Genomic DNA, 127431 nt, shown 5'->3' on the forward strand with positions numbered 1-127431 from the left:
AGAGCTGAAATATTCTTCTAAAAATCTTTGTTTGTGTTCTGCAGAAGAAAGAAAGGAATACACATCTGGGATGACATGCGGGTGAGTAAATTATCCTTTTGGGGTGAACTATCCCTTTAAAAAACTTTAGAGCTCAAATAATACACAAGTTCTAGTAGAAGAATTAATGTTAGTGCTTTTATTAAATTATAAGTTTAACATTTCTCCCATTAAACCCTCCAAAAATGTGTCCCATTCACTTCCATTGTAAGTGCCTCAATAATTGTTTGTGGTAGTCAACATTATGCCACAAATGCTGTTGAATGAGCTTAACTTGTATTAAACCCGGATTATTTCTTTAATTTTAAACAGTATATTAATTGTGATATAATTTAAAACCTAACAAATATCATTTTGTGAAATGTTTTGCTTGAAAAGTGTGCTTGTGGTTTCTTTCTTTAAAATAAGTGCCAAATGGTTTCATATTTTGATATTTAATGCAATTTTTTTCAAATAGTGTTCAAATACTTTTTAGGGCCACTGTATTAGATGCTACACAAGTTAAATGAATATAAGGGTGATGTAAAACTATATCTGAAATGTTATCTTTTCTTTATTCTGTGAAATATTACTCTTAAACATTCTGTGAAATATTAATATTAAAGGGACAACATACTGAGCAAGAGCATTTCCAAAGGAATTTCAAGCATCACTCGTCACTATCAATGCAGTCTGAAACCCTTAAAATGTGCAGCTACTCATGTTTCATCAGACAAATATAACACATAAAATACATGGTTTATGTATATTTTTTATGCATTTCTTAATCAGGTTAATATCTTATCTACATAGGAGAGTGTTAAAAGCAGGCCAAAAAGTAACGCATTCAGCTCGAGTTTTGTGGTGCATACGTCCTAAATTATGACAGCAACTAAAAAAAGAATCACTTTCATTGTTTTTTTTTAAATAAAAACAAAATACATGGATAACAAAACAGGATATTAAAACTTGAAATGAATTTACAGGTATTACAACAAATACAATATACAAACTATTGCACAATGGAGGTATACAGGGCAAAAACAGCATAAAAGTAGCTACGACAAAATGTTTGAGAGATGGATCCAAACGGTTTGTTTTTCAGTTCCAACAGTTCTATTCATTTTTGGAACGGCAACAAAGGCAGAAAAGCCAGCCCCAATGGCCTTCATCCTTATCTGGGACCCTCATGTTGTCCCATAACCATATCTCTTTCTTCACCCTTTCGATTCCAGTCCGTAAGACGTAGTTACAGCTTGTTACGATGCTCAAATGACACATATGATTTAAGATTAGTGTACTGGAATCAAATTCACGTGAAAAAAACACGGCACTAGAGTCTCAGTGTGAGCTGGGCCCAATAGACATACACTTTACATACTTTAAATAAGATAAAGTAACACTGTTTAGTGTGACACTAACATGACGGAGTGTCAAGCAGCTATTTGAGGTCAAAACAGCACAAGCTGATTGGACGTAAAAAAGAAAAAGTGGAACAAACCAAAAACATGACAGAAAATGTTGACATCGCTGAAAATTAGCAGTGTACATGGATATGTCACAGTTGTTCTTATTAATATAACACAATATTTCTGTCCAAATTGTTGGACACTAGACATCAATCATTACACAGGCTATAATGAACCTTTTTGCCTTTACAGGAATAATTGACACACATCACATAACACACTCAGAAGTCATTTAAAATACTCAAAGTAAAAAGAAACAGCTGTTCAAATGAGGTTGGAGTGAATGGGATCATTTAAAAAAGTGTTAATAAGTGTTAATAGTACCAGTTAGAGAGCGTCTACCATTTGAGAACAGCAGATGGGTTTCAAAACCTGATAATATTACAATAATTAAACCACAATCGTACCACAAAAAGTCGATAAAAACAAGAATTGAATTCAATACTGACTAAAGGTTTTGGATATGCCAATAGCAAACCCCAAAACGACAATAGCTGGGTTTCCATCCAAATGTTTCACATTATTAAGCGCATTTCTTAAAAATGAAACTGAAGAAAATCCGAATCATTGGACGTTTTCATCCACTATATCATGCGCGTTATTCTGAGGGATTCAGCCTTGTCATGATGGAGCAGCTGAATGACCAACTTGCTTTGAGTAGAGTTTTATTAGTGGTATTGGAACAAATGTACATCGTTTTATTAAATACTGCCAGGAGATGCTGCAGAATGAGCATAATATTCATATGGTGAGGGCTGAAATAGCAGCTATGTCCATACGCCACCATACCTGGGAGCACCTGTGCTCAAAACTGTTCTGGAGGATAGTGAGGACCCACTTTAACATCCAACTGTGAGTTAAAAGAATTGTGTGGCAAGGTCGGACCTTTCATGCACAAATGGTCAAAATACATTATCATTTTACGAATAGACCGTTTTCATCACCTCTGCCTAGTCATCAAATTTTAAGTGAATTTTAAAAGTTTATGCGCATATCAAGCCTTTCCATTCAGGTTTATCTTAAGCACAAAATTTAAATTGGCATAAAAATAGTTGAAAAGAAACCCAGCAAGAGACAGCTGTTTGGAATGCCACAGAAAGCTCCGAAGATGGGACTGACCGTCATTGACCATCATTCAAGTTTCGAGAATTCCTCACCCCTTGTGTGTTTGGATTTTTTATATTTTGCTAATTTGATTGCGCTTTCAGCTAACAATAAAAGTGCATTATTTCAACTCGGTTTAACATATTTCATCATATTTAAATCTAGCACACAACTTTCTCTCCAGTTTACAGATTCTGTCTGGGCCTACTTACAAGTTAATGTTTTGCAAAAACGATATTAGAACCTTCCACAAAAACAGAATTGTGCTTTTAGGCCCATGGATTGATTCATCAACAATTGCTTATCGGCATAAAGACATAATCCAAACAACAAAAGAGATGATCTAAATAGCAATGAATCTTAAGAGCAAACAAAAATACTGATCATAACTCATCCCTAATCTAGGCATTAGTTGTTGTTGTTTATGCAACATTGAGCACTTTTACACAATTCTTACACTAATTATGCTTAATAAACCAACATGTAAATGCCTTAAAGGTTTACATGTTATCGGGGTAAGGTCCTAAACACTTTAAGCAAAAACAGCACAGGTAGATATTTGCCCATTACCCCAATTTCATGTTGCATGTAAACACATTTACTTATGTTCTTACAGGCTTATCCTATATGCGCTTACATTACATGTTAAAAGCAGAGAATAATCTGATGATTTCAAATCTCCTATAAATCCCAGATTCGTATGTTGCCGCTTTTATAAATTATTTTTGATAATTGTTAGAGTATTGCAGTGCAGTTAAACGTGGTCATTGTGGACTCAACCTTCTTGATCTTGCTAGATATTTTATAACACTGGGGATAATAATAATAATAAAAAAATTCAAAATCAGTGCAGTTTGTCCAAGTTACTTTATGTGGATCATTCTCCTCTAACTCACTCTGAATCATGCTTTAAAGCAAACCTATTCATTTTGTTCCAGTCTAAATCAAATGGCTCTCTCAAACAACACCGACAGATAACAGAGGATCCCTCATTCAGCTTCACGTCACCTCAAGTGTCTCTTACAGATGTTTAGTCTGCCAGGCGCTCCTATAATTCCAGTTTGTACCATACTGACTACAGCTAGAGCCAGTAACTTATCATTTAGCCCAAAGTCTTTATCCCAATCGACTTACAGTATGCTTTCTAGAATTTAATTCAATCGCAACTGAAGAAACCTGGAATTAAGTGCCTTGCACAAGGGCTCAGAGACAATGGGGACTGCAGCCTTGGTAATGCAGGGTTGAGCCTATTTAAAACTCACCCAGAACTTTATTCTGGTTTTCTAATCCCTTTTAGTCCACCAATTAGAGTGAGTGAGTGAGTGAGTGAGTGAGTGAGTGAGTGAGTGAGTGAGTGAGTGAGTGAGTGAGTGAGTGAGTGAGTGAGTGAGTGAGTGAGTGAGTGGGAGACGCAGTGGAGACAATGACCTGCGGAGACCAATAACGGTCTTCAATGTCCATGGCTCTATTGATGCACATTCACACACACATACACAATCTAAAACACTTTAAATAAAATATTTACTCCATCTGAGAGGTTAATGCAGTGCATGTAGAGTAAATTAGCTGACTCACAAAACAAAGGCTGCCCATCCTATTATATTAAAAAATACTATGCAGCACCCTGCCCACTTGCATTTATTTTATCTTGGTCCATCACACACATACACACGATTGCTGCGTCCGAAAGCAGGAAGGCATGAAAACATGTCCGAATCCAATATTTGCATAACATGCTGTCTATGGAGATGCCTTTGTCAAGTAAATTTTTAAAGGCAGCATAGATGCATCCTTTGCTACCTTCGATATCCCAAAATCATGTGTGTGCACTTCTGCAATTGGTTGAAAGAATAAAAATGTAAATTAGTTTAGAAATGTCCAGTTTTTCCTTTTTTCAACTTTCGACACCATTTCTACCTAGAAATAAGTATATTACTTGGTTATGTCTAAAGTTAACTTGCATTTGTTTTAGTTCGTTAGACATGACATTATGGCGCCTTGAAAGGTTGTCTGAAACTATTTTCCTTACGATGTACCTTTATAAACAAAGCACTGCCTGTGAAGTCCCTTAGGGGCTGTTCAGACAAAAGGTGTTCTTGCACTAAAACAAGCAAGTCGGTGTCTCTTGAGATTCAAAAGTTGAACTTGACATGAATACTAAAAAACATGACGCTCCTGTGCGAGACGCTGGAAAAACAGTGCAACATGGCGCAACGGTCAAAGAGGTCCTACTAGCGCATACGGATGCAAAAAGATCGGTGTGAGGGGCCCATTAGCTTTCGAACGCAGACACACACACACATTGCTGTAGTGTACGGAGGGGTGGATCTGAAGGGTATTGGTGGAAGGGGTCAGGCGTTGGACATCTCGGCCTTGCTAAGAGCAATAGCCAGCTCTAGGTCTTCCTGCTCTTGTTGCCGGAGTCTCTTCAGCCGCTCCCGTTCCGCTCTCTCACTTTCCCGTTTTGCCCACTCCATCTGCTGGGCTTCATTCCCAAACTGAGCCGGAAAAACAGGAACAGGCCATGTTAAGACCCATCGATCCCAGATTGCATAGTGGTGTGCATTACATGGTACTGTATTTGTGGTAAGAGTGGATTGTTTTTGCAAACAAAGATGTACTATGTAAAAATGATGCACACTATTTAATGCTTTCAATATAGTTAAAAAAACGTTACTGTAAATGTCCAAAGTTATCATAAATGACGCAGATAGAATATATTGGTGTATATATATATATATATATATATATATATATATATATACACAGCTACACAAATATAACAGTTTCTAATAAAAACAGAGCTGTCACATTTCAGTGCTGCAGACATTGTGCCTCTAGTGGCACCGAACGGAAATGCAATCTGTTTAAACTGACCGAGCAGGACATAACATTGGCTCAAACAATGGGGTGAGTCTGGGGTTGGACTAAAGTGGGCAGAGTGTCTGAAACTTCATAGAAAACAGTCATTATTTTTGCAATTCTTTTTGGTGGGACCAGTGCCGCTGAAATAACACTTTATACACACCGAAAATCCACTTTTTTATATATTTTTGTAAGTGAAGTAAATTGAAAAAGTAATCTAAGTATATCTGATTAAGACAGACTCAAGATTAATATAACTACATGTCTGCCAAGTCTTTCGCAATGGTTCCATCATTAAATCATTTGCATGAAATGTACAGTTTGAAAATGCCCATGTAGAAATGACAAAATTAAGCATGCATGGATGATTTTCAAAGTATTCTTAGTCAATATATTCTGTGACCTTATTTTGATTTTGTATCAACAGCACTACAGAAATATTTTCTATCAGAAATAAGAACTTGAGTCACATTTTCAGGCAGATCTTACCTTAATTCGCTCAGTTCCTGAAAGAGAGGAATGGATTACAAAAAACACAAAAGAGGTTTACACCTAACCACCACACAACCATCCACCGAACTACAAACGAACACACATGTACACATATGCTGATTGGACACCAACAGACCACTACCACTGATGAGTCATGAGGGACTTTTTTAATTAGTCATTAATATTGAATGATGTCATGGACAGGAAATGTGAAAACATGCATTAATCTCATGCAGAAAGATAAGGACAGAAGAAAAAGACAATACAAAGCTTATTCATTGTTAGCTATAAATTGTAATCTATAGGCTCCTAATATATGCAATGTAACATGCACACCAACTTGACAGCAGGTGAATGAGAGCATTGCTAAACCACCATGGAGGATTGGAAAAGTTGATGTTCACAAAACATTTGTTTTTCTATTGTTTCTGTTGGATAATCTTTGAATTTGCACATTTTAATCTTAAGCGTTCTTCAATTGTTACCCAGCAAAACTGTACTACATATTATTTGGAAATTGTAATAGATATTCTAAGTTGTTCCATTTTTTGGCCACAATCTTAATATTTGGTTTTTGAACTACCACCCCTGGAGTTCGCACGTTTGAATTCCAGGGCGTGCTGAGTGACTCCAGCCAGGTCTCCTAAGCAACCAAACTGGCCTGGTTGCTAGGGAGGGTAGAGTCTCATGGGGTAACCTCCTTGTGGACGCTATAATGTGGTTCGCTCTAGGTGGGGCACGTGGTGAGTTGTGCGTGGATGCCGCAGAGAATAGCGTGAAGCCTTCACACGTGCTATGTCTCCATGGTAACAAGCTCAACAAGCCACGTGATAAGATGCACGGGTTGATAGTCTCAGACGCGTAGGCAACTAAGATTCCTCCTCTGCCACCCAGATTGAGGCGAGTTACTATGCCACCACAAGAACTTGGAGTGCATTGGGAATTGGGCATTCCAAAAAATCAAATAAATAAATAAATTATTGGTTTTCAAAGATACCACCTATGAGGCCACGACACCTTTGGTCAAACGTAAAAAATGGAATACAATAGAAACAATGCAATAATTAAAATTAAAATCTTCCAGGATGTTTTCGGTCATGTGATCAATCAAAGATGGTTTAGCATGTCCATTGCACCCAAGTTGCGACAGCGATACTATGGACAGAAGGCAGGGCAGAGGAAGATGATGCTACATCAAACACCATGGTTCTAAGACCAAATGGATTTGCAGTAAGGCAGCACTGGAGCGAACATTGAACCCATGCCGAGAAAATGACTCATCCTGAGAGCTGAGTAGTGATACTGACACTTCCCACGTCAATCGATCCGCCATTATCAACCTCAATCTGGTGCATTTGAAAACAATGAAATTGTCTTTGTAAAACAACTAAATCTGCCATGCAATCTTGTTTCGTACGGATAAACATGAGGCTTTGAGGGTTTAAGTGGGCAGAAAATACATGGGTTCAAATAAAGTTGAGATGAATTATGCTTGTTCCACTAACTGCTCATGGAAGTGTGACCATGTGGCAGATGTGTCAAAACACGCTACCCACACTTCTTGAAATGAACAGATGTATGATAAGAGAATGGTGATATCCATCTGTAGGTTGCGAAAGAGTATATTCAAAAGGGCTGAGTTGTTTGACATTGTTGACAGCCATAGCTGTAAGAAAGAAAAAAAAAAAAACTTTCGGGACACTCACCAAATTTTGGTTTCTCTTAGGATCCAATAAGCTATTATCTATTTTGAATGATCATGAGATGAAAATTATTGTTATATTACAAAAACTGATGCTATGTACATTCAAAAAAACTTGCGAGATGCTCCCGAAATTGAGGTTTTCCTTAGGAGCCAATCAGAAGATCTATGCTGAAGGATCATGATGCGAAAATACTGATTATATTATAAACACTGACCCTTTGTTCGTTCAAACAAACAGACTTGTGAGACATTCCCGAAATGTACGGTTTTCATAGGATCAAATCAGACAATCTCTGCTGAAGGTTCATGAGTCGAAAATAATGACTATACTATAAACGCTTCACTGAACAATCAAACAAACAAATTAACTGTAAGGACGCTCCTGAAATTTAGTTTTTTCTTAGGAGACAATCAGAAGATCAATCCTGAAAGATCATGTGGCGAAAAAACTAATCATACTCTAAACACTAATGCTTTTTTCTAATGAACAAACAAACAAATGAACATACTTGCGGGGCACTATCCCAAAATGTAGGTTTCTCTTAGAAGCCAATCAGAAGACATATGCTGAAGGATCATGATGTGAAATTGCTGATTATATATAAACGCTGACACTTTGTTCAAACGAACCAACACATTTTTAATAAGCTCCCAAATTTTTGGTTCTTCTTAGGAGCCAATCAGATGACCTATGATGAAGGATCATAAGGCGAAAATACTGAACATATTATAAACACACACACTTTGTTTGAACAAACAAAAACTTTTAAGATGCTCCCAAAACGTTGGTTTTACAGACTGCTTTTAAATAATCATTGCAACCTGAATATTTTTCCTCAAAAAAAGAGACACATTTGCATAAAGGTTTACAAAAACCCCTCACAAGTCACAGAAGAAAAGCGAGAAGCAACATTAGCTTAGCTGAGAGAACTTGGAGTCACCAAGTGCGACTGCTCCTCTTCCCACAAGCTCATGCAAGAGCTGAGCAATACTAAAGATGACATCATACCCAAGTGTGCCACAAACAATTGTACTTGAGTCACTGAGAGATAGAGGTGATGTCTGGCTGGTTGATTAGGGTTTATTATCCTGAATCTCTGTGCATTGGTGAGAGTTAATCACAGATAGAGATGGACAGCAGGCATGGAGGCACATGGCAACAGACTGAGCGAAACAGAATGGTGTGTTTTGCTCTAGAGAACCTCACTAGTGATCACCAGATAGCATTTTTTGGGTTTGTTTGTTGGTTTTATTTCGTTTTTTGGAAAGAAACAAGTGGATCAGACAAGAGAAGAGTATCACTATGCTCAACTTACAGAGCTGAAGTCTGCAAAACCCAATGAAGAGTCTTTAGAGGCTTTACTTGAGGCAGGTGGAGCAAACAGGTCTTTGCCACTAAACGGGTCTCCCACCCCTTTTTTACTCTGAAAAGGGTCGACGGGGTCAGCGCTGAATGGTTGGAATGGATCGCTTGTCTTGGTTGAATCCACAGATCCGGGCACGTTTACTGGAGTGCTTTTACCTGGAAGTGTTTGGAAATAAAAGTTTTCATTGGCCAAAGGAAGGACATTGCAGTTTTCAAACCACAATAATTGATGAGCGATACAACATTTTGCCAGTCTCTTGGTTTCATTTCTGTAGTCTAACGTTAAGTAGCCTCGCCCAAAGTGAAATTGGTCTAAAATCCCTCAAATAAATGTTTATAAAACATCAAATATGTTCTGATTGGCTGCGACTGTGTCACAGACGTTTCGCGTTCAGTTTGTACAGAAGAATAACTTGTCGGTGGAAACTTGTCACACCGTACATGGTTAGGAAACATGTTTAAGTACTGTAGAGTAGAGTGAAACTTTATTTACTTATTAATAATAATTGAAATCAAAGTAAGTACTTCCCAAAATGCTAATCTAAAATTGCAAGATACCACGAAATTTACTAAATAGTCATTTAGCACAAAAATCACCTAATCCTGAATTTAAAAAATGAAAATATGTGTTAAACAAAAATACTTTGTTAAGATAACTTGAACAAATCTAATGTTGCGAAGCTAAAGTTAAAGCTCACAGTTTCATTATTCCATCCAAATTAAAATGTACTAAGTAAAATTTAAATGTAGAGAATGTTTATGGCGAAGTATGTAATACTTTACAATGCTATTATTGTTCATGCTTAAAATGCAGTACACTCAATTTTATACAATATGTAACAGAGGGTCCCCACTCTGTCTCTCTATCCACTAAGGTGTCCTTGGTCTGAAAAAGTTTAAAGATAGATTTAGCAGATTTCTTCTTCTTTTTTTTTTTTTACCAAAGCAATCACTCTATTAAGCAAAATGGTCAAAGTTCATTTAACAACTCATTTGTGGGGTTTGAACTTGCAACCTTTCGATTACCAACCCAGATCTTTAACCACTTAGCCACACTGCCCTTGCCATGTGTATAATGAACAAGAGGAAACCAGCATTTCAACGAAATCACACCAAAAAAACCCCACTTAAAAAACAAGTTAAATGATTGTTTATTAGTGTGGATGTCATTTGTTTTTATCCCTTTGCAAGCTCAACCAAAAAACCCACTGGTGGTTCCAGATTGTGTGATGCGGTAACTGTCTCTCTAAATGCAAAATAACACCGACATCTCTTTGTCTTTCTCACACACACCCAACAAGAGCACTAAGTATGGTTCAAAAGCTGTCATTTGTTTTATAGGAAAAGAAATCCTTGCACAAGCAATCTGCTAATTATAGAAATTTGCGCAACTTGAAAACATGATCGCGCATACACATAACTGGTGAGAATCTTCAGATAGAAAAATGCTTATGCATACTTCTTTTTTCCCAAGCACAAATAGCAGAGACTGGCATTTTGACTCTTTACTCATGAGAACTTTGAAATGGTTGCTGGTTCCTCTAAAGGTGTTAACCACATTTTCAATAGGGCTGATATTTATACCAGACCAGCAAATGGAAGTAAACAGAATACTATACCGTAATAAAGAACTCCACCCTGCTGAAGGAAACAGGTCACAAAAAAGCTGTGCCCTTCAATAAAACACAGCATAAAAAAATAAAAATACGTTGTCTACTGAATCTATGAGATAACAATTGTTTTGTTCAGTTTTGTTAGTTTTTTATACTGGTGATCTCACTTTATACTGATGATTTCACTATATACTGGTAATCTCACTTTATACTGGTGATCTCACTATATACTGGTAATCTCACTTTATACTGGTGATATCACTTTATACTGGTGATCTCACTATATACTGGTGATCTCACTTTATACTGGTGATCTCACTTTATACTGGTGATTTCACTATATAATGGTGATCTCACTTAATACTGGTGATCTCACTATATACTGGTAATCTCACTTTATACTGGTGATCTCACTATATACTGGTGATTTCACTTTATACTGGTGATCTCACTCTATACTGATGATTTCACTTTATACTGGTGATCTCACTATATACTGGTGATCTCACTATATACTGGTAATCTCACTTTATACTGGTGATCTCACTATATACTGGTGATTTCACTTTATACTGGTGATCTCACTCTATACTGATGATTTCACTTTATACTGGTGATCTCACTATATACTGGTGATCTCACTATATACTGGTAATCTCACTTTATACTGATGATTTCACTTTATACTGGTGATCTCACTCTATACTGATGATTTCACTTTATACTGGTGATCTCACTATATACTGGTGATCTCACTATATACTGGTGATCTCATTTCATACTGGTGATCTCACTATATACTGGTGATCTCACTCTATACTGGTGATCTCACTATATACTGGTGATCTCACTATATACTGGTGATCTCATTTCATACTGGTGATCTCACTATATACTGGTGATCTCATTTCATACTGGTGATCTCACTATATACTGGTGATCTCACTCTATACTGGTGATCTCACTATATACTGGTGATCTCACTATATACTGGTGATCTCATTTCATACTGGTGATCTCACTATATACTGGTGATCTCACTATATACTGGTAATCTCACTTTATACTGGTGATCTCACTATATACTGGTAATCTCACTTTATACTGGTGATCTCACTTTATACTGGTGATCACACAAAACTGTTTAAAAAAGTTTATTCTTATTCAATTGTATTATTTTGATCTATTTTGCTTAATTATTTTTAATGCTAAAACAAATCTATGAGCTAACAGAGGTATTTATGTTTGGCTTCATTAGTTTTTTTATTTTGTGATCTTAAAAAACCTTAACATAATTTGCAAAATTGTATTACTTTTCTATTGCATTATTTAAATTTATGTTAATATGTGATTTTCTTTGTTAAAACAAAGAAGTGAGCTAATACAATTTTGTTTGCTCTTTATTCTGGTCATTTCACATAAAATCTTTCCATTTTGCAAAAGTATGTTCCATTTTTAACCAGTGTACTTAACTCTTTCTTTTAATTTTTAATTCAAAATGTTTATGTTACTATTGTTATTACGCACATGACTACCTGAAAGCTAATATCTTGTGACAATTACATAATTTAATGCCACTTATTATTCAAGCAGCAGGGTTCAACAAATTCAAAAATGTCTTTTGGAAGAGCAATAAGCAAAAGGTAAAACATGAAATTGTTGTGGCAGCTAGGCTTCAGTACCCAATAGAGTGTGTAAACACACACATATACAGGAAGCAGGGTGGGGTGTGTAGATCAGTGCACGATGCTGGCAGTGCAGGCTAACCGCAGATCAACAAAGCATGTTCGCTATACAACCCTAAACACACCAAAAAAACTCCCAATTTAACCTTCATAACCCAACTTTAAACCTCTGCTACACCAGGAAAGCACTCCCTTGTTTTCTAGGATGGAAAAAATTGCAAAATAAGTGAGCTGCACAGATTCACTTTTTCCTCTAACTCATAACTGCAGGTTTTTTTTCGTTTTAAGTCACAAAGTTCTCTTCATTCAGGATTAGAGATTGTGCATGATGGAGTGATTTACAGTGGACAAAGGTTAAACAATTTGGCTAGTTATCCTTGAGAAAATCTGGCTTTATTAAGCAATATTGGACTTTTTTTGGGGTTAGAAACAAAATTATTTTTTTACGGTTTTACATTATTTCCTGTTGACACCCAGTATGTATGAGATATCATTGTGGTTAATCAAAATTCGGTTTCACCAGTAGTTTCATGTTCTCACAAGCTCTGTCAGTTTACTAGAAGTTTTTTACCTGAACTTGTAAGCTGAGGTCAATAACTTTCCGCAATAAAGTTGTTATGCTTTCACCACTGTTAAACAACTAATAACAGCTTATAGTTACAAAGGTTATATATTTTCTGCAGTACTTTGAAGATATTTCTTCTTAAAAATCAGTGAAAAGAACAAAGAAAAAGTGAAGTTTCAGTATTTGTTTATTGTGTGACATTAACTTTAAAGTCGAATTTAACACTTTATTTGGTTATAAATGTATAAAAAGCTTTCGAAAAGGGTAATTGTTAGCTTGTGGCCGTTAAGATGGTAGACGACAGTGAAATACTTACCACTAGATGGTTTCGGCCGAGGTGGTATGCTTTTCTTGGGCGGTAGAGCTGGCATGTCTTGTTTTCGGCTGAAGGGGTCATCTACAAAGCCCTGAATTTAACCACAAAAAAATGAGCGAGACATCAATCAAAACCACATCTTACAAATGTCACGTTGCAGATGTGTGAGAAATGTACACACTGCTTAAGAAACAAATGAGACCGATGAAAATGTGTTGGCTACCTTTGACATTTGGCTGAAGTCGGCAAATCCGCTGTTGCTGCCAAACGAACTGCTTCCGAAAAGGTCCAATGTACCGAAGAAATCTGTAATCGGTACACAAAACAATCAGGCTTGTGTCGTCTCTGAAAAAAATGAATAACTGTAGACAAACAAATAATATAACCTGGATATATTATGCAAATATACTTATAAACCAAACCGCATGTTATGGTGTTAAACATCCGTTAAACATTAGGGTAGATATTTGTACAGTTTTGACTTATTATGGGATATACAGTATCTTATGGAACTATATTTGAAAGAAGATTTTTTAAGATTGGCCTAGCAGTCAGCTCTGAAACATTGAGCCATGGAGCAAATTCCTTTCCCTCCTCATTTCTTTTTTCATTCCATTTTTGCCACTTTTTGTTGGCAGTCATAGTTGAGAGAGGACAGAAAACCAAGGGTTGAGAGAAAGAAGATAATTTACTCTAGTCTAATACATAGACCTAGACTGGAACAATTAGCAGTTATTACCATCTATTTCTCCATCTCAAGAATGTAATCCAAAAATGTGAGACTTTGCACCAAGCTGTTTTGTTTTCTTTCTTCCTTTCAACCCTCAGGTTAGAAAAAAAAATGTGTTGAGCATTTCCTGGCATCGCCTCAGTGTCAAACAATGCAGCAACCAGACTGCTGAAGGCCCCACGAGTGAGCAGACGTCTTGCGTGGGAACTCTTTCGACAGCTTCTTCACACTCAGAATGCTCTGACTGGTCTTCGAGAAAAGAAAAAGTGTCGCCACTGGGCATGAGGTGTGAAAGTGTCATCTAGCTTGAGTTGAGTAACTCACCCTAAGCAAGTCACTCAAGGCAAGAGAGAAACAAGGCATTTTAGGACTTTAAAGCTGATGCCAGATCAGTTTCACAGGTTCTTTTTAGAATGTTGCACTGAATATACGAGATAGATCTTGGATCAGCATCTGCAAAGAAAGGGAGTGGTAGGGGTGATATGATTCAGCAAAAAGCGAGAGGCGTGCAAATGGTACCTTGGCCTTTCGGTTTGGGGCTGGTGGAGCTGAAAGGGTCATTGCTTGAGAAGTGATGACTCTACAAGACAGAAGACAGGAGATGGTTGAGAATGACATAAGCCCATTAGTTTCTGAAATTTTAGTTTTTTGGCTTTCACTCTACCTTTGAGGGAAGAGTGGCACTTTTACTAAATGGATCGGTGTTGCTGAAGGGGTCTGGCTTTGAGGGCTTCTTGAAGAAATCTTCAGAAGAGGTCATAAATGGGTCGGTCTCCTTGAAAGGGTCTCCACCGAAAGGATCTGAGAGAGTTTGGAGCATAACGTAAACGTGTGAACTTAAAAACAAATGGGCTGACAGTGTCAAATTAGGGCTTGTCGATACAGTATATTGAATACTCAGGATAAAATCACTATGATTTTTCTGCCACTATAAAATTAAGCAATATTGAGAATATTTAGAAGATTTATTCACTTTTGATTTGGCCACTACATTTCCTAAAGAGGACATCATTAGTGTAATTTAACTATCCTTAAGGGCTGCACAATTCATTCTAACACTGGAATCGCAATATGAGCATATGCATTAAACCACAAAGACTGCGCTTTAATCAAATCAACACATAGTTTGTGTGCTTTAAAGTGAATGTGTTCTGTGTGCATGCACTGGGCTCATAATACACCTTTTTCAAAGTGGTTCACATGCATTGTGAACAAATGTTTCACACATTTGCGTGATACTAAACATTTGTAACTGCTACAATTTATTATACAAATCTAAGACAGTGAAGTAAATATGACAGACAGATAAAACAAAACAATACTTAAATTAATAATAGTTATTCAGTATTATATAATAATAATAAACTTGACTGGGTCCCACAACAATAATTTAGTATTATAATAATATTCAACAGGGTTCCAAAAAATAAGCGAGTAAAGTTGTAGTTCCACTCGAAGTTGTGTCAATGTAGTGACATTAGGAGTCATTCCAATTCACCTCTAAAGAAGCATTTGCTGTTGGATATATGGCACATTCCAGTGGCTTTCTATACATTTGCACACTTAGTGCAGAGCAAACACCCCTGGGCGTTCGACAGTGCTAAAAGTGTGTATTTCTCCTCTAAAGAGTATATTTCCTCTATTAGAGCAAACATATTGATGTGAAAGTCATTTTAAAGATGCATCTTTTTAAAGAAGTAGTGTGTAGTTCCTGGGTGCGGTTGTTACCTCTCCGCCTCTGATGGCCACAATCGCTGCCTTACGTGTCTGGGCCGTAATCAGTTGAGGAAGCATTCTCACTGTGAGAACATGACCATGGCAACATTGCGGTCACGGCTTTCCTTCTTCCAGGGGAAAGCCACTTCAGCTGTCCCCTCCACTTGTCTTTCTACCTACGGGTATGAAGCGGCCCCGGTTGACACTGAAGGCGATTCGGGGGCTTCTATGGGTTCGGATCTGCCGGGTAATTGGACCGCTCATTCCCAGGTTCGCTCATTTGCTCCCATCCAGTTCCGGGATGAGACAGGCAGCTCGCCTCAGTGCCAGCCGGAGCTCGTGGGTTGGATGAGATGTCAATCGCTGCATCGTAGAGCGCTTTGGTGATGTCAGATGTTGAGGACTCGACCAGGCTGGCACATTCGGGTGTGCCGGCCTAGTCTGAGGCCGACACGAAGTTGACCACCATGCTTGCCCTGGCTGCCGTGAGTGTCGGGCTGGAGTGGAACCATCCACCCGACCCTGAGCACTCGTGGCTTGAAGACTGGTTCTTGGGGTCGGCACACCACTCACGGCCAAGCCCCCCTCCAGACCCCCTTCTTCCCGGAGGTGCATGATTAGCTGACGAGGTTGTGAAAGGCACCTTTCACTGCCCAAACGCAATCCTTCAGCTCGTCTGCTCTCACTACCCTTGACGACGGAGCGGCCGAAGTTTATGCCGTGATACCCCAGGTGGATAAGGCGATCGCAGCACACCAGTGCCTGCTGAGCGCCACCACCTGGAGGAGTCGCCCGGCACTCCCTTCCCGAGCCTGTAGAACAACATCATCTCTGGCGACCAAAGCCTAAAGCACTGCCGGTCAGGCCGCCACTGCCCTGCACTCCATGGCCCTCTTACAGGTCCATCAGGCCAAGGCACTAAAAGAGCTGCATGGGAGACTCGAGGAAGGAGATGACTGCCGGAACTCTGGAGCTGAGAATCTTTTGTTTCCCTTTCCTTTATGTTCGCCGCACCCCGAGCAGTTTTCCCTCTCCCCCGTTACCTCGGACAACAGAGCGCCCGCAGTCAGGGCCTCATGTTTGCGTTCGAAGGTCGGGCGTATCAGTACAAGGTCCTCCCCTCACGTCTTCACGAAGGTCGCAGAGGCAGCCCTTGCCCCGTTAAGGGAAGTGGGCAGTCGCATACTCAATTACCTTGACGACTGGCTAATTATAGCACACTCTCGAGAGTTACTGTGTGCACACAGAGAACTAGTACTCATGCACCTCAGCCATTTAGGGCTTTGGGTCAACTGGGAAAAGAGCAAGTTCTCCCCGGTTCAGAGCATCTCTTTTCTCGGCATGGAGTTAGACTCAGTCTCAATGTTAGCAGGCCTCACAAGCAAGTGCGCGCAGTCTGTGCTGAATTGCCTGAACTTATCCAGGCGGAGAACGGTGGTCCCACTGAAATATTTTCAGAGGCTCCTCTGATATGTGACCGCTACAGCATTGGCTCCAGACTCAAGCCTCGAGATATGCATGGCATCACGCTGGACAGACCTTGCGTTTCTGCGGGCAGGAGTCTCCCTACAGCAAGTGTCCAGGCGTATCGTGGTTAAGACAGACCCCTCCAAGTCAGGCTGGGGCACCATGTGCTCCCCTTCAAAGGCTGGACCTGTCGCTGGGCCCCTTCCATGTAGAGCCCATATGAGGTATTTGCCACATGTTAACCCCCCCTTCGGGGCAGGGTGTTGTCTCTGTGGGTTCTTTTCCCCCTGAAAGAATAGGAAAGGAAAAGAACACCTTCCCCACGAATTGAATGAGCATTAAAAGGCCCCAGCCAAATCTAATACTCTGTGGAGAGAAAAAACTTAGAGAGAAAAGGCCGCGGCTGGCGCAGCCTGCACCCATACTAGATACGTCCCTAATGTCACTACATCAACACAACGTCTCGTTACCTCCATCAGGGAACGGAGGTTACGACTGTAACGAGATGTTTTTTTGCACACCCTATACATTCAAGAAAAAATAAATATTTTAGTAAAAGTATATGAAGGTAATTAAAAGGATTTCTATTGGTATGCGTTGCTATATATTGGTGCATATAAATTAAAATTATTAAATATCATTCTTCCATGTGTTCATTGTCCATGTGTTTGATGGTTCCTCTGATCGCTTTTATGCCATTTCAGTGTAAATACATAATTATCGGGATACATCTTGAATATTGTCAAAAGGTTGCAAAATATTTAGATATAATATTTGTAGCCATTTCATCAAGCCCTGTTAAAAGCATTCAAACAATAACCCAGAGAGACGAGGGACATGCATTTAAATATCCTAATTCATATGATATCATCATCATATCAGGTATCTATATTTAGCATACATTTTAAACATAGTATGACAGTTGGGGAACTGAAAGCTTCATATAATACTAAGAGGGAACTGTGCCAAGGTAACTGAACATGATGTTCAATACCATGCAGTTGCAATCTTTGTAGCATAATTGTGGTTCCATTATTGAAAGATCAAAATAAATGTACTAAATATGGGCCATTTATGACTTTAACACTTTCCCATGGTGCAACTGTTATGTGCATCAATAGATGAACTGGATACCTGCAACTGTGTTGGTCTGCTTTGAGAAAGGGTCATTCTGGAAAGGGTCACCTAAAGCAGAGTGGAAAGACAGATGAAGATTAGTTTAGTAGCCATTAGCAAGGCCTCAATCTTGATCCAAAAAGTGCTTTATTTAAGCAGACATGTACAAAGAGAGAGAGAAGAGAAGATAAAAAGCAACACCTTTGAATGGATCTGTTTTAAATGGGTCCTCAGACTGGAAGGGGTCTGTGTGTATCTCCTGAGGTGCGCTGTTGAACACTGTGGACTTCACCTTAAAAGGATCCTCCTGTAATGGGTTAAAATAATAAGGGTTAATATAATTAACCCTAAATATTTATTTTTGCACTTATCTGAGGCCTGTTTCACTGATTTGTTTTATAAAGATAAAGATCACCGCAAGAGATTAATTCCTGCCCAGAGCTTTTTGTTGTGTCTGAGTCTATAATTATACAGTGTACTCTTCAAAAGCAAGAGTTTTTACATTCTGGAGCACATTGTAGTAATCTTCACATTCATTCCATAGTTTAGCCTGACAACAGTTTAACCTGTCAGACTTGCCAAACTTAAAAACAAGCATTTAACCCAAATATCTAAGAAACAGGCCACCACTACGCCACAGGTATTTCAACTAAAATAAAGCTGCAAAGCAGTAACTCTTGGGAGAAGAAACATCTGTAATAAGAACCTTACAATTTTAACAATTTTGTGCCTAAGATTTTTAGTCAGAAATTCAGCTGTTCCAAATAATAGCCACAACATAAGACGCTCTGTTAAAAGTGCTGGGTTTCAAAATTGTACCTTTGCATGTGAGGCGTAATTCTGAAAGAAAAGCAAGCAAAGTTTTTCTTCAGAAACCAGAGAATGTCAACAAGAATTCAATCGTAGTTTCTTCTCAACTCTTAATAATTTGCAGTCACATATGAGTAAGGTTTATGCCTATCCTTACATTCTCTGATTATTGAGCTTAAATAAGAAAAACAAATTCGAAATACCATAGTGTGTAAGTATGAGTCTGTAATATGATCATAAGGAAACTCTATATGTTCGGTCAGGCCTATTTTATTAAGTATCATGAGGAAATATAATCTGTAATATAGTATTAAAGTTCCAATTTGGGCCGATTATGTCCCTTGATCACATAGATTTTTGCTGTTAAAGCTGGAGGTTTTCCCCAAAAATATAACATAAAAAAATTTCAACAACTATCAGCATAGATTTTTGCTGATAACCAATAGCTAAAATCTAATTGTAAAATTCAGTGGTTTATTCTTAGTGGAGGCGGCTGAGAATTTTTACCAACTTGTTAGCAGGACTTTTAAAACTTTTAAAAATATCATAATGGGTGACTGTGGCTCAGGTGGTAGAGCGGGTTGTCCACTAATCCCAGGGTTGGTGGTTCAATTCCTGGCCCACACAATTCCACATGCCAACGTGTCCTTGGGCAAGACACTGAACCTCAGAGCCTTGCATGGCAGCTCTGCCGTCATTGGTGTGTGAATGGGTGAATGAGGTGCAGTCTAATGCACTTTGAATACTGCAAAGGTTAAAAAGGCGCTATATAAGTGCAGACCATTTACCATAATAATGCATAATAACAAAAGTATTTTACATTCAAGCAGATCGTATTAAAATATGTATAATGTATTCGAATACATTTGAATGCATACAGTTTACAAAAATATTATGTAGAATGCACACTATAGGGCAGTATACCTACTAAATCCATTTCCTCATATATTCAGAGAAAAGTCAACTATGACAAGGTACTATTTGTCTTTTAGTTAGAACAGGTCTTTGCATATACCTTTTGTACTTTTATTACATTTTTGTATCTACATTTTTAAACATACATTATTTATTCTTTCCATTTATCTTTAAAGTACTCTGCTACTATTTACATTAAAGGTGCCCTATGAATCACATTTTAAATTACTGTAAGGCTCTTAGCTGGCTGAAACCAATTATCATTAACTACACAATGCGTTGCAGTTTTAACCAAAGGGTGCCTTAACATTTCTTCTGACTCTCTAATTAGCTTAAGTATTGTTATTAGTTTACAGAAAGTATAAAATGCTTAACTAAATAAGAACCCAGTCTCACCATAGCCCTGAAGCCACCATTTTCTTTCTCTGCGTAGCCTTCACTCATATCGGCCAGGTTGGTCATGCTGCCCCCGTGGGTTCCGTTCAGAGTGCTGCTGTACTGCTCGATATTCTTACTGATCTCATGTTGACTGTCCTGGATCTGGGAGAGTTTGCTCCGAGCCTGTAATGCAAACATACAGGTTAGTTTATACACACATACACACACAAGTCAGTTTACCAGGTAACTGCTTTGATAAGCACCAAATGTCTTTTTTCCCACAGTTCACCAGAAGAATCATTTATAGCATCTGATTTCTAGAACCATATGAGCAACCATTTCAAAGCGTTTGAATCAGAGAACAAAAATAATTGTGTTTGTCTCCCTCTGGTGAACAAATGTGGAACTACACTTTTGGTACATACATAAATAAAGTTGATTGAAAGCAAAACCTGGTTGATTTCATCTTGTGTGGCTTTGAGGGACTTTATGATGGTTTCCAGCTGAAACCTGCCCGCCTGTAGACTCTGTTCTAACTGAGCCTCTTCCTGTTGCAGGCGGTTCAGGTCCGCTTTTGCTCTGCCCAACTCCTCTTCCTGACACTGCAGGTCTGACTCCTGAGAGTGGATCTGGTTCTGAAGGGAGGTGATCTGACAAAAATACAGTGGATCAGTGTTGTTTAGAAATTATTAATATTGCAACCTGAGGTTGCGCTACAAATAATCGTTATCATAGTAAAATTAACGTCACTGTCTATTTTTATTGATTTTAGTCTTTAGTTACTTTTGGGTAATTTGCATTCAAATGTGCAAAAATAATATTGTATCATATCGAATTGTAAATATTTATTTTTCTTGTTTTATTATCTGTTGAAATGACGAACAGCATTTGGAATTATCTGTCATGTAAAATTTCCATAACTTTCTATTTTTATCCGTCATTAATTACTTTTTCATTAAAATGTTTAAAAAATTACCTCTGAATACAATGGAGTTTAAAGTGAACAGTTGTTTGATAACAAAAAAATTAAGTTAATGCAAAAATGTTTACTAACTAAACAAATTACAGTCATTACAATATCAACAAAACTTAACTGTAATAATTAGATGTATATAAACTCAGCAAAAAAAGAAACATCCTCACTTTCAACTGCTTTTATTTTCAGCAAACTTAACATGTGTAAATATTTGTATGAACATAAAAAGATTCAACAACTAAGACATAAACTGAACAAGTTTCACAGACATGTGACTAACAGAAATGGAATAATGTGTCCCAGAACAAAGGGGGGTCAAAATCAAAAGTAACAGTCAGTATCTGGTGTGGCCACCAGCTGCATTAAGTACTGCAGTGCATCTCCTCATGGACTGCACCAGATTTGCCAGTTCTTGCTTTGAAATGTTACCCCACTCTTACACCAAGGCACTTGCAAGTTCCCAGACATTTCTGGGGGGAATGGCCCTAGCCTTCATCCTCCGATTCAACAGGTCCCAGACGTGCTCAATGGGATTGAGATCTGGGCTCTTCTCTGGCCATGGCAGAACACTGACATTCCTGTCCTGCAGGAAATCAAGCACAGAGCAAGCAGTATGGCTGATGGCATTGTCATGCTGGAGGGTCATGTCAGGATGAGCCTGCATGAAGGGTACCACATGAGGGAGAAGGATGTCTTCCCTGTAACGCACAGTGTTGAGATTGCCTGCAATGACAAGCTCAGTCCGATGTTGCTGTGACACACCGCCCCAGACCATGATGGACCCTCGACCTCCAAATCGGTCCTGCTCCAGAGTACAGGCCTCGGTGTAACGCTCATTCCTTCAACGATAAATGTGAGTCTGACCATCAACCCTGGTGAGACAAACCCGTGACTCGTCAGTGAAGAGCACTTTTTGCCAGTCCTGTCTGGTCCAGCGAAGGTGGGTTTGTGCCCATAGGCATCGCTGTTGCCGATGAGGTCTGATAATGACCTGCCTTACAACAGACCTACAAGCCCTCAGTCCAGCCTCTCTCAACCTATTGTGGACAGTCTGAGCACTGATGGAGAGATTGTGCGTTCCTGGTGTAACTCGGGCAGTTGTTGTTGCCATCCTGTACCTGTCCCGCAGGTGTGATATTCAGATGCACCGATCCTGTACAGTTACACGTTACGATGTTACACATGGTTTGCCACTGCGAGGACAATCAGCTGTCCTTCCTGTCCCCCTGTAGCGCTGTCTTCGGCGTCTCACAGTACGGACATTGCAATTTATTGCCCTGGCCACATCTGCAATCCTCATGCCTCCATGCAGCATGCCTAAGGCACATTCACGCAGATGAGCAGGGAGCCTGGGCATCTTTCTTTTGGTGTTTTTCAGAGTCAGTAGAAAGGTCTCTTTAGTGTGCTAAGTTTTTATAACTGTGACCTTAAATGCCTACCGTCTGTAAGCTGTTAGTGTCTTAACGACCGTTCCACAGGTGCATGTTCATTAATTCTTTATGGTTCATTGAACAAGCATGGAAAACATTGTTTAAACCCTTTATAATAAAGAGTTTTAAAGTTATTTGGATTTTTACAAAATTACCTGCTTAATGAATACAACTAAATGTAAGGTAAATGTGAACAAACATTTAGCTTAATTGCACAAAAACCTATGTGTGCAAAAAAAAAAAAAATTCTGACTTCTCTCTCACCATTTGCGACTCTTCTTGGCATTTCTGTCTGACGTCGTTGAGCATGTCTTCTAGTTTTGCCTTCTGCTGATCCATCTCCTCCAGCCGGTCCTGAGCATCCTGCTTCTGTTCCTCAAGCTCCTGGAGGCTGCACGTCTCTCGGTCCAGATCGTTCTGCATCTCCTATCAATCAGACCATGTAAACCCTGTCAATCATGATGTCGCCCTTCCTGTAAGTACTGCTTTAACACAGCATTGCCATTTTTACCTGAACCTCTGTGGTTTTGTTTCTAATGGTCTCTTCTGTTTCTCTGATGTCTTGTTCCAATGTGTATTTCTCTCTGTTAAAAAAATAAAGACATAAAACACAAAACTTTATTAACCACTGGAAACCATACACAGAAAAAACCCTTATACCTGCCTCTTTCACTTACAAATACCGGCATACACAAAACAAGAATGGTGACAGCCAAGAGAAGGTTTTACCTGAGAGTTTCCCAGTGTGTAAAAGCAAGTGTGCTGAGGCCGCATGAAGAATAAGCAAGCGAAAACAAGAGAATTCGTAAATAATACACACATTAAACTGACACTATGAGGCAGGACAGGAGGTGAGATGAGGATTTGTAAGTAAGGGGAAACTCATCCACCACCAAGAGCTTTCTGGTACCTTTCCTCTTCTTTTGAAGTGTGTATTTTAGACTCAGAGCCATTTCGGGGGTGAGTCGTCTATAGGGGAAATTGTTCAGAAAAAGGAAAGATTTACTGGGGTTGTTGGGGCTGGCCAGTAAGAAAAATGGAGGACAATGGAGATAGATGGGAGGAGGCGAAATTCAAACAACTTGCACACCCCCTCAAAAATACTTAAAAGTCATAAAAAAGGCTTGTGTAAAAAAAGTGAAATTACACGATCAGCTTATTTTCCTATCGAAAGACAGGAAAAAAGGATGTCGAGTCCTGCAGATGGATTGATGATGAAATAAACAGCCTTTCCCACTTTTTCCATCTTTAAAAACTCAGGGTTAACATCTAAACTCTGGATTAAAGCCACTTTTAACCCTGGGTTAACTTATTTTTAAACTCTGAGTTAAGGCAACTTTAACCCTGGGTTAACTTCTATTAAAACTCGGAGTTAAGGCCACTTTTAACCCAGGGTTAACGTTTTACTAAACTCTCGGTTAAGGCCACTTTATACCTTGGGTTAATGTATTATAAAACTTTGGGTTAAGGGTAAAGACCTAGGTTAACATTTTATTAAACCCTCAGTACAGGCCACTTTTAACCCTGGAAACGTCATTTAAAACTCTGGATTAAGGACACTTTTAACTATGGGTTAACGTCTTCTTAAATTCAGAAGTAAGGGCACTTTAAACCCTGGGTTAATGTATTATAAAACTTTGGGTTAAGGGTAAAGACCTAGGTTAACATTTTATTAAACCCTCAGTACAGGCCACTTTTAAGCCTTGGTTAAAGTCTTTAAAAACTCGAGGTTAAGGCCACTTTTAACCCTGGGTTAACATCTTAAAACTCTGGAATAAGGTCACTTTAAATCCCGGGTTAACATCTTAAAACTCTAGATTAAGGCCACATTTAACCCAGGGTTAACATCTTTTAAAACTCTGTAATAAGGCCACTGTTAAAGCAGGGTTAACATTTTTTACATATCTGGGTTAAGGCCACTTTTAACCCTGGGTTAGCGTCTTTTTAAATTCAGAAGTAAGGATACTTTAAACCTTGGGTTAACGGCTTTTAAAACTCCAGGGTAAGGCCACTTTTAACCCTGGGTTAACAATGTATTAAATGCTAGGTTAAGGCAAATGTTCACATTTTTTGGGGGGGTTCTGTAGTGTCAACAGAGCATGTTACATGTTGACATTTCCACATGTGAACAAGCAGTTGTTAAAAAAGTTTGCATGCTCATTGCTCAAATACCCAAGTTTAGTATTCCCAAGCTTAAGGACACTTTTCAAAATAAAAAAAATACACAATCAAATTTTATCTCAGTTTAATATATGTCTTATAATTTGTGTCAATCTGTTGCTTTTGTAAAGGTTCAAATACATCACAAGCCACTCCCAGTGTACAAAACTACCTCTGCAGCTGAGCGATTTCCTGACTGATGTCGTCCAGTTCTTTAATCCCGGTGAACTCGCCAGAACCCACAGAGCTGGAGCTGTCCTGTATGAGGGAGGGCCATTAAATAAAATCAGCTCTGCAGTTGTCTAATCATAGAAGCATAGCACCACAAAAAAGAGGGGTAGAGAACATCAAGGAACACCACACAGGAGCAGAGAGTGCAGAGACGTGCTTGTCTTCCACCTCTAAGATCAATATACCGGGAAGTCAAGGCACAGCACCATTCACAGCACTTGATCTGTCACAAATGCTTTTTAAACGAAATGTTTTTGCTAACAGGCCACCAAAAGCATTTGTTTTGGTTCATTTGCTCTGTTTTACAAACTTTACCTACCCATAACTTGAACATTATTGCCTGATATTAGCCAGTGATAAAGGCATAAACATCAGCAGCATTGAAATATGGATAAAGAGGAAAACAAGAATGTTTGGTGAGGCATTTGTCATTAAGATGCATTTAGGGTTTGAAATAGCCTTTTTCTGATGGTCAACACAAATTAAGTCAAATTTAAGTAGCTCCCTTGCTGTATTGTAAATGACAGAGCTACAATTTAATCTGATAAATGTTTAGGATTTGATTAAAATTCTATCAATAAAGATTGTTGGTATAAAAAATGATTGGTATAAAGACTCTGACATCCATTTAGAAAAATCATATACAAATAATTGTAAAACCTAAGTATGTGAATAGTACAATTTACAATATACTATATATATATACTGGAACAAAGAGAGACAGAGAAAATTTGTAAAAGATTAGTATACCCGGCGCATTTCTGTCAGTGCAGCCATTTCAGATCCCACTGGTGTCATGTACCCTGATAGACTCTGAAAAGAGATCAAATATGATATTATATTAATATAAATATATATAAATATGACTGGTCAGTACATCTAATATTCACAATACATTTCTGATGATTTCACTGGTTATATGACATTAAGTAACATTGTTAAAATTGCATTGTGACGAGGAGGAGGGTGTGGCCGGAGACACCGGTTTGGGAGAGAGATTTATGTTGGGTTTCTGATAAAATTTTACGTTGACTGTTCAGCTGGTTCCCACATCCTCCTTGCCCGTCTTTATACTGTTACAGTGGTGCCGAAACCCGGGAGGAGGTGGAAGGATGCACCGTCAAGGAGTCCTCACCGCTGATTGGGGATTGCAATGCTGACGGAGTGCTCAATCTGGTGGCGCTGGAGCTCTGCACCAACTGGCAACCAAAAGGGATGGCTGATGGGCCCAGTGCCATGCCCGGCGTTGCGGACTGAATCAGTACAGCGAGCTGAGGGCCTGTCGATTGCTTGTCAGGGGCCGGCGAGCCCGTCTCGCTCTCTCCTCTCTGCTTTCTCCTCTAGCTTTCTATTCTCCCCATCTCCTCTCCCTCGTCCTGTTCACACTCCCAGGCACGTACAGGTCAGACCATCCTGGCGTGTCAACGCTCCCTCCCTAGAAATGAGGGGTTATGTCTCAGGCCGGAGAATTTCCCGACCTGAGTTTCGCGATGGGGGTATGTGGCGAGCAGGGGCGGTGCCGAGTGGCATCTGGGAAGAGCGAGGCCTGGAAGATAAGTATTGAATGAGGTCCACCTGTCTCGCATCAGTTATTTCACCAGTATTTAAGGAGAGGAGACAGTGGGAGTCAGTGAAACAATTAAGGAAAGGAGGAAGCTGGGGCCGGCTTGACAAAACACCTAGACATTTATTGTTGCACTTTTCAGTTGAACACAATAACACACAGCATTATGCTTTTCAGCTTCACTACACATAAACTCTGTTGGCTTTTCAGCTCAACATTACACACAATCAGCTTCATGCAACTCTCCCTCTCGCCTGCTAATGTCTGCTCTACTTAAATACTCCTGCTGCACCTGACTGGAACGCAAGACTGGTGTGGCACACAGGCGGACCTCTTTCACCACTTATCTTTCCGGACGCTCGGCCCCTGCTCGCCACAGCAATGTTTTTAATGCACTTTTTATTTTGCCATTATGTTTTACGCATGTCATTAGACAAGTTTCGCAACAAGGCAAACCTGACTTACACTTCAGTAGTAAAAACAGTGTTGGAGTTGGTAACATTTTATTTTATTAATTTCTGTGAATCTACTATTTGTTTGTATCATTATGGAGGAAAGAAAAAAATTATATTATACAATGATTTACTTCTAATAAGTGGGAATCGATAGAAATTTTACAATTCCAGTTTCTATTCCTCAAAACAATTCTGATTCCTTAATGGTTCCATTAACAATTCTTACATACAAAGAAGAAATATTTGGAAATAACTGCAATTTTAAATGCATTTACTGTCCTCAGCTGTCTGTTGCCGATTAGATCATTTCTGAGTGACTCATGGCTTTTTAAGGTCTTGATGTTTACATCTTTTCAAATATATTTTAGAGGCCTAAATATAATCCAATAATTGATCTACTGTACTTTAACAATATATTATATTACATTACATGCATAATGGTCACAACAACATGGAAAACTTTACAGCCATGTGTATTTCTTACATTCTTAACGCAATGATTTTGGTGCCAATCAAATGTACATTATCCATTGTGTTTATGGTGCTGTTTGAAGGCAGAAGACGACACTATTTGCTCCTTGATTGTTCTAACTTTATGAGCTCTGCTTTGCTCCACTTGGACATTATCCTCATAAACTCTGTGTAATCCGTAATAATAACGTTTAGATTTAGGAGAGATGTTTTGAATAAATAGATGAATAAGAAAATGTATGGTTTGGAGGCCTGATTTTGAGATTTGACGCTGATTACCACACCAGGAGTCGCGAGTTTGAATCCAGGGTGTGCTGCATGACTCCATCCAGGTCTCCTAAGCAACCAAATTGGCTCGGTTGCAAGGGAGGGTAGAGTCATATGGGGTAACCTCCTTGTGGTCGCAATTAAGGTTTCTCGCTCTCAATGGGGCGTGTGGACCTACTAAGTAGTGGAAATTGGGCATTCCAAATTGTGAGAAAGAGGGATAATGTGTATATATATATATATATTGTTTGTCTATATTTTCCGTGCGATCGCAGGTATTTCTTGTCTAAATACTTAAACAGTTCTGTATCTGTACCTGTCATTTGCTTCAGGCTAGAGATGGGCAAGAGTACTCAAGTACTCGGACGTTGCAGCAATGATCGATCATGAAAACAATGATTGATGGTTATCATGCATGATGTGACTTTTCACTTAATTCAGGGCTCCAGACAAAAATTGGCCATTGGCTCCTAAACGGAAACATTAAGGAGCCAAATGGATGTTTTTAGTTGCCAAATCACAGACTCAGTAAACATGCTGGTTTGACTCACTGGTCCCGGAGTGCCCCGTTCAGACGGCGGTATCATGTCTGGAGTCAGAGCTTGTGGAGGGTCCAAACCTTTGCTCACTTTCTGTTGAATGAAATGCATGGCTAAGGAAAACTGCTCCCGTGTGAGTTTGCCAATTTGCCTGGTGTCCGCCAAAGCCCTGAACAAGACAACAGAGTAAGTGATGACTGCCGTAATCACAACAGGAATTGTGACTGAAAATGGGGAATTTTGAGAGGTTGTGAATGAAAGTATGTTTTAATGGTACCAAATATGTGCCAGGAAATTCTGATGAAGCCCAGACTGCATGAAAATGTCTTTAACTTCATGGCCATTGACGAATCCGTCAAGGTCAGTGTCAGTTTTGAGGAAGATGTCGTCATAGCGGCCTCTGTCTATGACTGGTACCACCCAGTTTACCGAATACTGATGACAGAGTACAAAAAAAAAGTCTTCAGGCAATCTTTCTTTCCTCATTGTTCTATTTTCACAAACGTATCAAAGACATTCTTTCAAACACTGACTAAACTTTGTGAGGAATTTTTAAAAATGGTCCTAAAACTTTAACAACTTATTTTAACACAAGGTTCAGCAAACTGGTGCTTTAGCAGGGCTGTATACCTGTGAGGATTTGAGGGTGTGTTTTGGGGACAAACTCCCAGCACTGTTCAAGGAATTCATGCTGCCGTGAGAAGGTGTGGAGCGCAGACTGTCTTTTGGTGGCGGTGGGCTTCCTGGCAACGCTGGCCCCATGCTGGACAAAGAGCCTGAGGTCTTCTTCCTTTTGGATGGAGGGATGAGAGAGGAGGGCAAGATGGAGGGTACTGGCTCCTTCTCCAGGGCGCGGTACACTAGGTGCATAGCCTGGATGCAAGAAAGTGAATTTAGACATTTAATACATTCAGAAAGGCATTCTACTATTCTACTCATACTATTTTTGAAGTATGCAGTATGTATAATGTGAGGAGTACACCCAGATGACTTGCTTGCTACATTTGCCAAAATGTGCATTATACAACCGAAATGTGATGTGTGGAATACGGTATCCATCAATGCAATCTGATTAAGGTTTATAACTACAAGGTTAATAACTCATTAATTGGCCAATAGTTTTTTACAAACTGTGAACTATAGAGATACATCGATAATTGGTTTGACTGATATTTTTAACCGATATTTACACTTTTCCACTAAAACTGTTATCGGTTCTTTAATATTGGGTTTACTGATAAAATAGGACAAAAAAGCACCTTTCACAACACACATCGTTTCAAAGCAGCTTTACAGAAGATCAGCATTAACAGATGATAAAACTGTAATGTCTATAATGTCGATGAATCATCATTGTGTAATTAGATAAAACACAATTGTTAATAGTGTTTAAAAATAATAATTGTATTAATAACCCCAGTGAGCAAGCTGAAAGTGACTGTGGCAAGGAACACGAAACTCCGTAAGATGATGGTCATTTTCACAAAATACAAAACAGAGGTTGATTCCAGCTGTTCAGCGATTTCTTTCTTCTCAAGTTACATAATTTCAATGCAAATAAATATTTCATGTCCATGTATGTATTTATTTGGTTAGTAGCCATGTAATAAGCAGGATAATGTACAGTCATCCAGTTGTCATCACACATTAAACCGCTTCAGGGTGATACAAGAGTTCTCCGCTTCATGTCCTGATCACCCTGTTTATTGTGCGCTAACAACCAGCTAATAACTAAAGAAACATTTTTTTTGTAGACTGTGCACACAGTATTAGTTTTGTTAAGCAGTAAACCAGAGGTTAATGATAAATTATTAAAATTAAAGTTGTTAATGTGCCCAAAAATGTGAAATCAGTTATGCATATTGGTTATCTGACACTTAAACACTAAAATATTCGTGGTGTCATATCGGTCATAAAAAAATATCTGTCGATCTCTAGTGTACTATTCTGTAAACTACTGTCATTGATTTCAGTCAAAAACAAATCGTTTAAAACAACTATCGGTGCAGATTAATTGGCAAAACTCATAAACTGGCAAAGCCAATAAATCGTTCTAATCTTCTAGAACCAAACGCAATTTTTAACATCTTCTTCACTTAATATTTAATGGACTGCCAAAGGTTACAAATTGGTATGCAAGATTGATATTAGACACTAATAACAAACGAAACTAATAACTGACTTGATAAATGAAAATGCAACATCCTGAGGTACTGTGACAGTAGTGTACTGTAGCATATCACTGTTTGAAATGTTTAATCATTGCATATTGCATACTATTTCACATAAAATAAATAGAAAGCAGTAGCGTGCAGAATGAAATATGCTAGTATTCTATTAAAAACACGGAATCAGACGGAATCAGACGGAAAGCGTTCTTGCTAAAAAAAACGTGTGACTAAAAAACAGTGCACTCCTTTGTGAGATGCTGCAAAAACAGCTAGATGATGCGCAACAGATGAATGCATCTGTTTAGCACGTTTATATAGAAAAGCGAAGACAGATGCAAAAATGTGTTTGATGTGAAGGGCCCCCAAAGGTTAGGGTCATAGCATAGCATGATGACTGGTTTAACTGTAGAAAGCATTCGTTTTTAGAGCAGTCATTGATTACTTTGTTATTACTGTAATAATAACCACTCACCACTGCAAACTCGTCTTTGTCCAAGTGCCCATCTTTGTCGATGTCACTCAAATCCCAAACCTGATTGAATAGAAGAGTTGTTTATTACTGTGGTTTGGAGTTGTAAGAGTACATTATTATAGAACTAGATAAATATTTTCTAAAAGAGTGAAGTGGGTGTATTATTACCTTTCCAAGGATGTCCACAGGAAGTTTGGAGTTTATTAAGACTGGTTTGACCTTCTCACCAGACAATAATCCATTTACTGGAGCAAGACTTTCAAAAATACCATCAAATTTGCTCTTCTCTTCTGGCTGAAAAATTACATATAAAGTGGTTTTCAAATAAAGATTCAAAAACGACTAATTTGCAGTCATATGCAAAAAATCTAAGAAGCGTAAGAGACAAACATAATTTAACTAAGCCTACACACATTCAAAATAATGTAACATACCCGCACTGCCCAATGGCTTTCATTTGATGTTGTTACAGAACTCAGCGATGGGCTACTGTGGTCCGTCTAGAAGAGAGATTAGAAAATCGATGAGCTCATGCATACATGTCTAGAAACAACTACGAAAATATCGTAGCACTAACTATTCCCATAACCACAATGGCAAAAGTCTCAAAACAGCAGAGGTGAATGGAGACTTACGAATTTTGGAGGGGGAACAGGGAAGTTTAAACTAGCCAGGCTGATGTCGTGCCCACTCTGTGCGCAGGCTACCAGTCGCAGAGCAACATAAAATCCCTAATAAGAAACAACAAGAATCAAATTTGGACATCATGTTGAAAGGCACAGTACTGTGCAAATGTTTTAGGCCAGGGGTGGGAAACGTCAGGCCTCAGCGCCGTATAAGGCCTGCAAGACCATTTCACCCTGACCGCGAGGCCGTTTGAAAAATATTTGAAAAGCAAAAAATGCCATTGATTCAATTAACCTGAAAAAACTATTCTTTCAAATAATGTTTAAATATTATACTTAATTAAATATTTATTTCAAAATATTTCATAATAGACAGACCTTTTAGTGTTTTTGGTGTGTGAGCAAGTAACAGAACGCGTAGATTAATTTCAACCCACAATCAGAAATTGCAATCAATTGTATTGCATTTGTTACGAATAATTTCGTAAATACTCAAATGGCCCTTAAAGGAAAAAAGGATCCCCACCCCTAATTTAGGCACTTGTGAAAAATGTTGCAAAATGAGGTGTCTTCAAAAATAATGTAAAAGATAATTTTCTTTCATCAATTAACATCATACAAAGTTCAGTAAGCTAAATCAATTTGGTGTGACCACCTTTGCCTTTAAAACAGCACCAATTCTCCTAGGGACACCTGGACAGTTTTTTCTTTGTTGTTGGCTGATTGGATGTTCCAAGCTTCTTGGAGAATTCACCACAGTTCTTCTATCTATGTCTCAATTGCTTCTGTCTCTTCATGTAACCTCAGACTGACATGATGTTCAGTGGGGGGCTCTGTGAGGACCATGAAATCTGTTGCAGGGCTCCCTGTTCTTCTATTCTAATCTTTTCTATATGCAAAAGTAATGTTTAGAAGTCTAAAATTAATATTTCCTATTGACACACTAAAGCTGAAGATATAAATAACCATCTTAAGACAAACGTTGTTGTGAAACATCTTATGTGCCTAAGACTTATGCACATTACTGTAGTTTAACGTACAGTTTCTTATGCTGTCTTCAAAGATTATTATGAAGAAAATGTAAGAAGTAATAACTACTTTACCTGTTTATCCAAGAAACCTTTGCCATCTGGATCAGCTAAATCCCAGATCTGAGAAAGGATTGACAATCTTGGATTGAGAATGCCAAAGTTCAATTATGCTTTAATATAAACAAATACACATTTATTCAAATAGCCAACCTTTCCTAAAGTGATGTCTGGTAGGCCTGATTTCTTCAAGAATAAGGCTGCCTCTGTGGGTCCAACCCTCCCTGTGTTTCCTGGATCCACCTTCAAAAAACAAATCAGAAAAGGGTCAGATATTGGTTTGGCGGAAAAATAATGCAATCTGGATAATCTTGTTACAATTCAGTGTTTCCCAACCACTGTGAGGCTGTCAGGTTTGCCAAGGAAAATTATACAATTCCCCAAAATAAATAAATGCATGAAAATAATAATAATTTCAAACTCCTCACCTTCGGAGAAATTTGCCGTTTTGAAACCATAATCGGTCACTTTTGTGATTGTGAAGAGCAATGGTTAATGTGCAAATGTGAGTGATATTTATACGCATTAAGGGTCATCACATGACTCGCGTCAGCGCTGCAGAACACATTGAAGTCTATGACGTGACTTTACACCAAAGTGCTTCCACACACACGTTTCTGCTTCACCAATAATGTCTTTGAGAGTACTAAGCAACAAGAAATATTTAAAAACTGTCCAAATTTGTGAAGAGACATTGAATGTCTCATAATTTCTTTTAATTAAATATTACCTTATCCTTTACAAATATCAGAGACGCCAGTTATTGAACTCATTTAAATTCACCAAGAAAAGGCTTAGACCTAAACATAAACAAGTCTTTTTATTACTTTCTGCTATCAAAGCAACTACAAGCTATTTTCTCTATTCCAAATACATGTTTTCAATGTTTATTGTGCACACCTCCCACTTTTTTACATGGCAAACTCGTAAAATCGCCCTCTGTGTTGCTTTCTGCTACTCTTGTCATGTGGAGAGCAATGCGGTGCTTGATGCTGGGTTTTGCCTGCAGAACCAAATTTAAACTGCCACGAGAAGTCGCCTGTCCGAGGCAAAGACACAAAATCTAATGACAATTACCTCATCATCAGTCTCCCTTGATACGTTTGATTACGCACAGGCGAGCACCGGTCAATGCAGACCAGGAGGAAGATTTTACTTGTTGATTGAGTCCTGTTCAGTTAATTTTTACGCGTTTTGTTCATATTTTAATCGTATTTGGTTTTTTTGTAATATTGCGTTGTTCATATGTCGTGTTTTAGTTGTATCCGCTGTCACTGCGAGGGGAAAAAACATTAATCTGCTTCGTGTCTCTGTTGTTAATCTGTTCTCTTCATAAATAAATAAATGCATAATCTGCTATATGCTCGTCCTGTAAGTTCATGATTAAAAATTAAAATGTGAATAAAAATAAAAGCTATAAAATGACATATCATTCAAATATGAAAATTAAAGTGATGGGTAATAATAGATTATGATGGAATTTTTAGGACCCTGTCGTTCAATATGACGGACGATGAGAAGGTATAATTTTTAAACATTACAAGTAAACACACTATTAAGATGGACAGAAAACATGGACAAGTTCTTGAAAATGAAAACTATTGATGATGGATAGCCTGTGTGGAATAGTGGTGTGCCATAGAAATTTCTAGTTGTAAAAAGTTGCCGTGGCAGAAAAAAGGTCGGGAAACACTGGTATAATTTATGGCAAGGTCTACGTCTACACTAAAAATATATATATTTTTTGTTGGATTTATTTGAAATATATATGTAGCATTTTTGCATCATGCTTTTAAAGTAAATTCAACTTACGGTAATTTTTTCCAAAATGTTAAGATGTACCCAAAATATCAGTTAATTAAATTTTACTTACTTTAAAATGTATGTCCCATGAACAAATTACAGCTAATTACAGTAATTATACACTGGCGGCAAAAGTTTAGAATAATGTGCAGATTTTGCCATTTCAGAAGGAAATTGGTACTTTAATTCACCAAAGTGGCATTCAACTGATCCCAAAGTATAGTCAGGACATTACTGATGTAATAAACAGCACCATCGCTAATAGAAAAAAGTCATTTTTTTATTAAATCTAGACAGGCCCCATTTCCAGCAGCCATCACTCCAACACCTTATCCTTGAATTATCCTAAATTGCTAATTTGGTACAAGAAAATCACTTACCATTATATCAAACACAGTTGAAAGCTATTTGGTTTGTTAAATGAAGCTTAACATTGTCTTTGTGTTTGTTTTTGAGTTGCCACAGTGTGCAATAGACTGGCATGTCTTAAAGTCAATATTAGGCCAAAAATGGCAAAAAAGTAACAGCTTTCCCTAAAAACTCATCAATCAATCATTGTTTTGAGGAATGAAGGCTATACAACGCTTGAAATTGAAAAGATTTCATACAGAGATGTACACTACAGTCTTCAAAGACAAAGGACAACTGGCTCTAACAAGGACAGAAAGAGATGTGGAAGGCCAGATGTACAACTAAACAAGAGGATAAGTACATCAGAGTCTCTAGTTTGAGAAATAGACACCTCACATGTCCTCAGCTGACAGCTTCATTGAATTCTACCCGCTCAACACCAGTTTCATGTGCAACAGTAAAGAGAAGACTGATGTGAGCAGGCCTTATGGGAAGAATTGCAAAGAAAAAGACACTTTTGAAACAGAAAAACAAAAAGAAAAGGTTAGAGTTGGCAAAGAAACACAGACATTAAACAACAGATAATTGGAAAAGTGTGTTATGGATCTTAACCCCATTGAGCTTTTGTAGGATCAGATAGACTGTAAGGTGTGTGAGAAGCACAAGACAGTCACATCAATGGCAAGTGCTACAGGAAGTGTGGGGTGAAAGGTCACCTGAGTATCTGGACAAACTGACAGTTAGAATGTCAAGGATCTGCAAAGCTGTCATTGCTGCACGTGGAGGATTTTTTTGATGAGAACTCTTTGAAGAAGTTTAAGAAGTTAAAATTGTAATAGTAATTTTTAATGTTATTAATGTCCTGACTATATATTTTGACCAGTTAAATGCCACTATGATGAACAAAAGTACACATTTCTTTCCATAAGAGTAAAATCTGTACATTATTCCAAACATTTGGCAGTCAGTGTGGCTAATAAACTAATTAAATCCCCACTTAAGTTCCACTAGACCAAACAAACATTCTTAAATTATTCAAGGGCAAGGGTTCATGGGTGGTGGTGGGGTAGTGGGCTAAAGCACATAACTGTTAATCAGAACTGTTCAGAAGGTTGCTGGTTCGATCCCCACGGCCACCACCACTGTGTCCTTGAGCAAGGCACTTAACTCCTGGTTGCTCCAGGGGGATTGTCCCTGTAATAAGTGCACTGAACGTCACTTTGGATAAAAGCGTCTGCCAAATACATAAATGTAAATGTGTTCCACACAACCTTAGTTCTGTACTTGATTGTTTGAGTTAGTAGTACTTAAAATCTTAATTTTATGGATTTTAAGTTACAGAAGTTCAAGGAACTCACGATTATCCATTTACTTTATGTAACTCTCTAAGTTGATATTTTGTGTTGAACACACTGAAGAAAATTAAGTCAAGCTAAGCATGTAATAAATATGTACATTTCTATGGAAATGCTATTTATTTTTATACGTTATGGTTGTTTAGCATACAAATTGTTCAGTGTAGGATTTTGCATACAGTATTAAAAGATCATTTATTTCGAAAATATCCACTTTGAATCATAAGGTTTGATGACAGATGGGACTACAAACATGATGCACCAAAACAGATCAAATTTAATCCTGTTTTCAGATTTTGATGGTTTTACCTGTCTGTAAAAGTTCTCAAATACAGGGTTCCCACTTGACAGCTAAGAGAGGCAGAAAAAGAGAGTAAAGGATACTTGCTGATAAAATTGATCAATTCTGGTTCAAGATCATGTAAAAAAAAACGTTTCACAATAGATCTGTCTATCCATCTCATAGGTAGAGAACTATGCGATTTAATGTATGCATAATGTATGCATGCAAAAACAGTTTTTAATCCATAAACCCACAATTAAAATGCCACAAAATATACAAATAAAAGCATGTAAATCCATTACACTTTGTGATAAAACAGTGTTGCATAGAGATTACCGATACTCACTAATTCCCATCACTGCTAAAGCTAAACTAGCGGTTCAACGTCCGTTATCTTCTATGGGAGATAATAACTATGTTATAACGTTGTCTATTACCATTTGACATCTTACCTTGTTGAATATAAATTATAAATGCATTCTGAAACGTGACTTTATTTATGCAGCACCTTAAACGTTAATTTTACAGTATATTCTCTGATGATGTGTTGCGGCTAGCTACATTGCTTAAACCCAATTTACTATATTTGTCATTCATATAAATGGACAACATACTTACGTAATTGCTACCAATAGTTTATCGCAAATTTCAATGAAATCTACCTTCATTATCTCATATTGAATGACCCACGCGAGCTAACCGGCTAGCAAACTGAGGCCCGTGACATTTTCGCCTTAAATGACGATTAAACTACCCGGTGACACAAGCAAAGGGATTGATTCTTCACTAATTGAACGATAATTTTCCTGCATGTGGGTGTTTCTCCTCGAAATGCCCGTGAACTGGACGATTAAGCTTGTATTACCTGAGTGAGCGTCGCGAGGGCTGCCATCTTTTCCCTGTTGCTGCGGAAACGGCGGATGGAGGGATACTACAGTTGACTTAGTACGTAGGGCGTACTAATAGCAGTACTCACTAATAGTACTAAATACTACTATTCATATTATAGGCTACTTGTAAATACACTAATTACTTCTGGGTTAGTATTTCGAATATATTTGCATACTGTATCATACGTAGTTCACATTGTAAACTATTACAAAGAATAGTATGCACTATATATGATATACCCATATGGTATGTTGCACTTGATGCACTAGTTAGAATATACCCACCCACCTCCTTGGTATATGCAGTGCACACTGTGGTTGTGTGGGTGTGTGGGTGTGTGGGTGGGGGGTGGGGGGGTTATCTGTATGGATTATTAAGAGGAAAAATGTGCGCTGATTCAAATACAAATACATTTAGTTAAAAAAAATAATAACTTCTTTTTACATTTATAAAAGTTTATTAATTTCATTTTTGTTTACTTTTATATATTCCAGTTTGATACTGTAACTATAAATCATGAATTATCATGATTAGCTTGTGGCTGGCAAGCTATCAGTTGTCAGCGTGCTACAATGACAAAACCATACAATACATATTGCAAACGCTGTTCTAAAATAAAAATAAAATGTTTTAAATATCTCCATAATTATTTACGGCATAGTTTCACCTGGAATTCCATTTTTAATCTTATAATATAAATGTTTTTATTTTATTTTTTACAAAGTTGACCATTCTGATATAATGTTAAATACAGGATGTATAATGTTGACTCAAAGTCTATCAAATATGTAGTCAAGGAAGCTAAGACCATAAAGATACTGATATTAATACAGTGCCGTTATTGGCAATATAACAACATTCACTTGATGTATAACAATATCATAATCTACATGAGATTATAGAGAGCCATTCAAATGCGCTCATCCAGCAAGCGGGTCGGTTCCTGGCTTTTGATTGGTCAAGCGCCCTTCGTCAGTGAATTTCTATTGGCTGAGCCGTCCAACTGCAGCGCCCCGCCATTGGAACCTAGAAACAGCGCCACGATTTATTTTCGAGTTGTTGCGTTTGTTGAATGCGTTTGTCTTCAGTTGACAACAACTGGTATTTCTACCTTTTCTGGCTCAGTAAAGGAGTTCAATTATTAACTTTGACACGTCTTGGCGCGGTTAATACCGCTCGATAGGCTGGAAGGACAGTTTTAACACATATATGTCCGTAAACACACCCTCACGCGGAGCTGGAGTTAAAAATTAAAAACACGACGAAGAGTCCAAGCAGCTCAAAGGTAAGACATTAAACATCTTGCATCTTACATATGTTATAATGTTTATTGTTAGGGATGTAGTTTTTTCAATGGTATCTACTGGTGTTGCCATGCTAGCAAGCAAGCTAGTTACTGAACTTGCCAAACTTCTTACCACAAACAATTAGCATTTACTTTTCTGGTAAGTATATATTACATTATTCAGTTATTTAAGCACATATATGTGTGTATCAGATCAGATACGCTTTAAGTAATCGATAAATCTTGTTTTCAACAGGATGAATCGTGTTCAAGTGGATTTTAAAGGGTTGCCACCCCATATCCTGGAGAACTGTGTCAGACCAGAAACATTGCAAAATCTCAGGTTCTTACATATATGATGCTTTCAATGCTGTTTTTTTTTATTTATTCAACAAAATTAATGATTTAAATGGATTAGCATTTTCTTTGAAGGTCTTCAGGCATCGCAACTAAACTACCAGTAGAATGCATTTTTAATTGTTTAATAAAAGTAATGATTTCAATGGATTTGCATGGTCTTTTAAAGGTCTTCAGACAATGTCCTCACTCCTCTGGCATTCCCCAAATCTAAAGTTTCTCTCTGGGATCCAACTCCCAACGGTGATGTTGTGAGTCTTCATTTGTCATATTACAGGTGTGTTTCATGTCCATTGTATTCATGGATTTGAATATACAAAGAACGTTTTTTGTTTTTTTCTGTTGTGAAAGTTCTAACATTTGGCCTGTTTCAGGAATCCGAGACTATATCTTGTGGAAAAGGCATTACGTTTAGCTCATCGGCATGCTAGACAAAGCAACAAGCCTCCGTTTTGCTGTTTCCTGATGGGGACGTTGGCGGTCGACAGTGGTAAGTGGGTAGTTGACATGCCATGCAGTGTGACATGCTGTACATGCCATCTAAAACTATTTTATCATTTATGCTAGTTATTTTATGCGCTCATTTTTTCATAACCTCGTATTGTTTGAGAATATGTGAATTATTTGTACTTTATTCATTTTTCATATTGCAACAGGACATTTAAAATGAAGGTTATTAAAATTGGTAAAAATAAATAAATAAAAACGGATGAGAAATGACAAGTTTCATGACTTAATATATCCACTTACTTACACGTTCATATGAAAGTTAATCTAAAGTCTTGATGTTTCACAAAAGCATTTCTCTTAAGATTGTTATTTATATCTTCAGGTTTAGTGTGTCAATAGGAAACATTAATGTTAGACTCCCAAACATGACTTCTCCACATAGAAATGATTAGAATAGAAGAACAGGGAGCCCTGCGACAGATGTCATGGCCATCATAGAGCCCCCCACTGAACATAGTGTCAGTCTGAGATTACATGAAGAGACAGAAGCAATTGAGACAGACTAAATAAATTGAAGAACTGGTGAATTCTCCAAGAAGCTTGGAACATCTATCAGCCAACAACCAAGAAAAACTGTCCAGGTGTCCCTAATAGAATTGGGGCTGTTTTAAAGACAAAGGTGGTCACACCGAATATTGATTTAGCTTTATGTTTACTGGACTTTGTATGACATTAAGTGATCAATGAAAATCATTTATTTCATTATGTTTGAAGACATTTTTGAAGTGCCTAACACTTTTGCACAGTAGTGTAGATCAGGGGTTTTCAAAGGTTTTGATGCCAAGAACCCCCAAATATGATGATATCCTTACGAGGGACACCATTCCTAAAATATAAAAGCAGTTTTATATTTTCATGTATAATGCCCCAATTTTACAATAAGAAAAATGTGTAACATTGAAAGTAAATACATGGCTTTCATATTGTCGTTGCACTAAAAGCCAAAATAAATAATTAAAATAGGATCTGTGAAATATCTCCAAAAATATTTAAATTGTATGTACAATCTTTTTCATATCTTATTTTCACTATTAATGTTTGTATGTAAACCTGAAGAGAAAATTATTAATTCATATATATTTTAATTAATTCAAATATATTTTTAAAATGCTTTCATAATAAACATTATTCTGACTCCGCTTTACTGAGAATCTGTTCTTATAACCCCCAGTGAACAAGCAAATAAAAGTATTTTGAAATTTGTTTTTTTTTTTTTTTTCTTTTTTATCACAAACTTACTATGGGCTGTCAATAGAATAATATATTAATGATTAATCTCATGATTTCCAAGCAGTTTTTAGAAAGCAGAATGAAACCGTAATAATGTCAAATATGTTAAGTTCAAACTTTTTTCTACATTAACACTTTTTCATTGTTTTTATGTCATTTTAGGGTTTATGGCCTTACGTCGTCATGGCAACAAAGTTGTAAAATTGGATGTTGCTTTACACCTAAAAGTTTAACTGATTTGATCACAATTATGTCTATACTTTTGAAACTGTTTGTATTTTAACATGTACAGATTGGCCCCATTATATGTGTTTCACTATAACCAAGATTTTTACTACTTAATCTTTTTTGGTAGTTAACGTTATGCCACAAATGCTGTCGTTTAAGATGAACTTGTAATCAATCCAGAATATTCCTTTAAATGTCTTGATTGCATTTCACTTCATTTTATTAACTACTATTTTTCTTGGTCCTTTAGATGAGGAGGGTGTGACGATCACCCTGGATCGTTTTGATCCAGGCAGAGAGCAGACGGGATGCCCTGGGAAAGCACCAACTGCTTTGCTCCCCGGAGACATCCTTGTGCCATGTGTATTTGAAGGCCAGCATGTTCCTGGGAGTACAGTACACTCAGGGGATGACTTGAACATCTCATTTAAGGTAGCTGTTCTGAAGTTTAATCTATAATTGGTGGCCGTGCATGTTTAGGATCTAACGACTGTTAATGAGGCTCATTAGCTCTTTGCTATGGCAACGTTTTGAGGCCAGATTAATCAACTTCACTGTGTAACCTGTCAGTAACAGCTGTACTGATTGTGACTGAGTGTTCCCTTAGATGATCATAGTTTTAAACATGTAGTAATTGCATTTTTATTGTTTAATATTGGGAGTCTGTTTCAGGAACAAGTCTAAACCGGTGAAATCTATACATAAAAGGCATTTGAAATATAGCATAAATAAATGATTATGGCCTATTAAAAAAAATGGGATCTTCATTTTCTTTGATAAAAATCACCCCCTGGGACATGAAATTACCCGAAGTTATATATATACATACAGTGCAATTTAATTAAGAGGATTTTTTTTTCTCTGTTAATTGTTTAACATGGAATGAATCTGGCCTTGTCAATGTTTTTAAACTTTGAATTTAAGGACATTTTAAATTCTATAATTTAAGCAAAACATGCTTTCCATACTTGTTAAAGGAGTATTCTGGATTCAATACAAGTTAAGCTCAATTGACAGCATTTTCTGGCACAATAATGATTACCACAAATATTAATTTTGACTCGTCCCTCCTTTAAAAGATAAAAATTCGAGGTTACAGTAAGATGCTTACAATGGAAGTGAATGGGACCAGTTTCTGGATGGTATTTTTTTATAAAAGCAGCAATTCTTCTGTTAAAAATACTTTATAATTTGAACTGTGAAGTTGTTTAAATTGACGTTTTAGGGATTGTTGACTACATCGTTATGGCAACCAAGTTGTAAAATTGTCTATAAATTTACACAGAAACGGTTTGTAAGTTATTTTATCACCTGATAACCAAGTCAACTTAGCCAATTTGTTCCTCCAGTAATATATATTTATTATTATTTATATATTTTTTATACATTTTGGGTAAATATTGTTGCATAACATTTATGGTAATTTCAGATACTCTGTATATTTGCTTTGATTTTTATTCGAAATATCAGAATTATATTGGCATATCAAGATTAATCAGAAAATCTATATTTTTACCCACCCCTAATTACCACTAATGCTTATTGTTCCTGGGCCCCTTTCTAGATGCTTCAGCATTGCTGTTGTAGCAAAGAGACACTGGAGTTGTCCAAACTCCTCACCCTGCGTGCTCACCTCAGCTGCTCTGAGAACATGGACAGACTGACCTTTGACCTGTCCTGGGCAGCAGTCACTTTGGCCTGCACGCTGGATGCTGTTCCTGTCCGGACAGTGCCTGTTATCCCTACCGCACTTGCCAGGAACCTCAGCAACCCAGCAGGTGTGGCACAAAACAGCAGGAAACGTGGGTAAGTAATGATATCCATTTGCTTATGTGGCATTATTTTGTCCTCGAGGGCTGTGAAATGGCTTTGTGTGTTTTAAAATGTGATATCTTGTCTCTATTTATGTTTCCTATGGTTGAAATGCCCCTTTAGGTTTCTTACAATGGATCAGACCCGGAAACTTCTCCTCGTACTTGAATCTGATCCGAAGGCTTACACTCTCCCACTAGTAGGAATGTAAGTTACTCTATTTATTGTTTAGAAATTGATCACTTTCTTGCTGCTTTATTCTGCCTGTTGGCCGGAATTGTAATTTGGCTCCATTAATTACATGCTTTGAATCCTGCAAGATGTTCAGAGTAGGTGTGTAACAGTTCTTCTCCGGCAGATGGCTGAGTGGTGTCACACACATCCATAATCCCCTGGTGTGGGCGTGGTGTCTGAGGTACCTGTACAGCTCTGCCCTCCAAGATAAGTGAGTGTCCCCTCCATCTGTTCTTTAACTCCTTTGGGGTCCTTTAGACAGTTGGGTCCAAGAGGGGCTTAGATTTAAAATAAAAACAAAATGAAAATAAAAAGTTTATCAAAATGTTGTAGCTTTCTCAAAGCCTGATACATTTCAACTGATGTAACCACAAAAATACATATTTTGTTCTTTTTTTTAGCCCATGTTTCATGATCTAATCAAATCCTGATGGATAAAATCAAGTCCTATGCAACACTATTTTCTGCTAAATATTATTTCACTCATAATGGAATTTAAATTAGTTGCTAATGCTGCTTCATGTTGTTTTAAAAAAGCAGTCTTAAAATCTGTTCTATAACAACCCATAAATAACATCATCTGTTTAGAGAAACATATTTGTAATATTATTTATTGTAGTTATCAGTGCAATCACGGAAAATAAAATCTCTTCCTTGGTGTTAGAATCTTTCATCTGTGAAAATCTACACTCTTACACCTTTGGGTTTATTCTTCCAGAGTGACGTCAGAGGGAGGCACTTTCCTTGTGGTTCTGTATTCTTTGACACACCGGGATCCTGAGTTCTACCAGTGTAAACCATGTGTAGGACAACAGCAAATGAGCTTTCAACTGCTCACCAGCAAAGAGTCATTCACACTTTACAAGGTCAGGAAGTCCATCTAGACTGCCATCAGTTTCCTTGGAGATAATAATATTAACCATAGTCCAAGTAGATGCCACATTTAATTTGGTGGAAAGAAAACAACAGAACATACAGTGCAGTCCATTCAGCATCTAAAACTGTTGTGTACCTGGTGTTGATCATTCAGCTCAAGAAACATTGAAATTATACCTTTTACTAGTGAAATAAAAAAAAAATCTGGAAAACACGTGTTGTGAAAATTAGACATGACGGATCACCTAGAGAAATACTGTGCGACATATTGAACAGAATTCTTTTCATCATGTCCTCATTTTTATCTTCTGCAAATTAAATGATGCATCTACTCTTAGGTCTATAGAATTAGCAATCCATACTAATAATTTTTGCTGTTTTCTACATTAGAAATGAGTCATCCTTTTAGATAACATTCCAATTGTTTATCTTTGGACATACTGTGTTTTAGTGTGCTAGTGTATTGAAATCATCAAATGTTTTCTTATGTAGCAGTACAGTAAGATGTATTTCTAAATTTATACTTTATACTACTTATTTTTTAATACATAGAACGTAGAGCCTTCTGAGGGGTGTCCTCTTCAGTTTGAGCTCAGTGCCGAGAACCAAAATCAGGAGACTGTGCTGTTTCAGGAAGTGCTGTCCCAGTTAGTGTTAACAGGGTAAAGTCTTTGTTTTTCCTCAATTTTATTTCTAATTATTTTTCATCCATCACTTGTGTGTGTGTGTGTGTGTGTGTGTGTTTATTTATATATATATATATATATATATATGCTCAACCCCAATTCTGAAAAAGTTGGTACAGTATGGAAAATGCTAATATAAACTTCTATATATGGAAATGAGACAAAATATATGTGTGTGTAATATATATTACACACTTGCTTATATTTTGTCTCATTTCCATTTACACATGTGTAAATGGAAATGAGACAAAATATATGTGAGTGTGTGTAATATATATATATATATTACACACGCGCATATAGTTCCATTTACACATACATCTATATTATTAATTTCCAATCAGATGATTGCAACACACTCCAAAAAAGTTGGGTCAGTCAGAGTGTTTACTTACATTATTTATTTAATAACACTTATTAATTGTTTGGGCAATGAAGACACAAGTTTAAATGGATATTTCACCCAAAAATGTATATTCTCTCATCATTTACTCGCATGCCATTCCAGACACAAATTAAGATTTTTAGAGTAATGTTTCAGCTCTGTAGATCCATACGATGCAAGTGAATGTTGACCAGATCACACAAATATCTCACAAAGGCATCATAAAAGTAATCCATAAGACTCCAGTGGTTTAATCAATGTATTCTGAAGTGATCCAATGTGTTTTTTTTTTTTTAGGTAAGTTCACACCAAACTGTAATTCCTTTTTCACTATAAACCTTGACAGCAGTCTCCTTGGCAATAGTGATTTCAAGCTCGATTACCCATCCTATAGCACCATCTAGCGCTCTGTGCACGCGTCAAGCACTAGGAAGTGTAATCTAGCTTGAAATCACGATCGTGCCTAGAGACTGTAATGGCAAGTTGTACAGTGAAAAAGGAGGTATATTTAGGTTTGTTCTTACCAAAAACTAATTGGATCACTTTAGAAGACATTGATTAAACCACTGTAGTCTTATGGATTACATTTATGATTCCTTTATATGATTTTTGAAGCTACAAATATCTGATCACCATTCACTTGCGTTGTAGAGCTGAGATATTCTTCTAAAAACCTTCATTTGAGTTCTGCAGAAGAAACAAAGTCATACACATCTGGGATGACATGAAGTGAGTAAATAAGATAGAAAAAATTAAAATGATCTGTTTAGCCAGTGAAATTTACCCCAGCACATTTAGAAAAGAATATACAAATCACTCCTTTTTTGTTTTAAATTGCTTCCATACTGTTCCAACTTTTTTGGAAATGGGTTGTAGATGTGAGCGACAATATGACTATATATCTACTTCTTGCACTGTCAGGAGGACTCTGGCAGTATCTGCAGCGGCTTCTCAGAATAAATTATCCATCAGTGATCATGACTCTGGTGTAGAAGATGAAGACCTTTCTCCTCGGCCATCTCCAAACCCTCATCCTGTTAGTCAACAGGTTTGTTAGCTTGTGACCTGCATTTCAGAATGTTTAGACCCCTCATGTACCTCTCAATATTTCATGCTGTATAACTTGCTTTATTCCTGTGAATTTCCTGTTAAAATATTTTTCTTCAGACAAGACGGGTTCATCCTTCAGTACCAGAACTCTCTATGGTTCTAGATGGCAGCTTTTTGGATGGGAATATGGTAAATACACAAGACTCTGCTCCTCCTAATCACAGCCAATCAAATGTTCAGTGGAGGAACATTAGCCCCACCCACCAGGGCCACTCAGGGTTGAGGCTTTTAGACCAAGGTAGCATCCCTGGACCTCCTCCAATCCGAAGACCACTAACTCCTGCTCTTTCCCATCCGAAAAACAAACTACAGGCTAATCCTGGACAGCAAACAACAAAAATGAACGTGAGTCGGAAATCATTACCTTTGATGAATAGAAGATCAAAAGATGGCTCCTCAGCATCATCGGTGTCATCCTCCTCATCTTCTTCCTCGCCAAAGAATGCTGCTTCACCCAATGGCTCATTTCATCAACAAAGGCCACGTTCTTTGCAAAGTCTGCCATCCAAAGCTCAGCCAGCCATGTATATTGGACCACCATCATCGGGTCACAGCAGTTCCAGAAAGAGTTCGGTCATACCTGGGCAGACCCCCATCCTTCATCCTTCTCAACACAGGCTCTTCCACAGCACCCCAGCTGCCAACCCTTGCAGTTGCTGCACCAGCCAAACTGGCCATGGTCCTATGTATCAAAATAACACATGGCAAGGAACACCTGTGTATCCTGCTCCAGTGCACATGGCCATCAACAATTCTTGTGGTCATCATTGCACATCTGAGAGTGTCCCACCTGGGGATCACTGCCAATCCCCATCTCAACAGTCTCCGGGATATCATCTTTCCCCAACCAAAAGTCCTGTTTGTCATGCAGCTGTTCCAGTCCATTACTCTCCATCACATGGTCCATGTGTCCCTGCAGTCAATTCCAATAAAGGTTCTGTTGACCAAGTAGCACCTTCCTGTCAGGCCCAGTGCTGCCAGGTACAATATAGCCATCCAGCAAGCTTGGACACCCCTGTGGCCTATCCAGCCAGTGGGACTATGGGACTCCTTCCTGCTGACGCCTACAGGATGTTAATGGATCAAGAGCGTCAGTTAAAGCTGCTTCAACTCCAGGTTTGTATCTGTACAGAGCCCCGTAGAGGACAGTGAGTGAATTTATCAGTTTTGCGTTCCCTCACAAAGTTCTGGGTTCCCATGCAATTTGTGTAGCTTTATTCATCAGCATAGTAAGACTGTAGTAACTTAGTAAGAACTAAGGATGTACAAAACTACCAATTTTCACAATCGTTTAGTCGGTCGGTTGTTTAAAACAATTCAACCGGAGTGCTTCAGTGAGATCCTTGCTTCTCATTCAAACTACAAGATAATATTGCGGGTACAACTAGTTCACAACATCAAGCAGTTTAAATAATTTTTACATCAACTATTTATTCAAGCAGTGTTAGACAGAACCAGCAAAAGACTTTAATCTCTTTACAACACCTCACAAATGTGGGAACATTACTCAAAGCAGAAGATTGAAGGTCTGACAGTGATAGTCTTAAAATGTTTTGTTGATGGGGTGCTTTGCATAAAAACACTAAAGAATTCAAGAGACAATTTTTTGCAGAAGGATCAAGCTATTGTCACACAAAAAATGCTCTCTAAGAAGTTGCATCAATTAATTTGAGAATTGCATTCTCTATTAAAACCACCACCACTAAAAATATTAATGTTAGTAGTCAACACCACTAATCAAATAGTCAGTTGTTAGAGGACTAGTTGATTAGTTGACCACCCTGGCACATCCCTAGTTAGAACTATGGTTTAAAAACTGTGGTATGTTTACCACAAATTAACCATGGTGTTACTATACTAAAACTAATGGTTTTGCCAAGAGTATCATGGTTAAAATATTGTTACTGGATTAAAACCAGGGTTACTTTTCATAAGGGATGTGAAAGCAATTGATATTATACTAGATCAGAAAATAAATTCCCTCCCTGTCCATAAAGGGGCTCCATAGTATTTTTGCTATGCATATGACTTTTGTATTAATCTGTTACACCTCGTCAGTAGTTCAGTTTGTTCATTTTTTTTCTTTTAACAGATCCAGAAACTACTTGAGTTTCAGAGCAAGTCTCCTCCAGTACCATCTGATGAGCCTGACAGACCACAAGAGAGAACCAATCAGATGCCAACATCTCCTGCACGACCAAAAAGAACAAGTGTTAGCGTTGCTGTAGGAACAGGTACTTTCAACATAAAGGTCACTTGGATCAGTTTCCAGTTCCCTTTATTATGATCTGTCCAGAAATTCTTGTTCATCATTGTTTGTTATTTAGGAGCCAGTTTGTTTTGGAATGGGCCTCAGGAGGCCTCTGCACACGAGGACTCAAATCTGGAATGGCGAAGTGAAATGGATCCAAAGACTGGAGGTCAAAATGGCAGTACAGTCACTTCCAGGCTTGGATCTGATAATACATCTCAGTTCTCTGAAGAGCAGAGGCCGGAATCTCCTCTACAGACAACATCTCCACAGCACGAGTAAATATCAAATATTTATTTCTTGATTGCCTTTTTCCTGATGTGTTGAGGACATTTATTGTCTATTTTATTTGGACCAGATGTCAAACACAATTTATGTGTGTAGTTTTAAGTCGGTAGTTCTAAGTTTCTTAGTTCTGCAGGAAGTAGAAATACCCATAAATGGGTAATTGCTACCCTTTTATGAACACATTGTTTTCTTAGCTGTGAAGATTAAAATAAGCTTAAATATTGATTTAATGGCTTAATGTTAAGTTTATTGTTGCAATTTTAATTAAGATTCATAAATGGATTCACTAGTATTTGGACTTTGCCGCCTCTAGACTTGAACTTGACCAAGGATTGACTTAAGTTTAAAAAAAACTTAGTTTTCATTGTAAGATTGTCACTCAGGGTGTTCTTTAAGTTAAGGTTTTTTTTGGTCTTGACGTGACTGTGGTGGACTCGAACCTGACACTACTTTTGCTTTTATTGTTGATTTCTTTGATTTTATACAGAACATCATCTGGTTTTGGAGCCCATTCATTTCAGAGTCCAGAGTTGGGTGAAAGTGCTAGCATGTACTGTAATTCACTGAGAAAAAATCTCTCGGAAAGTAAAGCAATGGATGATCCAAGATTTTACCAAGAGCTACTGGTATGGCCAAATTATAACATATATTCACATATTTAATGATGAATAGTGGAGTGTTATAAAACAAATGTATTTCCACAAACATATTATAAAGGAAGTTTTTATTTTATTTATTTTTTTAATTCTTCTTTAAGGGACAGGTAAGAAGTCGTCTGAAAGATTCTGCTAGTGAAGAGGACAAGGTGGAGCAAGACCAACAGAGTGTCCAAAACAGACAAAGTCTGTCCCCTGTATGCCTTCAGTCACGTAAATCGCTGCCAACTTCCTTCATGCCCGAGTCTCGGAGCACAAAGCAAAGGGACACTCCACCAGATCAAGACCGAGTCTTAAGTGCCACTTTGAGACAACTCCAGCAGTTTGGGGTGAACATGGAGCTAGACTCTGCCCAGGGAAAGACAACACGTTCAACTGTGGAAAGTGCTAGGTATAGACATGGTCAATCAGTATGTTTACATGTAGTTTAAATATTCGATTACAGTGGGACTAAGACAATACTTTTTCTTTTTTTAAATGTCATGTATTTGCTGTAGTCCGACTGAAATCATAACCGTCTGATTTATGCAAAGCTGGACTAACATACTTGGATAATCCAATTGGAGTTCTGTTTTGTCCAGCTTGTATACACATCAAATAGACCGCAAATGGCCTCACTGTCGTGCGCATGCTCTGAAAAACAGAGGTGATGCACGAGCAGTATTAACCCCGGAAGTTGAATGCAACACAAGCACGGTAGAGGTATCACGGCGAATGCTAGGAACATACATTTTTATTACCAGTTTGAACCAAAATTAAAAAGTAAAGAATGTACAAAATATACAATGCTGATTTCACACCAGCTAGATTTTTGTGTACGGTTTTGCACACTAAATTGACACAAAAGGTCAACATCAAAGTCTCTTTGTCAGCTGGCTTCTTTGCAAGATAACAATGATGCAAAATGTCAACATCAATGTCACATTATCAACTGACTAAGTTCCTGCAAATATTTGATTACGCATTGTGTATTGTTTACTCTGACAGACTGATGAAGACTGTAGTTTGACTATGCAAAAACCCACTGTAGCTCGATCATAAAGCTGTGTGTAAACGTTCTGAACAACTGGCTGTTTTATCAACCATATTTGATCATTTAATGTTTGGGCCTTAGAAAATCGGCTTTCTTGCTAATTTATTTTCATCAATATCTTCTCTTTAGCACCCTCGCTTGCATTAACCCTGAGGCAGTGATCCAAAGACTGGCTCTTTCCGAATCTGTTGGGACCAGTATTTGGGGACCTAGCGGCAGTGTAGACCTCAGCCTTGAAGCCAATGCCATCGCACTTAAGTACCTAAGCGACTCTCAACTATCAAGACTCTCTTTGGGTGGTCAATCCTACAGCCCATGCCCGGACCCCAGTGCAATTCTCCTGAGAAGATCCTCTTCAGAAAAGAGCAGTGTTGGACTCAGTATATTGTCCCCTAGTAATATGTCTCTAGCTACTTGTAAGTACATGAAGAAATATGGACTCATTGAAGGAGAAAACAGCAGTGAGGAAGAGCGAGAGGATGCAGTTCTTATAGACTCTGCTATTGGGTGTTCTGTACAGCATGAAACATCAAAGAATGTGAGCGTTAGGCTAGAACGTGAAGATCAAAGTGCTGAGGTACTAAAGAACATTACAAACAAGCAGCTTCAACCAGTCGCCAATCTCCATCCATCTCCACTGGACTCTCAAGAGCTGTTAATCCGAGATTTGCGGCCCAAAATGCAGCTTCTTGTGCTGGGAAGTACAAATCCGGAGAAGGAAAATGTCACAAAGAACATTCTGCCTCAGCCCAGGACTTCATCTAAAAACAAGAGGACACGGGAAGTCTCAGATCCTCAGGGATCGGTGGGAAATTTCCTGGATTTGAGTCGGTTACGGCAGCTGCCCAAACTTTTCTGAAATGCATCGTGGGGATTTTAAGAAAGGCCACAGTGCCGAAATGTGTAAAAGGGATTCAAGGAATCTTGTCTTTCGATTTTTGATAATAATCCCTTGTTTTGGTCTTCCACTGATTGTTTACACCTTAACATGATTTTATTTTTAAAAGTGTACAAGCTCGTTCCACGGAAAGCTTTTAAGTATGTTTTATTGTCTGTAACCTTCGTCTTGTTTTGTCTAGCTCAAAGGGGCTTTAACTTTTTTCTTTCTGGTGGAAACTTTAAAGGTTTTTACATGTTCTTATGTGTCATTTACATTTTTTTTTTTTTTCTTATACCAATTTTAAACTCTTGACAATTTTCTTGTGTTTTTGGAATTCTCTCAAATTGTTCCTCAAAATGGGTGCAAATAATTTCAATGGAGATGAAAGGGATTTTTTTTTTTTTATTATTATTATTTTTTTAACCTTATGTATGTATGTATATTCCTTTGTTTATGTATCTGTTTCTCTCAATTAAATGGAGTGATGTATTCTTTTTATATAACTTTTTCTTTTGATTTGCATCTGTAATTCAGGTGTCCTGATGGAGCCAGGTTTGTTCAAATTTCTAACCCTAAATATTTGATTTTGAGGTGTAGGTGGTCCCACATTGTTTGAACTTCGGATATTAATGACGCCATTTCTTCTCAAGTGATTGGACTTAAAAATGAATAAAGGAGGGCATAAAGTCCCACAGATTGCATTGGAGGAGGGACTCAATCCAAATCTAGGGACTAGCAACTGCTTAGCAATGCACTAAAAACCAGTCAAACCACCTTAGCAACCACAAAAGCATTAAGAAACATCCCAGCATCGTGATGGTGAATTTTTGCATTGACAAACATTTTGTTCCATCTGTGGTTCAGTCACTCCAAAGAAAGTTTCATTACAGCAGCAGGCGAAACTCACTCTCGCCCTTCTTCTGCGAAAATTGAGCTGAACCAAATATTGTAAGTACACAATTTACTCCTTATATCATGTAGTTTTACTGCCCTTTAACTGGTATGATTATAAAATAATAAACACAACGACTTGCACAATGTGTACTAATCAAATGGCTTAGGAAAACCACCAGGCATACATTAGGATAGCCCGAATTGCTTATAAAACGATCAGAATTACGTGTCTGAAATTAATATAGTAAAAAAGAGTCAAATACTATTACAAACAAGTTTATGACCGAAGAAGCTTGAGCAAAGATAGCGTAAATGCTAATGGTCACGATCACAATTTAGGTGTAAATATATTTTATATTCAGTTACAGTTCAGTTTGTTGGCTTTAAAATAATTATTTTAACATCTATTATTACAAACATTTATGGGGTTTGTATTATAACCACTTTCTTTTGTTAATACGTGATGTTTAGCTTTGAAAGCTACAGGCTTTGTTAGCACACCGGCGCTGTTTTTATTTTATTAATATTCAAATTTCTTGTGGGTTCAAAACCGCCCTGACGTTGTAAAATTTACTATTTTATTTTTTACGCATTTTATGTTTGAAACTTGATTTATGAGGCTTCTTATTTTTAATACTCTTGCTTTTGTTTATAACACCTGCAATTTGTCAACCTGCTAGCTGACTAGCTTAGCACTTCTCAGACCATTTAAGAGAACTTTATAGTTCTTTAGGCCTTGAATATAGCTCTATACATTAAATAAACGCAGTTATTTAAAGATTGGAGAATTTATTTAGCTATTTGCTCATTTCAACTGTGAACTGCATTGTCAATGGGCTTTGCTCATTCTCCCATTTCCTGAAGGGCCTGATATTGGTGATGATGAATGGAAATCTAGCATAGTTTCCCAATAAGCCTTTTTTCAGGAGTTCTTGGGAAGCATATGACTTGAAAATAAATTTACTTTCCTTCAATTTGGCTTCTTTCATGATGCTCAACCAATCACATGGGAATGTGGTGATGCACTAAAATGCTTTGTTGCTGTCTTGGCACAGATCTAATTGGATGTGGTTTTTAAGAAACCAGAGGTGATTAAACAATATATCATAATCAATATTATATTAATCATGTAATACTTCCAAGTCTTTGTTAAACAGCTTTAGGGGATTTCCAGTGGATATAAATGGCCTGATATTCTCTTGTGTCTTGTGCCTCAGTATGCTTTGAGCAATGGTAAGATTTTCCATGACTACAGTAGCAAAGCACGTGGGTTTTGGAAGTATTCTTCATTTTGAATTAAGTAAACCAGCAACAGAAATGTGAATCAGCTATCATTGAAGTTTTACCTTTAGTTAGTCAAATATAATCCAGTAGATAAACCGTGTCATTGCCACCTGCTGTCCCCTCTTATGTATCCATTTTTAAACTAATTGCTATCTCATGATTACATTGCATTTTTGCATCAGTCCCTAGTAAGGGGGATACTTGGAAATACAGTTTACACATTACCAAGCTACCTTTTTTAAAAGGCTTGATTTCTGGTACTACCATGCCAGTTTATACACATCCCACACCAGTATCACCACAGAGGTTACTTTTTTTTTTTTCTTTTCTTTTTTTGGGTCAAAACCATTTGATCACCCCACTCACATACCTATTTATAGTCTTTGGGAAATCTGTGGTGCCAACGAACCAGTATGATATACTGAAAGCAAGTGGGTGTGCCCACTTAAAACGGTGCTTTTGATGGCTGCCAAAAGAGGAAGTACCTTTGTTGCATGGGTGGCTGCTGAAGATAACAGCATGATTTTGAATCTTATGTATACATGCGACTATTAGGTAAAATGGCGCATGTTATGAAAGGCTTTAAAAAAAAGTTCAAGTTGAGTTGTTTCTACTGAAGGGTGTGATTCTCACTCTTGTGCATGATAGAATGATGGTTAAAAATACAGCAGAAATTCTTGCAAAAGGTAAGATGAAATTCCTTGTGATTTGCTGTTATTACAATGGGGGTGGTGATTCCCAAAACAATATAGAATATCAGAAGTTATGTTTTAATGAAGCCTGCACCATTAAGATTTTTTGCATTGTGTCATTGTTTTCAGGACACTAAGCCGTGTTTTACTTTTGTATTTGTTTAATGTATTGCAATTTTTTTTTTTTTATTAAAATCTTGAAAATCTACTTAATAAAAATAATATAGCATTGTTTTTACATAGTCTTAATGACTAACTTTTTAATTTGTATTTATTATTATTATTTTATTTTTTTTGCATTGCGGTAATGTGAATTGGGATTTAAATGTTCATAACTGTCATGACAATAAGTACGTTTACATGCACGTTCTTACATTATGCTGTATGCTCGACAATGACAACGTGTATGCTCATGAAACCACGTGAAACTGCTTTCCTTTATTGGTGTATGGTCATAAACGGCATAAAAAGAAACCGATGGACACCGTACATTTTTGTCCATCACTCCAATTTCGTGTTGCATGTAAACACCTTAAAGGGATGGTTCACAATTCTCTCATCATTTACTCACCCTCCTGGCATTCCAGATGTGTATGGCTGACTTTATTCTGGAGAACACAAATTAAGATTTTTAGAAAAATATTTCAGCTTTGTAGGTCCGTACAATACAAGTGAATGGGTGCCAAAAGCTCTAAAATCTGATAATATAAAATTTGAAGCTCTAAAATCCACAAAGGCATCATAAAAGTAATTATATGATACCAGTGGTTAAATCCATATGTTCGGACACAAAAGTATAGGTGTGGGTGAGAAACAGATCAAAATTTAAGTAATTGTTTTATCACAAATTCTCTTCCCTGTATATCCATGAAGAATGTGAATAACCAAAAACAGGTGAAAGTGAAGGATAAAGGACTTAAATATTGATCTGTTCATGACAATGTAAATAGAATCAAAACAACAGTGACCTCAACAATTAATAGTAATAGAGAATACATTTCTGCTTGATTGCCATTTTATTATGCCATTGTTATCTTTGTTCTAAAACATTTTGCAGGAGCATATAGAGGTAAATTAATGTAGTAATATTTTGTTTTTGCTGCCATCAACAACAAAGCTTTTCCACAATTCCTGACATTTAATCGTTGAAAACATTCCCTGTCTTAGGTCAGTTAGGATCACTACTTTATTTTAAGAATGTGAAATGTCAGAATAATAGTAGAGAGAGTGATTTATTTCAGCTTTTATTTCTTTCTTCACATTCCAAGTGGGTCAGAAGTTTACATTCACATTGTTAATATTTGGTAGATTTTTTACCTTTTTTAACTTGGGTCAAAAGTTTTGGGGAGCCTTCCACAAGCTTCTAACAATAAGAAGTATTATAACACCAGAACAATAATCTGGAGAGGTGGTGTTGTGGGCTAAAGCACAGAACTGGTAAGCAGAAGGTTGCCGGTTCGATCCCCACAGCCACCACCATTGTGGCCTTGAGCAAGGCACTTAACTCCAGGTTGCTCTGGGGGGATTGTCCCTGTAATAAATGCACTGTAAGTCGCTTTGGATAAACGTGTCTGCCAAATGGAGAAATGTAAATGTAATGTAAATAAGATGCTGGAATTTTGGCCCATTCCTCCAGACAGAACTGGTGTAACTGAGTTTTGTAGGCCTCTTTGCTCGCACACGCTTTTTCAGTTCAGACCACAAATGTTCTATCAGATTGAGGTCAGGGCTTTGTGTTGGCCACTCAATACCTTGACTTTGTTGTTCTTAAGCCATTTTGCCACAAATTTGGAGGTATGCTTGGAGTCACTGTCCATTTGGAAGACCCATTTGCGACCGAGCTTTAACTTCCTGGCTGATGTCTTGAGATGTTGCTTCAATACATCCACATAATTTTCCTTCCTCATGATGCCATCTATTTTGTGAAGTGCACCCGTCCCTCCTGCAGCAAAACACCCCCACAACATGATGCTGCCACCCCCATGCTTCACGGTTGGGATGGTGTTCTTTGGTTTGCAAGCCACACCCTTTTTCCTCTAAACATTACGATGGTTATTATGGCCAAACAGTTAAAAAAAAATTTTTTTATTAGACCAGAGAACATTTATCCAAAAAGTATGATCTTTGTCCTCATGTGCACTTGCAAACTGTAGTCTGGATTTTTTATGAGGTTTTGGAGCAGTGGCAGCTTGCTTGCTTTTTTTTTTTTTTATTATTATGTTGATAAAAACACACATAAAAGTACTCAAACACAAAAATCTTCCATTGGCTGTTATTGGAAAAAAGCTAATTTATGTCAGAGTAATGGCAGCAGGGCAACAGTTGCTAAGGCAGGATTGTTCAGAAGCGCTTTCAAGGCGGAGCTTGGCGAAGGGTTAAATTACAATATTTCCTACATGACATGAATGCACCATAAATGAATATGTGGTGTTTTGCTAAACTAGAACCTTATTTACAGTAAAATCTCATTGTGAATTCTCTCTAATTTGTGATTTGTTTTGTTTTACAGGTTATGTTTTTCACACTATGTGCTGAACGCCCACAATGCCAGAAAATAATTAAACAGTTTGATCTTTGGAAGAGCATTATTAGTTCCAGTGGAACCTATAGGACTTGCAATATCGTTTTACTCAAAACGAATACAAAAACAAATGCTGCAATAAAAGAAGATCTGTGGGACCAGTGCATCACAGACTGTGCTTTGTTACAATGCCTGTGCAAGCTCCGCAATGGACCGAGTTTCTGTTGTGTCCCATCTGCATGCAAACCTTCGAGGAGAGCCACCGCAAGCCCATCAGCCTGGGCTGCGGAGACACTGTGTGCAAAATGTGCCTGAACAAACTGCATCGCAAGGCCTGCCCGTTCGACCAGACCGCAATCAACACGGATATCGAGCAACTGCCCGTCAACACAGCCCTTCTACAGCTTGTTAGTGGACAGGTGAGTCATGAAATGTGCAGGGAGGGTCCTAACATATTTGTTTGCCACCCCGGCTAATGCGGAATGAATAGCAGATTTCACCAGAGTTATCATGGTCAGAGCAAGGGAACTTAGAGTTTATGCAGTCTAAACATACACACAGAGCTTCCTTACTGATACGCACAGTTCCCTGACAGTGAAAGCCAAGGAGAACTAGAAGGACAACAACCGTTGAATCAACATTGTTTACCTGTCATTCCCAGCCCAGATCTTCAGATTTCTGTTAAATCATTCTACGATAGGCACTAACCAAACACACCCTTGGAGATGTGTAGGCCTCTCATAGTGATTATAGAATCCACATATTGGGATAATTTGAGTTGATCGCAATCATTTTGCATTTTAAATTCTAATTTCACATTGGCATCTAAATTACCAATTATTTTGCGAAATAAGCATTTTTTATGGTCACTTCTTGCAATAATGGCTAATCACATTTAGCAGGCCAAAATGTCATATTTTGCCATTATGTGGGCAAAGTACTTGCTCCACTCCCTATTCTTGTTATTTAAAACTCGCATGACGTTGTTATGAGAACCATTGCTCAGCATGATGTGTGAATGTTTTCTGCAAGTAGAGGAGGAACACATTGAGGAATGCTGACAGCATTCAAAAGCTCATCTGTTCTGCCCAGTTATGTCAAGAATGCAAACAAGGCCTTTTTGGCATACAAGTGTTATCTTTCGTTGTATGAAAACTAGCTAAAGGTGTAGGAGGACTATCTTTGGTTGTACAAGCACAATCTTTAGGTTAGGTGTACAGGAATTATCTTTCGGTGTATGATAACCATCTATAGGTGTATGAGAACTAGCTTTAAGTGTACAGGAATTACTTTTAGGTGTACAACGACCGTCTTTATGGCTCTGATATTGAAATTCTTCTTTGCTCAGAGCTAAAAAGAAGTTCAAAACAGTCGTGCAACGGTATACTGTTTGGAAACATTCAGACATTGGCCACACCGCTGGGGGAGGCATTTAGAGAAGCATTTATAAGTGAGAACGCACAAGACTACATGTAAAACATCAACTAATATGAAATGAAAATGTGTTGTCAGTGACTACATGCCTCATTCGCTAAATAAAACGTAGCCGGAGCTGCTGTTCCGCTTAAGCAATACTTGCATGTCAGAGCTTTTTAAAGGAAACACCTTGGCAATACAGCGTTACTCCATTAAAACAGTCAAAAAATTAGCAGAAAACAGACAAAAGAGTGACGATAAGACATATCTCATTGTGTAAAGATATGGGAGCACTTAAAAGTGTTTGAGTAGATTTGGTTCCTTTTGTAGACATATTTAAAAAAACATTCCTGACATGGTCTTGGAAAATGTGTGTACGTGAACGATTTGACAGATGTTTGTAGGTTTGCACCAGCTTGGTAACTGCATGCCGGTGTGTTCATGTTGATTGATCTTAACAGAAAGAAGAACCGGAATTAGCTGTTGGCCTCAAAGTACGTGGTGCAAAGGGTCACACCCATGGATGATGTAGACCAATGATAGTAAGGTGTTTAGCAGCCTGGTCAAAATGTTCCTGAGAGTTTGTGCTGGCGAGCTGTTTCAACCCACTGAAACAAACTCAAAAACAACTTTTTGGCCAGATTTGCTCGAAATGACGTCACACATGTTTGTTCTTAGTTTTCACTTTAAGTATATTGAGGCCTTTAGGTGTATGGTTAACTTTAGGTGTACAAAAACTATCTATAGATGCACAAGAACCATCTTTAGGTGTTCTTGTTATCTATAGGTACACGAGAACTAGTTTTAGGTAAATGAGGAAGACTCTATTGGTGTATGATAATTATTTTTAGGTGTACAGGAATTATCTTGATGTGTACGAAATCTTTCGGTTTACAAGTATTATCTTTAGGTTTCCAGGAAGTAGTCATGGGCATTTTGGTGTAATTTGTAATCACATACTCAAACCCACAATAAATTAGTACCTGATTACTCGTAAATTAAAATGCATGTTCAAAATATCCACATATGACACTTACGTGAAATGTATATTTAGTTTTATCCATAAATGTAACCAAGAACAGTTTCAAAATAAGATACCTATGCTTTTCTTTTGGGAAAACAATTGAATGAAATATACGCATTCTTAAAAATGGAACGAAAATTATTTACGAAATAACAGCAAAAATTCAGTATTTGCGCTCAACTGGAGCTTACATAGAAACCAATACTGATTTCTTCTTCTCTCACCCAACACCTCAGTGGCACAGCTGCAGCGCCTGCCAGTGGACTCAATTGTAACTGCTGGATCTGGTGAGAGATTCAGAGGTTAAACAGTGTATTTCAGGGCTGCCCACGGCAGGCAAATGCACAAAGGGAAATTAATTTGCAATATTCGAGTAGTGTTTTATTAGTCGAGTAGCTGGTGCAGAGCAAGTACTCCATTACTCATTCACTCATGCTCATCCCTACAGGGAACTATCTTTAGGTGTATGGGAATTATCTTTAGATGTATAAAAGCTAGCTATAGGTGTACAAGGACTTTCGTTAGTTTATGAGAACTATCTTTAGGTGTACAATAATCTTTATAATGGAACGTTAAATACTGTTATCTTTTCTCCCACAGGTTTCCACTCCTCAGCCTGTCACATTACTGACAGCTGCAGAGGACATCAAGCACTATGAGGAGTCTCGCACATGTGTGGAGGACCTGGCCCTCTATCTCAAACCCCTCAGCAATACCAGAGGTCTCTGCATTTTTCTTAACCAATAACTATGTTAATGCTTAATTCATTAAGCATTGACCAAGTGACTTAGTGTTTAAACAAAACACAAATGAACAGAAATGAAATTAGTAGGCAGTAAAAATAATCTCAAGTCTTATTTATGTGTAAATGGTTTCAGGTTCTTTTGAAATTCAGTCATTTCTATTGTATGTAGATTTTTACCAATTGTTAAGTTCAACTAGTAGCTGTAAAATGTAGTACTATGTTACAGTTTGAACAGTGGCGCCACAGTAACAAATTAAGCATAGTTACGAACAAAAAAAATCTGTTAACTGGAATTCTGTGTTGACTTCAATCTGAGGTATGTAATCTGCATCAGGAAAACTAGCACATATGGTTTCAACAAACACCATTAAGGAATATTCATGGCATGTCAGTAATTTTCAGTGCGAAAAAAATCCAAGACAGTCCTTTACACAGAAGCTCACTGTTAGTGCTTGTTTGTTGTTCATCTTGGTCCGTGCAGGTGCAGGGCTGAATGATGCCGCTCAGTGCATGCTCAGCAGACCCATGCAAAGGAAGCTGGTGACTCTGGTGCACTGCCAGCTGGTGGAGGAAGAGGGCCGCATCAGGGCCATGCGGGCGGCCCGATCTCTGGGTGAACGTACAGTGACTGAGCTCATCCTTCAGCATCAAAACCCGCAGCAGCTCTCCTCCAACCTGTGGGCCGCCGTCAGGGCCAGGGGCTGCCAGTTTCTCGGCCCTGGTAAGTGCCGTTGTTTTACCTACTTTATGAAATTGTATTCAAAAGCCGATTCTTTATGTGGGTGCTAATCAATGTTGATGTTTTTCTTTGCGTTCTATAGCCATGCAGGAAGAGGCATTGAAACTAGTCTTGCTTGCTCTGGAAGATGGTTCTGCCCTCTCACGGAAGGTTCTGGTCCTGTTTGTGGTCCAAAGACTCGAACCCCGTTTCCCTCAGGCCTCAAAAACCAGCATTGGACACGTGGTGCAGCTCCTCTACAGGGCTTCCTGCTTCAAGGTGCATATGCTTTTCCTTTACATTGTTGATGCTTTGTTGCAGATTTCTTTGAAATTTATAGTGGTAATAATACAGTATATCTTCATATCTTAAGTGTATACTTTTTTTTTTTCATGTCAGGTCACCAAACGTGACGAGGATTCCTCCTTGATGCAATTGAAGGAGGAGTTTCGCACATATGAGGCTCTTCGGAGGGAACACGACTCTCAGATCGTTCAGATTGCTATGGAGGGTGGGCTGCGAATTGCCCCCGACCAGTGGTCCTCTCTACTGTATGGGGACCAGTCCCACAAATCCCACATGCAGTCCATTATAGACAAGGTATAGACGCTGAAATTATTAGTTATTGCATTTTTTTTTTTCTCACTGATTTAACAGGTCATGAAACCCCCCCAAAAAATGTTGCTGATGTAAACGGATATGTACAGGTTGCACATCATTGTAAATAATGATAGCACTCGTGTTTATTGGTAAGGGGAAAGTGGTTATTTTTTCATATTTATTAAGCCATTTCGTTCTTCTGGTTAAAAAAACGAAAGTTGAAGCAACAAAAATTAATTAAATGCGTATGAGGTATATTATGAGCGTTCCTCCACAATGTTCATGATATGGAACTCTTCCATCCAGTCCAGCTCTGCCTCATGCATGAGCTCACATTACAGCGGACTCATGGATGTTACGACTGTTTCGGGAAGGGCTGAGTCTTCGACAGCAGTCACAGAATGGACTTTTACACTAACAGTGTGATAAGATCGAAATCACTTGTCAGAATGGATCACCGTCCATAACCAGACTGGTGTGTGCATTTGTTGGCTGCAGTTCTGCAACTCGTGCTCCAAACATGCTGTTTATGAGAAGTTGTTAGACGGAGTGCTGATTCCATCATTTCATCTCAGTGTGTCTGATAATGGGCAGGATATCTCATTTTGTAAGTCGCTTTGGATAAAAGCGTATGCTAAATGAATAAATGTAAATGTAGGACAAGATCGAAATCACTCCTCAGAATGGACCACAGTCAATACTGGACCACAAAGTGCCCCAAAACTCTTTTTTTTTTTTCATCTCCACTCGTAATATTATGTTCAGCTGTCTCTGTTGTAAGGATTTTTTAGAAGTAGACTCCCTCCTGTCCTCCCTCTTGCCTTTCCCGTAACCACCCATATTTTTACATTTGTTCACGCCTATTCCGTGAGACTTTTTTCAGTCTGATGTGTGAAAGATTGGTGCTGAACTAGGTACACATACTCTATAGTATATTAAATACTGCATACGCATTGAGGAGCACTAAAGCTCATTCCTGTCATCAGCTGTGCTTGTTCATTTCTACATCTTTATACCATCAGTAGAACTTTTAAAGTTAATTAAATAATGTATTTAAGTACTGTTATGGATTTGTCATTTAAGGTTACTAAATTTAAGAAGAAATGTATCTATGTAAGAAACTGTAAAACAACAGAAGATTTGAGATGTTTTTGGTTATTATAGCTTAAATTATTCAGACTGATTGTGCTTCGATTGTTCTCTGGATATTATTTTAAGATTTCACTAGGTGGCGCCATAGTTTAAGGTGGTTCAGCTCTTACGTGTTTATATTATCCACACACTCCTCCCTGTATAGAGAAAATATGCTGCAGGGTTTATTGAAAATGAAACATACTGATAATTGTTGAATTTGTCATGCTGGTATGTGAAGTATGAGTTAATGTGGATATGTGTGTGTTAGTTGCAGACACCAGCATCGTTTGCTCAGAGCGTACAGGAACTCACCATTGCCCTACAGAGAACTGGAGATCCAGCCAATCTCAACCGGCTCAGACCCCATTTGGAACTGCTGGCCGATATTGACCCCAGCCCAGGTCCACCTACTTGCTTCGTCATAAACACACACACATAGTCATGTATTCATACCTTTATACAATGTTTATACAATCAAGTTCTCTCTCATTTACAGCACAATTACTTAAACTGTTTGGAGTGGTCAATTAATATGTGTTATATATATATATATATATATATATATATATATATATATATATATATATATATATTATAAAAATAATAATCTACCAATAAAGGCCAAAAAAATTTTAACTATGTATTTTAATATATATTGACAAATATGATATGTATATAATGTTTCATGTATTTTATAGTAGTTTTATGTACACTGTTTTAATTTATAAGCTTAAATTTCAGAATTTTTGTGCCTCTTTTTGTACTAATAGATGCCCCTGCACCCACATGGGAGCAGCTAGCCAAAGGGTTGGAAGCAGTGCAGACAGTGGTGCACGGCCTGGTGGATTTCATCCAGAACCACAGCAAGAAGGGAGGTGACCAGCAGCAGGTCAGTTACCACTTTGCCTCGGTCAGAGCCACACAGATCACAAACTTAAATAACTCCCACAGAAATGTGAGCAAGCATATTCATCATATCTCCACAGCCACCCCAGCACAGCAAATTCAAGACCTACATGTGCCGGGACATGAAACAGAAAGGAGGCTGCCCTCGGGGAGCAAGTTGCACCTTTGCCCACTCTCAGGAAGAACTGGAAAAGTAATCAATGTTTTTAACTAAAACTAGCACACAAACTAGCGAAAACTATTTAAAATATAAACTAGCGCAAAACTAGTTAAAAAACAAACTAACGCAAAACTAGTTTAAATATAGTATAAACTAGTTAAAACAGACTAGTGTCAAACTAGTTAAAATATAAACTAGCGCAAAACCAGTTAAAATACAAACTAGCGCAAAACTAGTTAAAATACAAACTAGCGCAAAACAAGTTAACATACAAACTAGCGCAAAACTATACTATATAAAAACTAGTACTAAACTAGTTAAAACTAACAAGTGCCAAACTAGTTAAAACACAAACAAGCACAAAACTATTTAGTATACAAACTAGCCCAAAACTATTTAGTATACAAACTAGCCCAAAACTATTTAGTATACAAACTAGCCCAAAACTACTTAGGATACAAACTAGCCCAAAACTACTTAGAATACAAACTAGCCCAAAACTATTTAGTATACAAACTAGCCCAATGCTACTTAGAATACAAACTAGCACAAAACGATTTAGTATACAAGCTAGCCCAAAAGGATTTAGTATACAAGCTAGCCCAAAAGGATTTAGTATACAAGCTAGCCCAAAACGATTTAGTATACAAACTAGCCCAAAACGATTTAGTATACAAACTAGCCCAAAACGATTTGGTATACAAACTAGCACAAAGCGATTTAGTATACAAACTAGCACAAAACGATTTAGTATACAAACTAGAGCAAAACTAGTTAACATACAAACTAGCGCAAAACTATACTATATAAAAACTAGTACTAAACTAGTTAAAACTAACAAGTGCCAAACTAGTTAAAACACAAACAAGCACAAAACTATTTAGTATACAAACTAGACCAACACTACTTAGAATACAAACTAGCACAAAACTATTTAGTATACAAACTAGCCCAACACTACTTAGAATACAAACTAGCACAAAACTATTTAGTATACAAACTAGCCCAAAACTATTTAGTATACAAACTAGCCCAAAACTATTTAGTATACAAGCTAGCCCAAAACTATTTAGTATACAAGCTAGCCCAAAACGATTCAGTATACAAACTAGCCCAAAACGATTCAGTATACAAACTAGCCCAAAACGATTCAGTATACAAGCTAGCCCAAAACAATTTAGAATACAAACTAGCACAAAACGATTCAGTATACAAACTAGCCCAAAACGATTCAGTATACAAACTAGCCCAAAACGATTTAGTATACAAACTAGCACAAAACTATTTAGAATACAAACTAGCACAAAACTATTTAGTATACAAACTAGCCCAACACTACTTAGAAAACAAACTAGCACAAAACTATTTAGTATACAAACTAGCCCAAAACTATTTAGTATACAAACTAGCCCAAAACTATTTAGTATACAAGCTAGCCCAAAACTATTTAGTATACAAGCTAGCCCAACACTACTTAGAAAACAAACTAGCACAAAACTATTTAGTATACAAACTAGCCCAACACTACTTAGAAAACAAACTAGCACAAAACTATTTAGTATACAAACTAGCACAAAACTATTTAGTATACAAACTAGCCCAAAACTATTTAGTATACAAACTAGCCCAAAACTATTTAGTATACAAGCTAGCCCAAAACGATTTAGAATACAAAACTAGCCCAAAACGATTCAGTATACAAACTAGCCCAAAACGATTCAGTATACAAACTAGCCCAAAACGATTTAGTATACAAGCTAGCCCAAAACGATTTAGAATACAAAACTAGCACAAAACGATTCAGTATACAAACTAGCCCAAAACGATTCAGTATACAAACTAGCCCAAAACGATTCAGTATACAAACTAGCCCAAAACGATTCAGTATACAAACTAGCCCAAAACGATTCAGTATACAAACTAGCCCAAAACGATTTAGTATACAAACTAGCCCAAAACGATTCAGTATACAAACTAGCCCAAAACTGATTTAGTATACAAACTAGCCCAAAACGATTCAGTATACAAACTAGCACAAAATGTATTTGAATACAAACTTGCACAAAACTATAAAACCCAGTTGTTCATTTTTAGGTCATGTTAGTCTATAATGCATGAACCAATATTAATAAATGCTCTAAAAGTGTTGTTCATTGATAAGTCATGTTTACTAATGTAGCTGAGTAATAACGAATAAAACCTTTTTGTAAAGTGCTGCCAAACATACTAGTGCAAAACTTGTTAAAACACAAATGTGCTCATAAACTAACATTCGGCATTACCTTAAGTCTCACCTTCTCTTGTCTGATGGCAGGTACCGTAAGATGAATAAACGTTTGGGAATGCGTCATCAACTCAGCCAGTCCCTGACGCACCTGAATGAGATGGACCTAGGTGCAGGTTTGTTGCTTGAGGAAGGCCTATCCATGGAGGTACTCTCATGCAAGCCCACCCCCATCACCAACGGCATCCTACCAGCAGGCCCTGGATCCACTCTGACCCACCTGGTTTCAAGAGGCTCAAAACCATCTTTCGACCCATCCCTCAAGACAGGAAAGATGGACTCAGGGAGCCTTAGTGCACCCGGCTCTCCTCCAGATTCGTGAGTTTTGTTTTTTTTTGGACCGTTTTCAATTAACTGTAAATATTTGCATATAAACTATATACACTCTACTACTACTATGATATTGTACTGTATATATGTAACTTATATAGAGTACCATAGTAGTGGTATATATTATAGTATTCATTATCAGTCAGTATGTTTATTCATTATACGAAAATGCCTGAAAACAGTGTGCTTTTAACTATTTAGTAAGCACAGAAATGTTTATTTCTCTCTTGATTTGCAGATTGGACCTTGTCCCAAAAACAGGGATGCCCATGAACTCCCACTCTAGGATGGCAAGCGATAGCGTATACGGACAGAGGCACATGTCTGCAGGGCCTAGAGTTCCCCACATGTATCCACCTCATCAGTCTGAGCTTTACTACACGGAGACAAGAGCACCACCCCCGTCCGCCCAATATGAATCCTCTCAGTATGCTGCAGGTACTAAAACTAACATTGTGTTTTGAATCAACAAAGCACATTACGTTTTGTACATTGTTTAAAAAAAGTATTTATTTCCCCTTATTTCAACAGGTAATCCTTACCCCCATCACCATGGCCACCAACGCTACAGCCGCCACCCCGTTCCACCTCCAGAGCCAGGCATGCCACCATATCAGGACTCTTACACCAACTCCTATACCTCAGAGCGCCAGTACGCCAACCCATCCTCCAGTACCCATTATGGATATCCTTCACACCATGATGGTCGTCGTCACCCTGCTTACTCAGGCCACCCGCACTCACAAGCTTTTCCCCCACGAGAGGAGCTAGTAAGGAGGAGTCCAGCACCTCTGGATGTCCCCCCACCCCTACAGCCCCAAAGTTCTGCTTCATCATACCTTCCAGAATCAGCTCAGGAGAGATACGACACAGAGAACTATAACCAATCTAGTCAGATCAGGAATTACCACAGGGTAAGATTCAGATTTCGTGAAAGTGATAGTTCAAACAAAAATGAATGTACTGTCATAATTTACTTAAATTTTTAAGAATATAGTTCTACAAGAAGTCTGTCTCAACCTCAAAGAAGACACAACCTGATAATGTGCCGCTGTTCATTCCCTAGAATGCCTACACTCGAGCACAGCCGTCCCTGGACTCCCTGCACCGCCGCAGACAAGAGATCATGGCCCAGCTGGAGGAGAGAACTGTTGTCTCGCCTCCAACTTTTGGGTCCTCATCCTCCCTCTCGCACTTGTACAACCCCAACTACCCTCAGGAAATGAGGGGACAAAGCCATGTAAGTTAAAAGAAGTATATTTCTATAATCTAAAAGGTATGGTATAGTTTTGGTAACATTACCGGCACTAATAAATGGGCTATGTTTGTAATATTTGCAGTACATGGAGAAGAACTCCCATGGTTTCGGACATATCCGGGAGACGGACTACACCGCTTCATATTCGCCTTGGTCATGTGACACCTTTGGTTCCTACATTGGAAGCAAGGATATGAAGTCCAAAGAAGGCATAAACGTCATTGAAGTAAGTTCATGATCTCCCTGTTTATAGGTAAACAGAGTGTTGGTTTGGCTGTTCTAAGGCAGTTCGTAAACTTGATATTTTCTGCTTTTTGTTGACTTTCTATGCTATTAGATTCTGACTTTCACTTGGCGGGTGCCAATGCATTTACATACATTAAAGAAAAGGTACCTGAGCCACTGCATAGCAATGCAATAAATCCACTCAAAGTCCTTAACAACTGCATGGCAATTCCCTGGCAACTACCTACAAAACCCTAGCATTGTGGCAGCAGGTTTTGCATGGGCAAGGACCACTCACATTTCCTTCATAAAATTTGTTTTTTATTGAAGCAAAAAAGTTATCCAATACCAACTGGGCCTGTGTGAAAAGTTATTTGCCCTTAGTTACTAAACCCCCAAATCTATGAAACTGCATCCATAATGGGGTTCAGCTGGACTAGGCACACCCAGCCCTGATTACTGCCAGCCCTGTTCAATCAAATCAACACCTAAATAGAACCTTTTCAGCAGCATGAAGTTGGCTAAAAAGTCTCACCCAGTAGCACACTATGCCAAGGTCGAAAGAAATTCCAGAAATTATGAGGAAAAATACATCAGTCTAGGAAGGGTTACAAAGCTATTTCAAAAGTTCTAGGATTCCAAATGGAGAATTTGGCACAGTAGTGAACCTTCCCAGAAGTGGATGAGCTTCAAAAATGTCTCCAAGAGCACAGGGATGACTCATCAAGGAAGTCACAAAATAGCCAAGCACAACATCTAAGAACTGCAGGCCTCAGTCGCATCAATAAAGGTCACTGTTCATGACTCCACTATCAGAAAGACACTGGCCTAAAATGGCATCCTTGGAAGAGTGGCTTGGCGAAAACCACTGCTAACCCAGAAGAACATTTAAGGCTCATCTGAATTTTGCCAAAACACCTGGATGATTTGGGAGAATGTTCTTTGGACTGATGAGTCGAATGTGGAACTGTTTGTAGGACAGGGGTCCCGTTACATCTGGCATAAATCAAACACAGAATTCCACAAAAAGAGCACCATATCTACAGTCAGGCTTGGTGGTGGTAGTGTAATGGTGTAGGGATGCTTTGCTGCTTCAGGGCCAGGGTGACTTCCAGTAATTGAGGCAAACATGAATTCTACTCTCTACCAGAAAATCCTAAAGGAGAACATCCGGTCATCAGTCCATGAGTTGAAGATCAAGCACAGCTGGATTATGCAGCAAGACGATGATACAAAGCATAGGAGTAAGTCTACCTCTGAATGGCTCAAAAGAAGCTACATTTAAGTTTTGGAGTGGCCTAGACAAAGTCCTGACTTGAACCCGAATGAGATGCTGTGGCAGGACCTTAAACGGGCAATTCATGCTTGAAAACCCTCCAATGTGGCTGAACTCAAGAAGTTCTGCTAAGAAGAGTGGGCCAAAATTTAACCACAGCATTGTGAAAGACTGATCTCCAGCTATTGGAAGCGTTTAGTTGCAGTTGTTGCTGCCAAAGGTGGCACAACCAGCTATTACGTTTTTCACAGGCAGTTCGTTTTTCATATGGGTGATATAAGTATTGGATAACTTTTTTGCTTCAATAAAAAATGTACTGTATAATATATATATATATACACACACATATATTTGAAAACTTTTTTATTCGGGTGCCTTTTGTGTTAAGTTTTAGCATGAACAATACACAAAAACAGAAGAAATCAGGATGGGGGCAAATATTTTCCTACTGATGAATGATGATCTACTGTTAATTACTGCTAATACAGTACCGTAATTTCTGGACTATAAGCCGCAACTTTTTTCCCATGCTTTGAACCTCGCGGCTTATACAATGACGCGGCTAATATATGGATTTTTCCCGCTTTCAAATTTTATATATATATTAAAAAAAAATGTAAAAAAAAATTCTGTGACATGCTCAGTTTTTTGGCGGCGTGAAGCTTTCATTAGACCAATTGAAATTGCCGTACGGGTTAAGGTCAAAACAACTTTTTTTGTTTACTGTTTAGATTAAATCGAACGCGCTCAAACTTCCCATCATTCTGATTACGGTAGTAATTTTGTCACCCTCACCATTGCAAAGACACGGAGAAATGCATATGATGCAGCTTTCAAGTTGAAGGCGATTGATCTGGCTGCTGCATGGGAGCTTGGTCTTAATGAGTCGATGATAAGACGTTGGAAACAGCAGCGTGAGGAATTGACTCAGTGCAAAAAGACAAAATCTGAGGCTGTTCAACTCCGACACCGAAGGAGATGACTTCAGTGGTTTCAGTGCACAGGACGAGGAAGATAGTGACCAATTACTTTATTGGTAGGCTACTGTTTACTGCAAATGTTTTATTACAAGCCGTGTGTGGCAGCGGGGGCGTGGTCAAGCGCCTGTCCGGGAGAGAAAAGCTGTAAGGGCGCTTACACCTGCGCTAAATTATGTCTAACACCGGTGTCTAATTTCAAGTGCCCTGCTTCACATGTCCTTCTTGGGAAAACTGTCACACGGGCACCAGTGTGACAGTTTTCAGCAGGGCACTTGACGTTCCAGGTAAGGCTTTTAATGGCCACAGCAATGTTTACAATCAATTTTATAAAGTTTCTCAATTCTTCTATGCGCCAACACTAGACTGACGTGTGTCACTCTCTCAGCTCTGTGGCTGCTGCCTTTTTATGCCGCTCTCCCCATGCTTACTGAAATTAGACACAGGTGTTAGACATAATTTAGCGCAGGTGTAAGCGCCCTAACCGCTTTTCTCTCCCGGACGGGCGCTTGACCACGCCCCCGCTGCCACACCATGTTTCGTTAAAGCCTGAGTAAAGTTCCTTTGTTTCAATGTACCGGTAGGCACCTGCGGCTTATAGACAGGTGCGGCTTATTTGTGTTCAAAATAATATTTTATTTAAAAATCAGTGGGTGCGGCTTATATTCAGGTGCGCTCAATAGTCCGGAAATTACGGTATTTATTAGCCCATAAGACAATATGTCCTATCTATTGTAATTAGTGCTGTCAGCTGATTAAAATGTTTAATCGCAATTAATCACATACATTTTCATAGTTAATCGCAGATTTTGAAAGTGCTGAAATTTTATTCTATATGATTCTTGTCAAAATGCATTTATTTCCTTTTAGGAAAGAATTAAAAAACAATATGTAACAATATAATGCTTCATTAACATTTTCAAAACAAAGCCTTCCAAGTCAATTCAAGTAACATCAAACATTTCCCAAAGTCTAAGTGAGAGGTTGACTAATTGAAAGAACTAATCCCCACAAAGATTGCATATTCATTGCAATGGGCCTGAAATGTCTCATCATCCACAATAATATTCAGCCAGTATACTGTGGCTTTCCACTTTGCTACAGCAATGGTGAAGCTGCATTCATGATTCTCATTAAGGCTGTCAGCATCATGTGGCGCTTTGAACTCCACATGAAATGCGCTGCAGACAATGTCTTTGTGATAGTTAAAGGTGCACTTTTTTTTTTTTTTTAAGTATGTCGAGGTATGGCTTACACTGACACCTAGTGACCTGGTTGCTGCATCAGTTAAACGCAGTAGTTTTCAGTTACACATGCCATTGTAGAAATTCAGCATGCACAGTAAAGCAGGATTAATTTAATCCGTGAATGAAAGTGTCCAATAACAGGGCAGTTACTGAGATTAAGCAAGTTATTTTAAGCTGGTTGTGTGATTCTAACATGGCTGCCGCCATATGGGGACCCTCTCCATGTAGAATAAAACAGCTTTTATAAGGTTACTGATATGACTAGAGTCATCATCTCATGTAACTGGTCATGATGTTATACATACGTTTCCAAATTACTATTCATTTCTTTAGAAGTAAACATTTTTAAATGAAGACGTAAAGAGTGTTCTTTTAAGATTTAATGTTTTTCTGTGGTAATTTATTATGCCATACAGAGGCTGCAAATTACTTGAAGTCCCATCTGGGCTTGTTTTGTACAAAAAAAAATAGCAATAGTAGGTCCTATCTTTGTCACAGATCTCAGAGTGTTGTGGTGTGTGCGTCAGTGTAGTGAATACAGGTGCACGCATCACAAAGGCTCCGCCTATGTTCCAGTGTTTCTGCTGATTTTTGCTTTATTAACGGTAAATGTGTTAATCGCGATTTAAAAAAACTTAATTTTTATTAATCGAATGCTTCAACGTGTTAATTTTGAGAGCTCTAATTGCAATACATTATAGATGATTGTAAGAGTGCATGTTTTGTTTCCCTTGTGTGTTTGTGTTTCCTGGAAGCACAGATATTTAAAAATAAAAGTCCCTGGTGTATTTTGGGATTTTGGTTACACAACAAACACGCATATGGGATTTTACTCATTTAGGACTCTTGCTGCCTCATTTGTCTGTGCATCTCACAGTAAGGACAGACTAAGGAAATTTTTCAACATTCAATAAATCGATTTTAAGAACTATCGGGCGATTAATATGTTATCTGCTTTCCTCACCACTTTAGTTACCAGTATCTGCAAAATCCACTTTTGGTCAACCTTTTATGTCAATATTGATTTAATAAAGTAAGAATAAAATCAATAAGATGGACTTTAAGAGAAAGGATTCACATTACAAAGAGATTTTGTCTCATTTTCTCCCACACACTCAAATACGTGCTGTGTTTACAGTAGGTGTTTCAGTACAAAAGGTTATCTGTTTATTCTGTCTACTTTGTACTAATACTGTTGACAAACCAAAGGCCATAAATATAATTTAGAGGAACAGTGAATTTGTTGATGGCTCAGCCTCATTCATTGTAATGGGTTGGATTATATTACATTTTCTGTGATATCGGAACAATAAAGTGAATCAAAGTGTATTCCATTTAGTTCTTGTGGCAATGAAACATCTCTTAATTCGAAATTGTAAAAATATTTTTTTATGATTTTCCCCCAGCATAATGCAGGTAAGGGTCTAAGAGCGCACGGCTTGGAGCTTCAACGCAGAGATGTCAAAGATGATGACCCCATCATTCCCTTTGGCTCCCTGCCTACCGTGTCCCGCTTTGGAGCCATCTCACGCACTTCTAAATCGGGCTACCCGCCAGACAGTCCAATGCCACCGTTGCCAAACTCTGCCAAACATACAGCTTCTGCTGGTAAACTGCACCTACAGCTTGATATACTGCACTTGAACTGACATTTCTAGGATGCCTTTCAATTTCCAATGACCGTAAACTCTGAATCTCGATTCTTCCCAGTCGCATTTTGCCGCAGCATTGCTAATGGGCAGGCCCAGATTGAATCTGCTGACTTTTTCCGCATTTTCTGCAATGATGTTTGGGCAAAATCTGTGGATTTTTGCGGAATGGATTTAAACATTTAAAAATGTGTTAACCAAACTCTTTTATTGGTAGCCATATATATTACAAAATAAGCAAAACTATTGCTGCTAATGAAAATTAGTTCAATGTTTTGAATGGTTGTTATCTTCTCTTTGTCATTTTAGCGGACTACAACTATGGGAACCACAGAGGGTTCAGCAGCGACTCCTACCAGCAGCACCAAACGTCTCAGGGACACTTCAGTGAACGGTATGTTGCCCCGTCTATAGTCCACTCATCGTTTAAGTTAACGTTTTATCCTATAAATTACATGTCCTTAAGTAGCAAATGGTGAGTATTTCTTTCTCATTTTGCTGTTCCAGTTTGTCCCCTGCTGTGCAGGCGAGGGAACAGCTGAGGATGGAGCTCCAACAGGTCAACCAACAGATCAGCCAACAGAGCCGTGGTCTAGAGGTGAGATTCTCCGTTATGATGATTGCGTCTTAGGCCACGTAAACACTTCAGACAGCATCACGTCAGATCCAATTAAATTTACACAAAAGTATAACATGTTTGCCAACAATTGTCATATTGTCTTCAGTGTCTAAAAAAAGATTCAGCATTAATTGGATTCGGCATCATTTGTTCAATATCCAAATAATAAAAAAAAAAAAATAGCATCAGAATGAAAAAAAATTAAATAATCGTAAAGATTTGGGCTTGATGGAATAAAATCTTTCCAAACACTTTTTCATTCCAAAACTCCTAACAAGTTAGAGGACCTGATTGAGATGTTTGACATTTAAAATATTATAAAATCAACATAGAACTCTGAATGAATAAAACAATGGATCTTTGTGGTACAAATCTGAAGGAATGCATAGAGATGCATTGTTTTCATTTAAACCTTTCCTGTGCATGTTTTCATACCCAAGATTTTGGACATGTTATGGCTGCACAGTTAATCAAAAAATAATAAAGATTACAATAACTGCTGCCGCAATCAACTAATCGTGAAAAGTGTAAATTACAGCATTCCATTTAGGTTTACTTCTGTTGCGTCAATGTTATATTCACAATGTTTTTTTGTTGTTTTTTTTGTCCCATTGTGTTGAAAGTGCAAGAATGCAATAACAAATCAGAATGGTTTAAATCACCGTAGACTATCGGCATATCTGTAACGGAAAACCTGGTATTCTATAATCGTTGATTTGCTCACTGTGTATAATTAAATAAAAATTTGAATAACAATTTTTGTTTTTCATGCAAATGAAGTAATTAAGGAACACAGCTCTATGATTCTTTTGGACATGTTGCCTACATAAAGAATATTGCATGGAGATGCCCCACAGAAAATAAATATTTAGATGTAAATTCTATTAATCTAAATAATCACAATTACAGTATTAAGGGAAATATTGTAATTTGACAATCATGATTTTTGTAATAATTGTGCAGTCCTAGGACTTGTTATGAATAAGCCTTAAAAGTGCACTCTAACTGTATGAGGTGAACGGTTGAACATAACAGAATTTAACATTTGCTAACCGTTCCATTAGTCAGTGGTAGTGTGATGATTCAGCCTCTCTCTCTCTCTCTCTTTCTCTCTCTCTCTCTGCAGAACTCAAGCTCTGTGATGTCTCAGCCGTCTCGAGTGGACTGGTCCTCTCAGAGTTTATCCAGTGAACAGCTGAGTCTTGAACTGGACCAGGTGGAGAGAGAGATCGGCATGAGGACACATGGGATGGCCATGGTTAGTGAGACTTGCAATCTGTAGAGGTTATATTAATCATTCATAATTAATATATTCAGGGCTGGACTGGTAATCTTGCATACCGGGCATTTTCTCAGTGTGGCGGTGCACTTTGGGGCTGATCAGGGGAGGCCTGGCCATCGGGAGAACCGAGCGGGCCGTGAAAGGTTCCGAATGGGCCGAGATAAGCTAAAAAGAGCCGCCGTGTTATGCAGAACAGACCACAAAACGGCACCGCGATATGCACAAAAAGGACAGTGAAACTTTTGCACCCGATTTCTCTTCCCAGTCCAGCCCTGAATATATTCCATTACCTGTAAATAATTCATGAGCTGAAATTAGATTTTAGGCAAAGTCCTTTCTAAGACTCACGTTCAGATCTTTCAAACTTGTATGACTTTCCCTCTTCTGTGGAGCACAAATTGAGATGTTAAGCAGAATGTTAATTGAAAGTAAATGTACTGTAAAAGATGATGGATTATTCATTTTTGGGTGAACTATCCCTTTAATTAATCATCGGTGGCTGATTTAATATTTATGCTGACTGATTTCAGAAATGCACCTAGTGTTAAAATCATCATGTGATTTATATCCCTGTGATCGGGCTTGATTTTATTTCATCTTTAGGAGAACCACGATGGCAAGTACAAGCTAGTCTCAGTCGGAAACGGCCAAGAGGAACGCGCTCTGCAACGAGACGAGCATCCACTGACTCGCAGGTGAGATGTAATTATTTAACCTAAATACAGAGCTCTGTCTTTCAATACAAGTCAAGATTTGATTTCAGACATGCATGAATTACCTCCACTATTTAGGATGAATTTTGATTTACAAGGGCTGCGATATGTTTGTGATTTCAATTGGAGTATAGGGCCATTAAGACTGAATGCGCGCATGCGCCAAAAAGAGCTAGACCCAGTTAAGTAAGCAAATAGAGCAGAATGCAGATGTTTTGAGGCTTGTTTTTAAAAAGTTGACGTTCTTTTGAACTTGACACAGCGTCTAGACATGGTGCTCCTGCATGAGACATGCAGCAACGGTTGAAGACGACCATCAAGCACAGGGGTGTCAAACTTGGTTCATGGAGGGCCACAGTCCAGTAGAGTTTAGCTCAAACCCTAATTAAACGCCTGAAGCAGGTAATCGAGGTCTTCAGGAGTGCTTGAACATTACAAGGAGGCATTTTGGAGCAGGGCTGGAACGAAACTCTGCAGGGCTGCGGCCATCCAGGAACTGAGTTTGACACCCCTAGAAAAACAATTGAAAAACGGCTGCAAAAGCACGTTTGGATTGAACAGCATTAGCATGTTTTAAAAGTATCACTTGTTTAAACTTCAGTAGCCAAGTTTGATTAATTTGGGTGAATCGGTTCAAAATATCTGTTCCAATGAATCAATGATTCGTTTGCATCATGACTCTAAAACGTTCATTGAAGTCCCCGTGTGGCATTTATAGTCTATTTAAATGTTTCGGTAAAAATATATGTAGGTAAATACAGATTTTAATTATATTTGGTTGAAATGATGGTTTCTCTATTATACCTATATCGCCCAGCCTTAGTGATCGTACATGACTCAATATGTCCGTCTTGGTATTTAACATTCTCTCTCTTTCTCTGGTTGTAGTGAAAGGTCAAATGGCTCCATTGTCTTGCCACATGACTGTGGTCTCATCAGCAGCAGTATGTCCTCATTGACGAGCAAGACATCCTCTCTCAGTTTGTCCTCGGAACAGGTGGAGAACGGAGTTCATTCTTAGTCGACTCTTTCTACCTCAACTTCCATTTCCACTAACACCATCCCTCTCTATGGAGCCCTGGGCACCAGTCAGCTCCCCTATCCCAGGTTCACTCCTACAGGGTACTCTCATCACCCCCCAAGCTTTGGTTATGTAACACGCAACTCATTTGCTTAATTCTGTTTCATTTGTTCTTGAGTGTTGTTCTGTTAAATAGATAAGGGCTAGATGACCATTTAACACTTGTCAGGCAATTATGGGTTGAGTCCATTAGGATTCACTGTGGATGTGCCTAAACAGACTTGCACAATCTTGCCCTCTGTTTACAACAGTACCTGCTGTTGAGTATTTGAATTTTGTTGCTCTGTGAATCACTTTTTCCCTGAGCCAAGCCTTCTTCTATTGCCTTCTCCTCAGTCTTAAGTATTTGTCAGGCAACGTGTACAGTAATTCGACAGGAATAATGTTTTAATTGTCGTTAGGTAAGTGTACCATTTTGGTTTTTGAAAGGAAATTCGGTTTTTGAGTTTTTTGTCATATGCGCTACATTTTTGGTAGTTGCTCTATTGCTTAGTTTGCTTGGAGTCACGTTTACACTTATTCTGTCACATAGTTTACAGTGTTTAAATCAATATAAGAATAATTTTTAAAGTATGTACAGTAACTGCTGCATATTCATCCAACAGTAACTAACCAGGCATGGCACAAGTTTGCATCTATAAGCAATTTTCATCTATATTGAGGCCAAAGTATACTAAGTTTTTCTGCATGCCGCTACATCTCAAAAACAGCGTACGGAAAGTAAACGTCGTCATCGACACAGTAGATATTTGGACAGCCCTTGCGCACTTGACTGGTTTGTGATACTCTTAACACAGTTGATGCGCATGCGTCGAACACATCCGAATGTTATTGATGTTTAATGCACAGTAATGTGGAGCGAGATTTTGCACCAATGAGATTACACAGGAAACCTAGCACAACACCGCAGAAATAGAAAAATGTTGGTGTTTTGGACAAAAACTCAACCAAAAAGCTTTTATCGTTTGTCGCTTTATCGCGTTGTGCCAGGCTAGGGTAAAGTGTTACACTTTTTATCATGTGATCAGTTTCATCATGATGGGGGTCAAAACTATACAGTATATAGTTGTTTTTTCCATTGGGCTTCATTTGTTCACCAGCTTTTGTTTACAGCGTGATGTAAATGTTCATTGTAATACTTAATAGTAATGCTCGTAAACCCAAGGGTTCACTAAATGAACCTTAATTCCGCTCGTGCCCACAAACCATTTTCTGATCTCAATCGGGCCCTTATATTGTTTTCAGTGTATTGCACTGTTCTCTCAACTGCCTGGAGACTTCGATTGAGCTGGCGTTAATAATCTTCTGCTATGATGGAGAATCATTGCAATTGTTCTCAGGGATGCAATATATTTTTTTTTTTTTTTTAATGAATTGAAATACCAATCCAGGTCACTCTTTCTGTGCATGGAGCAAATATAAAGAGAGAGATGGATGTGGAGTCTGTGGTTGGTTGGGAGGAACTCAAACTTAAACGCTTTTTGTACCCCACTTAAAGTTTTTGTTTTTATATTGTGGGTATAGTTGCATTTTTCATCCTGTGGATGAAAAGAAAAACCATTATGACTACACACAAACATACATTCTGTTTTAAGAATGCCGATGTAATATATCAAACTTCACTTTGTCAGTGGAATAACAATCTTCAAAACAAGCATAAATTCCAAAATCTGGAAGCCTGGTGATTTATTCGTAAATGTTTGAACATTTCTTATGCACTGTTTCTTAAAGGTAACTCATTTCTGAATGATGTGGCATATTGATATTCAGTCCAAAAAAGACTTTGATCCTCTTAAAACCGCCACAAAACTCCTCTATTCTCAGTTCTATTTAACTTCTTTGAAGTGTTTTATTGGGCTGGTTTGATCGAATCACAGGCAGTATGAGCGACCAGTTCTCCTCACTTTCATTCATATACTGGCTGTGGAGGGGGAATGGCTCCTGGGTGAATTGTTTCACTGAACATTGAAGTCTTGTGACAGGTCTAAAATCTTTAAGATAAAGGACAGGATGTTTGACTGTTTGGACTGGAAATAGTTGGACGTCTTATCTTCAAAACAGCCAAACCACTAAGCGAGGTCAGAATATTTCCCCACTAGTATGTTATTTGGGTTCTGTTTTGCGCCAACTCAGCAAAAATTGAGCTTTCTCATTACATGGATGTCCGTGAGCTCTGTACTCCACCACCGGCCAGTTCTCCATCTGTATTTTCATAATGAAAGAGCTTTCTGAAGTTACTCCAGTTTATTTAAGGAAGTTTGCCCAAGGCTAAAATATTTAGCTTTGTTTTTATTTTTTTTATAGTGTGCATCACAGACAGACAGAAATATAGGTTATACATGGTGTGTTGTTGGGTGTGAAATATTGATGATGTTGTTTAATGATAAAGTTGAACACATACCCTTTAGCTGTTAATCTTTGTTGAACAAAATCAAGCATTTGTCCGTAATTAAGTATATAATCACATGTAAAGTGAACAATCAGGTTGGAAGTATTATGAACGGCACTCATTTGGTTAAAATGAGCATTAATCAAAATTTAACTCAACACATATTTAATAGATGAACAGGCAAAGGGTAGGAAATGTGTAGAATTTTGTGAATGGCAGGCTCAAATACTACGGGTACAAATTTTTGTATGCAATGGCATTAAAACACGACTGTAAATCCATCAGTAAAATTATTCAAAATATAAACTATTCGCTGTAAATCTCAAACTTACATTCTTCCACGCAGATCACTTCCTTAGTGGTGAGATCTCATCACTTGATACAAAACACTGTCAATTTGGAGTGTATTAAAAATGTTTCTGCAAGTATGAAATGGTCTCACAAGACATCCTACAGATTCTTTAAAAGCACATATTTTGGTGGAACGTCTCTTAAGTTGGAGTTGATTGCTATTGTTTTATTTTCGTTGTTTAGTTATCTTTTTGATAGTGTTACTATGGCTTCGGTCTGAGCTTTAGACATTTAAGCAATCGTCAAAATTGGAAGATTACAACTTAACAATTTCGATTTCAATTTGGTTTTGATAATTGTTGATCTGTGATTCACAATGTAGACTTTAATGAAAATTAGTTAAAAAGAAAAGGCGAAAAGCCGGAAGCTTTGTTTCTGTGGAGCCAATCTACTGATTATGGAGGACTATCTTGTTCCTGTTTTATAACATCTACATTCTCTGTTTTATTTTAAAAGAAAACCTTTGGTTGGTTTAAGTATATTTGGGTGTAAACGCCTTTGCCCTGTTGCCTACTCTTTCTTCTGGACTGTAATTTTTGTTCGACCACAGTTTCAACACTTCAAGACTGTGCCTTTTATACAAATCTGCAAATATTAATGTGTTGGGTGTGTAGATGTAGCCAAACCATCTTTATTATATTCAATAATAATCAGATCTTCTCAGTCTTCTAAGTCAGCATTTATATTAAATGATCTTTTCAAATCTGCAGGCTTTCAGGCCACCAACTGAGTACTGCCTATCCTTTCTGAGATAAAGGAAATTATTGCCAGGTCATTTGATTGTTTTGTTTTTTTTGTAGCCATTTTGTGTATCTTTATACAAGCGAACTTGAGTATTTAAGCGTGTTTCATGGAGTGATGGTGATTGTTCCATCTTTTTGGTGTTAAGGTTTGGAATGGATCAGGAAAACGAGGACAGTCTATTTATTTGTGTATTTTGTCATAGTTTGTGTTGTTTATTGAAAGAGGGAGTACCATGGCTTATTTCATGATTCATAATGTTATCGAAAGTGAGGATACATTTTCATACAAGCGTAGACAGTTCCTTTGTACTGAAGCAAGACTGTTTTTTCCAATGACTGTTTCCTTGAATGAATCGCAGATATGAACTACTCTCTCAAAGAAGGGCTTGATTTACTGTGGTGTTGAAATGATGTACTTGATGTCAGCCATTTGAAAATGTACAAAGAAGTTTAACCTATTGTTGTTTACATGATCTCCCAATGAGCCAATTGGGATCACCTTCGATTTAAAAAGGGAACCAAAATGAGTGAAACTTGTCAAGGTGATGTCTAGGTTATATTTCAACCCCCTCTCATTACTGTAATTAAAAAAATATTTTACATTTACCGTAATGCAAAAATCGAATTATCATTACCATAACGCAAAAATCGTATTATCATTACTGTAACACAAACATGTTATTCTCGTTATCGTAAAGTAAAAATCGAATTTTCATTACTGTAATGCAGAGCAAAAATCTCCACTTTACCGTAACGCAAAAATGTAATTCTTATTACTGAATGCAAAAATCTAATTCATTTCCGCAATGCAAAAAATATCTGTCAATACTGTAATGCAAAAATCTCATTGTCATTGCCTTATTGCAAAAATTACATTCTTATTACGGTGTGAAAGAAATTCAATTAAAGAGAGAACAAATGCGTCCGGACAGGATTTTCGTTACTGCATTCTGGTATCAATAATAAAATGTCATATTACATTAATGAGAATTGGAAGACAATGTGCTATTATATAATTAAATTATGCTTTAAGTGAAAACTTTATGGAAAATATTATTTGGAATTAAATATGATCTGGACATTTTTCTGTGGGATCCACCCACCCAGTGCTGACTTTTTAATTAAAAACAACGTATGTCTTTTTTATGATCAGCGTCCAATGAAAAGCCTCCGTGTTCGTTGGAACTCCTGTGAGTATAAAAATGAGTGATTGTTGAATGCGTTCAGGGTCTCTTAAAATGAGAATGTAGTGCTATCTAGTGTAACATGTCGTAAAACTGCAAAGATTTATATATGAGGAAATAGGAATGGTTGAAATTTGAATTTTGACACTTAGTGCCTGAAACACCCAAGATTGCAGTGTTTTCCCACACTGATAAATGATTAATGGTACAGAACGTTCCCTGGTCTTGAAGGAAAATGATACATTGCACACACATACGTAGGAGGGCATTTCAGTAGTATATTGAGAAGTCACAATGTTACTTGGAAAGCATAAGGGTTGTGCACATAAATACAGGCTTTAGTGTTTTAGCTTATAGCTGCAGGATGTAGTTTTGAACTGAGTGATTGTGTTTGTTCTGATGTGTCCGAAGGCAGTGCTGTCCACCTCATTTCTGTCTATTTGTTCCAACATACTCATTGCTTGCACTCATGTATTGACTTTTTTGTGAGATGGGGAGTTTCGTGGTCTTTTTTTACCATGATTCATAACATTGGGAAATATAATTGCTTTTGATGATTTCTCCCATATTATCTCATATTAGACTGCTTAAATTAAGGTACACTTTAACTTCTACATGAATAAGAAAATAAATGTTTGTATATTATACTCCATTAAGGAATGTTTAGAATTATATTTCTCCAATGTGGATGTAGTTGTAATACCTTTTTATTTTCTTCTTTGTACAAGATTTCACTGTGTGAAATTTTGGATTGCATTTTTGTTTAATACAACTCCTTTTCTTCTTTGAGAGGGCAAGTGGGTATTGCCAACTGGATTTTTCTTTTTTTTTTAGATATTGAAACACTTGAAATTATTTAATAAGAAATGTATTTTATGTGCAACGGTGATTCTGGCATGAATTATGAATAAATGATATTGTAAACCATCTCTTTTCTGGTCTTTTTAGTTTTTTTACTAGTTCATGCATATGTAAACCCCAATTACTAGCTTTGGATGATGGTGAACATTGAACTAAAGACCTTGTTTGATTACCATTGTCTTATAGTTTTACTGATAAGAAACAGAATATTTGTTGTAAACGTCAGTACCATTCTTTGTTTGGATTGAAATGGATGGTTTTAACAATGATTGTTTTGATTGGATTCCACATTATGAATCATATCTCCTCTTCTTGTGAATAACAAATCTGCACTAATCAATAGCTCAAAGGTTGGTTTGAGTAAATTTTGTGTCTTTATTCACTGGAGTGCTCTTAAGGGTACTGACCTGTCCAGAGAGCAGTGTTTTGCTTCAGTTTGCTGCCAACTCAAGTAGAACATAGCCCCAAACAGATCTTTAAAAAAAGCAAATAGGACGACATCAGGTAAGTGATACTTATACTGCATTCGTTGACTAAATCTACAAATGGCCTAATCAGAAAGAATTGTTCTGTTAAAAGAATTATTTGTACGTGTCTTGGTCGATCTTAGGGTTAACCTTTAATGTAATAATAGACTGATTTTTATTTTCAGCCCAATTTGGTAATGCAATTCAGGTCAAAGCTTAATGTGTAATATGGAAACTCCATGTATGAATAAAATATAAATTAAATGTTTATTTTATATACAAATCATTCCAAAGGCGCATTATAAAAATAGAATTTTAGGACTAAGAAAATCTGCTAGTAGCCATCTCATTTAGGTACTGTTCCTGGTCTGACTTCTCCTTCAACCTTAGGTAGGATGAAGTTGTTGGCATGTATGTGGGCTCTCTGGGTTCTCGCCCTCTGCTCGGTTCAGGCAATCAAAGATATCTGCAATGCAAAACCCAAAGACCTACCCTTGGAGCCAATGTGTGTCTACCGTAGATCAGACCCCGAACTAGAACCGACTGAGGAACCTGACAAGATCCCAGCTGGTACCAACCCTCGAGTGTGGGAATTGTCCAAAGCCAACAGTGGTTTTGCCCTCTCGTTGTTCAAGCAGCTTTCTGAGGAAAAGCCCAGTGATCAAAACATCTTTCTGTCGCCAATTAGCATCTCAACTGCTTTTGCCATGACAAAGCTCGGGGCTTGTAACACCACACTGGAGCAGCTCATGAAAGTAAGGTGTCAAATAATTACAACATCACGAAAAAAATACACTATACACTGACAGAAGAAAATGTGCATAAATTGTACATCTAGGGGTACAACAGCTTGTCACTGGGGCAGTACCCTCAGTAAACCCACTGTACACTCTTTACACCTTAAGATGTAAATGTATCTTTAGGTACAATGGGTGTACCTTTGAAGGTACTGCACCAGTGAGTGATTTTCTATTGTACCCCTAGAGGTACCATTTTTACACATTTAGTGTAGTAATAAAATGCAGGTCAACAACTTCTCTATCTTCAATATGTAGGTGTTTGAGTTTGATTCGATAAAGGAGAAGACATCAGACCAGGTTCACTTCTTCTTTGCCAAGCTGAATTGTCGGCTGTACCGCAAAAAGCACGAGACGACCGAACTGATCTCCGCTAACCGTTTGTTTGGAGACAAATCTACAGTGTTTAATGAGACCTACCAGCAGATCAGCGAGATGGTCTATGGAGCCAAGTTGATGCCCCTCAATTTTAAGGTAAGTTGTCTGTTTCCGTGAACAAGTTTCGAAGTACTGTCACTGTAAAACTTAAAATACTCCAGGTTACATTTAGGAGCCTCACGTGGCCTATTTATGTACTCAAGGAACTTCAGGGTATACTTCAAGAACCTCAAGGTCTTTCCCTTATGATGGAGTTACTTAAGGAACTGTTGATAGTCCGTACAGTTTTTTTCTTGCCGAAACTAAGAGTACGTTTCTCAGGGAACTAAAAGGTTGCCTGGGGGATCTCCAGAATGTTCTGCCAGCATGGCAGTTGAGGAACCCTAAATAGCACCTTGAGTATCTTTTAATTTTTACAGTGCAGGCTATCCAATATTTTCCCATTAACTAATCTTTCAAGTTTTGTTGTGCAGGAGAACCCTGATTTTTCAAGGAAGGTGATAAATGAATGGATCGCCAACAAGACAAAAAACAGAGTAAAAGACACCTTGCCAGAAGGTTCAATAGACTCCATGACCATATTAGTCTTGGTAAACGCCATCTACTTCAAAGTAAGTGTGGATATATGTAGGTACTCATCCTTAACTTACAATTTTCCACTTTCAAGCTTTGTTACAAAGTCCGATTTTTGTATACCAGGGTCAATGGAAGCACAAGTTTGAAAAGGAAAATGTCATAGAAGCTGACTTTCACATTAGTAAGACCCAGAAGTGTCCAGTCCACATGATGTACCAAGAGAACAAATTCCAGTATGCCAGAATTCAAGAAGACAACATACAGATACTCGAGTTGCCCTACAATGGTGGTGACATCACAATGGTGCTCATCTTACCTACCGATGATAAATCTCTGTCAGAAGTAAGTCTCTTTAAGACGATTTGCAAAAAAGTAAATGTTCTCCTTAAACATCCTCTCCTGGACATCCAAGTAACATAATTGTATCTAATTAAGGTGGTGGCAAACATGAACCTCAAGAAACTTGTTGGTTGGCTACATGCCATGAAAGAGACCACAGTGGCTGTGCAGATCCCTAGTTTCCGTATTGAGGACAGCTTAAGTCTCAAAGAGCAACTGAAGAAAATGGGCCTTGTACATCTTTTTAGTCCAGATCATGCCAGTCTCCCAGGTATGACTCTACACTTTAGCTGCAAAATTCAGTATACATGCCAGTGATACTGGTCCATCTACAGTATGTATACTGAGGCCTTTTTGAAATCCGATGTGGTTACACATTTAAAGGCTAATTCACACTGACCCAACTTACTCCAACAAACCCCAACATTTAAAACGTTCTAAAGTGGAATGTTGAATCACCTGTCAATCACATCTAGAATGTACATGTGCATTCTCTATACAAGCCGATAAAATGCAGATTTTTTAGCGTAATATGAGGTAAAGAATCACAATTTATGATACCAGTATTGTCAGATTTTATTGCTGATTTGAAACATGTTCTATGATCATAATCGTGACCAATCGTTTTTGAGATTTTGGTCTTTCTTCGTTCAAGTAGATAGGAGCTGCACTGGAATGACTAGAAATATCCTCCCGAGAGTGTTCCAAAGATGGCCGACAGTGGACTGACTTGCTAGAAAGACTTTGGGTTAACACACTGTTCCATCAAAACCCATAAACCATGTTTATTGACATCTGTTGGGGCAGTGTGAATTAAGATGAAGGAATGCCTAGTTTTTTCGCCTGCTGTTACGTCTTGCACTCAATTGAGTGTTCGAGCCTTTCAAAGTATACTAAAAAGAATAGTTTGACGCATGTGCACTACAGTTGATTCAGACTAATCACACTGTGAATTCAGTGAGAGTAGGTTGAAAGTTCTGCAGTTGAAAATCGGTCTTTGCTTACTGAAATTCTAACCACTGCCCCCTGTGCCCAAAGCTGGAAGTGTTGTTAGACATATGGGCATGTGTGAGCTCCACTTTCCAGGTGAAATGTCCAAAGAGTGATGCCAAAAGAGAGTTGTATTTATAGTTTTAAATTATGTAATACAGTAATGTATATTTGATTAACTTTAACCCGTAACCCCAATCCTAAACCTAACTGACAGTGGAATAAAAAATGTAGTTTAGAACAAAAATGCAATGTGAACGCCATTACTTCCTGGTTCCCATGGGACCAGAACTCGTGTTTTGCAGGTTGCTTGCGCAATCAGTAGTGCTAGAGGGAAAGTTTTAATCAAGTGAATTGCTGCCAATTGTCTGATGGGGGATGACACTTGTCAGTAATTCATCAGTATGGGGTTTATTTCAGAATACATGAACTTTCGCAAGCTACATGTCCATTGCAGGTCCGCACGGATACAAACAAAATGGGCTATGCCTGGACCCTGCTGATGATGAAATTTACGCAACTCTCGATGGATAACAAGCATACTTTAGGCATAAGAGTTTACTTGAAAAGCCTGACAAAAATGTACTGCCATTGTTTTCGTGGGGTTATACTGTACTTTTTTTCTAGGGATGGTTACTGAGGGGCCGGCCTTGTATATCTCTGAAGCTTACCACAAAGCGTTCCTTGAGGTATATTTTTAGTATTGCTTTTAAATTGACAAAACCATTGCTGGCATAACTACATTGCAAGACAGTCCAAGACCTGCCATTCCAAATATCTTGTTTTCTTCCTGATTTTTACGTCTCTTCAGGTGAATGAGGAGGGTAGCGTGGCAGCTGCTGCCACAGCGGTAGTCGCCAAAGGGCGTTCCTTTAACATCTTCCGGGAGCAATTTATAGCAAACCAGCCCTTCCTTCTGCTGATCCGTGAGTCCACTATCAATGCCTTGCTCTTCACCGGCCGAGTGGCAAATCCTTGTGGGAGCAGTTAATATGGATCTGGCACTACGACGATGGTTATTGATCATCATTGTGGTTTATTGTAACTTGATGAGGCTGCTTTGTTTCTTCATTATTGGTATAAAAATAACTTAAAATTTCTCACAATAGGCTGTTTTTTGAAATGAGCATATCAAGAGGTTCAATAGTTTGCATCGAAAAAGAATGAACAGCAGTAATAATATATGTACAGGCACAGAACAAGGATAAAACAGGTTTATTTTTTCATATTAGAAATTTGGGTTTAGCAGTATCACACAATCTGGGCGTACATAATCATACATTTAAAGAACATAATTACAAATCCTTCACAGTTACACTTAAAGTGCTTAATTTATTTTTAGAAGAATGGACTTGACATACTGCCAGTGAGAAAAGGACATAGTGGTTATTGTGAAAATGGCATTCACATTATTAATTATGACTAATCATCCTTCTTCCTGTACCATTTTAAAAGGGCAAAGTCCTCACAGAAATGTAGATTAATCATAAACTGATTAACATCAAATAAGTAATTATATCTTTAATCGCCTATGAATATAATTTCTAAATGATTAAAACAGAATATATTTGCTATTTCAATACATACATTGGTTTGCTATTAAAATTAGACTGACTTGAGTTCTATTATGCTAATGCTTGAGTTTTTAAATTTGGACTTTCAACCATGAAATGCCTGTTATATTTTGTTTTATCTCATGGTTATGTAAAATAAAACATTTTCCTTAAGACATACTATAGACTATAATGCTTTTTGTGAGCTAAACAATATAGCAGGACAAATTGTAAAGGTCAATATTTTGGCTTCTCTTGGTGCAAATTTAGACGCCTAAAAATGTCTATGTTTGGCGATTACAAAAGACAAATACAACATGCAAATAAACAAATTCTACTGAGGGTCAGTAGAAAAAGAAATTGTCTTGTTTCCTTGTATAAAGACTCTGAGGTAAGAAAACAGTTGACAACTTCTTTGACAAAGTATCACGTTTGCTTGCTTATTCAAACAAAGTGTTGATATACGTGTAGGCTCTTTGCATTAAAGTGTCCTCTTCCGAAATGTGTTGCTTCTAACATATTTGCCCCAGAGGGACTTTGATGCGACACAACTGAACAAACTGAAGTGATAGTTCAGTGGTGTCATTTGGTGTTCTTGTTCATGAAAAAAAAAAGAAAGAAAAACACTTTGCAATATGGTTCAATCTGTTAAACATTAGTTAACAAAGGAACAGTTACAGCATGTATTTACATTGGTTAATGTTTCAACATAAATGTATTCATAAATACATTTCTTTCAATTAAAAGTAGTTAATGCATTAACAAAGATGAATAAATGCTGTAAAAGCATAACTGTGCATTATATCTCATTATAACAAACATAACCTTATCGAAAAGTGTTGCGCACTTAATTTAAATTGCATTTGCCAAAATGCATAATTGCTTTCAATTTGATTTAAGACGACAATCTTTTTCATGTAACTTCTAATTTTAATGTCAATTAATTTTAGGTCAAATTTTGAAATATATTGGCATAAAGTACAATAATTAAGTGTGAAATACATTGGTGTTATGGTGTCTTTTAGTTTTCGGCCCACTTTATTTTAAAAGCAGCTTGGCGATTTTGGAAATGGGGTGAAATATTGCTTTGTAGGTAGTTCAAACTACACATTCTGTAACACTGTGTTATGATCAGACATAATTTGGTATTGCTCAGTCAATACCATTAAACTGCAGTAGATGCATTTTCATACAGAACATGAATGAAATATTACAGCCTAATATATACACTGTAGCAACACCTGTATCCTCTGCCGTGTTATTTAAAGCTTAAGAAACAAATACAAAAGGCAAACAGATAATATTTGAATTAATAATATAGTTTAAAAAATTTCAAATAAAAAAACAGGCCGGTCGGTTGACCATTAAAGTTTCGAAGGCCAATGATAGATATGCACAAACAAATTAAAACATGCAGAAATGTCATTATCATTAGCCCTAAAACCCAAATTCATTTCAAATTTAGACCGCTAAAATGTGCAATACAATAATTGGAATGCTTGATTACAGATATAGATCCCTTGTTATTAAACGGTTGTTATTTCATTCTTATAGAGAGGATTTAAGTCTCCCAAGTCTTATATACCCCGATTTAAAATTCAAAAAATTAAAGGCAGTCCATTAAAAGAACCTTTCATATTCTTAAAACATTAGATTATGATTATGTAGCTTACTAAAAAATTCATCTGCCATTCTCTATTATTATGAGGTTGCATTGTGACAAATAAAAGCGTCATGCTCTTCTATTTACCTGGGTTCTGCACTGTACAACAAAGTTGAAATTAAACAGTTTCAGGTTTGTATTTCACTGCGACTGCATCTTGAGGGATGGGTATTTACATCGAGAGGAAATGTTCATATGCGTGTACGTTTTTTGCTGCACTTGTGAAACATGGCGACCCGAGTAACCCAGAGCCAGAATTCCAAGAAAGAATAACTGCTTGGTACAAACCAAAAAGGTAAACACAAAAAGTAAACAGCGAGTTCCTGATATTTGTAAGAAGTGTTTACCTGCTGACCTGTGTTCACAGATGTGAGTGACGGTAAAAGTGGACATGAGGTGAGGCGCTCAAAATCCTTTTCGGAAACATCAGTAGCTGTTTTTTATAATATTAATCAACCCTTTCCTAAATAACGGTCACAACCGAGTGTGATTCACAGCCTTATAAAAAAATCAGAATTAATAAGAGATTTACTTTCGCTTAAAACGTCTTTCCTTTTGTTGATCACTGTAAAAACTCCCTCTTTACTTTTAAGTATAAATTTGTCTAAATATGCATAAGTGACATGTATATAGATATACAAATATACTAAATAAAAATATCCCCATCCTATCTTTAAATGCCTGATATAAGCTCTTTTTGTCTTCCTCCAAATCTTAAAAGGGATGGTTCACCCAATCACCCTAACTTTTATGGGTTTGAACCCCATATGACTTTCTTCTGTAGAACACAAAAGTGATATTAAGCTGCCTCTGTCACTATTCACTTTCATTGTGGTGGTGGGTGGGTGGGGTGTAATGGGGCAAACACTCTGCCTAACATTTCAATTTGTGTTCTATGGAAGAAAGTAAACCATATGAGTGTTGGTGAACTATTCCTTTAAGGGTTTAAGGACTTCCACTTTATATATATATATATATATATATATATATCGGTTCCTTTGGTTACTGAGAGCTTCAGTAAATTCACATCAATAGCACCAACTGGAAACATCTGTTCGTAAGCCAAGTGTAAAAGCACTTGACCCCAAATGGTTCAAGTGCCATCCACTGGATGAAGGGAAATCTCACACTAAAGTCGTTCCGTGGCATTTTGTCATTTCCCAGACATCACTGACATACGGTTGCTGTTTTCTAAACTGTTTCGACGACCATTTCAAGTCCGTTCTGGTTCGTCTCCGTATTTCTTTTGACTTGATACAAAAAGGCAGAAGGTTATGCCATGTTGGAAACCCCTTCCCCCTGTTCTAACACATTCTACAAACAAAACATCAGACCAGTATAACAAGTTGGAGAGACTTGTGAATCTCGCAACGATGTACATGAAACGGAAAAAAAAAACACTGAACAAATTCGGTTGAGTGCATCCACGTATCTTCGTGTGACAGATCGGTATTGCGTAGTGATGAGAGAGAGAGAGGTAACTGTGCGGTATTGTAGCTTATCTGAGGTTGAAGAATGTCACTGTATAATTAACATTCAGCAGCTGGGTTTTACAAAGACCTTTACGGGACTAAATTTGAATAAATATATTTGTTACTGCTATATTCTACCATCTTTTCCCCCAGCATGCCTGTTTCCCACCAATGTTAAAGGAAAAGTTCACCTGAAAATAAGAATTTAGTCATACTTTATCCCCCTGCCCCCCAAACCCATAAGTCTTTCTTTCTTCCGTGGAATACAAAAGGAGAAATGTTGAATGTGTTTAAATGGGGGCACGGGCCCTGAAGATTCACTTTCATTATGTGGAACAGAGCGGCTTCTGTTAAACGAAAGAAAGTCATTTGAGTTCAGAGGGGCATCAGGGATTGTAATCAGAATTTCTATTTTGAGGCGAACTGTTCCATCAAATCAGGAAAACGATATGCTGTGAGTGTTTCTTAAACGGAGGCCATGTCCACACTACAAAAGTTGTCGAGTGAAAACGAAATTAATTTAGTTACGATTGCGCATCTCATCCACACTAGAAAGACGTTTTCCGCCACCAAAAATGGAGCGTGTTACCACATATTTAGTGAAACAATGACGTTAGGAAACTGACAGATTAGTGTGGACATGGCCTTATGAACCCAAAATTCCACGGCCATTTTCCTTTCATTCTCTTTGAGGCCTTTAGCATAAATGTGAGCAATAAGTTTAGATTTTATGGCAGGCCGTATCGGCACTTAATACAAAACAAAAACCAAAAAAACAAATCTGATGTTGGGTCAGACCTGAGGGTCCCTAATAAAAACTGAACCCGTTTTTCTAAGCTTGCCATGGCAGGGGAGCGTGATGTCTAGCTCCGGATTAATTTATCAAGATTGTCTCAAGGCAGAGAAGAGAAGGACTACGACGTCCTTTCGTTTTCATAATTCACCATCTGAAACAAAGTAGTTTGGCAATTTCAATGCAATTTGACCAAATCATAGCTAGAGCTTCTCTTTTGTTTGTCCTGAATTATGACGTTCTGTAGTAGTACAAAAATATAAAACAACGTAACATATGTGTATTATATATATATATATATATATATAAGACAGGAAAGGCAAAAAACTAAACAAAACTAAAAAAAAAAAAACAGAAGAAAGAAAAACAGAAAAAAAAAAAATCACTGCATACAGTGGTGTGTGAGGTTGTTGGAGTGTGGCTTGTCTTCATTTGTTGATGTCCAGTTCAGTTTGTATGGTGAAGGTAGATGCGGTTTAAAGCGGAAATACCATTTATAAATCCCTATAGAATACTAGTCCTAGCAAACAGTTCTTTGCATTTTTGCTGTCAATGAAAAAAAACAATTGTCTAAAACTTCCCAAGTATAACGCAGAAGATTCTCCCTTTTTTATCCGTTCCTTGTTGACAGCAGCAAAGAGAACCTCCTACTTCCAACTCTACTGCAATTTTTCAGTGTGGATGGTGGAAGCCAGGGGACATAGGGGTCTCTGAAGACAAGGTCCTGTTGGACCCCATTGTCCTCTGTCTCCATGGACTCTTAAGGCTAGGGTATACTTCGTTTTTACATGTGCCGTTCCATCTCGCACACGCTTGAGCACTCAGCCTTTCAAAGTATAAGCGTATAAGCATACGACCAATGACGCAAAAAGACAAGGACTGTCCTGGTGTCTAGGAAAACTACGCACTGTGCGCAAGACGTACCGGCACGTGGAAAATTGAAGTACACTTTGGCCTTTAATATTTTTCCCCTCAGAAGCCATCAATCTGGCCCAGTTGTGGAGACCGAAGGTTGTACCCCTTCTCCAAAGGACGAACTGGCGCCTCCGCCTCCACCGTTGCCCTCAGTCTCCTCCTGGGTGGGCGACTCATCTTCGTTCTGGCCTCCCCGGGAGGTGACCGTAGTGGTCTCGGGCGAGGCACTGTGGGACACATCCTGTGGGGTGCATCCTGGATGGTTCTTGCGGAAGTGCTGGTTGAGGATGGCCTGGAAGGGGAAGCTCTTGCCGCAAACGTGGCAGTGGAAGGGCTTGTTTCCCGTGTGCTTTCGAATGTGGTACTCAAGCTGGTCCTTGCGGGTGTATTTCTTCCCGCAGATGCGGCAAACAAAGGGCGTAATGCCCATGTGCAAGCGCATATGGCGATCTAGGCTACCTTTCTGGTTGAAGGACTTGCAGCAGTAGATGCAGGTGAGACGGGGGTTGTAGCGGAACCATCGATCACCTACCTGTTCTCGGAGGTACTCCTCGTATCCTCCCATGTCAAACACAGCTTGTTCTTCTCCCTGTAGGGGAAAACTGATTGGTTATGGTCTGTTTCGTGTTCGTGCAACCTTAAAATTAAACATGAAAACCCAATTGAAAAACGCTGTCATAACTTCACCCATACTGAAGCTGAGAAAATGGCTTCAAAGTATGCCTTTAGAAGAACTGGAATTTGCCACGTGAGCCACAATGACTACTTTTACGATACTTTTGGATCCTTTCTAAGCTTTAAGGTGAGACAATTGTATTGAAAATACTACAATATTCATTAAAACATCTCCATTTGTGTTCTATATAAGAAAGTAAGTCATATAGCAAGATCAGTAAAGAGAAGAGTAAATTATTACTGAAATTTCCTTTCTGGGTGATCTGTTCCTTTAAAAAGTGAAACGAGGGATATAAGTGTTAAAGCCAAGTCTTGATCTATGTCTTCTACATCTAGGATGGGTTACCTGTGAGGTGGGATGTCTCTGGTTGTCAACTCTCCCCGGAGACTCACTCTTGGCTCTTTGTCGGTCAGCCATCACCACCACACTTCCTGTTGGACTAAACCTGATGATAAAACACAACATGGCTTAAAACTGAACACTTTATACTGAGCTTGTATGCAGAGGCGAATGGGGTATTTTTGTGGCAATTAAATGTTGCGTCACACCTGGATTATCCAAACCTTAAAGTCAACGTGAAATGAAGTTTGCAACACATTTTACATCCATAATATGTCACATTTCAATATGTCAATATGTGTATTTTTAATGAGTAAAAAATGAAGGGCCAGACTTGAATTATTCCATCTTGAATAGGAGAAAAAGTGGTCTATAGACAGGTGGTGGGAGGGGAGGAGTTGGAATAAAAGAGGGCTTGTGACAACAGTCGAAAAGGAAAGTTGTTATAGAGGCAGGGAAAGTTAAACATTTTGATGAATTTTTTTGAAAAATACACTTGTTTCTGTCTAAATTGGTGCTTTTTACTATTTACTATTACCTGCACTAAGCAAACATTGTTTTTATTTAGAATAACATGCACCAATGACTCATATTAACCTCCTGCGACCCTCGTCCACATGTGGATGTTGTATTTTGGCTTAAGTTAATTTAAACCGAATGAATATTGTTCACAAGACTCTACACTGTCATTTAAGGGTTAAACTTCTGGCGTCACATGACACAACAGCATGACGTCGATTTCCGTTAAGCTCTACCACGGGCGCAGCGCCAACAAAAGTGCCTCTGGGAAGAAACCTCAAAATGAGTAGCATCTCTATTTTTGTTTGATATTCTGCTTTAAAAAAGGCATACATTTTTCAAGCACCAGCGCGCTGATAAACATGATGTCCACATATGTGGAAATTGGGACCTTATTCACACAAAAGTTGAAATAACAGGTTAGTTACTTTGAATAACTTTCAACATTAAAGGGACAGTTTGCCAAAATATTAAAATTCTCTCATTATTTACTCACCCTCATGATATCCCAGGTGTGTATGACTTTCTTTCTTCACCAGAACACATTTGAAGAAAAATAGAAAAATTTCTTAGCTCAGCAGGTCCTTAAAATGCAAGTGAATGGCGATTTCTCATTTGAAGGTCCAGTTATCATAAACTTCATCCATACGACACCAGCTGTTAAATTAATGTCTTCTAAAGTGACACGATTGGTGTGAAAAAGATAAATATTTAAGTACTTTTTTTAAACTCTAAATCATGCTTCCGGCTGGCAGTGGTATGCGCGTTATGTAATTGAATTGGCATTTGAAACACGCGAGAACTGACGCACGTGCGTCACAGCCGGAAGAGTAGTAACATTAGACCAGGAATGTGCATTAAGAAAGTAAATGGTGTACATTTTCATTTCAACAATTTCATTTTGATTTTGAACCCAGCTATATAAATGTTAACATAACAGAGAAATAATAAACCATACTTATGTAAGATTTCACACACCTCTCTGTCTCACTGAAGCTACTGGAAGGCTGGGAACTTTTCCCCCCTCTTCCCCCATCCTGCACTAGTGTACTACGTCCTGAGGTTTCAATCATCACCGTTGAACCCTCCTCTGCCCCGCTGCCATCTTCTGCCGATGCCGGAGTCTCTGCCCCAATCCACTCTTCCATCCTTTCCGTCTTAATCCGAAACCCATCCACTACCCTCACGGTCTGCTCTCCGCCCCTGTCCACTTCAGTCTCTGTCTCCACATACCACTGCCCAGCTCGATTAATACGGAGAATGGGCACTTTCCCAGATCTCACCTCTTCCGAGCCAATTCCGCTGTGCTCAACGATCTGAGGGCTCATGGACTCGCCAGGAGGACTGATTTCTCGGACTTCCCTCACATCACGAATGTTGATCACCCCTCCGGTGTTGCTGATCAACCTAGAGCTGCTATGTCTGGGACTTAGGGTGCGGGACCCCGCTAGTGCCATTCCGCCTTTTCCTGACTCGATTGTTTGGTTGGAGGTTCTGTGGGCTCCGCCCCCAAGCTCTTCCTCCACATCCGATAGGCTGATCTTGAAGTGGATGCCCTCTAAAATCTGGGTGCAGCGATCAATAATATGCTGCATTTGGAGGAAGCTGGCCGCCGTCAGGTAACTGATTATATCTGTGAGTTGCAAACACAACCGACCCGTGTAGCAGAACGAAAGTAGCTGCTCAAAAACGGAAGGATTACGGATAACCGAGATGGACACAGTGCTCATCTCACTGAGCGACATGTGGTCCCGGAAGTAGGGGGAGCTGGCGGCGAGGACCACTTTGTGGGCACGGAAATTGTGGCCCTGAATGTTGACCACGATGTCGCACAAGCGGCCCTGCATGCGCAACTGGTTCAGATGCGACAGGACGGAGTTGCTGAAGTCCGGAATATCAAGTTGGATGCTCCCTGCTCGTTCCATGCGGGCTGCCTATTCTGCTGCAGTTCAAAGCTGTTGACAACAAACAAGAAAAATCTGTCGAAACACAGCGCAGCAATATACATTACAACTCCACACAGCAACAACAACTGGCAGAATTTCTACAACTAAGTACTATTTCCAGGTTTTACATGACCATGGGAACCCTACATTTTGGTAACACTTTACATTACAACGTTTCGTGTTGAATAACATACATGCATTATAATAAACTACAGTGGCAATAACATGGTGGAATTTGAAGCAGTTCTACAAACTAGTTTTACATCAACCCTCTCATGCAAATATAAAGGTCATTTTTACTTTCCAGGCTGTGATGTGCATTCCAAACCACCATTGATTATTACATTTGGTACATTTTCACAATTCTATATGACCATCCTATTTAACTGTCTAAGTGTTTTTTATTTGTAAGACCATAAATATAAAATGGCTGATGAAAGTGATGATGCACCAATTACATATTTGGAATGGTTACAACTATCTGCTATTGCAATGGACAGATTTGTAACTCTCTCAAAATAATAATATATATATATTTTTTTTGTACCTCTCTTTTTTTTTGTATTATTAGTAGTACCCAATACTATGTATTTAATATTGTAAAACTGTAATGCAACACTGAAACATTGTAACACTGCACTCTACATTGTGTCCCCCATTTTCCTTTAAGAAAGTTGCATTTGGATGTTGATGCATTTTTTGTAAACTTAAAATTTTCACTTCACCTTTTTAAAATGATTACTCAATACATAGTAAGATCATAACAATGTAATGCAACACTGTAACAATGTAACACTTTACTGAAAATTGTGGCTCTCATTTTTCTTTAAGTTGCAGTTGCATTTGCATTTGGACGTTGTGGAATTTTTTGTAAACTGAATATTGTTTCTCACATTTTTTTTTTTTTTAATTAGTGGTGATTAGTAGTAGTTGTGACACTCATATTCAAGAAAGTTACTGTATATTAAGGTACTGTATAATGCCCCCTATTCTTTTAAGAAAGTTACATTTGCGTTGACATGTTGTTTACATTTTTTAAATGTGACCATTTTGACCTCACCTTTTTAAAATCGGGCACAAACACCAATCCAAAACAGTTGTCTGCACACTTGCACTTCTTTGTGGCTACAAAACACAGCCGTCAGAGACCAACGTTGTCATTTTTTCATTGCATAGATCAGCAGGATTGATTCGCAGTGTTACTTTGTCTCTGTCTGTTTTTGACATAGTATCGGCCGACGGCGCAGCTGTAACCGGCGGCGTGGCACCTATGCACGGTTACAGTAACGCACTGCAGCGCGGTGATGCGATGGAGCCTACCCGAAATACACGCACACACCGCGGCGCAGAGCAGGGCAGGCAGGCAGGCAGGGAGGTGCCTCCACGCCAAATGTATACCAAAGAAAACTATAACGCCTAAACAGATTTGTCCTGTCTTTCGCGACAGCCAGTTTTTAGCGATCTGGCATTACACTTCGCCCGTTTCGCAGTCATTATTTATCGTTATACTTATCGCCAGGGCTGCTGCTGTCGCTTTCGGTTCCTCCGCCGCTCTCATATTCCCCCATGTATAACATGAGCCAATGTACAGAAAACGCGAGTCGTTGTGTGAACTGTAGTTCTACAGCGCCGCAGCCATTGCAACCAGCAATGAGGTGAATTGGTGAAAAGGACTCATGCTCCCATAATGCACTTGCGTTACCATTACGGTGAAAGTGGGAGATTGGTTGCATTATTTTGGTAACAGTCTCCCCCCACCCCCCCCCCCCCCCCACCCCCGATTGTGTATACAGTAAGATTTATTTTACAAAATATAAATGGAGATATACTGGCTTAACTATATTCCATGGAGTCTTAAACAAACATGGGTTTCACTTCTGAAAAATAAATAAAAGTTAATAATGACATAAATATATAAGAAATTGTTGCAAGTCGTGTTGCATGGCAATGCAGGCACATCTCATGACATCAGTAACACGGAACCCAACTGAACCCATGAAACAATGGTCACATGCCCTTAACAATAAACTGTTTACAGAGGTACCTCGTTAATCGTTGACATGTCATCCGTCATTTGCAATGTACTAACACAATATAATAGCCTTGTACCATGTAGCACATATGCAAGTAATTGCACTATATGGGAGTAACGCTGTACTTTGTCATGGTAGGCTTGATAGGCTTACAATAATTGGAAAGGGATGTTACATGGCATTGCAGTTTGCATTGGTGGAGATAAATAGAAAAGAGATAAAAAAAAAAATATATTAATATAATTGAAAGCTTTAATCCCAAATTATAATAACACATATTAAATCTTAATGATGTATTTTAAACTTGCAGAATTGCCCATGTACGTTTACACCCATAGCAGTGTCTCCTCTCTGCCCAGTATGTGGCGATATACTCGAAGAATGTGAATTGCCAAAAACAAAAGAAGACGAATGTGAAAGTGAAAGTGTAGATTGATATTAAAAAGGACTTAAAGGAATAGTTCACCTAAAAAGGAAACTTCTCTCATCATTTACTCACCCTTATGCCATCCCAGATGTGTATGACTTTCTTTCTTCTGCAGAACCCAAATGAAGATTTTTAGAAGAACTTCTGAGCTCTTTTGGTCCATATAATGCAAGTGAGTGGGTGCCAACATTTTAAAGCTTCCAAAATCACATAAGTCAGCATAAAAGTAATCCATAAGACTCCAGCGGTTATATCAATGTTTTCTGAAGTGATTTGATAGGTGTGGGTGAGAAAGTGATTGATTTTTATGTCATTGTTTTACTATAATTTCTCCTCCATGCCCAGTCTATCTCCACTTTAACATTCTTCTTCTTGTGTTTTTTGGTAATTCACATTCTTTGTGCATATCGCCCTCTACTGGGCAGTGAGAAGAATTTCTTGCAAGAAAGGATTTAAATATTGATCTATTTCCCAAACACACCTATCATATCACCTCTGAAGACATGGATTAAAACACAAGTCTTATGGATTACTTTCATAATGCCTTTACATGCTTTCTGGAGTGTCAAAAGGTTGGCACCCATTTACTTGCATTGTATGGACCTACAGAGCTGAAATATTCTTCAAAAATCATAATTTGTGTTCCGCAGAAGACAGAAAGTCATACACATCTGGGATGGCATGAAGGTGAGTAAATGATGAGACCATTTTCATTTTTGGGTGAACTATTTCTTAAATAGGACACAATAGTTGTTTTTTGTTTTCTAACTTTTGTTTAATATACTTTTGTTAAAATAAGAAATGAAACCTTGTGCATTAGGAAACTGTCATTTGATGCCATCTTTTTATAGGTAAATTTGTGTTTCCATACAGCATGACTCCTGTTAGATTCAAAGCCATTTCCACATTTTTGTAACCATAATAATAGGATTACAATTTATAAGAGAAATGAAAGACAATGTACACTCCCACCAAAAAAAAAAAAAAAAGATAAGATAGAAAAGATATCTGAGGTAAAAACCATAAAGTTTCTGTTTTTCTGATTTGGTAGAAATCTTACTGACAGTTTAATAATCGAAAGTTATTCTCTCTCCTCTCCCTGCGCCTTTCTGCCTGTGCATTTTTTAATATTTATTTTAATAATGCATGTGAGAGAAAGAAAATATCTTCTGTATTTCATTTCTATGCAAAAAAAATTATAATAAAAAAGGAAAAAATATTTTTGGGAATAAATGTATCTGTGAAAAGTCTTATACATTTTAAAATGTATAACTGAATTATTATTAATGCAAGTCCACATAAAAATAGATTCCAGAAATTGTCCACCAGGTGGCGCTCCTTGTACAGGGAAAAAAAAAAAAAATATTCTAACATGTCAGTAGAGTAGATCAATGTGCACAAACTATAATACATCAAAGTAAAATAACAAAATGCTTTTTACAATAAACACAACACTTCATCCAAGTTTCAAATTTATTGGAACAGTTTCAAAGATAAATTAATATTGACAGCTAATATACATGCACAACATCTACAACAATTGTTTATTTGTCGAAAGGTGAAGAACAACAAATACATTGAAAAAATACATTCTCGATCAGGGGCAAAACAATATCCTAATACTGTAGTGTTAAGTCAATGAAACGCAAGTACCTCTCGACTGCATTTCTTGAATTTAATTTCCATAGTGTAGTACAAACGACCATGACAAGCTAGTATGTTTCACATCAATGCATTTTAGAGAGTCAGTAATGCCACTTTCACAAAAAGTGCTTCTCTAAAGGTTTCTCAAACTGATACATGGTTTTCATTTGACAGGATAAAAAAAAGTTGACAAATAACACTGAATAACGGTTGGTTAAGTGCTGTCCTAGCTTGCTCTGATATCAAAGGGTGGGAAAGTTTCAACATTGGCAGTCCATCAGAAATTGCAAAAGAAAAAGTCACGAATGCAAGCGCTATCTAGAGCAAGAGCGAGACATAAACAAATCTTGGTTTCTCCCAGTTCACCTTTATAGAGCCGGCCCTCTAATGCTATTACGGTTTGCTGACAACCAGTTCAGACAAAGAGGACTCTTAAGACTTCAAGCAAACACACTGGTCACAATCTCATTCAAGCAAACATCCATATAACGTGCACACCAACTCACAAACATCCACTATGTATGTGAAGACAAAAAGTAGTCCGCAAGGCCCTTTAAGAACAAGAAGTGATATTTCCAGAAGACACTATGGTTTCCCTGGGTGAGTATTCGGGTTCTTCTTTGTTGGGGTGGGAGGAGTTATCCGACTTGCTTCGGCTGAATTCGGCACCTATGATTGGTCTTGAGAACTTGCCAACCGAATGGCCGCAGATTCCACAGTTGACCATCTTGATGAAGGCCCGGCGCATCTCGTTGCTGGTCAGGGTGTAGATCAAAGGGTTCATGGCAGAGTTGAGGACGGCTAAAGCAAGGAACCACTCAGCTTTGTAGAGGATGGCGCAAGTGCGGATCTGGCAAGCTACATCGAGAAGTAACAAGATGAAGAGTGGAGCCCAACATGCTATGAAACAGCTCAGTACGATGATGACGGTCTTCAACAGGGCCATGGACTTCTCTGAGCTCTTGTTGGAACCACGGCCGTTGGCAACCTTGCGGAAGACCAACTTGCTGCTCCGTGTACGCACCAGGGCGTAGATGCGGGCGTACAGGATGACGATGGCCATGAGGATGACGCTGAATACGGTGGTGCAGAAGAGTATGTAGGTCTTGTGGTAGAGCGGCAAAACTGTGGAGCAGTTGTTCATGCGATCTATACAGTTCCAACCCATGATGGGCAAGCCACCCAAGATGGCAGCGATGAACCACACGGTGCTGATCAACATGAAGACACGACATGTCTTCCCGTTATTGTGGAGCTTCATCTTCAACATTGTCAGGTGTCTCTCAATGGCGATGGCAAAGAGGCTGAACACGGAAGCAGCCAGGGCCACAAACATACTTCCTTCTCTGAAGAACCACTGCGTGGGAGTCAACTTATACGTGTTGGCTCCCGACAGCAATATGTTCGCTGTGTACACCACTCCAGCCAGCAAGTCTGACAAGGCCAAGTTCCCAATGAAGTAGTACATGGGCTTGTGGAACTTCTTGGTCCTCCAAATGGTGAGGAGAACCAGAACATTTTCAAGAATGATGAAGCAGCAAACGATGATGAAAACAACAGAGTCCGCTTTGAGTCCAGGGTCTTTAGCGACCTTGCGAAATTTCCCAGTGAAGTTGTAGTGTCTGGCTATTAGGTCATCCATGATTCGCACAGGCTTGGTACTTTTAAATCCAATGTGCAATCCACCACAAGCCACAGAGGGGTGCTGGTGGACTTGGAAAGCTGAGTATCCAGTTCCCCTCTTAGTATGATGTCATAACCAACGTTTTTCAAGTCAGGTAAAAATCCTTACAGAGGATGAAAGCCTTCCACAAATCCCAAAACTGCATCGCGAATAAGCTGGAATAACCAAATAAGCATTATTAGCTAAATTAGGATGAGTGAGAGTCTACATTTATAACTTTACTCAGAAAAGCATGTTATGATATAAAAAATATGACAAGTGTTCTTCAATTATCTAACCAATTCACTCTTTTAAAAATGCTATAAAAAAAAAACAAATTAGAAATAGAATCTTAAAAACTAATGATCATTTCTAAATGAAAATAAAAAAATTGATGAAAACTTCGACATAAAAAAGTTTTGGTAAACCAGAAAAAATAATGAACAGAAGAGTTGCGATTCGTTTATTCCCGAAAGTCAATTTGCCAATATATTGTCTAAAATAATGTTTGATATAGCCTAGTTTTATATACGAATTTAATCTCGGGACATTTTTTTATATGATGGAACCACGAAAAGAATTGCGATAAAGAAGTTTAAATAATCGCGGCAAATTATAACCGTTATATTCGCTATGCGAAATTCTATTTTCAAATATATTGGCTAAAAGAATGTTCGATATAATTTAGTGAAAACAAATTTCATCACTGTTAGCCTAAATTTGGATGACGTGCAAAGAGATGACACGATCGTAAAACAGACCTATTAGTCGCTAAACATATTTTATTAAATCGTACGCTAAAGTCTGTCGCGATATTGCGAACTTTCGCAATATCGCGAAAACTTCGTAAGAATTTTTGACGGTCAAGATCACTGACGCTTGACATTCAGAAAGTTAGAAAAGATGGAAAAGAAGGGAAAGTTATTACCTTTAAACTCCAGACCAAACAAGTAATCCAGCAATACTGGTACAATATGTCCAGATATCAATGGTATAATATTTATCGCATCCCGCTTGAGTCTCGTGTCAAGGATTGTAGAGGTATTTTTTTCTGTGACTGGAGAGATCTGTTCTGGCCACCTCTTCTGTTCAGCCCACCAATTTCATAGCCCTCCTCCTTCGCTCAGTCTCATTACTCTCTTATTATTCCACAACATCCAGACCTCTCCAAAACATTCCAAGACAATATTCTGCAAACAGATTAGCAACAGAATTTCACACACAGAATAAATCAACATGGATATCCACGGGCCACTGAAACGGATAACAATATGTTATCATCGGTTGTAAATATTGTCTTTTATGACGTCTTTAGTTCGCATTTTTGTTTGTTGTCATGTTGGCAATTGTTATGATATGGTGTAATATTTTATTTAGATTTATATGTACTATTAATTTTATTAGGTGTATATAAATTATATAAATATTGCAATTATTTAAGTGCTATATTTTATTAAAAATTGTTTAGAAGAATTGTAACATTATTACGAATTAATTGAAATGTAAAAGCCGTAATTATTAATTGTATTAAAAACCGTAAAAAAAAAGTATCACTATAAAAAAATCATGAAATTATTATTAATTATATATTAATAATTATTGAGTTAGTTGATTTGTATTACGTCAAATTAAAATCAATTTATTATCTTTTCATGACTTCCTGAGTCAACCCTTGCTATTACAAAAATCCTGTAACTATTGTTGTGGTTTATGCACATTTTATTATATATAAATTTAGTATAAACACAGCAACAACCAAAAAAAGTCCCTTTTTCAGGACACTGTATTCTAAAGATAATAATTTGTAAAAAATCCAAATAACTTTACAGATCTTTATTGTAAAGGGTTTAAATAATGTTTTCCATGCTTGTTCAATGAACCATAAACAATTAATGAACATGCACCTGTGGAACGGTCGTTATGACACTAACAGCTTACAGACGGTAGGCATTTCAGGTCACAGTTATAAAAACTTAGCACATTAAAGAGACCTTTCTACTGACTCTGAAAAACACCAAAAGAAAGATGCCCAGGGTCCCTGCTCATCTGCATGAACGTGCCAGGGCAATAAATTACAATGGCCGTACTGTGAGACGCCTAAGACAGCACTACAGGGGGACAGGAAGGACAGCTAATCGTCCCCACAGTGGCAGACCACATGCAGACCACGGTACATCCGAATATCACACCTGCGGGACAGGTACAGGATGGCAACAACAACTGCCCGAGTTACACCAGGAATGCGCAATCCCTCCATCAGTTCTCAGACTGTCCACAATAGGCTGAGAGAGGCTGGACTGAGGGCTTGTAGGCCTGTTATAAGGCAGGTCCTTACCAGACATCACCGGCAACAACGTCGCCTATGGGCACCAAACCACATTTATTAATATCATGACTATACATTGTGATCAATTGAATGACACTTTGGTGTATAAAAGTACCGATTTCTCTCCATAAGAGCAAAATCTGTACATTATTCCAAACATTTGGCCACCAGTGTATATATATATATATATAGAAATATCAAACTCAAATTAACCCCATCTCCCAGGTTCTTCTCTTTCTTCCTATGGGAATGTCTAAGCTTTGGCAAGACTCACCCCAAACATAACAACCTGAGCCGGGTGGGCAGGCCAAGCGTGACCGCTCCTATACCCCCCATTTGCCCTAATTTATCCTCATCATTACTCACATGTGCTGCCTGGTCTGTTAAGGTCTGCTGCTCTCAATGGTCCATGCCCCTAAAGCCCTATGGCAAGTTCAGAGGCCAAATTAGGCACTATGTCTCCCAGCACAAGGAATAGGGTGAGAGAAATGGCAGGTGTGTCTGTGTATGTGTTAGGGACACCATCAAGGGACATCTTTAAAGTTGGATTGATAGTGTGCAAAGGTAAGCATATTAATCACTACCAAGGATGGTCTGCAGTCCTGTGAATTTACTGGAAACTGAACTGAGGACAGTCAATAAGAAGAAAGTAGTAGCACTAATTAAAAAAAAAAACTACAGGCATTGACTGAAAGGGAAACCACAAAACAGCCTTGAGGCTCTTTAAATAACTGAACATCCTGCCCACTGAGACAACCTGTGTTTAAGACTTTTGAATGAAAATAATATGATGAAGCGATTTTTTTTGTGGCGTTTTCCAGATTGAAACTCCTCATCAGTTATGTTAGGGTGTTCTGGGCGGTTTCCAGGGCATTGCTAAACAGTTGCTAATGTGCTCTGGTTTTGTTAGCAAGTTGCTATGTGGTTGCTTGATTGGTCCAATCAAAGGAGCCCACCCCAAGTCAATCTGATATTCTTGTACCCAGAAATCGATTGAGTCCCTTCTTCAAAAGTTTCCTTAACAAGCTGCACAATTTTAGATATCATTATGTCAGCAGCACAAAGAGTTACTCTCTGAAATGTACAAATTACGGTTATGCATTTTTTAGAAACCACTAATGAATAATTTAACTGTGATATGAGCATCAACGTTGCAGAATCTAAAAGACACTCCCTCAATAGCGATTGTTCATGTAAGAGCAACTTCTTCAAAGATTCGATTGAGAGGTCAAGGCTGCTGAGGTCAAAGGTCACAGACCTGTAGCTGTAAAAAATAAAAAATCCATCTGGCACCAACAATCATGCCATGGTTGAAATCACCGAGATCACATTTGTTTCCCCATTCTGGTCATTGATGTGAACACTAACTGAAGCTCCTGACACGTATCTGCATGATTTTATGCACTGCACTGCTGCCACATGATTGGCTGATTAGATAATCGCATGGATGATTGTTGGTGCCAGACGGGCTGGTTTGAGTATTTCTGTAACTGCTGATCTCCTGGGATTTTCACACAAAACAGTCTGTAGAATTTACTCAGAATGGTGCCAAAAACAATAAAACATCCAGTGAGTGGCAGTTCTGTGGATGGAAAAGTCTTGTTGATGAGAGAGATCAACAAAGAATGGCAGACTGGTTCGAACTGACAAAGTCTACGGTAACTCAGATAACCACTCTGTATAATTGTGGTGACAAAAATATAATCTCAGAATGCTATTCTGAGATGCAGGTTGGCGCTGTTTTGGCGGCACAAATGGGACCTACACAATATTAGGGAGGTGGTTTTAATGTTGTGGCTGATCGGTGTATACAGCAGGGGTTCTGGTACCACCCTCCAGGGGGCATTCAAAGGATGCCAAGGGGTGCTGAGAATAAATTAGTAGAGGGGAGGCATTAGGTTACAAATGAAGGGCATTTATCACTCATAATAATCAAATCTATCATCAAGTTCCTCTTTGCATTTAAACATTTTCTAAACTTGGAGTGCATCAGTTGGTTCTCATTTATATGGGTTGTTATGCATTTGTACCTTGGTTTATGTGATTTTGAAGTCTAGCGATGCATCTGAAGTATCTGGTTTAGCAGCATCAAATACACAGTATACTCATATACAGTATAGGCTTAAATAATTATACTGACAAATATAGGAAAATTGACTGATAAAAAGATGTTGTTCTTAGAAAGAAGGAAAGAGGAGAGAGCTATATTCGGTTTCTGAGGTCAACCTGCCTGCCCTGAAAACACTGCACAAATAGCTCTTCTTTCTGTCATTCCAGACATATTTGTTTGAAATCCTGGATTGGAAAATTAAACAACTCGACAAAGTCCACAAGCATGTCAGGTCAGTGACATTTCAAACGATGAGAGTGGAATCTTTGTCAATCAATTAATCAGAATGTGATCGATTACAATGATCTAATTGCTTCTATTTTCATTTATCCAAAGGAATTTTAGGAGAAACATCTGAGACAAAGTGGATACTTGTGGGGCTCAATTAAGCCTTGGGAGATCTGAAAGAGCAACTTTTGAGCAATTTTTTCCTTCTGGTTCTCACTGAGTATAGCTTGATCCCGTGAACAACACGTCCCTCTTGCAGCTAAGCTAGCACATCACATTGACGTAAACCATAATAGCACTCGTTCAATAGTGGCTTCGTTAGTGCATTGGCTTCATCCACTTTCTTTAAGTCATTAATAATCAATTAACAGCAATCAATATGTCTTTACTGTGCACAATTGTTTGCTTTGATGGTGCCGAATTAAGCTTGGGTTCCAACCATTAAGCCTAGGACAGGAAAACACTCATAACAACGTTAGCATGGCTGCCTCAGTGATTCGTATACAAGCTCTCTGACATGCAGCGCATGTTCTCAGATTCACTTGCTGTGTAAATTCCTTGCAAGTAATTAGTTCCACATGCCCAGCTGGGGCAGTTAAGGAATTTGATGAAACCTTTTCCAAATAATGACGTTTTCTTTGCCTGCTCTTGTTGAGGTTGACTTGACAAGATAATTGCTAAACTTTGATTGAAATGCATTTACTACATACATAGAATATGCTGCAAAATGTAGAGATGGATACTTCTGCAAAGTGTGAAAGAATGTACATTATCAGTACCTTGCGTTCATGTGAGCAGTTTTTAAAAATATTTCAAGATTATCGACAAAATGTCAAATAATTATATGAGTGAATCTCACGAAATCTGTCAAGAGCATGTCCAGATCATATTTCAAAACAAAATCAAAAGAAACAATAATATTTCGTTAAAAAAACATGAAGCCTAAATCTAATCTAAATTGTACAGTAATTGTTCATGGTCATATTTGTTGTACTTCCTTTATCCCGATTTAAATGTAAAAAATCACTGCAAAAATACAGTATTTGATGAAGTTGAAAATCAAATGCAAATCACCATGAGAACAATGATAAAAATAACTCAAAGGAATGTCTGAATGCATTATGGTAATGACTTGACTTGAAGTTCCTCTAGCTCACATCCGGTTGCGGTCGACCGCGTAGCCAGTATGCTGCTGTAGGTGCTTTAGGCTTTCAAACATCGTTTCAAATTTCCTGCCATTGTTACTTCTTGAGGGCCACTTCTTTTGCTTCTGCTGGAGTGAGTCTTTGATTTATCAGATCTTCTTCAATTTGCTTCGCCCACGTTTTCTTTGGTTCTTTTCATTGTACTTTCCAGCCATCGGGGCGCGATCTCCAGAGGAAGGTGGTGCGGGTTCATGCGGCACACGTGACCAAACTGCACTGTTGGACTCGCCACTTTTTCAAGTCAACTCTGCCGGCAGCAGCATCCATTATTCTGCGCCATATAACAGCACCGACAGTACCAATGATCGGTAGATGCACATTTTGGTAGCAATGTTGACATCTCTTTTATGCCATAGACAGCATGTCAGAGATCTGAAGGCTGCAGCTTCTTGTCCAGTTCTGTTGGCAATATCAGCTGTGGCAGCAATTTTCTGTTCCTGTACAATTGAGCTGAGGTATTATGGTAATGATGTCAAATAACAAATTTTACCTAAATGCTGTGAAACAGACCTTTTTCATTTAGTTCCTGCAAAATATTCTTCTTTTTGTTTTTCTTTTACTTTTGGGACAATACACAACATACATAAGACAAGTTTTCATTTGATTCACTCATGTAAAACTCTTAAGCAAAATCAGTAAAAGCTAAATTGCTGTATTACAGTAATGATATTAAGACCACCAATATTAAGAATCCCAAAAAAAGGGGGGCCTGGGTAGCTCAGTGGTAAAAACGCTGGCTACCACCCCTGGAGTTCGCTAATTCGAATCCAGGGCGTACTGAGAGACTCCAGCCAGGTCTCCTAAGCAACCAAATTGGCCCGGTTGCTAGAGAAGGTAGAGTCATATGGGGTGACCTCCTTGTGATTGCTATAATGTGGTTCGCTCTCAGTGGGGCGCATGGCGAGTTGTGCGTGGATGCCGCGGAGAATAGCGTGAAGCCTCCACACATGCACTCCACCTGTCTCCGTGGTAACGTGCTCAACAAGCCACGTGATAAGATGCGCATGTGGCGGCAATCCGCCACCCGGAGTGAGGCGAGTCACTACACCACCACGAGGACTTAGAGCGCATTAGGAATTGGGCATTCTAAATTGGGAGAAAAAGGGATTTTTTTTTTTAAATAAATAAAATTTAAAAAATGCCAAAAAAACAAACAAACTCAACGGCGAAATGCCTGGATGCATTATGGTAACTAAAGTTAAAATTACAGATATTTTACCTCATTACCATAATGGTTCTTTAGTATATGCAAAATATAATATAATATAATATAAAAATAGATTTTGAGGTTAAATGTGACATGGACATATTATTGTGTGATTAACCCATAAAACGCTAAAGTAAAACCAAAGACAGTAGTATATATATATATAATATTTAAATACTCAATCAAGACATCACAGAGGACAAAACTCTCATCAAACCGCACTGAATTCTGAGTGACAAAAAGCATGTAAAATCATATTGGTGTCACTTCATGTTATCAGCGCAAACACACCCATAGCAATGTGGGTCAGAGAAAAAGTGCAACATGCGTGGAGATCGGAGTCTAGAGAGCCACCCGCATGGTCTTTGTTGTCCAGGCTAAATCCAACCGCAGCATGATTCAGCTCAGTCTAAGCCTTTCACCGGTCCTGTTTATTAGAAAGTCTTTGAACAATAGAGGACTTTGTATTTTAAGCACTGAACAAAACACACACACATGATTTGGGTAATGTTACGTAAGGAGATATTGTACAATAGTCAGTGTACAGTGAAGGGGAAGGGTAAATTACAGTAAAATACATTGTTACATTCTGAATATACTGTACAGCAGGTTCCCACGTCCTCTCAAATTTCAATACAAATCTCAATCAAAGCTTTAAAACCACTAGTTTAGCCAAAGGTAACCATGTTACCACCCTGCACAATCCAGTTGCAAAAATCTAGTTATGATTGTAAGCCATCTATATTTTGAAAATGCAAGATTGAAGGACAACTCTGGACTTTTACTCTAAACACTTAAGGCAGGTTATTGATAGTTTAAATTTAGATTGATAACTCCTATAATTTATCAGTTTATAGGCACATTGAAGAATAAACTTTATGCTTTGTCCTCATTTCTTAGGTCAGAACCATACCCTACGCAAGTATGCAAACATAGACGCGAATACTTGGCCAATGCACTGCACGCATCTATCCCAGTGTGCATTCTTATTGTGCCGATAACAAACCTCAATACTCAAGAGATGACTGAGTTACTTTTGAAACGTTGTATTATTCTGGTAGCTGTCTTTAATATGAGAAATTAAATTAAAATGTAATTGCTCTGCAATTATTATAGTTGACTTTTAGAGACTGCCACAGGTGCCTCTAGATGCCATTTTAACAGTTGAAAGTCTTTTTAACTTGTCATGGCATCTAAAAAACACAGCAACGCTATCGCCCTCTTAAGTAAAACAAGGAACAGAAGAACGCATGTTAGATGTGTTCAACAGGACCGTGCGTTGACCCAGCGCTAACATATGCCTATGTCTACTTGTGTAAAGAATGTTCTGGCTTTATAAATTGAATGCATTGTGTTATGCATTTCAGAACGCAATGACACGTAAAATCAAGCTTGCGCAGTTAGAAGCTCCTGAGATCATGCTTTTGAGACTGCAGGGCACATGGAATAACATTGAAATGACAGAGGTCCGAACACTGAACCCTGTGGCACATCTTTTATGGATTGTACCAAAAGAAAGATTACGACTTTTTAATCAAGGGCAACACAAGTGCTGGGCGGACACTTAGCTAATATTACAAAAGACTAAGTAAATGACAATAGGCTAGTGTCCTGAGTTAATCTAAATAGTTGTTGAAACAGCTGAGTCTGTTCATTCATGTCAGCTGCCAATCCGGTTGGTGATAACAGGGAAAAAACAAAACCAGTGAATGCATTATGAATGGAGATGACAAAAGAGGGAATGATTTGGCCAATAGTTCCCATAAGCCAACCCTCCCCTGAGACTGTGTCCTTTTGGAGATGTCACAGCTGTTTATTTTATGACTTGGATTATTCATGGGGGAAAAAATTATCAAGAGTTTCCTCTTTCATAGCTCAGGAAACTTAATGGAGATCTCGGTTATGTTTTATTTAAGTATCAGTTTCGTCTCAGTGCTGTCATTTTTTGGTGAACTATCCCTTTAAGCAAAGGCTGCATTTGCTTTCCATTTATTCACATTACAGTCTAGGAGAAACAGATCAAAGAGGTTTCATTTGTGATTATTCTTTCCTATGGATAACTTTTAGGAAGGAGAGGCTGTACCAGAATCAACATAAAGGTGAACGGACGTATTCTCAAATTGCCTCATTTGGAACTACAGGGTCGGTGAGACACAGAAGCAAAGACTGGTGCTTAGAGATCTCAGCGCTCTAGTCTATAGACTGGTTGTCATGGGGAAGGGAATTCTATGCAGGGTATACACTCTGTTCCCTCTCTTTTCTTCCCCTCTCATCTCCATTTGAGATATCCCATAGACCCTCAAAAGACAGAGTCACGTGTCTTGGTGTATGGTTGACTACATAAAACTCCACAATGATTTCAGACAACTTTTTTAATGTGACTTGTTTGTGACTATTCTATTATATCCTACAACTATTTTTTGTAGCGGGCACGCTAACAAGGAGACTAAAGGCTACAGTCTCTAGCATCAGTTGCTAGATCGCCTGTTGACGCCAGGGGAGTGAGGTTTACACATACCGCACAGCTACCACGTACCAGCTGGCTCCTGTAACACACTCCCTCCTAAACCTCACTCCCATCTGGGCCATGGCACCACTGTAGTTAGTCCTGCTTGACCCGCATTGGGCGGGATATAAACCGCCGCCAGCCGGCATGGGAGGCATGTGCGCTAATGATGAGGCTAAAGTCTACAGCCTCTAATGTCAGTTGCAAATGCGCCTCTTGAAGCTAGGGTAGTGAGGTGTACACATACCTCACAGCTATCATGTACCAGCATGCTCCCGTAACACTCACCCCCCTAAACCTCACTCCCATCCGGTTCACGGCACCACTGTAACCGGTCCTGCTCGACCTGCTTCGAGCGGGATCTGAACCGTCGCCAGCCGGCATGTGAGGCGTGTGCGCTAATGAAGAGGCTAAAGGCTACAGCCTCTAGCATCAGTTTCTAGTGCGCCTCTTGAGGCCAGGGTAGTGAGGTGTACACATACCGCACAGCTATCATGTACCAGCTTGCTCCCGTAACACTCACCCCCCTAAACCTCACTCCCATCCGGGTCATGGCACCACTGTAACCGGTCCTGCTCGACAAGCTTCGAGCGGGATCTGAACCGGCACCAGCCGGCATGGGAGGCGGATGCGCTAATGAGGAGGCTAAAGGCTACAGCCTCTAGCGTCAGTTATTAGTGCGCCTCTTGAAGCTAGCAGAGTGAGGTTTACACACACTGCACTGCTATCACGTACCAGCTGGCTTCCGTTACACTCGGTAGCTCAGATAAAAGGGCATTGTGCTTGCAACGGACAGAGGTACGAGTCCAGTAAAGCATGCAAGTCGACATGCAAGCTGAAAGTGTCATAGACGCATAGATGTGTCAAAAAGACGTGGTTTCTGCAGTAATTGCACTTTTATTGTCACATTTGCTTTATATGACACTATCGGTTAGGTTTAGATTTAGGGTAGAAAGGTCGGTTTTGTTGATTTAAAACTAAATAGAGCATTAACCTTAAAAACTTCTGTTCGGAGATGATATTACTCGCTTTTAGCGCTCAGAACTGCCTCGATATGTGTAGGAAACCATGCAATATCATTTAGCAAAAATGTCACCGCAGTCACGTAATTTGTGTCAAATTTTCTTTGTATTTATGTAATTATGATGACTAACAATTACCTAAAATATAACTTTCATCTTAATTTCAATACAAACTAGATTTTATTTTCTGAAGAAAGTGATGCTTGCCCGTGAAAAGTATGCCAGCATGATGCTTGGGTGTTTTTATATGCCATATGCTGTAAGTGTTCAGAGTACTTTTTTTTGGCACATTGTTATGTGGTTGCTAGGGTATTTTGAGTGGTCTCTAAGTGGCTGCTTACTGTCCCTTGTTAAAAAAACACACACCTTTAATTTTTTATGATAGTCTGGTCCATAAATATGGCTCAGCTCCCTCTTTCAATGTAAGTATATGGGGTGTTTTAGCTTATTTTATCATCCGCCATTTGAAAATTTTAAATCTGATCATTCAGAAAAGTAATAGAAAACTTTAGCAAACAATCCGCACAATTTGAGGCACGATTCGTGAAGCACAAATGGTCCAATATGTACACACCTTCACAGTTACCTTCTAGAGGTCCCATGCAGTCACCATATTTCCCTTTACGATGTCTCATTCCTTACACTTATCCGTCATAACTACCGAACCCTTCCAATTGATATTCTGCCACACTTATGAGGATGGATAAACACAGCATCCATTTTTTCACCAGTTCTGACTCATAGTGAGTTGTCAGGGTTTTGTTATTATGAGGAAGTTATGGTAACATAACAGCCACTGCTGGACGGGACAATGACCAACGTAAATGCTGCAGTTTCAGCCAGGTTTTACTCAGACCTTTCTATCTAGCTTTAAATCTTATAATCCCCAAACCTGGGTGTCACATAAGGACGTAACCAACAATAATTGATTTTTCATGCTCTCTGCCGAGGTCAGCAAAGATCCTAATCTAGGGCTTCCCAGACCCTGTCCTCTGCAGTTATGCATTGCCATTTCAGAGGCTTAGATTAAAGACTTGCAACATATAACTAGAACAAAACCAGTTTGCTGTCCTGTAAATGGGAATTTCAACACTATGAACATATTGGTTATATCTTCAGTCTCATCGACAATGCCAGCTGGACCATATGATTATTTGGACCTTATAATATCAGACTTCATTTTATAGAACAAATGAAACTCACACTTGCGTCCACACATTATTTGAATGGTATACTAATGTAACCCAGTCTGGCATGGACACCCCATGTCTGTGCAAAACCTGATGGTCTATGTTAATTTTTCAAATTTGTATAAAAGTGTTAACATTGTCATTTTCCCATATTCCCACAGAGTCCCATATTTACAATGTGGTCTCATACTTTTGGACCCTTCTGTATTTGGGAGTTTCTTCAACATCGGGCACTTTAAATGATCCAGGAGTCATTCATCTGAACGAACAGATTTCAATTTTCTGTCATATGAGGGTCATTAAAACTGAATTGGAAACTGTTCGCCAAGCCTTCAACATTTATTTTTGAGACTTTTCAAATGCAATTTCAAATCATTCTTTTTTATATAGATTTTTTGTTTTAGCCTTGTCCAGACTCCAGACCCGGACTTTCAACATTAAACGATGAAAATCCATGATAAAAATTATCATAATTTTCAAATTAATCAATTAAATAAATAATTACATAAATATTTTTTAAATGAATAAATGACATTAAATAGTCAATTTTTAAAAATTGACGACAGTTGTGGCTTCATTTTCACCTCACCAAATTTCACGCCACATTCTTTTCAAATGTTTTTGTACTTGTTGACCAAGTCAACAAAACTGTTTGTGTAGAGCATTCTCTAGATGAAATGAGACAAGTATTGTTTGAAGAAACCCAAAAACATTCAAGGTAATATCAGAATAATTTTATCTATTTTTAATAGCAGAATATTGATATTGGCTGTAATTTCCAATCAAGCCGTAATTTTGCCAAATTATGCAAAAAGTGTGAAAATTTTTATTTAATTGTGTATATTTAGGATACATAAAATGTTTGCTATGAAATTAGCCTTGGCAAGACAAAGAAGAGAGATGGCCATTTTATTTCAAAAGCATTCAAATGTAATTTCCATCAGCATCACTTCCAGCAAAGAATTCTATTAAAACTAAATTTGAGGTGTGGTGCAAAAAACACAATGGTGGAAATTTTTATGAATATAATAAAAAATGACAAAAATTATATAAATCTCCTGTTATGCATGGACATACATATATATATATATATATATATATATATATATATATATATATATATATATATATATATATATATACTGTATATAAACTTGTCTTCTGCTATTCCAATCAGTCTCTTAGCTACTGAAAACCCCAAATCCCATTATTTTAAACTTAACAAACATGCAGTTCTCAACCAATTGTCTAATTTCCTCCTGCAGATTGACTGCTCAGATAATAACCTAAGCCATCCTGCTGAGACTCTAAAGCTTTCCTTTAGTCACAGACATGGTTGTTACAGCTGCAGATCTCCACTTACCCAAATCTAATACTACACTCAAGCCATAGGTTAAAAAGCCAGTGCATCTTGAATGGGGTGAGATGGCAGTACACTTAAATGCAACACTGTCAACTGCAACACATTATAATCCTATGAGTCTGAATTCTTGAGTTTTGCTCAATAACGGATACATGTTCCAGGATGTACTGTGAGTAGATGACTAAACCATTACTCATGGTAGTAATGAGTGTCTTGTTGAGGGATTTGGTCTCATTTGCCAAAACCCTGTTTCCTACACTTGGTTCCTTTGGTATCTCCATCCAGAATAAAAGTCCCACCACTGTCCCATCAGCCCCTGTAATCATGTAGATAGTACCATATACCAAGTGGAAGAGGGTTCCCATCCCAGTCAACAGTCAGGGAGTGTTCAGTAGGTAAATATGTCCTGAAAAGACTTAATTTTGGAGAACCATCATCCAAACATTGTCCCATCAAACCATTATATTACGAAGGACAGAAGTGCAATTTTTCATCCCACTGAGCACATTAAACCCGTTTTGAAGTGTGGATGATCCTATAAATCTGACTGCCACAATAATGATTGTACTTCTGAAACCCAAGCCTTCTGGGTAATGCTCAGTGAACCGTTTAATTAATACACATCACCAGTGTTTATATTTAATAAACCTTCCATTCATTTATATTAGAGAACAAGTGTAAATAGCGACCCAAAGATGAGCATATAACAATTCCTAACCGGCAAAATGTCCTGGTAGAACAAATGGTCCTGACTTCATTATTACACAAACAGAATATCAAGTTCTTTAAAATAATATGCCAGGGTTGTTTTGATAAATGTGTGCTTAATTCATTAGATGCCAGTGGGCATGATACAGCAGCTCTCTTAATAGATAATACTCATGTGAGATAATTTACATATTTTTGACATTTGTTTGAAGGGAAAGCTTATTATAATATGAAAGAGTGCACTTGACACAGAACGCTTGTGTATGCAATCATCAGCGCTTCAACTTGAAGCAAAAATGTCAATGCTCACAAAACACATACGCTGTGTATGAATCGAGCATAAATCATCCATACAGACATCAAAGTTTAATTTACATTGCACAGAGGAGGTCTAACATACAAAGGGAACAAGTTTTTTTTTAACGAGGCATGCAGGAGGGATCCTGCATGGGGAGAATATGGGAGAATCTAGAAGTTTGGGAACAAAGGAACCCAACTGACTTATTCTTCAGTAAACTCCAATGTTTTGCCTTCCTAAACTTCAGTTAAGATGTATTATTCATTATACTAATCTGATGGATTGTTTTGTTTTGTTACAAGGCTTGTATTTCAGGAAAGTTCTAGCGGGAAGCCTGGCAGCTGTACATCATAGCACCATTAGCTAGGTAACTCCTAGCCAATCACATGTAAGCCATTGCTTTATAAGTCTGCTCACAATATCATATTGCTGTTTCAGTGTGCCAACACGGCAACCTCCACCACCCCACCACCACTGGTTGAGTCCCATCCTGCATGGGGGTAGGCTCCTCACCCCTGCCTCCTATCTCCGGCAGTATATGACAGTTCAGAGTACAACTTCTTCAGACCGCCAGACGGGGCTTACACCAAAGAGAGACATTACTTTTCAGTTTTATATTCATCATATAAATGTCTAGCAGTGATTTTCTATGTAGCTTTCAAATACATTATTCAAAAGTGTCTAAAATTGGAATACATTTGGTAAATCGTATGCTAACACTTTACAATAAGGTTCCAGTAGTTAATAACATTAGTTAACATTAACAATACTTTTACAGCATCTAATAATCTTGGTTAATGTTAATTTCAATATACTGTATTTGAAACACCAAAAGTTGTCTTTATTAACATTAATTAAAGCACTATGAATTAAAACTAAATTCCAATTTCATCATATATTAGTAATAGCTTTTTTTGTGGTTTTATGGGGTTGACAAGTAAACAGATAAATGTTTATCTGACATTTTTTTCTTTACTTTTAGAGAGTGACATTAGGTATGGAATGACGGCATGGTATGGGAATCTTTCTGTTTAGTCAAAATCAAGGTTAACTTAGTACGAATCGCTATGAAATTGACAGGTCAGAAATATAATAACAAGACCCATTCTCTTTGGAAACAAGAAGAATTTTGTATGATCCTTCCTTCATCCTTGTTATGAACTGTTACCTTCTGGTAGATGTTTTAATAAGGTTTTATTAAATAGGTTTAAGAACTCATTTGTGCCTGCATCAGTTATAAGGCTTAATGATAATTTATTAACATACTGTAGGTTATTGTATTGGATGCTTGCATATTTACATTGTGTGTATTGTATGTTGGTACTCTGTGGTTTGTAATTTTATGTTGGTGATGTAAATGATTGTAACTTGTAACTTGGTGTCTTGGAAGTTTCAAACACTCAGTCCAAACCAAATTTCCCCATTGGGACAATAAACTATATTCCATTGCATTTAGGATAATCAAGTGTTTTTTTGTTCTTCTTCTAGAAAACCTAATCCAAAATCTGACCTTTGCACAAACCTATTTGATTACTTCCGTCTCTTTTGTTTAATTAGTCCTAATCTCAGGGCACCAGGCGTCATAATTCTATTTCAGTTCATTTTGAATTTAGATTAAATCACCGCATAATCAATGATGGGCAAATCTAATCAGCCACACTCCAAATAGAAGCAGGCGGATGACCAGACGTACTGCAACTTCACCTGTTCTACAGCATCATCGAATCTTGTGTATCTGCCATCTTTGTGATGCACAGTTACAAGCTCATCTGAGTTTAGTGTTGCTCACTTCAGAGAATGACAATGATTCAAGCATGTCTTTGACTTAGACTTAGACTTAGCTTTAGTTGCTTTTAATGTGTCTTTGGATGAATTACTGTAATTGATGGAATAAATCTGTCCAATTAAAGGGAATTGTTTTTTTAGACTTAGTTTTAGACTAACTTAAGACTCCACTTTAGAAATAGCTTCAGATGCTTTGAACATGTCTTTGGCAGAATTATAGTAATTTATTAAATAACTCTATGTGCAATTAAAGGGAAGTGTTTTTTTTAGACTTAGCTTTAGGCTTAACTTAAGACTCTCCTTTAGAATTAGCATTAGATTCTTTTTACTCTATGTTTCTCTATGTTCAATCAAAGGCTATTTTTTTTTTAGACTTAGCTTTGAACTAAATTAAGACTAAAATTTAGAATAAGTTTTAGATGCTTTGAACACATCTTTGGTTGAATTATAATTATTGATTCAATGACTCCATATCAAATTAAAGGCAGACTGTTTTTCGACCTGAATTTAGACTTAACTTTAGACTTAACTTTAGACTTAGCTTTAGATAATGAATTATATGAATTGATGGAATGACTCTACAGCCAATCAATAGAGGACAAAAAGTTTTTTAGACTTCACTTTATACTTCGCTTTAGACATTTAACTTTAAATTAACTTTAATCTTACCTTCAGCTCTAATTTTAGATTTGTACAACAGACTTAACTTTATACTTATCTTGCGACTTTTTTGTACTTTTCTCTAGACTTACTTTTACACATAGGTTTAGAATTAACTTAAACTTAATTTAATTAAGACTTCGCTTTAAGTCCCTTTTTACACAGTATTTTCTTTACTAATTGTTCTCTACTCTGGTTGAGTATTCCTGCAGCTGTGAGACCCAACTGCTAGGTCTAGGTCTAATAAAAAAGCTCATACCCTCCAGGGGGAAGGAAATAGAATGAAGGAGGAACAAAAAAGGGAAGATGTGGGAAGTCAGAGGGCATCGAATGGAGTCTTGTATCCCTTTGTGAATATAGGCATGTGTATTTTTCTGTGTGTTTGGTTATCAGAAGGCTGTTAGTGAAGGAAGACTTGGAGTGGGGCTCCTTTAGGGGGAAATTGAGGGTGGCTGGGGGGATTGGTGCATCTTTGAATGGGTGGTGTATTAAGGGATCCAACCAAATGTGCTGTGGGAATAGAAATGGGATTTTGCTTATGTGGTGCGAGCAGAGCACACCCACTGGGAGGAGATCCCCTCCCATCTCACTCGGATCTGGAGCCAGTAATTTACTAATAAGCTGTCCACACTGCGGGAACCCATGGACACAAAGTGAAACATGCTTTCACTCATATGATACTGCATTGCAACTCTATTAATCACTATGCCACAATGTTCACTCAAAGCAGGAATGGCTTTCCTGAGAATCTGAATCATGGTTTTTCGGAAGTGCCAAACAATACATGCCTTGTAGCCTTGATGTAAGCCATGATGTGTATTGTGGCTCTGAAGTCATCTATAGATAGTTCCTCTCAGCAGCATGGTTCTTGGTTGACAGAGGAAAAATGGCTTAACTATAGTTTTGCCCTTTAAATGGTCATTTCCCGGAGGCCTCCTTGAGAGGGACTTATGGAAAAATGGTGGGCGCAAGAGTGGCAAATTCTCTCTTTTTTTTTCTTCTCTTTTTTCTAAAGAAGACATAAAGGCTGCAGACATTAACAGCTCAGAGAAAGTGAAAGAGATACAAAGCGAGAGGCAGAGAGACTGAGTTATGGTGGATGAATAGTGGATGGTGGAGTTATGTACCGAGGTGTACCAATGAAAATGTTTTTTTCCCAAATTAGAATAGTGAAAAGGGAAACAATCAAGGGATGTAATTCTTGTCATTAATGACTGCGGAAGAGATTTGATCATTTATTTGTCCTTCTATTTCCTGTACACGAATTGAAAGGGGTCTCCTTAAACAAACAATCGCTAAGCAGTTGAAGATCACATTGTACTGCATTTATGAAAGAAAGAGGTGAAAATCAAGAAAAGCAAAAGTCAATCAGGTACAAAGGGAACTCTTTGAAAAAATGAAAGAGAATTGAAAGGGAGAACTCTGAGATCCAAGACGGGATTCCCCATTCATCCCATTGCAGCAGCTTATAAAACTCCACTTATAAAAAGGACTGAGGAAGTTCAGAACTGCTACAAGTGCCTTCTTATCAAAAGGGACTTTAATAATGGTTTGTGTGTGTAGCATTCGTGTATTTTGCAGGGTTGTCTGGAGTTTCTGTGAAAGTATATTCAAGCAAATCAATGGAAAATAAACAAACAAGAGAGAGGGGCGTGGCCAGTGCAATGATATTTAAACATGCCATAATTAAAGCATCTCATTGGTTGTTAAAATCCGATCCACTCTTACGACAGCGGAAAGCACTAATGGCCAGATGTTCATGATGGAAAAGGAAAGGATATCATTTTTTTGACAATGTTACGAGCTAATGATAGTAATAGCCAGCGCTGGGCATTGCTTCTTTTACGTTGAGAGTGGAAAGATAATTAAATTAATAGATGAAATAGAAGATAATTCCTCTCAGAGTTGTAACTCACTAATGCACGCTTAAATATTTGTTATTGTTTGGAAGGTATAATGTTTGTGTCAGATGGACTCATTATAGCTCTCAGGTTTCATGTTCCACTCCAAACATCACATACTAATGACATGGCAATAAGAGGCCTACTATATTATATTGATCATATAACGCTGCAAAGCTTGTAATTCAAGGAACAGTTTTTCAATTGTTTTCTATGTTAACTATGTATTACTTCAAAAGTTCAGAGCCGTATAAAGTGACTAGGAGAAAAGTAATTCCCAGTTAAATTACAGACAGCTTTCAGTGCATCAGATAACAATGATCAAGGCATATTTCGGCGCAATACTGCTTCCTGTAGCATACTTTGTTAAGCCTTCCTGTAGCATAATATAGGAAACCCTGCAGAGGTTTTTTTTTTTTTCCCATTTCAACTTGATATCTGTAGTGATTAAATTCAACAAGCTGCAACTTCTTTTCAAATATTAATGCAGAATTGCCCCAAAATGTATTTGGACACTTAGGCCAGATTTTTAGATAAGACTTTCAAATAAATTATATTTTTCTCTATGCACTGAAATATGAAACACTCTAATATGTTGAATAAAGTTTCAACTTTACTCTAAGTTCAAAGAACTTAGATATTTGAGTTATGAACCCAAAACTTGACATTTCAAGTAATGTTTAATTACAGTTAGACAACTTTTCATGTAATGACAATTTTAGGGTTTACAGTGTGGGAGTAAAAGTAGGACAAGCTTGAATTTAATTGGTTGTCCATAAACAAAAATGACCATAAATTCAGGCTGAGCAGTCAATAGTCTAGTATTCTTCTAGCTCAGATGCCTTGTTGATTCAACAAACGAATGTCATAATCCATTGTTGTGGCTAAATGAATGTTTATTCATTGCTATTTAACACTCATGCTTATCAAATTTGTTTAAGGAATTGTCCTGCTGTCTGTTATCGGTCATCTCAGTTTAATGTGGACACTGTCTGCCGGGAGATGTACACACTAACTGGCTTTTAGGTCTCAAAGTGTTCACAACAAACAAACAGAAGTTTAATCTGTGCAGACATGCAGATTTTTAGAAAGTGCTGTCGAATCTCTCTGCAAAAAAATAAATACAATTCTAAAGACAAATGCATATCATTTAAATCCTCTGAAACTGTTAAATCTACCTGTTATATTCTGATACACCTGTCATTTTGTAGTGATTCGCCTCAATCCGGGTGGCGGAGGACAAATTTCAGTTGCCTACACATCTGAGACGATCAACCCACGCATCTGTGGAGGCTTCCCGCTATTCTCCTCGGCATCCATGCACAATTCACCACGCGCCCCATCGAGCGAGAACCACATTATAGCGACCACGAGGAGGTCACCCCATGTTACTCTACCCTCCCTAGCAACCGGGGCAATTTGGTTGCTTAGGAGACCTGGCTAGAGTCACTCAGCATCCTATAGATTCGAAATCACGACTCCAGGTGTATTATTCAGCGCCAATACTCGCTGAGCTACCCAGGCTCCTACCCCTGATTAATGATACTGATAAACTCTAATAACCACTAAAATAAAAAACGGACCTGAGACCAAAACCGTCATGTGGTGTCCCTGGATGCGTGCCTAAGCCCACACCAAAAGGTCCACCAACTGCCCTTCTTCTTATGTTATATGTTAATGAAGGGGCTATAGTGGTCATGGAACACACTCTCAGACAGATGAAAAAATGTCCCCGTCAGAAAATTGCTTTGGGTGTATTCACACCCATCTCAAAAAGGAACCGTACCTTAATATAAATTCCTGCCAGGCGAAAGTTTAAACAAGGCAGGAGAAAAGGTAGAGGAGGAGAAATAAACTTTTAAAACACATTGTTTGAGACAGTATGCAATGTTACTGAGACACACTGCAGTGTTTGTTTACAATGAGCTTTTCTTAATTTCCTTCAAACAGATTGTGCTGAAATGCAGGAAACTTTCAAGTCATTTAGGATTTCAAATTCTCTGACCGCCCTAGCAAAAACAAACAAACACCAAACATGCAGCGATTAAGCATGAACGAGGACAAAAGGCTGGTTGAAATCAAATAAATAAGCTTGAAACGAAACATTCCACTGTTGGTAATCAATAATCTTTAAATGACATGTTACATAGTTGTTAGTGACATACATTGGTATATATATATGGTTTTTAATGACTTCTGACAATAACAGACTCTCTTAAAGCCGTTTAGCTGCTACCAGCTGAGACTGTCCTAAATTATGTTGCGATACTATCTACTGTACCTCCAAATGGACACAGGATAATTAATGGAGGATGATCCAAAATAGGGTCAGATTTGAGAGCTATGTCTACAAGTGGCCCTTTTGAAGGCAAAGTAACGTACTGTAGATACCGGCCCATACAGATCAAGAGGAACAGTATGTTACTGTGGCAGCCTCGTCCTTGATGGCTGAATGACTCACTGTAATGACTTCATGGGGGTCGAGGGATGATTGCCAGGCATGGCTTAATGATTATAATGACTGTGAATAAGAGGCATGGGGAATATCAGATCGAAACTATCTCAGGCAATGTCTGAATCAGTGACTGAGACCGTAAGGCCACGTGCTCGCCTTAAGTAATTTTTTGTGTGGGTCAATGACAGTCTGCCAATGAGTTAAGTGGAGAGGGTGATATGCAAGTCATTGTTAATGAAACCAACAAATGATTGCAGTATGGTTTTATTTGTAACTTTTTTTCTGAAATGTATGCTCCCATCATCAGTTATCTTTATTGTCTTATAATTGGAATTCCTATCTGTCTATTTGCACATTTAAAAGTTAGTTCAGGGGGTACTGTATTTTGCAGTTTTTCCTTTGTCTTATCCATGGTTGGATCAGTACCAAAATGATGTATTTTAAACAGAGAAACCTCAATGTCTGGGACTCAGATTAACCTCCACACAAGGTCTGTAAAACAAACATTAGGTAGGAACGGACAGGGACTTGAGCATAATTCGAACCACTTTTCCTTGTGTTTGATCAGCTGGGATTGTGGAATTGTATAGTCTCCAACTGAAACTGCAGAAGCCCGTCGATTAAAGCAAATGGGGAATTGGTGAACCACAGAAACTGTGAATGGATCCAATAAATGCAATGAAAGTATTCCGGCATGAAGATTGCAAAGCTGCTCTAAACAACCTCCTCGAACAATACAAAACAGATCACTTTAAACTTGCAACAGGGTAATTATAGTTTTCAATTTTTTACTTAAATCCTATTTAATTGTTTATTAGTCCATTTTTCTCTTATGACAATTTTAGTTTATTGTTTTCTTGCTTTAGTTTTAGTTTCTTCCAAAGTTATTGTGTTATAAAACAACAACAACAACAACAAAAAACAAACAAACAAACAACTTAAACCAGCCTAGGACAGTTGTCTGGACTTAGCTGGTTCAAGTTGAGCAGTCTATCAGCCTGACTTGCTAAGTGCCTCAAAACTGTCTCAAACTAGCAAAATGATTAGCTAAGACCAGAAAACCAGCTAGGAATGGTTTTAGCAGGTTTTTGCAATGCAGGGTATGTAGATGTTTAACTGCGTTACATTTCTCAGAACTCTGGCGTTATCACTAATTAGTGGCATTTTTATGAATTCTGTTTAAAGAAGTTTCAAATTTGATAATATATTGAGTATCAAAAACTAAAATTTACTTGTGGTAATTATTTATTTATTTTAGTTGTTTTAGAGCAATAAAAGTGTATTTTAGCTAAGTTTAGGTTTCCCTATTAAGTAAACTGAAAATATTTTCGTTTAGCTTTCGTTTGTTTTCATTTTAGTTTTTGTTTAGTTTTCGTTTTCTTTCAGTGATCTTTTTTGTTTTCATTAACTATAATAACAGTTGTCTTTAGATCAGTGAGTTAAAATGTTTTTGTATAGTTTTTGGTTTAGTTTTGTATTTTTTGAGTTTTCATCTAGTGTTCCTTTAGACTTCATTAATGATAATTCTTGCCATTTTTCAGTTAACGCAAATATTTTTGTTTAGTTTTCATTTTGTTTTTCATTTAGTGTTCATTTTAGTTTTCATTAACTTCAATCTTGTCTTTATATCAGTTGATGAAAATGTTTTAATTTAGTTTTCTGTTTTAGTTTTCATTAACGATACTAACGTTTGTTTTGCACACATGCATATCTTTATGCAATACATTACACAAGAGATAAGAGACTGAGGCGTAATGAGGAGGACAGGGGTAAAAAAGATGGGAGGAAAATAGAGAGTGGGTCAGAGAAGAGAGACCCAGCAACTCTTTGTTAACCACACAGAAAGATCTCCAATTACAGCACAAAACGAGCTCATTCAGGAGGCATGGACTTGAACACTAGGGCTTTGCATGGGAATGAAGACTACACGGAATGCTAAAAGGAGCTCTCCGTGCAGGAAAACACTCTTACATACACATCCACTTTGCAATGTAGTGCCACTACATTCCGCATCTCAATGACATTTATTAATTTTACCATCCCCACCCAAATCAGGTGTGGTTTATTTCCTAAAGAGTAATAGTTGACCCAAAAAAGACAAATTCTGTAATCATTTAGTCACCTTCATGTAAACAATAACAGAATTAAAATTTTTGGAATGAACTTCCTCTTTAGATCTGAATATTTCATGAGGCCTTCAGCCAAAAAGTCTACCATGGGAATTCCCAACAGTGCTGAACCAGCATCCTGCACCTGGCAACCCAAGTATATACTTGGCACGGCATTGAAGGTGTTCTCTTTGTTGTTTTGATATTTAATGTGTTGACGCATCCGAAACATTAGCCAACTCTTAAATCTCACTTTTACTTTGGATCTGGCGGGTTACAGTGGAAGGATGTGTTGATGTCTATGGCATTTAGGGCACACTTGACGGGACAAAGGTCAGCCACTGAGGAAGTGACTTATTTTATCTAGCGCATCCCTTGACTGGAAGTGAAGCATTCCACAAGTTTTTTCTGGTCAATTCATAATGTTGTTTTCTAGCCCACTCTGGCAAAATTGAAAAAGATGTTGTCGACTTGCACGACAGGCATGACCTTACATTGTTTATACATGTGGCATTTCCATAATGATGGATTCTGAGATTCCCGCAGGTCTGATTAAAGCAGGACTTGTCCATTTACACATGATGTTACTTACCGAAGTGAAATGACTCGATTTGCTGTAAGTTCCCTCAATAATTGTTGCTTTCCATATTAGGTTTCATCAGCCAGTCAACATGTGATGACACTGAGTGGATTAACATGCACATTTTTAAAACAGTTTATGCTAAAAAAGCCAACAACGTGCACTTGAAGTCACATAAATAATCGGCACACATATATTTTTTCCTATTGTTACGATTTTGTGTTGCATGTAAACACCTTAAACGCCGTTCTTACGGGTTTATCCAAAGTGGGCAATGTTGTGCCTGTTTACGTTTTGACATCAAAAGCAGAGAATATCCAGACTGATGAGTTCGGAAACAGCAGGTTGACTTTTCTTGAGCTAAACTCGACCTGTGCTTCCCAAAGTTTGAATCACTACCCCCAGTGGCAGTAGCGGGAAATGTTTTTGGACATATGGGCACGTGTGAGCTCCAGTATCCAGGTGAAATCTCCACAGAGGGGTGCAAAAAGAGAGTTGCAAAATTAGTTGCTTTTAGCTGTAAATGAGTAAAAGAGTGAAGAGGAATGCATATTTTATTAACTCTAAACCCAAACCCAAACCCAACCCTAATCCTAACCTTCAGCGGAGTAAAAATGTAATCTAATGGCACTTTTCCACCGCACTTTATGGTTCGACTTGACTCGACTCTGCTCGCTTTACTTTTCTGAGCTTGCTTTTCCACTGCTGTTTAGTGCAGCCTCAACGTTGGTGGGATTATAGGCTGATCGCCATAGTTGCGCCGCCTCTACTGCCGTGACATCATCTTAAACACTACACAAACACACAACAAAGGAGCAATGAATGAATGGTGTTGTTGATTCTCAGCATGTGGCTGTTTTTCACAAGAAGACAATGTTTCAAAAGAGGCTGACGACAGCAAGACAAAATAATCAAAAATAAACAGGAGAGTTTGGGAAATCATAGACCAAAGCGCAGACGAGGACATCACTGTGTTAGCTCAAAGACGACGCACGAGCGTAAGCTAACCAGCCATCTATCTTACAGCAATGACGCTGGTAGTGACGATTTTCTCTGACCAATCAGTGATCTGCAGGGTTTTGACGTCGACCGAGGTGGTACTAGAAAAGTACCAGGAACCAGGTACTATCCACTGTGGAAAAACCCCCAAAAAGCAAGTAGAGTCGAGTCGAGTCAAGCCGTAGCATGCAGTGGAAAAGCCCAATTAGAGGGAAAATGGAAACTCTCAATCGCGCACGTAACTGGTTAAGGGATTTGATTGCTTTTTGGTTCTATCGTTTGATGCAGAAATGACAAAACTTCACTTGGTCATATGACCCACATTAATGACAGTGGACCTTTACAACTTCACAGTTCACATGTTTCTCTTCCTCAAACTTGGTATTCTGGTCCTACTTGTGATTAGCAGCTATTCAAAGCTCCATGTTGTCAACCATGTGTTTCCTAGGGGGATCGTTATGAAGAAAAGGTGGGGAGTGAAACACAACAGACCCCGAAAAAAGACATTCTTTAACATTCCCCTGACACATCTGCCTCCCAGCGACGACATATGCAGGGGACCAGAGACTGCCCACTGAGAATCGTGGGAGAAGGCGGTGGCCACTGGGGGAACATTCTTGCCTGAAGCACAGGAATAGGAAACAGGGGTGGTCTTCCTGTGGGTAGTTCATTTGAACAGATCTAGGCATTATCACATATTTGTTGTTTGTGCTTTTATATTGTTGTCAACTATGAGGCAACAAACATGACTAGGTATTATAATGAGTCGTCATATAAAACAGTGGATAGGACTTCAAATGTATGATTGGAATTGCTTGACACATGGTACAAAAAGCAGAAATTTGAGAATCCGTGTGGACAGATACGTCACAAATGAGTTCATCACCTCCAAAGAATTCCAATTGTTTCTCAAGGTCACCAATGAGATTAAATGGAGGGTAAATGGAAACATTTCTCTCAGTAAAAAGGGTCTTTTTTAGGAACCTTCTCTGGTGTTTCAGAAGAAATCTCAACAATGTCTCAAACTGTGTTCAGACTTTCTAAGATACCACAGTCTGCAATCGAAATTCAGAGATTTCCATATTATGAACTCAAATTCTTTCAAGACCAAATTCTCTGAACTGTGCATAATACTTTGACTGCTTTGTGCTTGGCCAACAATTGTCTTCTTTGTGTCTAATTATATTTCTCCTAAGAATTTTTAGGAGAAACATCTGAGACAAAATTGATACTTAAATTAAACAGAAAACTCAAAGTCTTCAGAACAGTAAAAAGCAATACATTTTCCTTGGGGATGGTACAAAAAAACTGAAAATGTATGCAAAGTATTGTTGAAAGAAGAAACAATGTGGTCAGCCTCACAAAACATGTCACGAACATGGTCATATTACACCCCAAGAAATAATATTTTGATTAAAAATAAATTATCTATTTTTAGAGCTATTAATAATTGTTTTCATGTCAGTCAAGCACCCCCCACCATTCCCAAATAATCTAATTATAATTTTTATTCATCCTAATTATTAAGTTATATTTCAATATAATTATTAACATTTAGCAGTTATTAAAATATTTATTAAAATAATGAAAAAATACTTCTACTTCACGGTAAACCTTTAATTTATGTTAAGTTAAGTAAGAAAATAATTACCATATATTTTTTAATAGTACAACAGTTTTTTTGTTTACAAAAATGCATAAAAAAAATATCTAAATTATTAAATAAATAAAAACCAATAAGAA

The 127431-nt window shown here is 38.0% G+C and overlaps 6 protein-coding genes across 7 annotated transcripts; 3 read left to right on the forward strand and 3 right to left on the reverse strand.

Moving 5' to 3' along the window:
* Positions 1-218: 218 nt before the first annotated feature.
* eps15l1a (epidermal growth factor receptor pathway substrate 15-like 1a) lies at positions 219-37474 on the reverse strand. Its single transcript, XM_052121796.1, has 25 exons — positions 37438-37474; positions 36599-36640; positions 32934-33023; positions 32796-32843; positions 31702-31797; positions 31501-31566; positions 31235-31360; positions 31067-31126; positions 29054-29296; positions 28701-28858; positions 28436-28592; positions 25878-25940; positions 25069-25154; positions 23248-23320; positions 23001-23162; positions 20783-20980; positions 20349-20513; positions 18429-18534; positions 18246-18296; positions 14593-14729; positions 14448-14508; positions 13422-13504; positions 13199-13289; positions 8970-9175; positions 219-5089 (listed from the first exon to the last, which is right to left on the reverse strand). The coding sequence occupies exons 1-25, from the start codon at positions 37462-37464 to the stop codon at positions 4943-4945; spliced, it is 2742 nt and encodes a 913-aa protein (XP_051977756.1). The 5' UTR covers positions 37465-37474; the 3' UTR covers positions 219-4942.
* A 1120-nt stretch (positions 37475-38594) lies between these two features.
* stil (STIL centriolar assembly protein) lies at positions 38595-51668 on the forward strand. The gene is made up of 17 exons (XM_052121922.1): positions 38595-38748; positions 39005-39091; positions 39275-39382; positions 39480-39595; positions 41324-41505; positions 42638-42879; positions 43009-43092; positions 43244-43330; positions 43838-43985; positions 44548-44657; positions 45988-46114; positions 46234-47292; positions 48269-48410; positions 48504-48705; positions 49203-49341; positions 49473-49762; positions 50534-51668. Exons 2-17 carry the CDS (start codon positions 39006-39008, stop codon positions 51261-51263), a joined length of 3852 nt encoding a protein of 1283 aa, XP_051977882.1. The 5' UTR covers positions 38595-38748; position 39005; the 3' UTR covers positions 51264-51668.
* Positions 51669-51957: 289 nt separating this feature from the next.
* On the forward strand, positions 51958-81907 carry rc3h1a (ring finger and CCCH-type domains 1a). Its single transcript, XM_052121923.1, has 20 exons — positions 51958-52232; positions 56664-57094; positions 59716-59836; positions 60342-60581; positions 60682-60857; positions 60978-61178; positions 62581-62713; positions 63083-63201; positions 63299-63411; positions 65693-65980; positions 66231-66430; positions 66524-66906; positions 67059-67232; positions 67333-67476; positions 72382-72583; positions 72934-73018; positions 73132-73222; positions 74370-74501; positions 75129-75220; positions 76127-81907. The coding sequence occupies exons 2-20, from the start codon at positions 56864-56866 to the stop codon at positions 76257-76259; spliced, it is 3258 nt and encodes a 1085-aa protein (XP_051977883.1). The 5' UTR covers positions 51958-52232; positions 56664-56863; the 3' UTR covers positions 76260-81907.
* Positions 81908-82207: 300 nt separating this feature from the next.
* Positions 82208-87307, forward strand: serpinc1 (serpin peptidase inhibitor, clade C (antithrombin), member 1). The gene is made up of 8 exons (XM_052122379.1): positions 82208-82351; positions 82705-83069; positions 83370-83585; positions 83963-84100; positions 84189-84407; positions 84501-84675; positions 86022-86083; positions 86206-87307. Exons 2-8 carry the CDS (start codon positions 82710-82712, stop codon positions 86383-86385), a joined length of 1350 nt encoding a protein of 449 aa, XP_051978339.1. The 5' UTR covers positions 82208-82351; positions 82705-82709; the 3' UTR covers positions 86386-87307.
* Positions 87308-89470: 2163 nt separating this feature from the next.
* zbtb37 (zinc finger and BTB domain containing 37) lies at positions 89471-96805 on the reverse strand. Of its 2 annotated transcripts, XM_052122189.1 has the most exons (4): positions 96331-96805; positions 94303-95279; positions 92812-92911; positions 89471-92379 (listed from the first exon to the last, which is right to left on the reverse strand). In XM_052122189.1, exons 2-4 carry the CDS (start codon positions 95247-95249, stop codon positions 91858-91860), a joined length of 1569 nt encoding a protein of 522 aa, XP_051978149.1. In that variant the 5' UTR covers positions 95250-95279; positions 96331-96805; the 3' UTR covers positions 89471-91857. The 2 variants fall into 2 exon arrangements, with proteins under 2 accessions (XP_051978149.1, XP_051978150.1); XM_052122190.1 differs by lacking the exon at positions 96331-96805 and having other exon boundaries at positions 94303-95549.
* Positions 96806-99195: 2390 nt separating this feature from the next.
* On the reverse strand, positions 99196-102128 carry LOC127639792 (sphingosine 1-phosphate receptor 1-like). Its single transcript, XM_052122021.1, has 2 exons — positions 101966-102128; positions 99196-101213 (listed from the first exon to the last, which is right to left on the reverse strand). The coding sequence occupies exon 2, from the start codon at positions 101014-101016 to the stop codon at positions 99928-99930; it is 1089 nt and encodes a 362-aa protein (XP_051977981.1). The 5' UTR covers positions 101017-101213; positions 101966-102128; the 3' UTR covers positions 99196-99927.
* Positions 102129-127431: the final 25303 nt, after the last annotated feature.

The sequence above is a fragment of the Xyrauchen texanus genome, chromosome 48 (assembly GCF_025860055.1).
Source record: "Xyrauchen texanus isolate HMW12.3.18 chromosome 48, RBS_HiC_50CHRs, whole genome shotgun sequence".
Taxonomy (NCBI): Eukaryota; Metazoa; Chordata; class Actinopteri; order Cypriniformes; family Catostomidae; genus Xyrauchen; species Xyrauchen texanus.

Excerpts from the sequence above, each read along its gene's own strand:
- eps15l1a (XM_052121796.1), bottom strand. The coding sequence starts at position 37,464 with ATGGCAGCCCTCGCGACGCTCACTCAG. Across the intron at positions 31,798-32,795 it reads AAGGTTTCTTGGATAAACAG|GGATTTTATGTTGCTCTGCG; the intron begins GTAAAGTAGTTA and ends GTTTCTTATTAG. Across the intron at positions 25,155-25,877 it reads CACTGACAGAAATGCGCCGG|GACAGCTCCAGCTCTGTGGG; the intron begins GTATACTAATCT and ends TCCCTCATACAG.
- stil (XM_052121922.1), top strand. The coding sequence starts at position 39,006 with ATGAATCGTGTTCAAGTGGATTTTAAAGGGTTGCCACCCCATATCCTG. Across the intron at positions 41,506-42,637 it reads ACTTGAACATCTCATTTAAG|ATGCTTCAGCATTGCTGTTG; the intron begins GTAGCTGTTCTG and ends GCCCCTTTCTAG. Across the intron at positions 47,293-48,268 it reads TAAAGCTGCTTCAACTCCAG|ATCCAGAAACTACTTGAGTT; the intron begins GTTTGTATCTGT and ends TTCTTTTAACAG.
- rc3h1a (XM_052121923.1), top strand. The coding sequence starts at position 56,864 with ATGCCTGTGCAAGCTCCGCAATGGACCGAGTTTCTGTTGTGTCCCATC. Across the intron at positions 60,582-60,681 it reads CTGCCAGTTTCTCGGCCCTG|CCATGCAGGAAGAGGCATTG; the intron begins GTAAGTGCCGTT and ends TGCGTTCTATAG. Across the intron at positions 66,907-67,058 it reads AGATCAGGAATTACCACAGG|AATGCCTACACTCGAGCACA; the intron begins GTAAGATTCAGA and ends TTCATTCCCTAG.
- serpinc1 (XM_052122379.1), top strand. The coding sequence starts at position 82,710 with ATGAAGTTGTTGGCATGTATGTGGGCTCTCTGGGTTCTCGCCCTCTGC. Across the intron at positions 84,101-84,188 it reads TAAACGCCATCTACTTCAAA|GGTCAATGGAAGCACAAGTT; the intron begins GTAAGTGTGGAT and ends TTTGTATACCAG. Across the intron at positions 84,676-86,021 it reads AGATCATGCCAGTCTCCCAG|GGATGGTTACTGAGGGGCCG; the intron begins GTATGACTCTAC and ends CTTTTTTTCTAG.
- zbtb37 (XM_052122189.1), bottom strand. The coding sequence starts at position 95,249 with ATGGAACGAGCAGGGAGCATCCAACTTGATATTCCGGACTTCAGCAAC. Across the intron at positions 92,912-94,302 it reads AGCTTCAGTGAGACAGAGAG|GTTTAGTCCAACAGGAAGTG; the intron begins GTGTGTGAAATC and ends TTTTATCATCAG. Across the intron at positions 92,380-92,811 it reads AGAGACATCCCACCTCACAG|GGAGAAGAACAAGCTGTGTT; the intron begins GTAACCCATCCT and ends TTTCCCCTACAG.
- LOC127639792 (XM_052122021.1), bottom strand. The coding sequence starts at position 101,016 with ATGGATGACCTAATAGCCAGACACTACAACTTCACTGGGAAATTTCGC.